Raw genomic sequence first — 144,179 nt, forward strand, 5'->3', positions numbered from 1 at the left:
GCAGCTTTGAGAGAAATCCTCTGAAGGCAATGTCCCAGAAGATTGGAGAAGAGCCAGTTTTGTTCTTTTGTTCATGAAGATAAACTAGGAAGTTATAGGCTGGTATGCCTTATATCAGTGACAGAGAAATTATTGGATTATTGCGTGCATGTCATTACAGGAAAGGTGTTAAGGCGGGATAGGTTGGATTTGCACAATACAGAAAGGTAACATTTCAGCTGGATTGAGACCAATATCCTTGAGAAGAAAGGTTTTTGTTATTGCTTTTCTTTGGGTGTTTGATAGAAGGATGGAAAGCCAATGGCATTCAGGAAAGACAGACAAAAGTGGAAATAAAAGTTGTGAGCAAGACAGTATAAACAGCAACAATGATAGGCAATCACTAGGTTGAGAAAATGGAAAGGTCAAATTTAAAGTATAATCCCTAAATGCATATGCGTCTACATTAAGATGGATAAGTGAACAGCATGCATCATTGTAAATGGGTGTGATCTGATATGTTATCGAAGTGTGACCATTGCTGGCACTAAACATTCCAGGCTAGTTTATACTTCAGGAGAGACAAAAAGGTGTGTTAGCTCTGCTATTTAAAGGGATGGCAGAGTAGAGTGGGAAGGAAGGAAGGAAGGAACTCTGCTTAGGTGACCATAGTGTTGAATTTGGATTGGTTCAGGTTTAGCTGAGAAAAATTGTGGACAAGAATCATTGATGAAAACTTGTGCAGTGCATGATTCAGCAAAGTAACCTGCTATCAGGTGAGATCTTTGTTAATACGTCACTCACTTTCCCCCTTCGTACTTCCTGACTTGCATAGTCTCCCTCCCTTAAGAGTCACGTAGTTGTAGTAGAATGAAGCAGAGGCAAGACTTATTTAATCACTTTGCATTCTTGTCTGCCTTGGAACAGCATGGTCTCTTGGATTCTCCCAAAATCAGGAAGAAAGTATTGAAATGCAGACACCCTGTTCCTACAGCTTGCTCAGTCTGAGGGGAGTCAGTTATCTAGATGTACCAAAAATCTGCTGCAAGCTTCCTCAATATCAGCACTACAGCGAGAGGCATGTGGTCAGAAGATCATTGCCTTGGCAAGCAGTGAGCAATACTAATAGTTCAGTCACCTTCTGACATAGAAGATAACTCAGTTGGACAATCTGATCTATTTGTTATAATCCAGGACATACGGTGTGAGGAAAGAGAGTGGAAGTAGCTTTAGTCAAAGATTTCAAAGAACGTAGGGGAAAAGCATCAGAGTAGGACTTGTAGAGTCGCCTTTTTGGAGTTGGACAGATAATGGGTGGTATGGTTTTCTGATTCAATGCATTTTGTGAGTTAGAAAAACTGGCCAACTGTTCACCGACAAATTTAACACACTGCTTTGTCAATCAGAACCTTTTTAAAAAAAAACAACCTAAATGTAACAAGCTATACTACAATATGAAAAGTGATTTTGAATAAACTTTATTGCAAGTCCATAATACATAACTATTGATTTTTCCTGAATAATGCAGCAAGGAAAGTTAGATGTTCAGTTACAATGGACATACAGGTTTTGCAACAAATATTTCATTGTGTACTTTGGTTAATTGTTACCAGCATGAAGGAAACCTGGGAGATCATAAGATAAACTTAGATGTGTATAAAAGTTTCATATGACAAGCTGCCTTGTATTTTATTGCATTTACAGTGCCTCATCATTCAACAGCAGTGTATTTTCAACAATATGAGTACAATGCCAGAGAGAATAATACATGGAAGCACATTCTGGCCTTTCAATAGTAATTGAAGGTTATATTTTAAGAAGAGTTCTTTAGTAATCACCATCATTGTCATTAAACTGCCAAAAAAAAGGCTGCTCATACTTTATTTCTTTGCAAAAGGCTTGAAAGGTTGAATCATCCCTATGTTTTAACGCCAAGCAATAGCAAAAGCATAGTTTATTTCATGGCCTGGTATCTTTGAGCTGTCATGTAACCTGAAATTTGTTAGTCCTGCACAATTTGCTTAGATTGAAACTATTAGTTTCAAAACAGTCAATTACCCAAACATATCTTGGCAAATTGAAGATTTTTTTAATAAAAACTATGGAGTGTTTATACTATTAGAATAAAAGATACATATAAAACACAAACAATGCTGTACATGCAAATGATTTGATTTTAGACAAGTAGAACTGAAGGGTAAATATTTGACCCTTGTGGCTATTGCTCCCAACAGGCTATTATTGCTGGCGTCACGCTGGGTGACAATTCTTGTGACTGTGGATTCTCAACTTTAACTGCTGGATGTGTTTAAAAGAATGCTATTTACAACATTATTTGAGTCTCGAGGTTATTGAGGTGGAATTTTAAGACTGCAGCCATGAAGTAAGTTTAAAACCCATCCCAGAGTTTTCAGCAAGTTCATAGATTCTTCTTAACGAAAGATCTTGTTTCTTAAAATCATCTATCAAGTCATGATTGCAATTGTGCTTTCTGTTGGGCCTCCACCTAGGCCAGAAAAGAACTCCAGTGCCAGTCGAATGTGAATTGGAATGAAGACATATGCTGTATATAGAACCATTGCCACGATGATGAACAAAACTGAATTGAAAATTGTCTGTTCCCAGGGCTCCAGCACATAACTACATGTGATAAGTAGATATTGGTAATATAGCCAGGCCAGGGTTTCCTTCAAGCCTTTCACATCCATCTCTTTCACTGTGTGGGGGGATATTAACCTATACAAGTAAGAAGAGAATTCAGTTAGGATCAAGGGACAGAGGTATATTGCTCACCAATACTGCTTTAACTCTACACAATCATAAACCATTCCAGGATTAGGCAAATAATCACTGGGAAAAATATGCAAACCAAAAGTACAATGATGGCCTGATGTTTGAATGGAAAACAAAATGTTGGAAATTATAAATGGTTGAAACATTGACTGTTTATTCATTTCCATAGGTGCTGTCAGACCTGCTGAGTTCCTCCAACATTTTGTGTGTGTTGCTGAAAATTATAGATCTATCAGCAATTTTGGAGAAAATCTTTTGAATTGATAATATTTCCATGGGAGAAACTAGACTTTTTCGAGCCTGAGGCTGGTGACCTGATAAGAAGTAGATAACATTATAAGAGGCATAGATAGGATAGATAATCAGTTCTTTTTCCAGGGTGGAAATGTCAAAGATTAGAGGGCATAACTTTTGGGAAAGGGGTGGAAAGCTTAAAGGAGATTTACAAGGCAAGTTTTATTTTTACACAGGGAGTAGCAGATACTTGGAGCAAGCTGTCGGGGAGGTGGAGAAAACAGCAACGGTAGTAACATTTAAGAGGCACATGAATGGCAGGATTTGGATGGACATACATCATTTACATGCAGGTAGAATAACTTCATTTCTGCATTATGGCCAGCACAGTTATGATGGGCTGAAAAGCCTGTTTCTCTGCTGCACTTTCAATGTTCTATGTTCTTAAAGATAGCTCGAAGAGCAATTTTAGTACGTAGCATTTCATTGAGTTTGAAACAATTTCCAGCTGTACTATACCCATTTCGTAGAGCTATTGCACTCCACATTTCGAATGTTAAACGCCAGTTGAGAACAGCCCAATTCTACTAAATATGATACAAGCTGGAAGAATTGAGCTTATAAACAGCCACAAAGAATTCTATGTGGAAAGTAAAATTATTTTCCCTTTAATAAACTAATGCAGTAAATATTGTATTTCACTTTATACTGTAATATTTACATGCATTCCTAGATTGGCAGATTGTCTGCATCCTTCAACCAAAATGGGCAACAATACCAACTTGCAAGCTAAATTTCCACAAATAATACTAACTTTTAAACTACAGATCTTAAATTTTTCCCACCAAACTCAAACCAAGGAAATCATTTGAACCACATTTTAATACTACATGATTTTCATACATTAGAAATCTTTTTGTTATATTTATAATTTTATAACTTTGAGACACTTCATAGTCTGAGGGCTAATCATTACAGGCATTGACAATACCAGTCAATCAACTATAACAACAAGCCTAATAAGCAACACAGCCCATGAATTTAAAATAACACTGGTCAGTTCCTTCCTGTTCGACTTACTGTCCTGTGTTGATGGCAGTTCACTAGTGAACACTCAGTCAGTGAAAGACAAGTCGCAGGTACAGGAGCAAATCATACAGCTTCAAGCTCTTCCATCTTTCAATAAAACCAGAGCTTATCTACTCTAATCTCAACTTTCCCACTGTTCCCTAGAACCCTTGATTTACCTGTTTCCCCACCATCTATCTCAACCAGTCTTCAATGACTCATCCTTTAGAATTTCCTGGGGTAGTGAATGCTAAAGAATCATAACTCACAGAAAGAGGGACTTTCCCTTCCATGTTAAATAGCTGACCCGTCTTTTTAAGTTCTAGATTTCCACAGTAGAAAACCATTTTCCACAATAGGAAAACATCCTATTTGTACCCAGCTGATCAAGTCCACTCAATACTTTTATTCAAATAATTTACTCCTTGTAATTATAAGAAGCTAGAAGTAGTCTTATCTTTCCTCATAAGACTCAGGTTCAGAGTCATTTATCTATCATGTATATCAAAACAATACAGTGAAATGCATTAATTTGTGTTAACAACCAACACAACCCAGGGATGTGCAGGGGATAGCCCACGAGTGTCATCACACTTTCCTGTGCCCATCCAACCATCTCAGAAGCTATTTCCAATGAAATGAACTCTTAAAACAAAGAGACTAATACTCCAATCAGTACTTCAACCATCATCCTGTACACATTTAACAAGCTTTCCAAACTTTTATACTCTATTCTTTTGCAGTGAAGGATCAGCATGGTACAGGCATTATTCACAGAAGAACTGCCACGTATCAACCAACTTATGACAACTTAGTTTACGTATAGTCTCATCTGAAATTTTGTAATGAGACATGAACTCTTATAGAGTGAGGCAACTTGAAATTAAGTCTATTTTCCTGTTTGGTATGTACATTTACAGTACTGCACAAAAGTCTTGGGCACCCTAATTTTTTTTTACATAAACATTGTTTTAGATGGTTATTTTTTTGTTTTCTGCATTAGTATGTCAGTAGAAGAGGTAGTTTTAGATTTCCAAACTAACATTTTCCAAAAAGATTAAATGTTAGAGTTTTTTGTATACTAAAGAAAGTAGCATATTAAATAATAGACCACTTTTCAAATAAAAACTGGATTTGTTTGTGGGTAGATAACCCAGTGCATGACTAAACCAAGGTGCTAACGATCAATGAGTTGAATGAACTAAATTGATTAACTGAAACAGAAATGGGTGTACAAGGAATCACACAGGGCTAAGGACAGCCAAACTAAAAGGTGAGGGTGTGGCACATGTGACAGTTTGACCTTCAAATCATCAATATTTACACCGTGGCAAGAGGGAGCATATCAACAAGACACTAGGTGGTCATCCTGCATCAGCAATGTCTCTCCCAAGCAGAAATTTCACGGCAGACAGGAGTTTTACTGTGTGCTCTCCAAGCTCTTCTAAAGAAACACACAGGAGTGGGCAATGTTGAGGACCAGAAATGCAGCGGCCGCAGTGTAAACTGAGTAAAGCAAATGAGAGATACATCAAACTGTCATTCCTTCTAAATCAGAAGTCCAGCGCTGCTCTCAGCTCTAAACTGAGAGACCATTGGAACCCAAGTACACCTCTCTACAGTCTGGAGAACTCTTGTCAGAAGTGGTCTTCATAGAGGAACTGCTGCCAAAAAGCTATTCTTCTGAAGTGGAAACAAAACCGAGAGACTCACCTACACACAAAAATACAAGGACTGAGGTGCTGAACCATGGCAGCAAGTGCTCTGGACAGACTAGTCAAAATTTGACATTTTTGTTTCAAGCGGGGGCAGTTTGTCTGTAGAAGAACTGGACAGTGCTACATGGATGAGTGTCTGCAGCCAACAGTGAAGCACAGCCGAAGATCCCTGAAGGCTCGGGGCTGCATTTCTTCAAATGGAGTTGGTGATCTGGTCAGAGTTAGTGGAATCCTCAATGCTGAGAAGTACAAGCAGATTCTCATCCATCACACAATGCCATCAGGGAGGTTTCTGATCTCTCCCATCTTCAGCAGGATAATGACTCAAAACACATGGCCAAAGTCATTAGGAACCATCTTCAGCAAAAAGGAAAACAAGGAATTCTGCCATACATGATATTGGCTTCCACAGAGCCCTGATCTCAACATTATCGAGGCTGTCTGGGATTACCTGGAGAGACAGAAGCAAGCGAGATAGCCAAAGTCAGCAGAAGAGCTGTGGCAAGTTCTCCAGGATGCTTGGAACAACCTACCCAGCTACTTAGAAACATAGAAAACCCACAGCACAATACAAGCCCTTCGGCCCACAAAGCTGTGCCGAAAATGTCCTTGCCTTAAAACTACCTAGGCTTACCCATAACCTATTTTTCTAAGCTCCATGTACTTACCCAGGAGTCTGTTAAAAGATCCTATCGTTTCCGCCTTCACCACCGCCGGCAGCAGCCCATTCCACGCACTCACCACTCTGTGTAAAAAAAACTTATGCCTGACCTCTCCTCTGTACCGACTTCCAAGCACCTTATAAAACGTTTCTTATAAAACTGCGCAGCAGTGTGACTAAGAGAACTGAAGTGGTTTTAAAGGCAAAAGGGTGGTCACACCAACTATTGACTTATTTTTTTTACTGATTACTACTCTGTATAGTAATTTTTTGATATTTAGAAACTTCTCATTACTTTTGAAAGTATCTTTGCTCTACAGAATTTTTTTTTACATGTGCTTGAGACTTTTGCACAGCACTGTACATTTCAGGATGTGTATTTAAACACTGCTATGACTATAACATTGCAGAGTTCTGTTTTCAGACTGCAGCATAGTTGACTGGCTGTTGAAAGCAAAGCTCAAAAATGCAAGGGATCACAGTTGCTGGAAAAGAGGCTACCTGAGTGAATTGTAACACATTCCTCTACCTTGATAGATTATTACCCATTAAAAATGGCAGCTGGAATGATACTGCTCTTTAATACTGCACATTTCATCTTGATTGTTACAATGGGCAAGGATAGTTTGACTCCATTTCACCGATTAAAGTGTCCATTAATCGCCAATTCAAGCGTTGAGGAAGATTGAGACATCGAAGCGAATGCCGAAGGCGAGCAAGTGTTCAGCACCAAATTCCTTCCTTCTGATTGCTGCCGGAGGAGTCTCTGAGTGGTCTGTTGCTGTGTGGCTTGCTGAGGCAGGCAGGTAGGCCTCTACGTGTGTGTCTCACTTCATCGACGAAGTAAGTTTTACTGTGGTTCTGCGTTATGGATCGGACTATTACATTTATAGACTGTCGACTTGCTCAGACTGATGGTTTTAATATACTGTGTTTTTCGACCATTTCCTTCCATTTTGTTGTGTGGGGGGGGGAGGATGGTTTGGGGGTGGGTGGTGTTCGATGTTCTTGTTCCATTTTGTGTGGGGAGAGGGAGGTCTGGGGGTTGTTCACCAGGATGCCTTTTTATTTTTTGCTGGGGTGGGTTTGATGCTTCTCTCTGAAAGACTTTCATATTCCTTCTTTGTTTTGTGGCTGTCTGGAGGAGATAAATCCCAAAATATCTATACATGATGTACTTTGATAATAAATTAACCTTTTGATAGTTGTGTCCATTTACCAAAATGTTATGTCACATGTAAAGCACAGATGTGTAAATATGATCTATAAAAGAAAATAGAAGCAGAAGTATACAATACACATATCTCATGCTCGAAGGGCAGCACGCTCAGCCCCCTCAAGCATGCACCAGCATTAATTATAATCACAGCTGATCAGCCCTAGCTCTCAATGTCTTCTCTCTGCCAACTTACCCCAATTTTTCCAAAAAATGATCTACCTCCATTTTAAATAATTCTAGTGAACTAGCCTCCACAATTCATTGCTATTAGGGAGGGAATTCCAGGAATCTGACTCAGTGAGGGTAAAGGTACGGCAACATATTTCCACATCAGGACGGTATGTGGCTTGGAGGATGGTGGTGGTGAGGCAGAGATTTCCAGAGATTCACCACGCCCAGTGAGAAGAAATATCTATGTACATCTATTTTAAAAGATGGAATCTTTAGCGAGAAACATGTTCTCTCATTTGAGAGTCTCCCACCAGTGAGATCACCTTGACAACTACCATGTTACCACTCGAAACTTATGTTTCAATAAGATCATGCCTTATTCTTCTACACTACAAAGCATTTGTGTGACCCAACCCGCCTAGCCTTTCTTCATGGTAAAATCTTCTCATTCCAGAGGTTGGCTTGGTGAATATCTTTTGGACTCCTGCCAATGGAATAATATGCGTTCGTTGTAAGGGAACCAGAACTGCGCACAGTACTCCAAGTGTGGCCTCAACATCACACAGTATAATTGTAACAAAACTTCCTCATTTCTAAATGTGACACAGGGCAACATGGTAGTGCAGCAGTTAGCATAATGTTATTATAGTGTCCAGTGTTTCAGGTTGAATTCCTCGCACTGCCTGTAAGGAGTTTGTACGTTCTCCCCATGACTATCCATCTGAATAATTAGTAGATTATTCTGATAATTTGTGGCAGGGTATTCAACAATCACTGTACAGTTTTCCATTAAAAACAGATAATTAGTATTATAGAGACACAGAACCAAGGAAATGGAATGTTGTTGGACCAGGAGCCAATGTATTGGTAGCATGGCAACTTAATACATTGAGTAACATCCAACATTACTGATAATTGAATCACATGTTTGAATCTAGCATGGCATTTAGCCAAATTAATTAGAATAATCTTGTAATAAATACTTTCTTTTATAGAGTGCCAATAAAAAAGTGAAACTATTGTTATTAACAACCACCCAGCTCGCCAGAGTACTTAATGGAAGAAAAGCCACATTTACCCCAAATGGACTACTATGGAACTTCAGATCTACTAATGGAATTAACTCTTAAATGCACTCGAAAATTCCTGTTGGCAACTCACTTCAAAGGGTAAAAAGGGATAGCCAATATCTCCAGGCTTTGTCAACAAAAGAGTAAGAATGGATTTTGTGCATGTTATGATGAATTCATATTTTATGACCGGCATCTTAGATGAGCTCATATCTTATCCTGAAGTTTGTGTAAGTATGTGCTAGGTGGGATTTAGAGGGCTATGCTCCAGGTGTAGGTCGATGGGACTGGGCAGAATAATAGTTCAGCACAGATTAGTTGGGCCAAATGGTCTGTTTTGTGCTGCAGGCCTCTATGACTAAGCCAAGAGAAATTAATGAAGCCAAGTAGCGCATGGATATGCATTTCAGAAGCTTTAGTAGGCAGACTTCATGGATACAGGAGGTTCAGTTCAAGACCAAATAGGGTGCAGCAGTTTGTAAACAGTCTGCTTTAGGCTTAATTTAATGGTTGGACAGGACAGAATCAAAAATGAGGATTGGACTTTCTTGAAGATTGATTGTATGTCAAAGACTATGAAAGTATATCTGCAGAGACACTGATGAAAGGTACTTAATAAAAAATTGTAACTAAACCTTTTAGCCATGATAGACAGGTAAAAGAGAAGCTGATGAAATTTGCATCATTTGTAGACTATTGGGGTACAGTTAAATGCTACTGTGAAATTAAGAAGAATTTCTCCTCTTTCTTCTTAATTTCACAGTTGCATTTAACTGTACCCCAAAGGTCTACAAATGATGGAGATTTATATAGTCTCATGCCACTTTCAGCACTGTGGCAGATCAGCGACCTGGCTGGAGGTTCACATATGGGATTATTGACACAAAAAACAGCCATGATTTGGGAAAGAATTCAGAGAGTTGAAAAGAGACAGGCAGTTTGTAGTACAAGAGACCAAATGGTGGTGATAGTTGAAATTTGAAAGGGACCAGGCCAATATCCTTATAAAAGGAAATACTTATAGTGCTCTAGTGCTATTTTGAGGGATAGGACGAGTTTAGGATGATGGTCAGTAGGGAAGAAAATAAAAACAGGTAATGTTGCTTTTGGTGTAATTTTGCAAGTATGAGCAAGTTCACCAGCTTACCACTAGTGTCCTGCCAAATATGGCACCATTTTCAAACATGCACCTGCAGGGTGGATATCTTTTGAGTCTGTCTTGATGACTGTATAGCTGGCTGCTTTTGTTTATGGCCTCTTTATGATTCAGATGCCTAAAACTGCATGCAACATTGTAACTGCAGACTGATAACCTGATTGCATTCATGCTTTTGTACTCAGTGCCTCCAAATAAAAAGGTCTTTCATTTTTACCATTTCTTTCTATTCCATTTATAACTGTGGCACTATAGCACTCTGACTTCCAAAGATTTTTCAACATTCTCGCCCATTCTGCAAATTGAATCTGTCACTTGCAGCCTTTTCAATCTGAAGCATAATTTATCACCCTTCTCAACAATATCAGTAACCATTTTTGACATCTCCAGGCTTACTTAAATAAGTGCCCCTGGTCCAGATACCTGGTCAAGTCGTTCCAGCTTGACAAAATATGGGACAACCATTCAAGCCTCACTAAGTCAGACAAAATTTAAATGACTTTTTTTAAAAAAACATAACATTGGTGGTCCTTGTTAAAAATCATTTCAGTCCTGAAGTTGACCTTTGGCAAATGACACAAGCCACAATTCAGCCAAAGTGATTTGATTTTAGAAATTGGCATACGCTTCAGCCTTAATGAATACCGATTTCAGAACATTCTCCTGCTTCAGTGCGATGGCTTATACTGGTCTTCATTGCTTTTAGGAACATCAGATAGGTACACGAAACGGCATTAGACCAATTTAAATATACAAGGAGTCGTCCGGAGCCCATTTAAGACCCCTTTGCGCACACTATCTGCATTTTCTCTTCCAGTCTGCAGCAGTCCGCAAGGGAAATGACAAGGTAAGATCTTGTATTTAAAAAAAACCATCCTCGTCCTTTTGTCAATCAGGAAGCAACGAGTTTGGCCCCGCCAGCTTCAGAACAGCACTGTGATATACTGCTGGCTGCACTTCACCCTGCTGCAGTCCTCCCCTCCCTCTGCAGCATCTATTGATGCTCCCTTTGAACGCAGGCTCTCCACTCTCTTTTTCTCTTTCATCAGTAGCGCACCGGCTCTCTGTTCCCGTTTGCACCCCCCCCCCCCCAGCTCCTCTCGTTCTCGCCCCCCACCCCCGTTCCCGGCTACTGATGCCGTTCCCACTCACCGCACTCTGCTATTGTCGCTGCAGAAAATGCCAAACCACACATCCACCGTCTCTCCAATTTCCCCTTAACCACCACCCCTCCCCCGGGTTCGGGGATGTCCCCGCTTCTAGCCAAAAGGTACTCCAAATCCTGCGGGTGCACATCTGGCCATCCCAGTCCCTCCTACATACCCGAGCTCCAGCCAGTGTCAGGCGGACGTACTCTCCCGACTGCAGCCCCTGCCACTCCACGTGCACTGGTTCCGGTAGCTGGATGCTCCTGCACCGCGCAATTTAAAAGGCCTCTGCTTTCATGGGCGTATGGGACCTTTTAAAGTCAAATCCCGATTTATCCGGTATCGTCAGGTTTAACACCGATGCTCCAGGGCAAGTCTTCAGTTGGCAGCAAGTTATTGATATATGCTGCCGTTTAAGAACACCTCGACTCTCTGATCAATTATCAGATCTTTACAACAATGTGACTGTCCGACCTGTCAATGTTTACCAAGAAATAGGAGCACTTTGCCAAAATGAAATTGAAACAAAATATTATTTACTCTAAAGAGAATACACAAATAAAATTCTGAACCATTTAAATATAGAATGACATCAATCAAAGGCTGTTAACATAAACTCTTGGTTCAAATAATGCAGAAATGTTGCTCTCAATGATACCCTTAAAAATCAAACTTTGTTCAGTCATGGTCTTCTGTCTTTGGATACGATTATGGGATTAAGTGGGTAGTGATAGCCATGGGTTGTGAGAAAGCAGAGAACAGTGAAGAGCTGTTGTACCAAAGGAAGAGAATAATTTATTCCAGTGCCTCAAAGGCTAGTGCTCAGAGCACTAATGCACAGTAGTTTGATCTGCTAGATTTACATTTGTAACCTGGTGGGTTCAGGACTCCTAAATGAAGGTGGAAGACATTTTTCCACTCAGCTTGATTGTTACTGATCAAATACTGTATACTGGGGAGACCCAATGTAGATTGGGGAGACCGGACCTAGATTGGGAAACCCCTTCACTGACACCTATGCTCATGTGCCGGAAAAAGAGGGATCTTCCGGTGGCCACCTATTTCAATTCTACTTTCCATTTGCATTTTAACATGCCATTCCAACTGCCATGATGAGGCCACACACAGGTTGGAGGAGCAAAACCTTGTATTCTGTCTGGGTAGCCTCCAACCTGATGTCATGAACATCAATTTCTGAAACTTCCGGTAATTGTCCTCTGCACCCACCCCCCACCTTCACCATTCCCCATTCCTGCTTCCCTCTCTCCCTTTCTCTGCTTACTTGCCCATCAGCTCCCTCTGGTACTCCTCCCTCTTCCCTTTCTTCCATGGCCTCCTATCAGATTATCCCTTCCCCTGCCCTTTATCTCTTTCACCAATTGAATTCCTAGCTCTTTACTTCACCGGTCCATCTCTCCCAGTCCTTCTACCTTGTGCTTCTTCCTCCCCTCACCCACCTTCTTATTCTGATTTTGCTTCTCTTTTCTTCCAGTCCTGAAGAAGGGTCTTAGCCCAAACCGCTATTTCCTTTTTTCCATGGATGCTACCTGGACTGCTGAGTTCATCCAGCATTTTGAGTGTATTACTATAATCAAATAATGGCACCTGATTTGAGTTCAGTGGGGAGTTATCCTGCTCATGGACTGTTTGTTCCACTCCCATCAGGAAGGAGGCTATGTAGCAGCCACATTGGGAACACCAGACTTTAAAAAAGTTACTTTCCCCAAGTAGTAAGACTGATCAGTACTTCCAACCACTGACCCACCTCTGCATATCACCCTACTTACAATGTCCTGTCAGAGTTAACTTATTTACAGACACATCGATGCTTAGCATGGACCTACAATAAATCTATGTATATAAACTATCTTATGTATTTACATTTATTGTGTTTTTTATTACAGTGTTCTTTATTTTGTGTTTCTTTTTGTGCTGCATTGGATCTGAAGTAAGAATTATTTTGTTTTGCTTTACACTTGTGTATTAGAAATGATGATAAATAATTTTGAATCTTGAATCTTGAGGTACATAGTACTTCTGTATTATTATTTTGGCTGTGTAACCTGTTCTGTTTCAACAGCGTTTTGACAATGAAAACCCATTTCATGATCAACATTGATAAGTGGGAAATATCACAAGTATTCTCTATCAATGATGCCTTTGTCAACTGGTAAACTTCCCAGGATAGCTTAACCTCACTCTCAAAGCATTTCTGAGGTGGATCTTATCAGTTTCACTCAGAAAGACTCTAAAATGCATTGGACTACACCATTCAGCTGGGAATTGGTACCTCAGTAAAAGATTCTGCATATGGCCCTGTTCAAAGTAAGTCTTGATTTGAGAACAAGCATTAAAAACAGAAAAAAACCCAAGTGCATGGGAAACAGAGTTAATGTTTCGTCGTAAGTGTTCTGATGTTCCTTGACCTGCAGTTTTAACCCTGTTTCACTTTCCACAATGAGGGTTTTCAACATTTTTGCTTTTATTTAACTTTTCATGTTCACTTCAAATTTTGCCTTTTAAAAATGTTTTATATATAATTATGAGACATAACCAGGGTAGGTATACTTTTCTCCCCCAAGAGGCGAAATGTTAACTAGTGGATGCCGCAGGTTTAAGGAGAGGGAAGGAAATCTTAAGGTGATTTTAGAGGCAAGGCTCTTTATACAGGGAGTTGTATATACTTGGATTGGGGGCAGCTGTAGAAGTGGATACAACAGCAAGATTACATCAACAGGTTGAGAACTGAGGGATACAGGCCATATGCAGGCAAATGGGATAAGTTTAATTTGGCATCATGTTTAGAGTAAGCATTATGGGTTAAAGCATTAGTTCCCGTTTTGTACTTTCTACGTTCAGATGCCCAATAATTATTTCTAATTCCTTTTGAAACCAGGCACCTGGTTAGATGTTGGTGAATAAGACTCTGGTGTAGTTGGCATGGTTTCATTTTGCAGGTGAGACAAAGATTGCAAACAGTTAGAATAGCAGATTTTTAGGAGGATATATATGTAGACTGGAGAAATACTTAGCATATTTTACCATGCTATTTAAATTGTAGGATGTTATGAAATAGAAAAAAAATCTTAATGATGCCTTGATCAAGAATATTGGCAATGAATATGTTTACTTAGTTTTATTCTAACAATTTCAACTTAATTAAAAATATACTTAGTGACCAAGCTAAGTCTGGGAACCTTTGTAGTTTGCAACTGCAACCTTATACATTTTCAGAATTGTTGCAATGAAATATAAAAAACACTCAACAAAAGCAACTTAATCTTACATCAATTCAAATGGCAAACCATGATTCCTGTAATTGCATCAAAACTACAAGTCCATCAAGACCATTCTATATTAGACTGTTACCATGCCACCAAAATGGTATTTGTTCAGTAAACTTAATCCTGCTCTCAATTAAATAGGTGGTGCAGCAATGGGAATGAACTATTTTAACAATGCTATGTAGGGTCTTACTGGAACATCACAAAAGCTTCAGCGATTTACTCAACAATGTGGAAAATTACCCTGTTCACAAAAAGAAGTAGAAATTCAATCCAATTAATTGCCAAGCAATCAGTCCACTCTTAGTCATCAGTTTAGTGCTAGAAGGCATCTTCAACAATTATGAAAAGGGAGATTTAGTCACTGATGATCAGTCTACTCATGGTCAGGACCACTCAGCTCGAAACCTCATTATAGCCTTGATGAGCGAGCTGAACTCTAGAGGTGAAGTGTGAATGAATGCACTTGATATTAAGGCAGTATTCCACCTCACAGGGAATTAAGTATTCCCAGTAAAAGAAAAGACAATTGGTATGAAAACTCTCCAGTGGCTAGAGTCATTCCTTGTACAAGAAATCAGCTCAGAACCAGGGTGTGCTGTGGTGAGGGACACTCATCCTGACATTCAAAGTCTTTCCTACATCTTCAATGCAGAATAAGGAATGTGTCTGAATAATCTTCACTTGTTTGGATGGACACTGAATATCAATGCCATGCAGAGCAAAGCCCCCAAGCCGTCACCCAAAGCATTAATTACGTATACAACCAGCGCACAGAGACTATCATGGTAACATCTATAAAATGGATTGTGTTTACTTTTTTAAAATTGCCTTGATAGCATCTCCAAAACCTTCTGTAAAGAATAAAAAGGGCAGTAGGTTTACTGAAGCTGCAGCTTCACCTCCATATTCCTTTCCCAGTTGTATATCACCCTGACTTGGAAATGTTTTGATATTTATTCATTGTTGTTAGATCTAAATATTGGAACTGCCTTCCTAAAAACCGTGGGAGGACTTCTGTCAAAAGAATTAGGTACCACCTTTTGTAAGACTGCTCAATTTATGCCATACATTGCTCAGCTTTCTGCCTCATCAGGTTAATAGGTGAGTAAGGATTAGAGAGTAAAGATCAGATCAAGTTGACTGATGGCAGAAGATTGTTTTATTTTCACATACACATAATTGGTTAGGAAGAAATTTGATGAGATTTGTGAATGAATAAAACAAAGTTATTTAAGTCTTTAATTTACTTTTTCTATTAATTAAACATACAACAGTGTAAAATTGTATTCTGAAATTCTGGTGAAGAGATAACTGAGAGTTACTCTTGGAACTGTTGAATTTATGTTGTAATATGAGATATTTACCCAAACACGAGCAAAATGATTGTAGTTGAAGAAAATGAAACTCTTCTGGTTTAACCAATTTTTGAATTAAATTGTCAGCAATGTTGATCAATTCTGCTCCCATTTGATTGGACTGGCCACATACAGGAGCTGTTCTGTTTGAATGAAGCTATTTTTTCCTAGCAACAGTGCTTTTGGGCCTCCTGAAAGCTTTGGCAAATTGGAAACCCTGTGGTGGAATTTCATAGCATACTGTACTGTCTTCACAAAATTCTCCTAAACCATTGGTAAGATAGGTAAATAAATGTCAGGGATTGATGCAGGATCTCAACCCAAAACATGGACAACTCCTTTCCTCCCACTGATGCTGCATGACCTGCTAAGTTCCTCTAGTGCAATGTTTGTTGCTTCTAATTCTGGTATCTGCAGTCTCTTACAACTTCAAATAAATATTTGTGTTAGCTCACATTTTTAGCACTGAAGTTCCAATTGGCACACCATATCATCTGCATGACTACCAGCAGGCTCCTGATACTACTCCAAGATTGTGGTTTGCGGATCACATTTAATTTTATAGATACTTTTAAAGTTGATGGTATAGTTGATGGTGAAATGTGTTATTCAAGAGTGCAATGGGATCTTAATCAATTGGGCCAGTGGCTTTTAATTGAGAGAAATGGAAGGTATCGCACTTTGGTAAGGCAAAGCAGAGCAAGGCCCTGGGAAATACAGTATTGTAGAACAAAGAGACTTAGGGGTATGGGTAAATAGATCCTTGAAATGATAACACAGGTTGACAGGGTGGTGAAGAAGGCATTCGGCACATTTGAATACAGGAGTTGAGATGTCATGTTACAGCTGTACAAGATGTTAGTAAGCCCACATTTGAATACAGTTGTGGCTGACCTGCTATGGGAAAGATATTATTAAACTAGAGAGAATACGAAAGAGGTTTCCAAAAATTTACTGGGATTGAAGGGTTTGGGTTATATGGAGAGGTTGGGTTAGCTAAGACATTTTTCCCTGGCGTGTAGGAGCTGAGTAATGATCTTATAGAGATCTATGAAATCAGGAGGGGTGTATATAAGGTGAATAGCAAGTCTTTAGTTGCAGGGTAGGGAAGTCCAAAGCTAGAGGGCTTGGGTTTAAAGTGATGCGAGGAAGATGTGAAAGGGGAATGACAGGCATCATTTTCATACAGAGGGTGGCAAGGATATGAAATAAGCTGTCAAAGGAAATGGTAAACTATGTACAACTATGACATTTTAAAGGCCTATGGACAGGGACATTGTTAAGAAAGGTTAAGAGGGATATGGGCCAAATGCGGGAAAATGGGACAAGTTCAGCTAGGCAATGTGGTCAGTGTGGACAAGTTGGGAAGAAGAACCCTTGTCCCTGCTGTATAGCCCCATGACTTTATGACTAAGCTATACTATGATAAAATTCAAGGACGACAAATTAGGGCTTTAAGTGAGTAAAGGAGGATGTTAAGTACAGACTCACAAAGTTGGTAAGATCATCACATCAAGTAAGCTATTTAATCATCGCAGTGTTTATACATCAGATAAGCCTCCTGCCCCTTTAATTGTAGTTTTCCTCACTGAATGACCCTATATCATGTAAGCACCAAGCCTTTAATTTGAAAATGTTTATGTCAAATGCTTTAACCTTGTCACTTGTTGGTAATTTTTACATTTTTACTGGTTGCTGCCTACAGAAATCCCTCCTAACTTCTTTGTATACTGATTTTATGGTTTTATGTTGTCCATATCCTTCAGACTCTCCCTGAGTTTCTGTTTCTCGGTATTAGCTCCAGTGAATTTGCTTAGTTTTGAAGATTTGCACTTGCTTTTCCTGAGTTCAGGCAGATGAGCTCCAGGACAAATTTTCCCAATGTTTGCTTCCTCACACTTCTAACTGGATCATTAACGAACAACCTTACACTTAAGGTGATTGAGAGGGTAAAGCAGGAATGCATTGCTCAGCTGTTTGTTGTTACAGAACAGGTGGAAGTATAGAAATTTTCCTTTGGTTTAGGTATAATAGCAGATGTCAGAAACTGTATACCAGAATTTATGTGTGCAAGAAGGTAATAACTGCAAAATGTCCAATATGACAAATTTATCAACAATAAACCACATTGCTTTTAAAAACTCCTAAAAATCCTCTACAGGAGTCAGAGAGGCCCATCTGGGAAGATGCTAAACTAACCTAGCAAAACCAACCAAGCGATCTGAGTCATTTATGCTTGAGCTGGTCTAAGCCGCAGAGATGATCTAAAAGGTAATGAGCCTTCAAGAGAATCTAGTATTTGAAAATCAACCCATCGAAGAAAGATTTAAGTTTAGGTAGGATTTGCATGCTCTGCACAATATTTTCTGTTAAAAGTGATAAACAGAGAATTATTCTGGGTGTTCTGTCACAGTTTGTCTAAATTCTTGATCTAGTCTCTATTGTACTCATTATTATTAATTTCTAAGTTCCAGCCCAATGTCTTGTGTTAACAATTGTTCAGATAAATTTAACTGTAATTGATTTAATGAAATACAATGATATTTTACTTAATTCAAATGCTATCTCATTTGAATTAAGCTGAATTTGCAATCTCAGATATGTTGATTGAAGTGGTTGGAATGGCTTATCATAGTGAAGCAGCAGTTCCATCCAGACCTGGGGGACTCTCCATGTGGTGTTTGCATGTTCTCCTTGTAATCGCGTGAGTGTTCCAAAGGTATGCTGGTGAGTTAAATGGCTCCTGTAAATTATCATTTGCAATAGGTGTAAGAATCAAAGGAGAATGGGTGGGCACATTAGAGAGAATAAATTGTAAATGCATTAGGAAAATACAGAGAAGAAAATGGGATGGATCAGATTGTTTTGCTGGGAGCCAGCATGGATCTGATGGGTTGATTGGCATCCTGTGTTATACATGTGGGTTCTGTTCTAATTATAGACATAGAACCACATGTGTGCATCCTTGATGGCAACCATAGCCTAGACACTTTTCTCAGGAGTGAGAACATGCTGCCAACTTTGGCAATATAATGGCAAGAATCCCAATGCAGCCTCTGTAAAGCTTTACAAACAATTTTCCTTCACAAATGCAAACTTATTGTCACAACCATGGATTTGGCAGCGCAACAGATGTGGCAATTGTGCTCGTGAATATGCACGTGCCAGCTAATTATCATTTCATTGTGATAGTATTTAACTCCATTCTTTCCGTTGTACTGCTTGTCGAGACTTGAACCCTTCGCTGCCTGCTTGCATTCAGCCTTGCCTGAGAAATTGGACTCTCGAGCCAACTGACTCTGAAGGCTAGCGATATTCATTTTATGTTTAGTTATTCCTTTCAGCCGCAGTGTAGGCTTTGTTTTCTATTTGAGAGTTTTAGTTAACGGCCCTGTTTGGCCTAGCATTTATTGTTTTCTTTTCCCTCTAACTCTATTCGCATTAAAGTCTGTGAACTATCAACCCGCTTCAGTGTCTCTCACTCTCTGCACTTGGGCCATATCCAAATCTGGTGAAACTTATAGCCATCCAGAAATGCAGGATCAGAACCAGGAAAAGGATCAATGGCATAGTGGAAAATGGTTAAAAGGAGAAAGGGCTTTATCACCAAGGATGCTCTTGAAGAAGTTAGTCTGCAGTCAGTCCCTGGTTCCACAAATAAGTACTTGCATTTATACAGCACACAAGATTTCCCAAAATGTTTTATTGCTGACTGGTGGATCCAGGCTTTCTTTTGTGAGCTTATGTCACATTATGAATAACTGATAGTTCTCAAATAAACCTAGTCAAAGGAAGTAGACTACAAAAATGGTAAGTTTATATTTATGTTACACCTATCATAATTTTGGGCTTCCTTAAATTGCTTTATCTAAATTTCCTTCTGAACTATAATGGAAGAAATATTGCAAACTTTTATTTGCACAGCCAACTGCCACAAACAGAGATGTAAGGACCAGTAATCTGTTTTATGTTTATATTGACTGACAGTTAATATTATCCAGGACTCAAAGAAAAACTTCCTTGCTCTTCTTTGAAACAGCACTGTGGTTGTTGAGCAGGTGAGTAGTGCCTTGGTTTAATACTTGTTTGGAAGAGAAAGTGGATCATTCCCTTGACCCGGCACTGTAGTCTGTGTCTGGAGTTTCCAGAGCCTTAAAACCAGAACCTTCTGGCTCAAGTGGGAGTGCACCCACTGAATGCTGGAAGAAGTTGACGATGAACAAGCCTAGTAAACAGCAAAGGTTATCAAGCAACAGCACAATATTTAAGAACACAGAACATGGAACTTTTCTCTGCAGGTGCTTCCAATATGATGAAAATGGACGAAGTAATGGGAAGCTTAGTACTGGGGCTACCACAAGAAGGCAATACTGGTGGCTCCAATTATGGATAAAACAACCATATATGGTATAGATATCATTAAAATACCACTCCTGCAATGGTGAAACTATTTAATGGGGCAGTTATTAGCATCTTCATTTTGGCTTCTGAAAGGCGTTCTTTGCATGCTGAGGGAATGCAATGACCTGTTCAACAAGATGTTTATGAACTCTTACACTTATCTAAAGACCAAGTAGTTATATTACTTCATTAAAAAGGTTTAAATAAGATGTCTACTAGGTCTTACTCTGTCAACATAAATCAGCAGGTTATGTATATGAATTACCTGCCTTTCTGTGACCAATAGAAAATGGAAGAAAAACAGAATAAAAAACAATTCCAGGTGGTCATAAATCTGGAATAAAACAGATAATGTTGGGAAAAACGTAGAAGGTCAGAAATGAAAGAGGAACAGTCAACGGTTTAGGTTCCTCTAACAGAATCAATATGTCAGCTCCATTAGCTTAGATAAGTTACATAATTTACTGGACAGAAAATGTTTTCAAAAGTGTTGCTTCCTCAGAATATTTTTTGATGATGATAGACCACTTGGAGCTGAACTCAAATATAATTTCAGACTACTTGTATTACGTAGGAATTTGGAAAAATAAATGAACTTTTATTGAATATTATGCGTTACTTGCATAATGGTGATGACGCTTTGCAAAAGTTCAATTAAACTAAAAATGTTTTGTTGATGATTTTCCTTTTTACTGGGTGTCTGAGGATTCTCGCTTAAACGTCCAACAATAATCAGCCATCACTGATGGATTCCAGTTGCCCTGATACTGTTTTTCCATGACCACAATGTCCTGCTGAAACCTTTCACAATGCTCATCACTGACAGCACAAAAGATTTTCAGGGAAGAAGTCTAAATGGGAATGCAGAAAATGAATCTTTAGTGACATATTGCACTTCATGGTTTTGTGTGCTTGTAGCACATTGTCATCTAGTTGCACATAGCTTGGTGCTCTCTAGCTGCAAGAAACTTTTTGGCAACGTGAATAGATGCTGCCTGAATTGTTGAGTTTCTCTTGCATTTTGTGTGTTGCTCAATATTACCAACATCGGTAGAGTATCTTGTGTTTGTGATCTTGAAGAATATTTGACTTGTTTTCCCAGATCATGCTCAGCAAAACACTGGACAAAGCAAACACTGCCAGTTTCCAATTTGAGTATAAACAGAAACGTGGCTATTTTCGTTAACAAGCACTTTCACTTCATCTTGAAGACAATCCAAGCAAGGATACAAGCAGGAGAAGATCTGCAGATGCTGGAAACCCAAGCAACATACACACAAAATGCTGGAGGAACTTAGCAGGTCAGCCGGCATCTATGGGAAAGAGTAAACAGTTGACGCTTCAGGCTGAGATCCTTCATTAGGACTAGAAAAAAGATGAGTAGTCAGAGTCATTACCTAATGTTTCCATAGCGCACCTTAATTCTTCCTAAATATAAATGGACACCACAGTGGACTTCTAGGTTGCACCATCTATCTCAAGATGAATGGGATTTCAATGAATATGGGACATCTAGAATTACGTACCTACCTAGAATTATGGGATTGTAACGGACTAAATCTCAAATAACAATCAACTGGAGTATAGTAAGGAGACAGAAAACCTAATTGAATGATTTCTAACATTTGCCCTAGTCCAACCAAGAAAACTCACCTCTGCCTCTACTTCCTCAGAAGGCAAAAGAAATTAGCCATGTTCCCTTTGACCCTCACCAATTTTTATCCACGCACTATAGAAAACATCCTATTTGGATACATAACAGCTTAGTATGGCAGCTGCTCTGCCCTTGACCATAAGAAACTGCAGAGAATTGTGGGCACAGGTCAGCACATCATAGCCTCCTTTCCATGCCTAGTTAAAGCAGCAAACGTAATGAATGACCTCACCCATCCCAGACATTTCCTCTTCTCCCTTCTCTTGTGAGGCATAAGATACAAAAGCCTGATCGCATGCTCTAACAGTCTCAAGGAGAGCCTCTTACCCACTGCTATATGATCATTGAATGGTCCTCTAGTATGATAAGATGGCCTCTTGATCTCACAGTCTACCTTGTACCTTATTGTCAACCTGCACTGTACCTTGCCTATAACTATAACACTATTCTGTATACTGTTATTGTCTTCCTTGTCCTACCTCAATGCCCTGTTTTAATGAGATGATCTGTATAGACAGTATGCAAAACCAGTTTCTCACTAACTTTAATACATGTGACAACAATAAACCAATTTATCAATTTGCCAGTTTAAATTTTACATGAACAATTTTTATGCTGGAGAATGCACTTGAATAACTAATCAAAATTAAACAAAAATTACTCTAAGATGATTTATGTCCTATTTTAGATACTCATTTCTCAAACTGTTATGTACCAATTAATCCCATATCTTAATTGCCTATCTTCCTTCTTGGCCCAGCTCACTCATTATGAAGGTTAAAATGTTACTCCAACATTCCAGTGTTACTTTATATAATATACCAGTCCTTAGGAAGCTTTTTACTGTCCTTCAGTGTTTAAAGTACTACACCCACTGAAGGACAGAAAAAATGGTTGAACAGGAATTGCAGCACCAATAAATGAGTTCTCATTAGCTGTCATAAATTAAGTATTTCTGAAGTAGAGTCTCAGATCTGAAAGGTTAATGGTTTCTCTTTTCCACAGATGTTACGATCTGTACTTCCACCATTTTCTATTTTTATAAACTAAGTAGGTTGTTAACAGTGAAACTCAAGAAGCTCTTATTAATATCATTGGTTCCTTATCAATAAGGAACCAATGTATGGAAAGGTCCTAGCATTTATCTTGTGATATGGGCAGAACAGTGGCATCCATTAAAAATTCAGGATACAGATCAATTTAAGATCCAAAGGAGATCACCAAGAAAGTTATGCATTCTCTTATAATTTCAAAGTGTCAGGCAAATTCCCACCTCCTACCAGCCTCCATGATTTGCCAGCCACTCCCAAGAGGTGTGGTTGTTAGTCTTAGAGTCGGTTAAGTACATTCTAGCAGTAATATAGCACTTAATGTACAGGGCAGCAACCAGATCCAGTTTAGTCACATTCCATCTGATGTTGTTCTTTCATTAGATTGCTTTGCTAAACAACACACACATAAACTTCTGTGGGATCTCAGCAGGTCAGGCAGAATCCATGGACGGAAATCAACATTCAATGTTTCGGGCTGACACCCTTCATTAGAACTTTTCTCTTTATAGATGCTGCCTTATCTGTTGGATTCCTCCCGGATTTGTTCATGTTGCTCAAGATTTTCAGCATCTGCAGAACCTCTTTTTGTCTTCTTTGCTGATTATTTTTAAGAGGAGATTATTGTCATATTCTTATACTATGAAATAAAAGAATTTAATAATAACTTCCAAAGGATTTTCATGGAAAATCATGGTAAAGGGATGTTGGTAAGATATTTATGAGGTGAAAATGTGGACTTATATCCCATATCAGTCTTCAACTAATAGGAACTAACCATGTATTAACATCGTAAGCTGAGATGGAGATGAGATGGCATGGGAGTAACAAAAAATGAACTGCTGGAGGAACTCAGCAGCTCAGACAGCCGTGCAGGGAAATGGACAGAGGAAGATAATCTAGTCTCTTTGAGGCAAAAAGGAACTTGAAGACTAAGCTTTTGAAGGCAGTGCCCAACTCAGTGCTAATGTTTGTTCCCTATTATATTCTATTTCTAGAATTATGGAAAAAAATCAAGCTAAAATACCACTGATGATACATGTGACGATGACTTCTTAATAGATTCATGTCCAGCACATGTACCCATTCAATTCTTTTCCTTGCAACACACATAAAATGCTGAAGGAACTCAGTAGGTCAGGCAGCATCCATGGAAAAGAGTTAACAGTCAACATTTTGGGCCGAGACCCTTCAAATGTCCTGCCAGCATTTTATGTGTGTTGCTTGAATTTCCAGCATCTGCAGATTTTCTCATATTTGCAATTCTCTTCCTTCCTCAATTTGCATACAAGGCCATCATGACTACTTTGGCTACTGCTTTATGGACTGTCTAATGATAGTATGCTACTTCCTTACACATATCTTCAGTGGTCTCTACTTTATGTCAGGCCTCTCTACCTAGTGAGCTGGTCTGATTATCTTTCATACAACATCAAGGATGTTGTGGAAGAAGATCCTTAGCTGATATGCAAATTTTCTGCAGTATGGTAAAGGACAAGTTGGTTTTGATGCTTCTGCATATTGTAAATGGAGATCTTACTCAAACTTTAGAAATGAACACAAATTGCCTCACTCAAAATAGTTCATCAATACATAGAAAAGTACAACACAGGAATAGGCCCTTCGACCCACCATGATGTCAAATTAGATTAATCCCATCTGCATCACATGGTCTATATCCTGCTTAAATGCTTCTTAAATCTTATCACATCTACTTCTACCACCTCCCTTAATTTTTCATTCCAGGCACTTATCCATCTGTAAAAAGTTTACCTCATAAATCTTCTTTAAAGTTTTTCTCTCTATGCCTTCTGACATTGGATTCTCCCATCCTGAGAAAAATTATCTGATTCTCTACTGTTTCTATACTTCTTATAATCTTACATACTTCTGTCAGGTTGCTCCTCACCTTCTGATAGTCCAGAGAAACAATCCAAACTTTTCTAACTTCTTGTGGCCAAATACTCTCCAATCCAGACAACATCCAGGTGAACATCCCCTGTACTCTCTTCAATAGCCTTCACATCCTTCCTGTAAGACAGTGACCAGAACTGCACGTAGTATTCCAAATATCACCTAACCAAAGACTTTTAGAGCTGCAATATGACTTCTCTGTGCCCCTAATGATGCATGCTATATGCTTTTTTTACATCTCTTGCTCCATTAGTGCTCCTAAAGATCCTGGAAATTACTGTATAGTTATACTTTGTCATCTACTCAGAACATGGAACATAGATCAGTACAGCACAGTGCAGGCCCTTGTGGTCCACTACATTGGAATATGATGTTTCAGAGAGCAGGAAGCAAAGAGTCTTCATTCATTCATTCATCCATCATTTATTTAATGATATAAACACTGAACTTAATCAACTGATACAAATAGTTATTGCCTGCCCCCAACCCCTTGCCTTCACCTCCTCCTACCCTGCCCCTCTTTAGCTCCACACTCACTTTCTCCCTGTCCAGCCCATAAGACCATATGACATAGGAGCAGAATTAGGCCATTCAGCCTATCAAGTCTGCTCTGCCATTCCATCATGGCCAATTTATCAGCTTTCTCAATCTCATTTTCCTGTCTACTCCTTTGATGCCACTGCTAATCAGCCTCCACTTTAACTGTATCCAGTGACTTGGCCTTAGCCGCTGTCTGTAGCAATGAATTCACCACCATCTGGCTAATGAACTTCCTCCTCATCTCTTTTATAAAGGACATCCTTCTATTCTGAGGCTTTGCCCTCCAGTCCTAGACTCCCACAACTGGTGTCTTTATCTTTCCTTTATGCTGTCATTCAGCTCCCAATCAAAGAGCAGCTGATCAAATAAGGATCCAGAAAAACATGTCTCGTGTTCCACAGACATAAGGAGCAGGGTGATGATATTTTTGCTTTTACCAGCAGTTTTAATGTAAAAAAAAATCCTCTGAGACACTCTTAGGAGGATTAGCAATACAAAAGCACAGTCCCATATGAAGGCAGGTGTTAAGAATTTTAGGGGAGCGAAACAAATTAGAGACATAGAAATGGTGAAGCCTAGTGTCTTGGCAACTGAAAGCACAACCTCCAAAGGCAAAATAATTAAAACTGAAGGTCATCAATGTTGCCACTATGTTCTGTGTCATATGACATAGGTGATCATGAAGCTGAAGAGGGTTGTAAATTTAGTCTGCTCCATCTTGGGTACCCAGGACATCTTCAAGGAGCAGGGTCTATTATTGAGGACCCCTGTCACCCACAGCATGCCCTTTTCTCACTGTTACCATCAAGTAGGAGGTACAGAAGCTTGAGGGCGCACACTCAGCGATTCATGAACAGCTTCTTCCCCTCTGCCATTTGATTCCTAAATGGCCATTGAACCTGTGAACACTACCTTATTTTTTATTATATATTATTTCTGTTTTTGCACGATTTTTAATCTATTCAATATACATATACTGTAATTAATTTACTTATTAGCATTGAACTGCTGCTGCTAAATTAAGAAATTTCATGACACACGCCGGTGATAATAAACTTGATTCTGATTCCATCTGTCTTTAACCCAAGAAGTTCTAATAAGCTCTTCAAGACTTTCGCCTGGTCATCCCTTGATATAACTCATGAATGTCTTGCATTATTGACTGCAACTTCTTCCTCCATCAGTTATTCCCATCACTGCAAGATGATTTTCTCTTTCCTCAGTTCATGTCCCAAAGGTTCCAGATGCCGTTTCCTGATTGATGATATCAACTCCCATCTTAATCTGTTTGTTCACAACATTTCCTCGTTTGCCACTCTGTCCTTCTCTGATATTTTCATCACACATTTCTGCAACTTTGAGTATTTCCTCATTTTGCTTTGATATAGTCCAGTATTAGCTTCCACATGTTATTGTGGAGTGTATGTAGAACTGCAACACTCTTGAGTTTTGTACCCATAGAAATTATGTTGTTCTTTAGTATCATGCTCAAAATCTCAAACATGCATTTAGAAATACCAGTCCTTCTTCTAATTTCAACATCAGCCCTATGGTCAGATGTTACTGTGCTCCCTCAGTAATTGAACTTCCATGTTTCGCTGTCCATTTCAGTTCACGTTTCTGTATTCCTCTCTTCTTTGTGACAACTGTGCACTCGGTCTTTTTGTAATTGATGGTCAGTCCTCACTTTGCACCTCTTTCAATGACTTTATCCAGTATTTTTTGAAGCTTCTCTTTAGAAGTAGCTATCAACACTATGTGATCTGCGTATTGTAAGTCGTTCAAATTGTATCCACCAATTATCATGCCTGGAGTTCTGCTAACTTCTTTTAGAATCTTCTTGCTATAAAGGTTGAATAGGCTGGGCAAGAGAACACAACCCTATCTGACTTCCCTCACAATCTAGACAAAATCACTTGTCTCATTTTCAACTCTCATTCCTGCTGTTGGTTCCCAATACAAATTTCTGATGATTCTGATACCTTTCCCATCAATGTCCAAGCACTGAAGGATTTCTATAAGCTCTTCATGTCTCACCTCATCAAAAGCTTTGGTATAATTGATGAAACAAACGTATAGGTTTTTCTGGACTTTAATAATGCACTCACAAATCATTCTAAGGATGAAGATTGCATTTTGTGTTCCACTATCTTCAATGAAGCTGTACTGCTCTTGCGCGATCTCCAATTTCATGCTGTTATCTGCTCTCATCATGATGATTTGTAGCAGGGCTTTCACAGCGCGACTCATCAAACTAATTGTGCAGTGTAACTTGTATTCAATTGTAGGTTTTTTCGGCAATGCAACAAATGTTGACTTGCTCTTTTCCACTGTGAAGCTGCCAAAATGGGAGGAGTGCCAATATTTTGAAGGAGTATAGTACTGGCAGAGATTAGAGAAATATGGAAGGAATGTGATCAATATAAATTTTAAAATCAAGGTATTGCTTAAGCCAGAATCAATGCAGATCAAGCATGAATGACACAGAGAAAGTAGAGATGTGACTAGTAGAGTTTTCATGCATGTCAGCTCTGCCAGGGTTTGTAGGCCATTATTTCTTACATGATGAAACCTAACCATAAATGGCTTTTATGTACACTTTGAAAGGGAGAATAAAACTACACCTGTGTGAATTCCTGCACCATCTGGTGACCCTATGATCTCTGTCTTGGAGGCTAACAGCAGAATAACTGCATAAGTGTGAACCCTTACAAGGCATCAGGCTTTGATGGTGAAACCTGGTAGGACACTAGAAACCTGTGTCAACCAACTGGCTGGAGTGTTCAAGGGCATCTTCAATCTCGCAATGTTGCAGTCGGAGATTCTCAACTGCTTCAAAATGGTGACTATCATACCAGTGACCAGGAAGAGCAGGTGAGTTGCCTCAATGACTGTCACCCAATTGCACTCGTATCTATTATGATGAAATGCTTTGAGAGGTTGGTCATGGCCAGAATCAACTCCTGCCTAAACAAGGACCCAGTGCAATTTGCCTAATGCTACAATAAGCCTACAATGGATGCAGTCTCACTGGCCTTGGATCACCTGGACAATAGCAGTACCTTCAACAGGTCACTGTTTATTGATTACACCTCAGAGTTTAACACCATCATACCCTCAGTACTAATCAATAAGCTCCAAAACCTGGGCCTCTATACCTCCCTCTACAACTGGACCCTTGACGTTCTCATTGGGAGACCACAGTGAGAGTAGATTTGAGAAAGCATTTCCTCCTTACTGGCAATCAACAATGGCACACCTCAAGAATGCATGCTTAGCCCACTGCCCTACTCTCTCTACACCCATGAACGCGTGGCTAGGCACAGCTCAATGCAATCTATAAAATTGCTGATGACACACTATTGTTGGCAGAATTTCAGATGGGAACGAGGAGCCGTACGGGAGTGAGATGGATCAACTTGTTGAAAGGTATCACAGCAACTAACTCACACTCAATATCAGTAAGACCGAGGATTTGATTGTGGACTTTAGGAAGGGAAAGTCAAGGGAACACACATCAGTCCTCATTGAGTGACCAACAGGGGGAAGGGTGGACAGTTTCAAGTTTCTGGATGTAAACATGTTTGAAGATCTATCCTGGGCTCAACATATTGATGCAATTACAAATAAGGCATGACAGTGACTATATTTTGTTGGGATTTTAAGAAGATTTGGTATGTCATCAAGGACTCCCATAAATTTCTACAGATGTACAGTGGAGAGCATTCTAACTGGTTGCACCACTGTCAGGTATGGAGGGGCCTCTTCACAGGATTAGAAAACTGCAAAAAGTTGCAGACTAAGCTAGCTCCATCATGGGCACCAGCCTTCCCAGCATCTAGGATGTCTTCCAAAGGTGATGCCTCAAAAAGGTGGCATCTGTCATTAAGGACCGGTATCACTCAGAACATGTCCACTTCTCATGGCTACCATCAAGGAGGAGGTACAGGAGCCTGAGGGCACACATAGCATTTTAGGGACAGTTTCTTCCACTCTGCCAGATCTCTGAATGGTCAATGAACAAGACCAAATAGTCCAAACATATATATTTGAACATACAAATATATATATATATATATTTAATGTAATTTATAGTTTTTCAATTATGTGTTGATATGTGTTGCAATATACAGTTTCCACAAAACAAGATATTTCACAACATACTCAATGATATTAAACCTGATTCAGAATCTGACCTTCAAGTCAATGGTATCCAGTTGGTGGGAATGTAGCTGTGAGTGCAATAGAATATGTCAGATGGGCTGATCAGGCCAAGGCACTGAGAACTTGGTAGTAGATAAGCAGAGGTGGGATGGAGCCAGGTGATTCTCTGAGAGTGGAAATGAAGAACGTGTGCAGATCTGATCAAACAAATATCTTGGCAGAACATGAGATCAAAAATGTGAACAAATTAGTTCAGTCTCTGTTACCAAAGGAAGGCAGAGAATTGATGGCTAAGTAACAGTTTGTAACAAGCCCCAAGATGATGGCTTATCACTTCAGAATAATTAGTTGAGCACATTTGTGCTTTACTGTATTGGATGCTGGACAACCAGAATGGTAAGAAAGTCTATGTAGAGGGCAAAAGAAGTGCTGGTAACATTTGTCAGTGTGTTCAGAAATGAAGCAATGAATTCAGATGAGAAATGAAAGGTAGCAATGATTGTCCTTTGAAGGGTACTCAGACGATAATGGTGTAACAACAGGAAGCAAATGCATTGTAAGTAATTCTCTAATTATATCTGGAGCGTTAAGAGTGAACCAAGGATGTGCTGTCCCACCCTGAGAAGTGTAAGAGAAGGAAGGTGTGACCACCTGTGTGAAAGGCTGGTTGGCAAGGTCCACTGGTAAGTGATTTTTATACAAGTGGCAGATGACTCTGATAGTAGAAACTTAAATAGATTAGTAGACTATTCAAACAAAATGAATCTTAAACTTGACTTGGGACTGATTAAGTATGGTATTCACAAAACTGAAGCAGTTCATTCCAGATTCTGTCATACCTGAATACTTGTTGGCATTCTGAACAATCTGGCCTAAGGCTAAATCATATCATGTGCAAATACTCACATTGCAACTCATTAGCAGCACAACAAAACAAAAATGTTGTTTCAAAATAGCTATCTAAACTGGAAGCATTCATGACAGAACCTTTTTAATTTCCTGTACTCTAGTGTCATAAAAACTTGTTTTGCTGAACGATGGAAAGATAAGCAAAAGATAGACAGTTTTGAGATATGAGTCTGCCTGCTGGTTCATCCTTTGAAATAGAAGTGATTATTACACAAAGCAAATTACCTACTCTTTAAAGCATTTTTAAAATGATTGAACCTGTAAAGTTAAGTATCACTGCCATAGAGAGTCACAGAACTATCCAGCACAATACCAAGCCCTTTGGCCCACTGAGATTGTTCCAGCCATCAAGTACTCATTTACACCGATCAGACACTAATTCCATTTTATTTTCCCACATTCTCAGCATTTTCCTCCAGAGATTCTAAAATTAATTTTGTATATGCAGTCGTGAATGTTGGTTTCAGATTTGACTTTGCTAACACCTGTATTCTGTAATTTAAATGTAAAATAGCTACAGGAGAAAATTAAATCATTCCACCGATGAATCAGTGATCTGGTTAACAAAGGGGCGCTTCTCACAATTAGACTTTCAGGTTAATGTCTAAAACATCGAACGGAATTCCGTGCAGTATTAAATTACAATAATGTATTTACTGAGTGCCTCAGCAAGATATTTGCGATGTTTGTCTTCATGTGAACTTTGACCCACCTGATTGGAGAAGGAAATCTACAGTTTTATCTTAAAAGTTACAGCAGCTTAATGGCAATGCTGCCAGTCACAAAACAGTGTCACCGTCTGGAAGCAGCTTTCCTCACAACTGCAATGGAAGCAAAAATAAAACCAACAGAAAAGCGTTAGAGCAATGATATTAGCATTAAAATACTCTGTAATATAGAAGGTCAGCATCTGAGAAATTATTATGAATGAATAATCATCTTACAGCTGCCCTTTATGAAATCAAAGATTCCTGGAGGATTTCTTTTAATTCTAATGATAAGGAATCATAGTAAGTTTATGATGAGTATCATTAAACCAGCTCTGAATTCTAGTGTTTGAATTATTACAGAAGAACAGGATAACTTTCTACAGAAGACCAAGTTAACTTTCCAGAGACTATCTAGACCAGCACTAGAAAACAGTGGTTAAGACTGCAATGGGTAATGAAAAATGTGCCTGTTCGATCATGCTGGGTGCACAAAAGATTACTGAAGCCAATTTATTATCCTGATTTCAGCTTCCAGTTAGCACGAAACAGGGTGTTGATTTCCCTATTGCATCATCACAGTGCCAGTTCAGACTAGCTTGAAGCCAGCCTACACCACCTAAAGCGGAGCTGTCTAAGTTCCCAGCTGCCACCCTAGCTTGTCACAGTTACCACCTTAAAGATCATAATTAAACTAACCTCCACCGTATCCACAGATAGTGCATTCCAGATTCCACTCACATGCTGCATAAAATAATTTTTCTGCATACCACACTTAATTCTGCTACACTTTATACCTGTGACATTTAATCTTTGACCCCCTGCAACTAGAAAGTAGCCTCTTCCTATCCACATTCTCCAGACACCGCACCATTTTATATACTTCTATTAGATCTCCCCTCAATCATCTCAAAAGAAATGTCCCAGCTTCCTCAGTCACATCCTGACCTGCTGGCTTTGCAGATTTTACATTCCTTAAGACAAGAGATTCTGCAGATGCTGGAAGTCTTGATCAAAAGACACAAAATGCTGGTGGAACACAGCAAGTCAGGCAGCATCTATGGTGGGGAATAGGAAGTTGAAGTTTTGGGCCAAGACCCTTCATCAGGACTGGAGAGGAAGGAAGAGGAAGTGAGAATAAGAAGGTGGGGGAGGGGAAGGAGTATAATATGGCAGGTGATAGGTTAGACAAGGTGAGGGAGAAGGTGGTGGGTGGGGGAGTCGGGATGAAGTAGGTAGCTGTGAAGAGAGATGTTAAAGGATAAAGAAGAAAGAATGTAATGGGAAGGACAGTACACCATGCAAGAAGGAGGAGAAGAATGAGAGGGAGGAGCTGGGAAGGTGGGCAGAAGAGATGGAGTGAGAGGGTAACAAAATTGAAGAATGGAAAAAGAGAGAAGGAGAGGGAAAAAATTACTGGATGTTAGAGGAATCGATGTGCATGTCTTCAGGTTGGAAGTTACCCAGAGAGAATACAAGGTGTTTGTCCTTATGATGACAGCAGAGGAGGCCATGGATGGACATGTCAGAATGAGAATGGGAAGTTGAATTGAAATGGTAGCCTCCAGGAGATCCTGCCTTGCATGCTGGACAGAGCAAAGTTTACATTCCTTTGTTTGTGTTCTCCTCAAATTCTCTTATTTAATTGCTTTTATGTGCCTTTGTTCATTTTCTCCCCTTCCCTCTGCCCTCTTTAACCTAACATTAAGGTGATTTCATCTATAGTTGGTCACCAGAGGAACACTCTCATCTCCTGCCAAAGATATTCCCTTTGACATTTCCAACCCTTACAATTTAAAGGTAAGTTGTTTTCTCAATTTTCCAGTTTCAAAAAAGGTCGTCAATCTGAAATGTTAACTCTGTTTTTTCCTTCCAGTGACGCTGCCACATCTACAGAGAGTTTCCAGCATATGGGTGCACTTTGTAATTAATTTATTTTTATGTATACTTCCTATTGTAACTCATAGTTTTAATTATGTGTTGCAATGTACTGCTGCCATAAAACAGCACATTTCACAACATATGCCAGTGATATTAACCCTGATTCTACTTCTGATTTTGAATTGTAATTATAAATACACTGTGCATAATACAGTAATAATATTTTTGAATTTGTCTAGAAATTACAACTTTCACATTCTTATTCTAACTTTAAGCAGCTGAAGAAACAATATTACCACAGACGAAGGGCAATCACAGTCATTTCTGTTCATTTAGTATCATTTGGAAAGCTCAATTGGGGATATGCTTTTGAGCGACAACATTTTGACATCAACAAAATGTTCTTGTAGAATTGAAAGGACTGATGATATTCCCCATCGAACAAAGGGGGGGGGGGGGGTGAATGTGGTGAACTACATATACCTGTCTGGACACGCCCCCCCGCTGACTACTCCTGTGGCTCCTCCCACAGACCCTGGTATGAAGGCGATTGGAGGCACAGACCCTTCCTCAGTTTCCAGGATGTTGTGTGGTGGTCACTTGCTGCTTGTGCTTTCTTCCAGCCAATAAAAACCTACCTTAACCCACGTCTCAGAGTTATTGATGGTGCATCATGGGGCATTGCAGGAGCACTTGGATCACTACAAACCTGTCCTAAAACATTACTGTTTCAGCCTTCCTCTCCCCACAACATTGCCAGTGTAATTATTTCTTCTTTTCTACATTGCCAGTGTCATCCCTCTCTCTCTATAACTTTGCCAGTGTAATCCCTTCCTTCCCACATTTCCAGTGTAACCCCTCTTTCCCTCCCACATTATCAGTTTAATGATTCCCTCCCCATACCATTGCCAACATCATCCTTTCCTACCCATATTTCCCTTGTAATCCTTTCTTTCCTCCAACATTTCCAGTGTAAGCATCCCCTCGCCATATCATTGCCAGTGTTATTCCTCCTTCAATGAAACACTGCCAGTTGATTCCTCCTTCCCTGCAACCCCTCTTTCCCCAACAATGCCATCTATGCAATCACATTATCTCCTCCAAAATATTGCTGGACAATACCTGCTTTCCTGCCAACTTGCCTGTGTAATTCCTCCCTGTCTTTCATAACATCACCAGTGCAATCACATTGCTTATTTCATTTAATATTTAACTAATTACTGTAAGTCACAGTTTTTATTATTAAGTATTGCAATGTACAGCTGCTATTTAACAACCTATGAAGGTGATATTAAACCTGATTCTGATTCAAGGTAAAGGGCAGTGGGTGCCTGGACCAGCCACTAGCATCAGTTCAAGGATTCAGCACACTACAACCTTCTCAAGAACCACTAGAAATGGGCCAGCAATGCTGAGTTGTCGGCAGCGTAACTTCATTTCACTTTCGTACAGCTACTTACCTTCTATCATTCATTCCCAATTAAGGCTTACAAATATTATTTAAAGTGTTTTACTTAAAATCAAACTTCAGTCACAGTGTTTGTAACCCAAACCAAGGTTATTTCAGCCTCTGATCCTTCAGTTTCTGATCAGCCTGCTCCCTTTTGAGGTACATTCCACTGTGGTTTCATAAATGAACTTCACTATTCAGCCTTTATGTCTCAGCACTCAAACAAATGATCTACTTGCTTACCAACATCAGTACACACCTTCAGGTTGCTGTGTATACAATCCACATTGAGTGATCAGCATTCAGAGTGAGAGAAATAAGACTGATTCTTCTGCATGCTTTGATTTAAGTTTCAGTACATTAAAAGAGAAATCAAAAGAAGTTAAACTAACACCTACTCGAAGTTTCTGCTTTCCTACTGGAAACTTGAAAGACAGGTCCTGCCACATACTTGCACTGGAAACATTTTTCATTAACTAGCAAACCAGCTTCAACAAATTTTACACAGATTCAAAGTACAATAAATAAATCTCACCTTCCTTTCCAAAACTGTGGATACTTAACAAAACAGGTTGCTGTTTCTTAGTGCTGGAAACACAAGCAATTTAACCAGTTTATCTAAATGGGAAACTGATACTGTAACTGTTGTGTGGATGGTTTTGCCACACCTGTCCCCGTTTACAACTGTGAGCAATTGATTAATACATTCACAAGAATTGCTGATAACCAGTTGTAATACGAAAACTCATAACGCCTCCTTGGAGAAACAGGCACCACCCAGATTCCCCAGGATTGTACTGAATTGGTTTTCTACAAATCAAGATTAGTTGACATGCTAGGGATTAACTATGCTGTGAGAGAACTGCAGCATCAAGGCAGCTGTGTAGCTCAGAGAGCTGCTTACACTCAGTAACCAGTCACTCTGCCAACGACCTAGGTTAGTTTGTACACAAAGAAACATGCACAATAATGCAATTTGAAGTGCCCTGGTGCTGCTTCAGCATTATGTCTAGGCAGAAAGTAACAGAAATGTAAAAAGCCCAAGACACCTTTTACATAGCCTTGCTGTATTTTATTATCACATGCACCCACAATACAAACTTTGGGAATAAAGCATGAATCAGCCATAGTGCTGGACTGAAGTGTGATTGAGAAGGGTGAAATGAATTTGTTTACAGATTAACTGGTGTGTTACACTGAGTAGCTTCAAAGCAAGCTTTTCATTAAACTGGGTGCTCTTAGTTCATTGTCCTTTTCTCCAAGCAGCAAGTAGCTGTGGGTCAGACAAATATTTATACAGTTACTTACCGCAAGACTGAGAACACTTGATTGGAACCATTAAAATCCTGAATAGTCAGGACAGAGTGAATGTGGAGAGAATAGTTCTTCTTGTAGTTAGCATATATGCTAGTTAAATTTCAAAGTAAATTTATTATCACAGTACATATACTGTCATCATATACAATCTTGAGATTTGTTTTCTTGCTGGCATACTCAGTAAATCGAAGAACCATAATAGAACCAATGAAATACCAGACAAACAATCAATGTGCAAAAGACAACAAAATGTCCCAATACAAAAGAAGAAAAGAATACTACTACTAATAACAATAATAATAAATAAGCAATAAATATTGAAAACATGAGATGAAGTCCTTGAAACAGAATCCATAGGTTGTAGAAACAGTTCAGTGATAGAGGGAATGAAATTGAATGAAGTTATCCCATTTGGTACAGGAGCCTGATAGTTGAGGGGTAGTAACTGTTCCTGAACCTGTTGCTGTAGGTCCTGAGGCTCCTGTACCTCTTTCCTGATGGCAGCAGCTTGAAGAGAGCATGGCCTGGGTGGTGGGCTCCCTCACCACCATTCAGGGCCCCGGTCAGCCTTTCCAGGTGAGGCGGCACTTCACCTGTGAGTCGGCTGGTGTGGTATACTGTGTCTGGTGCTCCCGGTGTGGCCTTTTATATATTGGTGAGACACAACGCAGACTGGGAGACCGTTTCGCTGAACACCTATGCTCCGTCTTCCAGAAAAAGCAGGATCTCCCAGTGGCCACACATTTTAATTCTACGTCCCATTCCTATTCTGATATGTCTATCCATGACCTCCTCTACTGTCAAGATGAAGCCACACTCAGGTCGGAGGAACAACACCTTATATACTGACTGGGTAGCCTCCAACCTGATGGCATGAACATTGACTTCTCTAACTTCCATTAATGCCCCTCCTCCCCTTCTAAACCAATCCCTGATATATTTAGTTTTTTTCCCCTCCCTTTTTTTTTCTTTCTCTCTCTGCTCATCAATCTGCCTGTTCTCCATCTTCCTCTGGTGCTCCCCTTCCTCTTTCTTTCTCCGTTGGCCTCCCATCCCATGACCCTTTCCCTTCTCCAGCTCCAAGTGCTGCATGTGCCCTTACACTTCCTTCCTCACCACCATTCAGGGCCCCAGACAGTCCTTCCAGGTGAGGTGACACTTCACCTGTGAGTCGGCTGGTGTGGTATACTGCATACGGTGCTCCTGGTGTGGTCTTCCATATATTGGTGAGACCCGACGCAGACTGGGAGACAGTTTCACTGAACACCTACACTCTGTCCTCCAGAGAAAGCAGGATCTCCCAGTGGCCACACATTTTAATTCCACGTCCCATTCACATTCTGATATGTCTATCCGCGGCCTCCTCTACTGTCAAGATGAAGCCACACTCAGGTTGGAGGAACAACACCTTATATACCGGCTGGGTAGCCTCCAACCTGATGGCATGAACATTGACTTCTCTAACTTCCATTAATGCCCCACTCCCCTTCTTACCCCATCCCTGATTTTTCCTGATCTATTTATTTATTTTCCCTTTTTTTTCTTTTCTCTCTTTTATTCTTTCTCTGTCCCTCTCACAATCACTCCTTGCCTGCTCTCCATCTCCCTCTGGTGCTCCCCTCCCCTTCCCATCCCATGATCCTTTCCCTTCTCCAGCCCTGCATCCCTTTTGTCAATCAACTTTCCAGTTCCTAGCTTCATCCCTCCCCCTCCTGTCTTCTTCTATTATTTTGGATCTCCCCCTCCCCTTCCACTTTCAAATCTCTCACTATCTTTTTCAGTTAGTCCTGATGAAGAGTCTTGGGCCGAAACGTCGACTGTACTTCTTCCTATAGATGCTGCCTGGCCTGCTGCGTTCCACCAGCATTTTTTGTGTGTTACAGGAGATTCAAGACTATTTAATGTTATTTCCAATGCATAAGTGTAAAGTAGAATGAAATAATTGTTATTCCAGATCTAAAGCAGCACAAAAAGAAACACACTAAGATAAAGAACACAATAAAAAAACACATTATTTTTATGTCTGTGAAAAGTCTGTATATGAAGTGATTAAAAGAAAAGGTTTAGATGTTATTAATAATCTTTATTCACCCAGTATCAATGGAATTCTGGGTCTGTTTGTGAGGAACTCCCTGCAGTTTGGATGATGTAAGCACTGGACAAAATTGAAAAGATCAGGGTTCAATTTGCTTTCTTTATTTTTGTGGCTGCCTGTAAGGAGATGAATCTTAAGGCTGTATATAGCATACATACTTTGATAATAAATGTACTTTGAACACCTATCCCTATGGTACCTCATTTCAATAGTCTGTTAAATAAAAGCGGAAAATGACTGGTTTATTCTTAATCTATATTTTCAGCCCATTAAACCAATCTTAGTCCATTCCACTAAATTCAAACTTCTGCCCTCTAATTTTGCTTCCTGCGAGGCACCTTGTTGAAGGATTCTGCTCAAGTTCCAATATTATTTTTGAAATGTCATGTTACCACATAGTTTATAATAGGTCCACACATTTTCCTTTCTATTGATGTCAGAATCAGAGCTGTATTTCTCTTCTTTCTCACTCCCTGTTTTCCTTAGGTAACTGCTGATTTCTAATCTCTGGGAACTGATCCCGAATTACCGAACTTTGAAAGATGGCAGCCAGTGCATCTGTTATCTTCAAAGCTGCCTCTTTCAAAACTTTGGGAAGCTGGTAATTAGGTCCTGGAGTACTTTTCACTTTCAATTCCATTTATTTATTCTAATCCCGTTTCTTCACTGATGTCATTTTATTTCAGATGCTCATTCACTCCAGATTTGATCTCCACAGACGCAAAATAGATTTTTTTTTCCTTGCCATTTCCTTATTCCCCGATATAATTTCTTCAGTCCCAGTCTGTAAACACAGTGGTTGGTTCTAGGTGACTGCCTCACAGTTCTAAAGACCTGGGTTCGATCCTGACTGTGGGTGTTGTAGAGTTTACCTGGTCTCCCTGTGAACTTCTGGGTTTCTCCTGGCTACTCTTGTTCCTCTCACATTCTGATGAAGTGAGGCTTGGTGGGCTATTTGGCCATTGTAAATTAGTGCTAATGTGTAATTTAATGGCACAATCCAGGGAGAGTTGGTGGAATTGCAAGAATTACTGGTAAAATCAATGGGGAAATGGGATTACTCTGTAAACCAATGGGACAAATGACTAGATGCCCTCCCTCTACATCTTGGGGATATGGATATCTTTTCCTTTTTCTATATGTATATGGTCTAATTGAATGCAGGATGTGCTTGAGGACTTTGTGGTGTACTCCTGCTGCTGTTTTCTTATGCTCTTATGTCTAGGCCTGAATAAGTAGAAGTATAATATGAATCTAAGGTGGAAAAAGCTTCACTACAGATCTTTAACGTTGGTATTATACGAGGGGTGATTGGTAAGTTCTGGCCTAAGGTAGAAGGAGTCAATTTTAGAAAACCTAGCACATTTATTTTTCCTACATTTACACACTTAGGTCAGCATACGAAGCCCTTCTTTGTAGAAGTCGGCGTCTTGAACCTCCAGAAGTGGTCCACAGCATGGGGTGATTAATAAGTTTGTGGCCTAAGGTAGAAGGAGATGAGTTATTAACTTTGAACTTACTGCATTTTCACTCAAAGAGTTGAACTGAACATGCATGTAATGAGAGCTGTATAACTCATCTTCTTCTACCCAGGCCAAGAACTTATCAATCACCCCTCGTACATGGACCATAGCATGTCCAAAAAGAATATCATAATTCCAATGGCTTTAAAATGTTTTGGGCAGGCTGTAATTTTAAGCGAGTTGGCTGACAATGAAGGAGCATAATCCCATTCCCATGTTAATGTGTCTTACCAACGAACCTTACAAAAATATAAGTTGTCGGTTCCTGTTTGATGACAATATTATGAACAGTGCATGATATCGGCAAAGGCTGTCCTTGCTTTCTTGGTATACTTAGACTGGGCATGGAATAAATTATGACAGATACCTTGGAAAACATCACCTGTAGTGTGCCATGTGGTGAATGAGAACTTCAAAGTTATAACTATTGAGAAATGAAATATTACTACTATAAATCAAGCTTTCAGTAGATTGAATTTGTCTGACTCTAACTTCTTCATGCATGGATCCTTTTGTTATGACCTGGTCCTGTCATCTAAAGATATGCCAGGAGTAGGTAACTTCATTATTTTGAAGATTGCTAATTTCTGAAGAATTTTAGTAATTGTCTGTATTTCTTGTTATTACATTTCCAAAAGAAAGAGAATTTGTAAAAGTGCAGAAAACGTTGTGAATACGATTACTTCAAAATGAATCTTAGCATGTCACAAATCAGTCAAAAGAACAATTGAATTCAAATATTTGGAAAACTGTGCTCTATCGAAAGTTCCAGTAGTGATACACCACCACAATGAGTAGCCATTAGATAAGCTAAAAGAAATAAAAATCCTGGAATATTAAGTACTTCAAGATCAAGAAAATTTGGGAATATATTTTGTTAAAGAAGGTCAATTTTGTATAAATCTGATAGGTCTCAGTGAAAGTGGTGATCGAAGTTCAAATCAGGCTATTCACAAAATGCAACTCTGACTTAGTAGCGCCTTTGAAACCAATGGTAGCAAATGTCAAGAGGAGAATTAAATGGGCATTGAATAGTTTATTGTACATTTAGTACACTGACCAGTGTTGAAATTTTATCCCAGACACTGTAGTGTTACAAATGCTGAACTTTGTGCTTGGGACTATTACAGTCATTGTAGTTGATCACAGTTTTTCATTCTATAGAAATCAGTGAAAGTGGACATAGAAATATAGAAATTAGGACCAGAACCTGGCTATTTGTCCTTCCAGTCTGCTCTGCATTTCAGTATGATCATGGCTGATCTCTTATCTCAATGCCATATTTTACTCGTTCCCCATACTTGATGCATTTTGATGCATAGAAATCTACCAACTCTTTAAAATATTCAGTAACTCACCTTGACTGCCATGTGCATTTGGGAATTACATAGGTTCCCCACTCTCTGAGTGAAGTTGTTTTATCTCTTGAGTCCTGCGTCACTTTTACAATTCTAAAAAGCTTTGTTTGGGATGAGGCTGTTCAAGCAGTACTATTCATAAAGTAGACAGTCTTTTAAAATGTACCAACATTTACCCATTTAGTAAAAAAAATACTGTAGATTAGCTGTAATTATCCCATTTACTCTTTATAGATTGAATATAATTCGCCTGTTGCATTTTCATTCTTTTTAAGAGTAGCTGCATTTCAGAAATAATTCGTTGGCTGTGAAGTGTTTTGAGTATCTTAAAATGCTTTATAACCAGTACAAATTCATTTTCTATTTATGGGTTTGCAAGGAGCTTCTTTCAAGAAGGAATGGCACTGTGCATGAATAAAACTATTTTATGTTCCTTAATATTATGGTACATTTCATTTAAAATATTTATGATATGATGGAAAATGATATTGGTGTTCCATTGTCAGGTTTTCTGATCCCATGTGCATTGTATTATTTCTACAAAGTGCAGTAAGGCACTGTTGTACTGATAGGTAAAAATAATTACATTACCGAGGAGGACTATTGTTCAGGTTCTGGTTCTAGGAACAGAGCGTTTCCTCCTTTGGTCTAAATAACGTGTGTCTGGATGAGGCTAAATTAGAGAAAATAAATTTAAGAGAAAATCATGTTGGCTTTATTTACATATGAGATATACATTCATTTTTAAAGATTAACAATAGGTTTCTTAGAGAAATTCTTATTCTTGGAGATACCGCATGGTAACAGGCCTTTCAGGCTCAATGAGCCTACACCAGCTAATTACATCCATGTAACTTATTAAATAACCAACTTGCATGTCTCTGGAGTGTGGGAGGAAACCAGAACATCCAGAAGAAACCTAAGTTTCAGACTTGCACATTTTTCAAAATGTACTGCTAGACTAATGGAGAGATAAATAAGGAATGAGAACTTTACTTAGTCCATTGAAGCTCATTCCCCGGACATTGAAATTTTCAGCATGGAATTTGATAATATTCCAAGTGACATTATTTCTTACATTTTGTGCAGCAAATTACTCATATGTCCAAATCTTCAAATAAAGATGTCTTTTCTGATAGTTTAGTTTATAGCTTAATCATAGTGATTCATAGAGTATCCAAATGTAATAAATTTTAACAAGTTTTTTCCAAGGAGGAATCTAGAAAGGGCATGACAGAATTAAACTGCGGCACAATTCACGCACTGCTAAGATGCATATGAACTGTTGCACAAACTTGGGATTAATATGTTCAAGCATGCTTAAGAAATGAAGAGAGAAAATTGCAAGAACTCCCAATGGGCAGTAAGTGCTGCCTTTGAAAACATTGGCCATATCCCATGAAATTGGTTTAGAAATTATATAAGCAAAGCCTTCCCTTTAGTTTTATCTCAATGTCAATTAATTTTACATTTGACAACTTAGTTCTATATGGTTTAATTCATAATTTTAAACCAATTATCATACAAATATGACCTTTGGAAGGCTGCTATAGTTTGCATTCATAATGTCTTCAAAATTGTTGGATTTATATTTCTTCTTTAAAATTAAGGGTAACACTGGGTTTCAACTGCAAGTGTAGGCTGGTGAGGTGATAAGTGAGAACCAGGGGAACTGATGCTTGCTCAAACATAAAGAAAATGAATGCCTTTTTTCAATCTCTCTTTCAAGGTTCTGAATTGTGTTTTAATAATCAGTTGTCTATAGATATGAGGGAACCTAGTACACATCTTTCCTATCCTGCTGCTGCCTCTCTGTGAGGTGAAAAAAAATGGTCTGTTTGTGGTTTTGTATATTTCTGCATTAGAATTGATGTTAGGTAACAATAAATTATTCATCATGTCTTAACTGGCCACAGCATGCAGACCAAAGAGTGCTGTATCATTGTGTCTCAGGTATATTTTCTCTCCAAGATAGTACAATACATGTTAAAAGCCATCAAATGTGTCACATTGTACTTCTTTGTTAGGAGCCCAGAGCAAGATGATTAATTGTTTGTTATTTTTGTAATACAACTCAAGAATGTTTCTCAACCAAGAATTTAGCCAAGAATGTAATTAGCTGGGAAAATGAGCTCTAGTCCTGAACTCCAGGTTGGAGAGTGAGAGCCTGTCCTGGGCTCCCAGTGAGAGAGTTAAAGCCCTTCTTTAGTCTCTCACTAGGATAATGGTGTCTTAGTTCTGGGCTCCAGATGAGAGATTGACTGACCACACCAGGCTCCAGCCAAGAGAAACCACTTAGGCTTCAGCGGCTGCAATGGCAGCCTTGGCTCCTGAATAACCAGCGGGACTTATCAGAACATGTGACCAGGTGATCATATGTGGGAATGCTCTGAGCATCATATTGATTCACAGATTGGATAATACGCTGCCCAATAATTGGGAATTGACTGTAAGTGGAAACACTGCGACAATAATATTTGATCCTAACATAGTCATACTAATCACCATCCCATTGCCCAACCTGGATCTATGATTCAGAATTACTTTTTGTTGTTGGGTGGGCTCAGCATCGTGTGTGGATCCATTTGTAGAGTTAACAGAAGAAAGCATGAATACTGATTATAAAGTAGTGAGAGATGAATGTAATGTGCATCATTTATGATACAATGGCACTTTAATACTACTATATGTATCCTGTTAATTTACTAGAGAATGTAATAACAGTTTCACATCTGCTGTCTTCTTTGTACTTGCTGGATTACCAGATGTTTATACAAATCTGAATCTCAAGTGCAATGTTGACAGCAATTCCCTATACTCACAACATGCAGTACTGTGCAAAAGTCTTAGGCATATGTAAAAACTCCATAAAGCGAAGATGCTTTCAAAAATGATGAAATTAGAAGTTCCTATATATCAAAAAAATCACTATAAAACAGTAGTAGGCAGGAAAGCCCAAATTAAATCAACATTTGTTATGACCACCTTTTGCATTTAAATTGTCTTAGGTACACTGTCATGCAAGTTTGATGAGAATGACAGGACAGCAAATTTTTTCACATGTATTGCTTCCTTAAAATTTTCTTGTGATTATGATAGTTTGCTTGATCCTGATTACCAATATAATTTCAAATTACTTGTATTACGTAGGAATTTGGAGAAACAAACAATTAAGTTTTATTGAATCTAATATGTTTAATTGCATAACCGTGCTGATGCTTTGCAATAGTTCAACTTCTTGCTTCAGTGTCCAACAATAATCAACCAGCATTGATGGATTCCAGTTGCCCTGATACCGTTTCTCCATGACCGCAATATCCTGGTGAAAACTTTCACCATGCTTGTCACTGACAGTGCAAGATTTGCTGGGAAGAAGTCTAAATGGGAATGGAAAAAAATGAATCTTCAGTGACATATTGTACTTCATGGTTTTACTATTCTTGAAGCATATTGTCAACCAGCTCTATGTAATTTGGTGCTCTGTAGTTTCCAAAAAAGTTTTCAGCAACATCTTTGAATGCCTTCCATACGATTTTCTCTGGTCCCACTAGATAGCATTCAAATTGCCTGTCATTAATGACATGTTTGATTTGTGGACCAGCAAAAATGCTTTCCTTAAACTTGGCATCAATTATCCTCGGAAACATCTGTCTCAAGTATCAAAGTTCTGCACAAAAGTTTTTGTGCCTGGTGACAGCAGATCACATCTTGCAGTCCTGAACCCAGTAATTCTGCTTTTGCCTTTGAGAAAACCAAGTCTCCAACCAGGTCATTTAACTCAGATTGAGTTATCAGATGAGATTCCCTCAACATAAAGTGTTCAAAATCTGTATCAGTATCAGTGTCAGTTTCCATTCCTGGCTCCTGCATCATGGCACCTTCCTCTGCCTCCTGCACAAAAACATGATCGCAAACCAATATACATGTGAATGCAATGCAGAGTTCAGTGTGTGCGTGACACTTTTATAGTCTTTCTAAAACCTGTCCTGCCACACAATATCCACCCTGCCTAAGCATGCCTGGACAAGATAGGAAACTTTTCAGCTTATGTTTTGGGCAACATTTTAATTGACTTCAATTAGGAATTGAAATAACAAATACAGGTGATTAAAAAAAAATGATGCTTGAGATGGAGATTTCATGGTGATTTTGATGATCAGCAGCCCAAAATCAATGAGGTACACCAAAAAGTATTCAGGAAGCAAAATCTTTGTTGTCCAGTGAAAATGACTGGTAGGTTGTTCCAAACATCTTGGAGAAATTGCCACAGTTCTCCTGCAGACTTTGGCTATCTTGCTTGCTTCTGTCTCTCCAGATAATCCCAGACAGCCTTGATAATGTTGCGATCAGGGCTCCATGGAGCATGCTGTCTGAAACGATATAATAAATCTAGAGTGTCTAAGAATTTTTCACAGTACTGTAGGCATGCAAAATGATTTCTGTTATGTAACTACAGCTTAAAGATGTATCACTCTGTTTTATCAGTAACTCTGAGTCTAGTTACTTGATACAAATAGCCAAATTTTGAAGGTTAGGAGAATTTTATCATCTAGGATCTACTTGTTAATATTCTTTATTTTTCCTGCGATTTGAACGGGTACATGCTGAGAACTGGTTTTATTTTGCCAGTTCAGCTTCGGCTTATCTAATGTTGATGCATCCAGAATTCTTAGGCAACTCTTAAAACTTTTCAGGCAGTTTATTTCAAATGTTGATCAAATTAAGAAGGAAAAAATGGCTTTAGTTTATTTACTTTTTTTTGGGGTATCAGGGCAGTGCAGTTAAGGCTGATTAGCAGCGAGCCCTGTATGCAAATTTGGCAATTCATGTGATAGTACAGTTGTTCATTAGATTTTTTTTGTATTTCTCTTCAATATTGTTTTGTCTTAAGATATAGAATTGCAGTGTAAAATGTACTTATTTAAATAGGTAAGGAAATGATTCTGAAATGGACATGTTTTCCAACAGTGGCTTTCATTTCTTTCTAGTGCATTATTCATTCATGATGTGTGCATTAACTTTTAGGATGCCAATTTGATGCACTAGCACATGATAAGTAGGACTAGGGAACTTTGGCAAAGAATCTGACACATTTCACAGTTTATTTTAACATAGCAAGGTTGTTCCTTAAGTATTCATAACGGTGTTATTAATTTTAGATTATGACTACAATGCATTGTTGGAGATGCATTTTGATAAACTTATTTTATTAGTTAGTGATAATGTTACATTGTATCTAACTTTGGCGGTGTACAGCAATGTGACAGGTCAGGTGGTTGAGTGGTGTCATAACAACCTTATGCTCAATGTCAGCAAGACCTTGGAACTATTTGTGAACGTTAGGAAGGTTAAGTCGGCCATCAGTCCCTATTGAAAGGTCTGGATGGAAAAGCTGAGCAGCTTCTAGCTCCTGGATATCAGCTGCAAGAACCCAGCTTGAGTCAGACCCATATGTGCAACTGCAAAAAAGGTGCATCAGTGCCTCTATCTTCTTAAATGTTCAAAGAGATTCAGCATGTCATCAAAGAGTTTGACAAACTGCTACAGATGTACAGTGGAAAGCAATTTTGTCACATTTAATTTCCCAGAGTAATATTAGTATTTGAGCTGCTGACTGAAAGTTAACACAACACTAATAATAATAATGAGAATAATAACCCTGGGGAATGTTCTGTCTCCTGTTGGATGCAACCCCAGGTGGTGGATTGGAGAATGCTCCACAGATATGTAGGGCAGGTGGGAAAAATTAAATACCCCCTATGGACCAAAGCTGAAACAAGTCCAGGCATGTCTGTGCCCAGATTGGGTGGTGCTCCGGTCAACGTCTGTCTCCATGCACAGGGCAGCCGAAGCCGAAGCCAAAGCCTGGCTGTAGGCATAAAAAGCTATATCCTTTCACTTTAGAAATGGAGAGATGTCTATGGAATGGAGTAATCATGCCTGGATCTAGTGCTAGGCATGACAGGAAACAAACTGTGAGCAGTGCACCTCTGAATAGACCAGCAGGCACTAGGAAAACTGAAAAAGATACAGTCAACATCAAAGTAGCCCACCAGCACCAGAGGCTGTGACTGCTGCAGGAGTTTCTCAGGGGAGCAGTCCACTTATAACTGAGACCACTCAAGCAGTTAAGAGAAGAAAGACATGCATGAAATAGTCATTAGAAGTAAACACGTTCATAATGTCTGTATATTATCGAGTAACAGAACTTGAGACAGATGAGACAGCATACAGGAACAAACTTCATCAACAGTTTATAGCACAATATTTCTTCATATAAGTAAATGCACAATGAATAGCAGATTAACATAGTGCATGAATTAAAAAAACTTGATCCCTATAGACATGTTAAACCAAATAAAAGATGAAGTTGCACAAGAGCCAGAAAGAAACTAACCTAAATATCACAACAATGCTATACAAGAAAATAATGAAGATGCCTCCCACCAACCCCTCCCCCCTGCCCACAGCATTGGTGAATGTAGAATTACTTCAACAACTGCTCCACAACCTGATGGTAATAGCAACATCACAAATGCAGAGCTTCTACAGAATGTTGATGACGAAGTTGAGTTTACAGACAAAATTATCCTAACATTTAACATCACACTAACAGAATACATGGGCACTAACCCAACAAAAAGACCCCACATACCAAAACAATATATGGCATTAAAATTACATTATAATACCACAATATTTAGGAAAACTTGAAAAATTTGAAGAATTACACATCATAACATATTGCACTGCATTAACAACAGTGCAGTGCAATGGCTGCAGAATTGATGCACTGGTTAATAGAAACCCAAAACTGAGTAATGAAATGGGAAAATCAAAATGGCAGAAGTGATTAGGAAACAAAATTGAAACCTTCAGAGTAGATATAGCCTGCCTACTAAAAATACAAAAGATAACATGAGCAAGAAAGTTAGAAAACCTAAGCAAATACATGGGAAATATAAGGTTCATACAAGATATGACAAACCTAACAAAAGCACTGTAGAATTTATAGATACACTGAAATAAATGCTCCAAACATATAAAGCCAAACTAAATAGGTAGATTAATTGTGCCAGACAAAGAAAACAGAATTATCAGTTCAGGAGCAATGAAAAAGGTTTATACAGAGTATTGAAACAAAATTTGACACATCAAAATGTCACCAACTCCAGCTCAGAATTACCAATAAATTCTGAGATAATGAACTTTTGGTCTAATATCTGGTCAAACAGGGTGACACACAATCAAGAAGCAAGCTGAATTAGGGAGGAAAAAGAACACATTCACACAATTGAAGACATGCAAACACCTGAAGTTACAATGGATATACTAAAAACAGTTATAAAAAATACCTACAACTCCAAAAGTGAAAATATTCATGATTATAGCTATAAAAATTTTACGTCTTCATCCATAATTACTAACACATATTAACAATTTTCTTAAAAATCCTGAAACAGCTCACGAATTCTTGATAAAAGGTAAAACGTACCTCTTACCTAAAGGACAAATCACAAATGAACCATCAAAATATTGTCCTATATAAAAATTGTAATATAATGCATCTCGCAACTAATCACCACTCACTTAGATAACCACAATATATTTACAGAAAAGCAGAAAAAAGTGGTAAGTATATGAATGAAATTAATTTATTTTGGTCAGTACAAACATATATGAAAGGATATAAAGAGCAACTGATAATAGACTTCATAATTCTAACTCAAGCTTGGATGAAAAGCAGAAATCTTTCATGTTGTTATCTTGACTACAAAAAAGAATTTGATTCTGTCACACATAGAAGATCAATAGAAGTTTTTAATGTATATATAAACCACACCAAATAGTTGTGAAATTCCTACAACATCTGATGAAGCATTGGTACTCTTTAATCATCAAAAAAGAACAAACGGTATTATCAAGTTAACCGAGGCATTCTTCAGGGTGACTCTCTAAGCCTACAATGGTTTTATCTAGCTTTAAAACCACTCTCTAATTTACTGAACAGGATGAAAATAGGGGAACAAATCAGAAACAACCAAATGATTTATATTTTGACACACCTTTTATACGTGGTAAAACTGAAGCAATTAATTCAAACTATTTTTGAAAGACTTAAACATAAACTTTGGGCTAGATAAATGCAGAACATAAAACATAAAAAAAGATGCAATAGAGCTAGTAGAATATAAAACAGAGCAGCAGGATATAATACAACTGATGGATGAATATGAAATATGGAAGTTGCTGGGTTATCAACAAGCAAAGAAAATAGATTATACTTCTATAACGGGGAAAACTTCTGACAGAATTTACTTCAGGCCTTAAGAAACTCTGCCAAACAGAGCTCAACAGTAAAATTTAACAAAGGCCTTTAACACTTCTGTTCTACCCATATTAACGTATTCTTTTCGCATAATATCTTGGTCCAAGACTGATCTGGAAAATATCCAGAGAAAAATAAGAACTGAAATGACAAATTTTTGAAAACACTATGTACACTCGAATACTACCTTGGACTGAAGGAGGAAGAGGAATAACAAACATTAAATATTTACACAACAGTCAGATAAAACTTCTAAGGATACACTTTCATCTACAAAAACAGGATTCAGCACTTCATGCGAGCATATGCAATGCTGATAAGTATACACCATGAAACTTAAATAAAAGCGCTATCCAGAAAAATGAAGAAATTGTCACTATAGAAGAAAAGGTTAACCAATGGAAGAGCAGGACCCTCCTTGAAAGACATGCCATGTTCTGAACAGACTAGATGTTGACAAGAAAACATTGTATGCCTGGCTCAGAGTTGGATTCCTTCTCCCACAGACAGAGGGGATTCCTTGTGGCAATACATGGCTGGGTAGTTAACCCAAAAATGACCAAAAATACATCAAAAAAGACCAAGATGATAAATGTAGAAAATGCCAAGAGAGACCAGAAACAATTCTACACATTATAGGATCCTGCAGCAGTTTAACTCAATCTGATGACTTACACTGCCACAACCGTATGGCAACATCATTCACCAAAACCTTGTTTAAAATACATATTTGTGAAGTATACCATACCTTACTATAAGTACAAGCCTACTTCAGTTTTAGAGTCAGAGTCTTACAAATTGCAGTTTGGGCTGAGAAAAACTAAATAATAGTAATAATATTATTATTCTCTCCCACACTCATGGTTAATAGAAGCTCTTAATATCCATAAACTGCACCCAATACTTGTGAAATTCCTACTACATCTGATGAAACATTGCTGTGCTATAATCAGTCTATCTATTAACAATCAAAAAATACCAGCCACCACTATCAAAATAAACCAAGGTCTTTTCCAGGGTGACTCTCTGAGCCCACTATGGTTTTGCCTAGCTTTAAACCTGCTCTAATTTACTGAATTGGTTGAAAATAGGATGTCAAATCAGAGACAACAAAATGAATTATACCTTGATACATGTTCTGTACATGGACAATTTGAAATTATACGCGCCTTCAACAGTAAAGCTCAAGTAATTAATTCAAATAGTAGACCTATTTTCCAAAGATATGAACATGAACTTTGGACTAGATAAGTGCAGAAAGGGGCAATAGAGCTAGTAGAATATAAAACAGAGCAGGAGGATACAATACAACTGATGGATGAATATGAAACGTATAAGTATTTGAGATATCAATAAGCAAAGAAAATAGATTATACTGTGATACAGGGAAAACCTTTGACAGAATTTACTTCAAGGCCTAAGAAAATCTGCCAGAGCTCAACAGTAAAAATATAACAAAGGCAATAAACACTTCCACTATACACATATTAACATACTATTCTGGCATAATGTCTTAGTCCAAAACCGATCTGGAAAATTTACAAAGAAAAGTAAGAACTGAAATGACAAATTTTAGAAAACATTATGTATATTTGAATGCTTAGATTAACGCTACCTAGGATAGAAGGAGGAAGAGAAATAACAGACAATAAAAATTTACACAACAGTCAGATACAACTCCTAAGGATATAACTTCATCAGCAAAAATAGGATTCAGCATTCCATACGAGCATATGCAATTCCGATACGAAGTACACACCTCTAAACTTAAGTGAAAACACAATCCAGAAAAATAAAGAAATTATCACTACAGAAGAAAAAGTTAACTAATGGAATGGGGTAACCCCTCATGGAAGACATCCCGATGATCTGAACAGACTAGATATGCCCGGCTCAGAGTTGGAGACCTCTTCCCAGAAATAGAAAGGATCCTCGTGGCAATCCAGGACCAGGTGGTTAACACAAAAAAAAATCAAATAGACAATTAAAGACCAACAAATTCAAGACAATAAGTGCAGAAAACGCCCAGAGAAGCCAGAAACAATTGTGCATATAAGACCATAAGATATAGGAGCAGAATTAGGCCATTTGGCTCATCGAGTCTGCTCCACCATTTCATCATGGCTGATCCATTTTCCTTTCAGCCCCAATCTCCTGCCTTCTCCACATATTCCTTCATGCTCTGACTAATAAAGAATCTATCAACCACTGACTTGGCCTCCACAGCTGTCTGCGGCAACAAATTCCACAGATTCACCACTTTCTGGTGAAAGAAGTTCCTTCTCACCTCCATTTTAAATGTACATCCATTTTGGAGGCTGTGTCCTCTGGTCTTAGACTCCTTCACCTTAGGAAACAACCTCTCCACATCCACTGTATTGAGACCTTTCATCATTCAATAGATTTCAATGATATCCACCTTCATTCTTCTGAATTCTAGTGAGTACAGGCCCAGAGCCATCAACTGCTCCTCATTTGATAAGGCTTTCAATCCCAGAATAATTTTGTAAACATCTTTTTAACTCTCTCCAACATCAGCACATCTTTTCTTAAATAAGAGTCACAAAGCTGCTCATTATACTCCAAGTGAGGCTTCACCAGTGCCTAATAATACCTCAACATAAGCTGAGCTGCGAAAAAACAAACAAGCCATAAATGTCAAGAACCTGTGGTGAAGAATTCTTGAAAGTGAGTCCATAGTTTGTGGAATAGTTCAGTGATGGGGCAAATGAAGTTGAGTAAAGTTATCCCCTCTGATTCAAAAGCCTGATAGTTGAGGGGTTAATAACTTTTCCTAAAAAGGTGTGAGTCTTGAGGCTTCTATACATTCTTCTTGATGGCAGCAGTGAGAGGTGAGCATGATGTTGTTGGTGGAGGTCCCTGATGATGGATGCTGCTTTCCTGTGACAAAGCTCAATGTAGATGTGCTCAATGGTGGGGATGGACTGGGCTGTATCCACTACTTGTAGGATTTTCCATTCAAGGACACTGGTGTTTCCGTACCAGACTGTGATGCAACCAGTCAATATATTCACCGTCACACATCTATAGAAGTTTGTCAAAGTTTTAGATGTCATGCTGAACCTTCACAAACTTATAAGGAAGTAGAGGTGCTGCTGTGCTTCTTCATAATTGAACTTAAGTGTTGGGCCCAGGGCAGGTCATCTGAAATGATAGCAGCAAGAAATTGTTGACCCTCTCCACCTCTGATCTGCTGATAAGGACTGGCTCATGGATCTCTGGTTTCCCTCCTCCTGAAGTCAATAATCAGCTCCTTGGTCTTGCCGACCTTGAGTAAGGTGTTGTTGCAAAGTTCTGACTATGGAGGTGGCTAATTTTTGTGAGATTCTTTGAGATCAATACTGCTGTATAGGAGAAGCTGGTATTGGCAGCATCTATGTAGGAAAATTAACAATTGACATTCCAGTCAAGACCACTCAACAAGACAGGAAAGGATGGAGATAGAAACCAGAATAATAAGATGGGGGGGGGGGGGGGGAGGGAAAGAGCACAAGCTCGCAGATGATAGGTGAGTCCAGGTGAGGGGTAAGGTTGGTGCGTTGGGGAGTAGGGACAAAATGGAACAACATGAGAACCTACTCCTCTCCTTTCCTCCACGTTTTTTATTTTGGCTTCTGCCCCCTTCCTTTCTAGTCCTGATTAAAGGCCTTGACCCACCGCACTGGTTCTTTATTTCTTTCTATGGAAGCTGACCTGCTGAGTTCCTCAAGCATTCTGTGTGTGTTGCTCAGGATTTCCATCACCTGGATCTGAAACTGTCGAATTCAGTGTTGAGTACTGAAGGCTGCATTGTTCCCTGGATAGGAGATGATAGGAGGTAACCAGTCTTTCCTGTTTGTGTCGGATCTGGCCAGATCTGATGTATGTCATCCACTTGTAATTTTCCATGAGCTTTTTTCTCTCCACTGATGACTGATGCTACCTGAACCGCGGAGCATTTGCAGCATTCTCTTTTATCTTAGACCTCCCAGCAACTGCTGTACCCTGCCTCTCACAGTTCCAGCTTTGTGATTTACTCCCGCTCCTGCCTCACTTATTTTCTCTATTTTCACTCCTCCAGGCAGATCAGCATCAACTTGCAGCCATTCATCACCCTCTCTTAGAACATGCCAACAGCATATATAGTAAACTCAACAATCTTGATCTGTTCTCTATCATTAACATTCCCCTTGTTCTCTCCACCTTTTCCACTGTACTACAGCTTAAAACATTGGTATAGCCATTGGCTTCTTCTTGTCGCATATACCAAGATCCAGTGAAAATAGTATTCATACAGAAGTATTCATTACACAGTGTCTTGAGCTACAATAAGGTAAAACAATAATGATGAAGAATAAAATGGAAAGTCTACCAAAAAAGTACAGTACAGGTAAATAATAAGTGCAAGATCATAATGAGGAAGATTATGAGGTCAAAAGTCCGGCTTTTCATACAAGCACTCCATTCAAAAGTATGGTATCAAGAGAATATAAGCTGTTCTTGAGCCTGGTGGTATGTGCTTTCAGGCTTTTGTATCTTCTGCTTGATGGAGGAGAAGACTGTCTGTCTGTGGTGGGTGGGGTCTTTGTTTATGCTAGCTACTTTACTGAGGAAGTGAGAAATATAGACAAGAGTCCATAGATGGAAGTCCCGATGAAGGGTCTTGGCTCGAAACATTGACTGTAATCTTTTCCATAGATGCTGCCTGGCCTGCTGAGTTCCTCCAGCATTTTGTGTGTGTTGCTTGGATTTCCAGCATCTGCAGATTTTCTCTTGTTTGTCCATAGAGGGGAGGATGGTTCCTGTGATGGGTTGAGCTAAGTCTACAAATGTCTGCAGTTTCTTGTAGTCATGTGTAGAACAGTTGACATACCAAGCTCTCATGCAAGCAGGCAAAATGCTTTCTTTCCTCACTTTTGCAATTCTAATTAAATGCTTTTGACATGAAATGATCTCTCTCTCTCTTTCTCTCTCGTTCCCCCTCGCTATCTCTCTCACTCCCTCTCTCTCTCTCCCTCTCTTTGCCTTCCCTCTCTCCCTCCACACAAGCTGAGTCCTTCCAGTGTTTTCTGTTTTAAATGTCAGATTTCTTGCCAGAGTAAATTCCTCTGTTACCTAGGGCAATGACAGAACAAGGGAGATGGGCCTGTTTTCCATGCTGAATGACTCAACAAAATTCTCTCTTTTCTGCTGACATTCAGGCAGTTTCAACCTATGACCTGTATGTTGCAGCAGCACAGCACCCCCTAGTAACTTCTGAAAGAAAAACATTGCTTCCAAAAAAAATGATTGCAAGTAAATAAGGAGATTTTACAAAATAGTATTTCCTCTATATAATAGCTGGAAAATTGTTTTTTTTTTTACTGAACCCTGACACAGGTTACTGATTTGTTCACGTCTCATGTACTAGGAGTATTTATTTTGTGAATTCTTCCTGAATGTCTTAGGCATAATTTTTGATGACACGACACACTAAAAAAATGATGGAATAGGTCATATTGCTGACTACTGTTTATTTAATGACTCACAACTGAATATTGTTTTTAAATGAAAAATAATGGCATTAAGTATTAGTCTTCATGCACCAGTTTTATTATTGACTGGATAATTATTAATAAAGAAAATAAAGCTTATTACCTTCAAAATCATTGCATAAAATATCTTGCAGCACAGAATACTGATTACCATATGATATCTTTAACAGAGATTACATTTAAGAATTTCATGTCCATGGAAAGGAAATAATTCTGCATTTCATTCTCTTTATTTATGATAAGAGACATAGGTCGAATGGATAGCCAGTCTTTTTCATGGGGCAGAAATGGGGCATAATTTTAAGGGGATTGAAGAGAAGTAAAGGGTTATGTCAGAAGTGAATTTTTTTCAGAGAGAGTGGTGGGTGTGTGGAATGCATGCCAGGGTGGTGTAGAGGCAGATACATTAGGGACATTTAAGAAATTCTTAAGTCGACACTTGGATAATGGAAAAATGGATGTCTACGTAGGAGGGAATGACTAGATTGATCTTAGAGCAAACACGAGGAAATCTGCAGATGCTGGAAATTCAAGCAACACACACAAGATCCTGGTGGAACACAGCAGGCCAGGCAGCATCTATAAGGAGAAGCACTGTCGACGTTTCGTCCTGACGAAGTGTCTCGGCCCGAAACGTCGACAGTGCTTCTCCTTATAGATGCTGCCTGGCTTGCTGTGTTCCACCAGCATTTTGTGTGTGTCAATTGATCCTAGAGTAGGTTTAAAGGTCGGCATAACATTGTGTGCAAAGATTTTATCTGAAGATTTTTATCTTACTGCAATTTGATCAAATGCAACAGATTTTCTTTCAAGAGATAATAGTTAAGTCTGATTAAATGCAAGTATTTTGCTGCAATACTCATTTTACATAAACATACGATACAAATATAGTCAGAGGTGAGCAAAGTCATTGAGCATGGAAGTAAGTTCTTAACCTGGTCAAATACATTTCATCATCACAGGGTCTAAATCCTGGAACCCTCTCCACAATAGCACTGTGGGAGTTGCTTCACCTGAAGGACTGCAGCACTTAAAGAGGGCTCCTCACCTTTGCTTCCTCACAAGCACTTAGTGGTGGGCGAAAATGTTGGCCTGCTCTTGACATTGTTCTCAGAGTTTCTTGTGCACGCTTGTCAAGAGAGAATAACACTATGCCTGCGTGAAACCTCACAAGGTAGCACGGACATATCTGTCTCAGAGATTGATGTCAGAACATCTTTCAAGAGAGTAAGCCATTGCATGGTGTCAGCCCCTGACAGTGTACCTAGAAGGGCACTAGAATCCTGTCTAATTCAGCATTGAAGGACATCTTCAACTTCTCACTACTGCAGTTGGAGATTCCCACCAGCTTCAAAAGAGCATCAAGAAGAGCAGGGTGAGCTGCCTCAATAACTATCACCTGGTGGCACTCACGTCTACTGTGATGAAGTGCTTTAAGAGATTGGTTATGACTAGAATTAACTCTGGCCTGAGTAAAGACCTAGAGCTGCCGCAATTTGCCTACCACCACAACAAGTCTACAGCAGGCATAATCTCACTGGCTCCCCACTAAACTGTGAAGCACCCAGAGAACAGAAATGCCTACTTGTGGCTGCTGTTCATCGATTAGTGTTGGACACTATAATCCCCTCAAAACCTGAGGCCTTTTACCTCCCTCTGCAACTGGATCCTGACTTCCTCATCAGGAAACCACAGCCAGTGCGGATTGGAAATAACATCTCCTCTTCACTGGCAATCAACCCCAGTGCACCTCAGGGGTGCATAATTAGCCCAAAGCTTTACTCTTTCTACGCTCATGATTATGGAGATAGACGCTGCTGAAATGGTATCTGTAAGCTTGTTGATGAAAACCACTGTCATTGGCAGAATCTCAGATGGTGATGAGGATGGTTAGCAGTGGAAAGGGTAAGCATCTTCAGGAAAATGGGGGTGAACATCTCAAGTAACTATCCTGGACCCAATATATTGAAGCAACTCTGCATTATTAAGAGACTGAAGAGAGGAGATTTGATATGTCACTGAAGTTTCATGCAAATTTCTGCAGATACACAGTGGAGAGCATTCTGACTGGTTGTATCACAGCTTGGCATGGAGGCTCCAATGTGCAGGATTGGAACATGCTGCAGATTAGCCTCTATCAGCTCAGTGAATTCCTTCACCAGCACAACTCTCTCCATCAGTGGGGCTTCCTCAAGAAGAGGTGCCTCAAAAGCACAGCACCCTTCATGAAGGACCTTCACCATCCAGGACGTGCCACCATCAAGGAGCCAGTAGACTCACAGTCACTATCTTAGGAGCAGCTTCTTTCCCTCCGCCTTCAGATTTCTGAATGCTTTATGAACACTAACTCATTACCCCTCTTTTGCACTGACTATCTTTCTATCTATCTATCTGCCTACCTTTGGATTTATTTCATAACTAATAGCAATTTTCATGTCTTGGATTGTACGGTTGCTGCAAGCCAACACATTTTACAACATGGGACTATTATAATAAATTGGATTCTGATTCTGACACCCAGTGCCTAAAAATGATTTTTAAAAATTTAGCCAGAGTGTGGCGAATTTATGGAATTCATTGGCATAGGTGACTGTGGAGGCCAGGTCATTTGGTATATTTAAGGAAGAAGTTGATAGGTTCTTGATTAGTCGGGGTATGAAGGCATATGGAAAGGAGGCAGGAGATCAGGGCTGAGAGGGGAAGTGAAGTAGCCACAGTGAAATGTGGAGCAGCCTCAGTGGGCCAAATTGCCTAATTCTGCTCCTATATCTTAAGATCTTATGGTCTAAAAACACTTGTAATTCTACAAAAAAAATCAAGTGCAGCTCTCTGAGTAGGTTTTACCCAACTTTATAGAGAACAACTCAATACATAATACAAAGTTGTGCAAGAGAATTGTGAACCACCTGGTTTGCTTATAAATATCTACTCTCAAACACATTGATTTTAGACAACAGAGAGCACGCCGATTTCCATAAACATTTATTGCAGGCATCTGATAGCAAAGGTATTATGCTCACCAATGGATTGCTTGTAAATACTCACTAATGATGAAAGATTCACTGATGTGAGCATGTTTGCTGCTGTAGATGTACTGAGATAGCAGTCATTTTGAAAGGTGGAGAGATTTGATGGTGGTTGTCCTCTTCCTCGTTCAAGAGGGTTCTGCTCCTTTTCAGAGCACAAAGCAGATTTAAAACTTGGAAGGCAATAACACCATCACATTAGGTTCTGTTTTGTACAGAGATTTTGGAGAGTTAGAAGAGCTGGACATCAGCAATACATGGCTATGTAATGAGGCAGAAGATATATAATGATACGTCTCATTTAGCTTTCCTCCATATGGTACGAGAGGGAAAGCAACCAGAAGTCGTGATACATGTTGGGACCAATGACATAGGCAGGAAGAGGGATGAGGTCCTGAAGTGTGAGTTTCAGGAACTAGGCAGAAGGCTGAAGAACAGGACCTCAAGGGTGGTGTTCTCAGGATTGCTGCCAGGACTACGTGATAGTGATGGTAAGAATTGGAGGAGATGGCAGTTGAATGTGTGGTTAAAGAGTTGGTGCAGGGGGCAGGGTTTTAGATTTTTGGACCATTGGGATCTCTTCTGGGGAAGGTGGGACCTGTACAGATTGGATGGGTTGCACCTGAACTGGAGGGGGAGCAATATCCTTGCTGGTAGGTTTGCTAGCATGGTTCGGGAGGGTTTAAACTAATTTGCAAGGGGGATGGGACCCGAAGCGATAGAGCAGTGAAAGAAGTGCATGGAGTAAAGCCAGATCTAACATATAGAGAGGCTTTGAGGAAAGAGAAGCAGAATAAAGGGTGTAAAGGTAGTAAGGTAGAAGGGCTAAAGTGCGTGTACTTCAATGCAAGAAGCATCAGGAACAAAGGTGATGAACTGAGAGCTTGGATACATACATGGAATTATGATGTAGTGGCCATTACTGAGACTTGGCTGGTACCAGGGCAGGAATGGATTCTCAATATTCCTGGATTTCCATGCTTTAAAAGGGATAGAGAGGGGGGGAAAAGGGGAGGAGGGGTGGTATTACTGGTCAGGGATACTATTACAGCTGCAGAAAGGGTGGGTAATGTAGCAGGATCCTCTTTTGAGTCAGTATGGGTGGAAGTCAGGAACAGGAAGGGAGCAGTTACTCTACTGGGGCTATTCTATAGGCCCCCTGGTAGCAGCAGAGATACCGAGGAGCAGATTGGGAGGCAGGTTTTGGAAAGGTGCAAAAATAACAGGGTTGATATCATGGGTGACTTTAACTTCCCTAATATTGATTGGCACTTGATTAGTTCCAAGGGTTTAGATGGGGCAGAATCTGTTAAGTGTGTCCAGGATGGATTCCTGTCACAGTATGTTGACAGGCCGACTAGGGGGAATGCCATAATAGATCTAGTATTAGGTAACAAACCGGGTCAGGTCACAGATCTGTCAGTGGGTGAGCATCTGGGGAACAGTGATCACCGCTCCCTGACCTTTAGCATTATCATGGAAAAGGATAGAATCAGATAGGACAGGAAAATTTTTAATTGGGGAAGGGCAAATTATGAGGCTATAAGGCTAGAACTTGCGGGTGTGAATTGGGATGATGTTTTTGCAGGGAAATGTACTATGGACATGTGGTCGATGTTTAGGGATATCTTGCAGGATGTTAGGGATAAATTTGTCCCGGTGAGGAAGATAAGGAATGGTAGGGTGAAGGAACCATGGGTGACAAGTGAAGTGGAAAATCTAGTCAGGTGGAAGAAGGCAACATACATGAGGTTTAGGAAGCAAAGATCAGATGGGTCTATGGAAGAATATAGGGTAGCAGGAAAGGAGCATAAGAAGGGGCTGAGAAGAGCAAGAAAGGGGCATGAGAAGGCCTTGGTGAGTAGGGTTAAGGAAAACCCCAAGGCATTCTTCAATTATGTGAAGAACAAAAGGATGACAGGAGTGAAGGTAGGACCGATTAGAGATAAAAGTGGGAAGATGTGTCCAGAGGCTGTGGAAGTGAGCAAGGTCCTCAATGAATACTTCTCTTTGGTATTTGCGACTGAGAGGGAACTTGATGACGGTGAGGACAATATGAGTGAGGTTGATGTTCTGAAGCATGTTGATATTAAGGGAGAGGAGGTGTTGGAGTTGTTAAAATACATTAGGACGGATAAGTCCCCGGGGCCTGATGGAATGTTCCCCAGGCTGCTCCACGAGGCAAGGGAAGAGATTGCTGAACCTCTGGCTAGGATCCTTATGTCCTCGTTGTCCACAGGAATGTTACTGGAGGATTGGAGGGAGGCGAATGTTGTCCCCTTGTTCAAAAAAGGTAGTAGGGATAGTCCAGGTAATTATAGACCAGTGAGCCTTACGTCTGTGATGGGAAAGCTGTTGGAAAAGATTCTTAGAGATAGGATCTATGGGCATTTAGAGAATCATGGTCTGATCAGGGACAGTCAACATGGCTTTGTGAAGGGCAGATCATGCCTAACAAGCCTGATAGAGTTATTTGAGGAGGTGACCAGGCATATAGATGAGGGTAGTGCAGTGGATGTGATCTACATGGATTTTAGTAAGGCATTTGACAAGGTTCCACATGGTAGGCTTATTCAGAAAGTCAGAAGGCATGCGATCCAGGGAAGTTTGGCCAGGTGGATTCAGAATTGGCTTGCCTGCAGAAGGCAGAGGGTCATGGTGGAGGGAGTACATTCAGATTGAAGGGTTGTGACTAGTGGTGTCCCACAAGGATCTGTTCTGGGACCTCTACTTTTTGTGATTTTTATTAACGACCTGGATGTGGGGGTAGAAGGGTGGGTTGGCAAGTTTGCGGACGACACAAAGGTTGGTGTTGTTGTAGATAGTGTAGAGGATTGTTGAAGATTGCAGAGAGACATTGATAGGATGCAGAAGTGGGCTGAGAAGTGGCAGATGGAGTTCAACCCAGAGAAGTGTGAGGTGGTATACTTTGGAAGGACAAACTCCAAGGCAGAGTACAAAGTAAATGGCAGGATACTTGGTAGTGTGAAGGAGCAGAGGGATCTGGGGGTACATGGCCACAGATCCTTGAAAGTTGCCTCACAGGTAGATAGGGTAGTTAAGAAAGCTTATGGGGTGTTAGCTTTCATAAGTCGAGGGATAGAGTTTAAGAGTCACGATGTAATGATGCAGCTGTATAAAACTCTAGTTAGGCCACACTTAGAGTACTGTGTCCAGTTCTGGTCACCTCAGTATAGGAAGGATGTGGAAGCATTGGAAAGGGTACAGAGGAGATTTACCAGGATGCTGCCTGGTTTAGAGAGTATGGATTATGATCAGAGATTAAGGGAGCTAGGGCTTTACTCTTTGGAGAGAAGGAGGATGAGAGGAGACATGATCGAGGTGTACAAGATATTAAGAGGAATAGACAGAGTGGACAGCCAGCGCCTCTTCCCCAGGGCACCACTGCTCAGTACAAGAGGACATGGCTTTAAGGTAAGGGGAGGGAAGTTCAAGGGGGATATTAGAGGAAGGTTTTTCACTCAGAGAGTGGTTGGTGCGTGGAATGCAGTGCCTGAGTCAGTGGTGGAGGCAGATACACTAGTGAAGTTTAAGAGACTACTAGACAGGTATATGGAGGAATTTAAGGTGGGGGTTTATATGGGAGGCAGGGTTTGAAGGTCGGCACAACATTGTGGGCCGAAGGGCCTGTAATGTGCTGTACTGTTCTATGTCTATGTCTAAACCATTGCTTTTGAGATGACTCACATTCTTAGAGCAGGGAATCGAACAGAAACAGGCAGCAAGAAGATGGAGCTTGGGAAAAAAGTAGTTTCTTTATCACTTATGGACAACATTCTTGCAGGATTCCAGCAGGGAGCAAGCATGAATCCCCACCTTCAGTTTTGCTTGCTACTGGAAGTCTGAGAATTTCTTTCAACCATTTTGACTCCTGAAATAATGAGGGTACCAAGGTAATGTGAGAGCTTTGATTAAAGTTGCTGTCCCTGCTCTTCCACAATGCCTGCCACGAGTCTATGGAAAGTGGTAATGGCTCTGTGACTTCAGAAAATAATTCATTAAAAGATTTCTGTAACAGCTATTTATTGTACATCTGCTCTTTTTCATCTGACTGCAACAACTTCTCCTTTTGCTGCCTCATAATTAAGCTCCACTGGGATTCAGCGCTAGGTAGCTTGCAGAGATATAGATATTCCTAACAACTTCTGTTTGACCTTGTAAGCTCTGTGAATTGTCAAGTCATCTGAATGAGGGCATTGATTCTTATATTGAGAATGGTTACATTTGTAAGTATATAACTCATTCTATCTGGTGTTAAGCTGCTGATCATGAGGATCTTTTAAGTTAAAAGTTTCATTTCTGAAATATGGCATGTCTGGATAGAGTTCCTACCTTAAACTGAAGATTTTAATAAAGTTCTTGCTGAGATAGTTCTACAGGAAAAAAAATCACATTATTTTCTCAATCAGCACGGACTACACTAATAGCACCACGATCACTACAGCATGGAACAGTTGTTCAAATATCACTGAGGAGACCAGATATATTGCTGTTTTTAATGGGAAGATAATGCATATTTCAAAGAGGCAAAAATTTCAGGGGTTGTATAAAAAAGGTAGAAAAATGAAGTGGAAGTAACGTTTCCACTAAAGAGCTAACTACTCAAGATCTGTAAAGTAAAATTCTATGACTTTGTCCACATCCCCGTTTGAAAAGGTTTGCACCCAAAGAGCAAATCTAAATCATTTTCTATCTGAACCACATACTGGCTTAAATACAGGAGCATTATGTTTTTGAGGCAGCTAGTCTTCATTATTTTTATTTGAAATTGTGATCTGAATAACATGTTGACTAATATGTCTTATTGAAAACCTTTCATTTTTTAAACAAAGCCTGAGTAAAAATTATAAGCTCTATGTTTGAGTAAGGTACATGACTCAACAATCCTGCATTTGGATAAGCGACATTTCGACATTACTTTCATAATACTACGTTCATTTGAAAGAATCTTTATTTGTATAAGTTATAAGTTAATGTTTTAATTTGAGTGTATAATAATTTGATAAACTTTCATTATGATTGTTCACTAGCAGCAAGACAAATTTCCTCACTCCAGCTCATTTCAGAAGTTCACAACTTCATTATTGCTCTAATTTCCAGCATGTCATTTCTCACCAGTGGCACTAATGATGGAAATCTTTCACTGTAATGATTCATTTGTAGCGGAGTCCACACTTAAAGGAACAGTGGCACGGAAGAGCAGCATAATGTTTTACAGTGCCAGTTAGGGAGTTCAATTCCTTCTGATGTCTGCTAGGACTTGTGTTTGTTCTCCCCAAGACTGCATGGGTTTCCTCTGGGTGCTCCAGTTTCCTCCCACATTCCAAAGTAAGGCTTGTTAAGTATGGCATGTTGGTGCTGGATGCATGGGGACACTTGTGGGATGCCCCCTGCACATCCTAGCACTCTATTGGTTGTTGATGCAAATGATGCATTTCACTGTATGTTTTGATATACATATCACAAATAAAGTAATCTGTAAATATAGTGAATGTAAATTGGAATGATGCATTATTTTCATTTAAATATATTTATGAAACCTTTCACAGTTCAGATTTGCTGTTCTTTATGACTATCACATTTTTGCACTGTCTCCTAATGGTTAGTTAGAGTACATTAATTAAACTTGAATTCCAGAATTCTTTAAGATTGTCCCAGCCAGGGCATAAGTTCCCACTATCTATTAACTGCTCTTAATAGTGTGCATCTCAAATAGCCTCTTACAACCAAGTCCAGCTCCTGGTCTTCACATATGGCTTATCGACTAAGCTTGGCAGGATAGTTTCTACTGACAGGATTAGGGGCAAAGACCAGTTACTGGTCCCTTAAAACCAGTTGATTTGGGCTAATAGGGCTCATCAGCCATAGTTACAGCCTATCTAGGAGAAGGAAAACTCTGATCTCACACCTCCACTGCCTTGAGGCTACACCCACTCATGGGGAAGGCTTTGGGAATCTACCCTAAGGGAAAATCTGGAGCTGGAGTCCCTAAGGCAGTCCTACATTGAGTGCAATGCTGACCGGAAACTCCTGCAATGCTGCTGGTACCAAACATATTGGTCTCTGCTGTTCCTTTGGGTTCATCAACTGTACGGAAATGGGGAGCCTGCTGCGTGGGTAACAGCTTGCTCCACATATTGTACTGCCCTGGCTTGTCTATCACATAGACGATTGGGACGCATCATTCATTGCCTACCCTGACCTCATGATGCTGGAATCATATAGACAAAGTATGATTCAAATGATCACATATTTCCAGCATCTGCAGAACCTATTGTGTCTTAATCTAGAACAATGAATGTTTAATTTGAAGTAAACTGCAGTTTTTCTTTCTCACAATCTAATGAAAATCAAAAAAAAATTAATGATATCTCTCTTAACAGGACTGTCGCTTCTGTGTCTTGCTGTGCCCATGGGTCTCAAAAGAATTGAATAGACTTTGTGGTCAAGGTGGCCACAACATAGGACGTGTTAATGCCTTTGGTGGTATTCACTGTGATCTAAATCTATCCTGGAGTTCCTTCATTCCAGTAACATTTTCATCAAGAATCTTTCCACAGGCAGCATTTTCAGCACAAGCTTCCTTCTTCATTTGCATAGCTAGCTTTCACCTGTGTAACTTGCAGCGCTGAAAAAGTAATTTTATCTGGACCTTACACCACAATTGGTCCGACTCACTTGGCAACCTTGAACTTGCTGACCTACCTTACACTCCTCTGAATAATAATGGACCTCCATCGACAATACCAATAGTCAAGAGCTGTATGTCACTCATTTAGCAAAGCCTGGGGAATCAGATAGTCTGACATCTTCATTGCCACTCTAACTGAGACATAATGAACAGAAGAAAATCGCATACTAGAAGAGAAGCACTGACATCAATAGGGAGGGCTACAACATCATAAATAGACTAAGTTAACATCTTAGCGACTCCATCTTGTTAGAGAGATGAACACCCCTTAAACCTTTTGCATTCTTCAATATACTGCAGTTATTGCACATACTGTACATCCCAAATGTAAAAGCTACAGATGTGGCTAAAGAGAAACTTAAGTTTGCTGTTTACTCCAACCCAGACATGAGTGGTCTCGAATCCATTCTATAGCAAGCTATCCATTCCAGCTTCATTGGCTCAGTAAAAGTCAAAAAGACCCAACTCCTCTGAAAATAACAGTTTCTCTACAGCAGTTTAAAAAATTGGCAGCAAGTAGCTCAAGGTACAAATTTACAACTGCTTCCTTCATGTCTAGAGAAAGAAGACACAGCAGAGAACCTCAGAGATTTTGGCATTCAGGCCATCTTTAAAAAAGGAAACATATCCAGTTACAGTGATCACAGCAAGGTCTCCCTGCTGTCTGCAAAGGGGATCATCTTCAACCTCCTTTTCCCAGCAGCTGAAGAGCTACCTCTTGAATCACAGTGTGGATTTTATGAATACAGGGGAACAATAGATATTATCTTCAACACATAGCAACTCCAGGGAGCAGCTGTGGTCATTACACATGGGTTTTTGATTACCTTATTAAAGCCCATGGCTCCATGAGTGAGGAAAGACTATGGAGAAGAATCTGCAGACTGTACACTTGTTGCAAAGAGTTTTGCATTAGCTCTTCCTTTGGAAAGGAAATTATATGAATAAACGTTCATTCAATCTAATAGCCTTAATTTTTAATAAAATCTTTAATTGTATTTCCTTCTTGAGGAAATTAAGGAAGAGGAACCATCTACAACAGTGTCTTGCCACATTACACCAGCAGTGCTGGATCTATGTGATGTTACTCTACAATATGCTTTCAGTGTTTGGGTTAGTTTTATGCAGATTGCTGGAACCTGACAGTGATAGCCACAAATGGTGCCTTTTATTTCAAAGCAAATAGAACCTCTACTTTACTTTAGAATGTACAAAGTGCTGGAAGAACTCAGCAACATCTATGGAAAGCAATGAACAGTTGACGTTACAGGTTGAACCCTTTGTAAGTCCTGATGAAGGGCCTCGGTCTGAAATGTCTCCTGTTTATTCCTTTTCATAGATGCTGTCTGACCCGCTGAGTTCCTCCAGCATTTTGCATGTTTTACTCTGGATTTTCACCGTCTCCAGAATCTTCTGTGTTTACTTTAGCACACAGTTTATATACAGTTTCAAATGATCCAAGTGAATCAGTTTCTTGGTAGCATTAAAGAAAAAAGCTGTGGAAACTACTCCTTACTTATTACTCATACAGTTCACTAAAATGTCATATAATTATTTACTGAGAATGTCATTGTAAATGTAGGTTAAGATATTTTTTATAGGTGCTGACCAACACAGACCCCATTGTGAAGGTGCAGTAACAGAGGTAGCATTGTGTCAGTAAGTGTGTTCTCCGGCATTTAGGATTTTTATATACATTTTTCTTTTTATCTAATTAACTGCCTGGAATTGAAGCTTCTTGGCTTAGAAATTTCATTAACTTATATATAGCACAGAGTGTAGGCTTCAATTGATTGTCAATTGAAAACAGTAATTATGATTGAGCAATGAAGCATGATGCTGATTTCATTTATTCGTAGATTATTAAAACATAAAAAAGCAAGCGCCTGATATATATCATTAATGAACAAATACCTACTCTCAGTCATGCGTGGCCATTCTATTTAAAAGACTTGCTGTTGATCAGCTATCAAGACTTCCGACCAAAGCTGCAGCAGTGAAGTTGGATTCCTTGCAGGTAAAGCTATATTCTTAGAACAATCAAGCAGTGAATAGTGAATGTCTCAAGCAGATTCTTGGCTGTTTTATGGTGATTTACTTTTAATAAGAGTTGTTTTATGTATTTTCCTTAAAATGTAAAGATACTTCAATTACTTTAAAATTAAGAGTATATTTAATATCTATTTGAACTTCTTTTGAGAAAAATGTGATAAATATTTATTAAGAAACACATTGCTTCAAAAAGTCTTATATTTCATTTAATGTGCAATTGATTCATAACACAATGGTAACTGTGACTGTCTTTTCAATGGAACTGGTAAACTAAGCACTAAAATGTGCTGTTGGATGTCTGGAATTAAACCAGCTGATGGAACTTTTCTGAGAAATGCTCAATGGCATGAGATCCAAAAGATTCCACCTACCAATGGTTTCGTGTTCCTTTTCAACTTAAAATACCGGTGTCACAAGAAAGAGGAAACAACAATGTCAAAATGAGCAGATAACTTGCTTCAATTTAACAAGCTTCCCTTTACTTGAAGTAATACAAGTAGCTGAATTGTTGTGCTTATTCCTGAATAGCAAACAATGTAAATCTGTGTGTTTCCACTGAACTTTTTATTTGATAACATTTGCTATCATTTTCTGCAATTTAGTATACACCCCCGGAGTTCTCTTCAAACTATTTAAACATTTATCAAAGGAACTTCTATCTAGCACAAGAGATTCTGCAGAACCTGGGAATCAAGAGTAATATATACAAAACGCTGGAGGAACCCAGCAGGTCTTTTATATAGCACCTTGTCTACATACCAATGTAAGATAAAAATGACAAGGCAGATACCAACTCAACCTAAATTACAATTTTTTAATTCACAATCCACAGTAATATTATAGACATACAGAGTAAGAAGAAACAATGCAGTAATCGAGTACTGACATCTTTGTTTGTAATGTCAATACCAGTGCTTAGCATTTGTTAATGTATCACGCTGATCACTAAAGGCATGTGAGGTTTCAAAACGGCCTTTAGGGCTCTTCTAACTTCTCTTGGAAAATTGTGAATCTTTAGATTTTACTGCCCTGACATCTATGGAGGTCGGATCAATGAACAGTATCAAGGCCAACATACAGTGCCTATAAAATGTATTCTCTTCCCTCGGAAGTTTCCATGTTTTATTGTTTTACAACATTGAATCACAGTGGATTTTTTTGGACACTGATCAATGGAAAAAGACTCATGTCAAAGTGAAAACAGGTCTCTACAGGTGATCTAAATTAATTACAAATATAAAACACAAAATGACCGATTGTATAATTACTTACCCCCTTCAAGTCAGCATTTAGTAGATACACCTTTGATAGCAATTACAGCCTTGAGTTTGTGTGGATGGGTCTCCATCAGCTTTGCACATCAGGACACTGCAATTTTCCCCCATTCTTTACAAAACTGCTTAAGCTCTGTCAGATTGCATGGGGATTGTGAGTGAACAGTGCTTTTCAAGTCCAACCATAAATTCTCAATTGGATTGAGGTATGGACCCTGACTTGGCTATTCCAGGACATTAACTTAGTTGTTTTTAAGCCATTCATGTGTAGCTTTGGCTTTGTGCTTGGGGGTCATTGTCTACCTGGAAAACAAATCTTCTCCCAAGACACAGTTCTCTTGCAGACTGCATCAGGTTTTCCTCCAGGATTTCCCTGTATTTTGCTGCATTCATTTTACCCTCTACCTTCACAAGCCTTCCAGGGCCTGATGCAGTGAAGCATCCCCACAGCATGATGCAGCCACCACCATGCTTCACAGTAGGGATGGTGTGTTTTTGATGATGTGTGGTGTTTGGCTTACACCAAACATAGTGTTTAGTCTGATGGGCAAAAGGGGGTGAATACTTATGCAATTATTTTGAGTTTTATATTTATAATTAATTTAGACCACTATGTAGAGATCAGTTTTCACTTTGACACGAAAGAGTCTTTTTCTGTTGATCAGTGTCAAAAAAGCCAAATTAAATCCACTGTGATTCAATGCTGTAAAACAATAAAACATGAGAACTTGCAGGGGGTTGAATACTTTTTATGAGCGCTGTATATGTGTTTGGTCTTTAGAAGAGTCAAGGTTCATGGAGGAATAATCAGCAAAATAACTCAAGAAGGTGCGGCCGTGATCAAGTTGTTGACCTGAATCCAAAGACTATTGCTATAATGACTTATCAAGGATGACCCCACACTCCTACGATATTCCTTAGGGTATAACTAAATTTCCGGGAATAAAAGACCCTGTAGATAGGGCAGAAATTGTGCACTAACTGTAGGCACAACGAGTGGCTGAGATAACTGTTGGGAAATATTTCTAAAGACCTTGTAGCTGAACTTGGGGAAAACATTTTTACTAGCTTTGCCATTTGTTTTTTTATGGCACAATTTCTAAATATAAGAAAATCTGAAGGATTATAGAGATTTATTTCAATAGCATTGGAAATCAGGTATTGGATCACTGCACAATTAACACTCCATCAATAGAATAAGTATAGGTAGAATGCAGATAACATCCTTCCTGCTCATTTACAGCTATTTATTTTTTGTTTACCATTGGTAGCCGTGCTGATTAAGGATAACAAAATTCAGGCAGGGCCAATGCCAGGTAAAGGCAGCGTGCATTTCTTTTGCAGTCGTTGCCTATGATTCAAAGTGATTTTAGGTTTATGAACTGGTAGAGTGAACAGCAAAAGCAGCTTGCTTGAGGAGATGTGGCGTAACATGGTGGAGACTGGGTTTCTCACTGTTGCAGGCTTTGGTCAGGTTGGTAGAAAGGATGAAAAATGTTCCCTACTCAAAGGAACTGGCTGATCCTCTAAAGGTAGTAGGAGGAAATACCTCAGAAGGTGGTGAACCAGATTCAAACATCAAACAGTTGAACACCGTGCCAACGCGAAGTTTAATTCCATGCATACGTGGCAAAGGTTTGTGAATATTTCTTCAAAAGCCAAGACCCATCAGCTCCACCAGTGACCTCACATTGTGTTGAATGCACCCTTCAATCTGTATCATACCTAATATTCATTCATTGTTCCACTTTCTTGTACAGAACCCATCGCAGCAAATTGCACAACCACATGTGACAATTGGCACAACCCCAACAGTTATTCAACCATAATAGGCACATCACCCAAGAACGTTATGTGACACCCACTGGCATGACTTTGCCTTTTACAGCACAAGTTGGCGCACAATCGAGGGCAGCTTACTGATAGGCAGCAGTCACTCACTAATCACTTCAGCATAAACTGTGAACCTGTATGGACTCAGACACCATCTCTGATTAACCTTATTGCCAGTGATGTGGCCGAAACCAGTCGAGATGATTGTATACTTATACCTCAATATTTCTCACATTCTTGTTCTTACAGTTCCTTCTGATTTATCAGTGAAGGTAAGGAAGCTCACAATGTCTTATTTAATTTCATATCAGCTGGTTCCTATGTGCAGAGTTTTGGCTGCTGTGAATAAATGTTTTAAAACTGACTCCTTTAAGCTTTCCGTTGAAGTGGAAGCTCCACCTGAAACATTCAACTGATACTCCTTCAGAAGCTTTAGTCAGTATGCCAAAACGTGCTTTAGTTTTCTTTTGGATTGTCAGGAGCTGCAGTTTCACTGGAGAATGTTGCACAAACCATGTGAGAACAATACTGAATCCACACTGTCATGCTGTTTAGCTTTCTCGGTCACCAGTTTAGATGCCAGTGCAACACAATACAAAGGTTAGTTTAGAGCTAAGATCGGCAGGTCATTGGTTACTGGGCTTACAGTAAGGGAAGGGGTAAAGAGCAGATTGGCTATTCACACCCTGGGGGGCATCCTTGTAGATTAGGTCTCCTGGCAAAAAGACTGATGGCATAGACAATGGAATGTATAATGAGATGCTTGATACACTAGCAGTTAAAGCATAGAATGTAGAAGAGTACAGCACTGGACAGGCCATAATGTTTTGCTGATCCTGATGCCAGCTTATACTGACTATGCATCATTCATACCCCTCCATTCCTTCATATTCATCTGTCAAACTAAAACAGTTTTTAAGCTGCTTGCTTCTACTACTACCTCAGTAACTCATACCAGACACCTAACGCTCTCTGTGTAAAAGTCTTGCTCCTCACATTAGCTGAAACCTTTCTCCTCTATTCTTAAAAGCTTGCTCTCTGGTTCTATCCTAGGGATATGATCCTGGTTGTCTACCCTATCTGTGCCTCTTATAATTTTACAAACCTCTATTAAGTCTCCCCTCCGCCTCCAACACTCTAGGGAAAACAGTTCTATAGGACATCCTGTTAGCTATGAAAAATAAGTTGGAAGCCATCATTTCCATTATAGAAGTAGGAGCAATTTTATTTTATGAAGTGTACTGAAATGCTCCATAGATGTTGCCTGACCTACTGAGTTCCTCCAGCATTTTGTATGTGTTACTCTGGATTTCTAGCATCTCCAGATACTTTTGTGTTTAGCAATTGTAGTTATTACTTCCAGAACCAATCATCATATAATGTTTGCTGGACAATATCTCAGCTACTTTGTGCAACTGTATGCCAATGTTCATGTGCTGAAGGGGAAGCCTAGACTGTAAATCCATAAGACCATAAGACTTAGGAGAAGAATTGGGACAATCGACTCACTGACTCCATCATGGCTGATTTATTATCTCTCTCAATCTCACTCTCCTGTCTTCACTTGGGAACCTTTGACACCCTGACTAATCAAGAAACTATCAGCATTTGCTTTAAATGTACACAATATTTTGGCCTCCATAGCCATCCATGGGAATGAATTCCACAGGTTCACCAAAGAAATTCCTTTACATTTATGTTCCAAATGGACGTTTCTCTATTCTGAGGTGGTGCCCTTTGGTTCTAGATGCATGCGGTATAGGAAACATCCTTGCCACATCCACACTGTCTAGGCCTTTCAATATTGAATAGGTTTCAATGAGATTACCTTCATTCTTCTAAACTCCAGTGACTACAGGCCAAGAGCCATCAAACACACATTAACCATGAAAGGGTTAATGCATGATTAACCATTAATCATACAATAACCCTTTCATTCCAGGAATCTTTCTCATGGAACTCCACTGGAACATCTCCAGTGGCAGCAAATCTCTAGTTGTGCTACAAGATCATCTAACTTGTTCCGTACACTGAGGCATTAAAATATAACACCTTCAGTCCTGTCTTCAAAATCCTTTTCAATTTTGCCCCTATGTTACACTTCATCGCATCCAACTGATTGCTATCTTGCCCTATCAACTGCCTGTCCTTCAGATCTCTCACTACACACTTTATTGACTTGTATACCAACTGTCCCATCCTCAGCTCAGCACTCTGGTTCCTATCCCCCTGCTAAATTAGTTTAAACCCTCCTCAAAAGTTCTAGGAAACCTAACCATAACCCGTCATTCTTTGTGCTGGTCATGCCTTCTTCAGAATCGATTCTAATAATCCAGAAACCTGAAACCCTGCCCCCTGCACCACTCCCTGTCACTCATTTATCTGTATTATCATCCTATTCTTGCTCTGACTAGCACATAGTACTGGGAGTAATCGAGAAATTGCTACCTTGGAGATCCTGCTCCTCAGCCTGTTTCCTATCTCCCTATACTTGTTGTGCAGGGCCACTTCCCCCTTTCTACCTATGCCATTGGTGCCAATGTGCACCATTGTGTTCATCCTCCCTTCTTCAGAATCTTCTGCAGCTGCTCTGGGACTTCCTAGACCGTAGCACCTGGGAGGTAACGCACCATCCCTTTGTCTCCTTTGCAGCCACAGAATCTCCTGCCTGTCCTTCGATCAAGTCTCCTCCCACTATCACTCTGCCTGACTTTCTCCTTGCCTGCTGAGCCTCAGAGTTGGCCACAGAGCTACTGGCTGGGCAGCTGCTGCTATGCAATGATAGATCATCCCCCTCCCCAGCAGTATCCAAGGGGGTATACTTGTTGTTCAGGGGAATGGCCCCAGGGGAGCCCCTTACTTCTCCTGTGGTCACAGATCTACTATCTGCAGCATGCACTTGGGTGTGACCACCTTAGTAAAAGTTTCATCTATGAGGATTTTAGCCTCCAAGATGATCCTGAGTGCATCTAGCACTTGCTCAAGTTCTTCAACCTTGTCAGTCAGGTATTGAAGTTGAGTGCTCTTCTTGCAGATGTAGTCATCAGGGAGACTGTTAGGTATCCTGAAATCTCATATCTCACAGGATGAGCATACCACGGCTTTAAACACCATCCTGCCTACACTTGTTATACCTCTAACTTTTAAAACTTAAATCAGTTTTCATTGAAGCCTGTTGAGCTAAAGCCTGGCCATTCTAACAATGCACACTTCAACAACATCACTCCGAAGATGGCCACTCTGCTTACACCTCACTTCTTTTCATCAGCTTCTGCCAAGTGCCTTAGAGATCGTTATGACTGCAGCCTGCCAAAAAGTTCCAGAAGACTCAAGCACTTTTTAAATTTTGCGCTGACTGTCCAACGAGTGACTTCTCGCGAAGGTTGCAGCCTACCCAATCCTTCATGGGGTCTTGTAGTTTATCCTTTTCTCTTTGCTCCCTGGTCATTCACTCTTTCACGCTGCACACCAGGGAATGGTTATATGTCAGAATAACTGAAGATCACAGATGGTGAGAACCTGGGGAAAAAGAAACAGAAATGCAGGAAGCACTCAGCAGGTCAGATGTACTTAGTACTCTTCCAGAGCAACTCATAATGTAATTGTCTGACAATGACATTATATTCATTTGAACTTATTTAAAAGAAAGTCCTTGGCAAATGATATTTAACCCCTATATATTCAAAAGGGGCTACGGTACGAGCAGTGAATATAAGATCTGCAGATGTATGAGGACAGAATCTTGAATCTTATATTTTCACTATCAAGTAATCAATTTAATCAGATTAATAACATGAAAGATTGTCAGGTAGATATCACTGTATTTCATAAAATTATTTGTCACCCCAAGTGAATATCACAATATTGTCCATTTGCGCAGTCTGGTAATCTTAACCAGAGTAAATGGAGTGAAAATATATGCTGTGAAACAAAAATAATATTGTGGGATATGTTGTTAAATGGGATGCAGCGGATTTCAGTTGGTCCTAACTTTGGACTATGCATCTAAAATGAGAGTCTCTGATGTTGACTGATGAAGCAGTAAAATATTTCAATCCCCAACTTTACAGGGTTTACTTCAGTAAGTATATAAAATTCATAACAAATTCTCTGCACTGATCTCTAAATATCTTTGTTATGATTTGGCACCTTGCAGAAATGTTCTATACACTTGTGGTAGTGCTGTCGGTACTGGCTTGGAGAATACAAGCTCAGAATGGAACAAGCTCTGAAAGCATTGGTAATCTTACATCAATGGATCACGGTGAACTTGGATCAAGTGAACATGAATCTGAAGATCTAACAACAGCTTTTTCTTTGGAATCTGAGAGTACTTCATCTGATCAGCTTACTACTACTCATGGTGGATTGCAAGTGAATGAAGGGAGTATGCCAGTTACTGCGGTCCCACTGCGACTTGTCACCCCTCGAAATGATGGAAGTTTGGAAGCTGGACAAACTTCTTTTAGAGAATCTGATGTTAATGGTAATTCCATATGACCTTGAATCAACATTTTTAAAGCTTACTTTAAGAATTACATGTCAAGTCTTTCTCCCATAATAAAGGCCATATTTTTCATGAGAGTTCGAAAAAGTGAAATCACCACAGTATATTGCAATTTATTAATTCTATAGTGATACATCTAAGGTACTGAATCAGTAAAATAGAAACATAGAAACATAGAAAACCTACAGCACAATGCAGGCCCTTCCACCAACAAAGCTGTGCCGAATATGTACTTACTTTAGAAATTACCTAGGGTTACCCATTGCCCTCTATTTTTCTAAATGCAGGACAAGCACTGACCATGCAAAACTAAATTATCATTTCTGCCATACCTTAGGACCTAGTGTATAAAAGGATTGGAGACAAATGGAGAGAGGGAATTGCTAGCTCTCATTATGTTGCAGTTTCTCTGAACAAATTCATTTTGAAGAGGAAATCTGGTGTGTTTGATACTATGACTTGCCAGTTTGATGCTGTGTACATCCAGTCCTAAACATGGGCAATCTTCAAGTTAAGAATGGCTGGAATTATGTATTCAAAGGGAAAAGGGAAGAGAGGGAGAGGAGAGATACAGAATGAAGAGTGAGATTATCACTGAGGATGGGTAAAGAAGGGCAAAAGACGTATTAAAGGTGGGGCAATAGGGGATAAAGAGAGGATAAATAATAGGAGAGCCAGATTATTTTCTTCTCTGTGGCTTATGATGCCAATTATATCTGGGTATATGAAGGGGAATTGTTGATTGGAGAAAAAGCAAAATGGAAAAAGCTAAGAGAAAACTTAAGGAGGTAAGTATTGGAGAGAGCACATGTCTGAACTGTGAGACTGAAGGTTCACTTATGATTGATCTTAGAAGGTAAGTTCAGTAATTTGCAACCAACCTTTTTCAAAAGGAAACTGAATTGAGTTTCAGTCACCTGTCTTGCTGATAGCCATTGGTAGTTGGTGGGTTGGAAAGAGAAGGGAATGGGGGATGCAACGGAGAAAATATAATGGCTTTATTATTGTTTATTGTATAACAGTTATGCAAAATGGCGCAGCAATTATTAAGCTTCATCAAGTGGATTTGATCCTGACCTTGAGGATTGACTGTGGTCTGCAAACTCTCTCTGTGGGTTTCCCCTGTGTGTTCCCATTTCCTCTCATAAAATATGCTGTTAGTTTAATTGGCTGCTTTAAGTTGTCCTAGTGTAGATGGTAGCAGAATTAGTTGAAGGGCTTGGGAAAGACAACAGCTTTCAAGGGATTAAGTAGAGAATAGGACTGATATAAGTGCCTTGAGAGCAGGTGTAGAACTGGTAGGCTGAATAACCTCTTATGTCAGTGAAAATATTATAATCATAAAAATATCACAAATGCAGTGTGAACTACATATTCATTCATTGGTATACTCTACCTCATTCCTCACTGCAAAATGGATACAATTGAGCCCAATCTCTAAGTCTTTCAGTTTTATGTCATAACTTGCAACTAGTAAAATCTACTCGTTTACTATTAGACTATAAAAAGAATTTTATAATTTATTGTAAGAGTACCATTTGTGCCCATTTTTCATTCTACTTTTTTTCAGTGTGATAACTCAAATAACTGTCAGATCTGTAAAATATTTAGGTAGTTAAATACTTGATGAGTAGCTTTATTTCAAATGTTTGTTGAAGGATTGGATTTTTAATAAGTTATTTGCTCTGTGTATTGTTTTCAGGTTTGGCTGACATTAGTAATGAAAACACTGTTACTGAAAGACCAGATGGGAGTCCAGAATCAGAAGATAGTCACGATAATGAATCTGATGAGATGAAGTCCCCGGGTTCAAGTAGAGATAATTCTGGAAAGAAAGGCAGTCTTCGTGGACAGAAAGAACAGCTCCGTGGTAAACGAGGGATAAGCGAGATGAAGCCCCATTTTCCTTTGGAAGGAACAAACTCCTACAAAGGAAATCATGTTACTAAAATGAGTATCCGACCACGAACAACCCAGCCCCCAATTTCTGAAGAAATGAATGATGATATTACCAATGCACAGGCATTTTCAGTTGGACTATTTGGTCAATACCAACTTCCATTAAATGGGACACCAGTTATGTTTGAAAGAATTTTCTTTAATGAAGCGCAATTATATCATGTAAAATCAGGAAAAATTGTTGCTAAAAGTGATGGCATTTACTCATTGACCTACAGTGTGATATCCTGTCTTAAGCAAAAGCAATTTGATTTAATTGTTAATGGTGTTTCTATTATTAAAAATTCTGGTGACCAGTGGGAAGAAAACATTATTAATATTTCTGCACCTCTGATCTTGCATCTCAAAAGCGGGGATGAAATATGGTTTGAATTTGTCAAAGGTGACCGGAAGGAAAAATATAGCATAATGTTTACCTTTTCAGGATTTCTATTGTCTCGCTGATTGGCAGTGCGCTTGTAGCTAATATGTTACTTAAAATATAGTTATTGTAATGCAACATTGTGATAATCTATATCATTCTTACTATCAGTATCCAAATTAAGCATTTCTTAAATCTTCAAAGATATTACTTATTTTCTATCTGTTGTAATACAAAATATTTTCCTTTTCTTTTTATATAAATTGAATTCATCAGAATAAAAATATTTGATTAGCAATCTTTTTGTGATAATGTGAGAAAAAAATTGCAACTAAGCTTGGTTGGCTGTCAATACTTTAAAATGCAAAGTTTCTGTCTAGCAATTTGTCAATTATTAAAAAGTAAAATTAAAATACTCAAAGCATCACAGACAAAATGTTGAAGGAAATCAGCAGGTCAGGCAAATAAGCAGATAGTTGACATTTTGGGCTGAGACCCTTCATTAGGACTGACAAGGAAGGGGAGAAATGCCAGAATAAAAAGGTAGGGGCAGGGGAAGGTGCCTAGTTGGAAGTTGATAGGTGAAACCAGGTGGGTGGAAAGGTCAAGGGTTGGAGAAGAAGGAGGAATCAGATAGGAGAGGAGAGTGAACCTTAGGAGAAAGGGAAGGAGTATAGTTCGGGGGAAGTAACAGGCAAGTGAGAAGAGGTTAAAAAGTCAGAGTTGGGAATAGAGAAGGGAGGATACTCAAAATATTCAAATCTGCTTAAATTCTTCAGAAAACAAGTGAAAACTTTGAAACAATTCAAAAATATGAAACACACCTCTGTCACACACAGTAATTCCTCTGCTTTCCATTGTACGTTGTGCAAATGGATTCTGAAGAAGTGCAGTGAGCGGCTACAGCAGTGATGATGGCAGGACTTGCACTTCCACATGGTCACTAAAGTGGTGAAATTCTATTATTTATGCATAAAATTGGAGCAGTTTACTGACAAAAAATGAGCCAAAAATTGAATAGGGAGAACAAACTCTAAGACAAAAGGTACATCTTACATCTGTATCACATCCTTGAAACTTAATTTTACATTCAACTTTATTGGGTTTATTACAGTTATAAGTGAGTAGAGATGTTATAGCCATCAATGCATTTTTGGTTGGATGAAGGTGGTGACTGACCTTCCCAAATGATTCAATTCCAAATGATTTCCTGCAAATCTAAAGATCCCTGAGGATGGTAGCACAGGGAGTGTGGTAGTAAATAAGGTCTTCATTAGTCAGGGTTTAAACCATAAAGCCGGGAGGTTGCAGCTACAGAAAGCATTGATGAGCCTGCAACTGCAACGTGTGCTGATTTAGTTCAGCATAGAAATGACATGATTGCACTGAGGAAGGTTCAGAGGGGATTCAGCAGAAAGCTGATGAGGAGAGGCTCGACAGGTTGTTCCCTCTTCCTGGAGCAAGGAAGACTGACAGGGATGTAGAAAATTATTATGGGGCATAGATTGAAATAAACTTCTGCTTAGCAGAAGTGTCAACAATCATGTTAGTGGAATAACAAGAATATAAGTAAGAATGTGGGAATACTTCAACAATTCAGATTGCAATCTTTCAAGGTAGCAGCTCTCCATCGCTTTCACAAGGGGCCGTAAGAGATTGAGAGTAACTTCTGGACTTGACATTAATGCCACAACATGCAGGTGAATTAAAAACAAAGATGGCAGACTCATGCCCACTTAAGTAAATAAACCAGTCTGGTGTTTTAATGCTGTAGTAAATAGGTTCTGAAGTTGAAGAGCTACCTTTTCAATGGGCAAAACTAAGATGATAATATTTTCTAATCAATGTCCAGGGAAACATTAGAAAAATGTACTCAATAAAATAATCCCTGATGCTTGCATTCTATAAGGGGCTGTGTTTACATTACATTGGAGTAACATTGTTAACAACTTTAACACTGAAACATTATAATCTGTGTTCTCTGGCGATGGAGCAATCACTAATTGTGCAATTACACAGAGTTGTTACTCAAGCCTACACATGCCGACTCCTCCCAGTGTCTACCAGCCAGCAGGAGTCACCTGCCACTCATTTCAAGTGCATCACCTGCAGCCTTTATGAACTCTCATCCACAATCCTTGATCACTCATTGAAACAACAAGTCTCAACCAGTTGCTTCTAGGTTTCAGTTACCTTGTTGTCTATGAGTTTAGTATTTGTTCTGTCTTGTTTTGTGGCCCCTGGTAGCTTGTTATTTGCAATTGATTATTAGAGTTTTCATTCACTTCTAAATCATCTCTACTTTTGGGTTAAGCCTCCTTTACATTCCCTGACAGGATGAATGAACCATTGATTGACCCAGCAGAGTCTGCTTGCCTAAAGGAAGTCATCTGTCAACATGAGCATGTGATCCAGAAGCAATAGGAAACCATTGGCCATCTACATGCCACTTTCTTCCAATTCTCCATATCAATACAGTAACTCTGTGATAGTCAAACAGATCCCTCTTAGCCCTGGATTCCAGTGCCTGAATACTTCTCTGTATATCCCCAACCTGATGCCATAACCTCCTCTCCCAGCCTATGGACTGAGCCAAGATTGCCTTTATCATCTCTCTCTTGAGTGGACGAGTTCTGACCTGGGCTGCTGCTAACTGGGACAATAAAAACCATCATTTGCAAAAAATGAGGAATTCATTGCTAAGAAACATTGGGTTTTTGACCATCCAGGAAGTGGAAGGGCGTAGGAGATTGGATACTTCATCTGCATCAAAGCTCACTGTGCTTCAACAGGTAGGTCATTGTCTCGGATTTGAGGAACTCAGCAGGCCAAGCAGCATCTATGGAAAAAAGTAAACAGATGACGTTTTGGGCCAAGACATTTCATCAGAATACTTGCGCGGCTGTTTCAGTCATTCCACAAAATGAGTTTGAATGGCATTTCAAAGATACTGAACTGAAGCCTGCAGGTATCCAACTAAGATTTTACTGTGTACTGGAGAAAAGATAACTCCTATGAGAATGACATTCGTAACAGTGAAATAAAAGAACCAATAAGCAACATTGGGCTTGTATGTGGTAAAAACAGGAGGGCCTGCATTAAGGGGACATGATTGGCTGAGACAACTATAACTGTTTTGGAGATCCATCCACCATTTGCATGCCACATACCCTACAACAGAGTCAACTGAAAGCAAATTAAGAAAGGTACTGGATGGTGCCACAGCATTGTTCAAGGATGGCATTGGAGAATTCAAATGTTTGAAGATTAAAATAGTGTTTAAAAAGTGTGAAATGAAAATGCCTCACCCAAGTTCTACAAGTTCCGCAAAAGGTGGTTCATTATACTAAACCCAAAGTACACTGCAGATGCTGTGATCAAATCAACACGTACAAAAGCTGGATGAACTCAGCAGGTCGGGCAGCATCTGTATTCAATGGTTGTTGGTTCATTATACTACCTGCCATAAAGTAGCCAGTTAGCTGAATCCCAGGGAGGCTGAAGGAATTCTTTCCAAGTTTGAGTGGAGTTCATGGGCAACACCGGTGGTCCAGTAGCCAAGAAGGATGGGTCTTTTAGGATCTGTGGTGAGTTTAGTGTCAGCATCATCCCAGTACTAAAAGCAGATCAATACCCTCTACCCAGGATAAAGGATATCTTTGCAAACCACTGTGGAGGGAAATATTTCAGTAAAGTGGACATAACTGAGGCTACCTAATGATGGAGATGGAAGGAGAGTCCGGAGTGTTTCTCGCCATAAACACTCACAAAGGCTATAATAGGCTTCTAGATTGATCATGGCTAGAATTAACTCCTGTTTCAGTAAGGATCTGGACCCACTGCAATTTTCCTGTCACCACCATAGGTATATGGCAGATGCAATCTCCATGTGGCCTTGGATCAACTGGACAATACAAATGCCTATGTCATGATGCTGTTTATTGACAATAGCTCAGTGTTTCACACCATTATCCCTACAGTTCTGATCAAAAAGCTACAGAACTTGGGAGTCTCTATCTCCCTCTGCAAATGGATCAAAATGGATCTTCAACTTCCTAACCTGACCACAATCCGTGCAGATTGGAAATAACTTCTCCATCTCACTGACATTCATCACTAAAGCAACACAGGGATGTGTGCTTAGCCCACTGATCTACTCTCTCTATACCCATGACTGTGTGGCTAGTCATAATTCAAATAGCATCTATAAGTTTGCCAAAGATTGTTGGCAGAATCTCAGATGGAGACGAGAGGGTGTACTGGAATGAGATAATACTAGCTAGTTGAGTGGTGCCAAAGCAACACCTTGCACTCAATGCTAGTAATAGCAAAGAGCTGATTGTGGACTTCAGAAAGGGTAAGATGAGGGAACACAAACCAATAGTCATAGAGGGATCAGAAGTGGAGAGAGTGAGCAGCTTCAAGTTCTCTGAGAATCTAAATTGGCCCCAATATATTGATGTATCCATAAAGAAGACAGTGGCGATATTTCATTAGGAGTTCCTGGAGATATTTTTGTCACCTAAAGCACTTGAAAACTTCTACAGATATACAGTGGAGAGCAATCTGACAGGCTACATCGCCATCTGGTATGAGGGTGGCTACTGCACAGGATTCAAGTAAGCTCCAGAAAAGTTGTAAAATTAGACAGCTCCACTCCATCATGGGTATGAGCCTCTGTAGTATCGAAGACATCTTCAAGGAGTGGTACCTCTGGAAGATGGTGTCCATCATTAAGGACCCTCACCACCCAGGACATGCCCTCTTCTCATTGTTACCATCGGGAAGGAGGTACAGAAGCCTGAAGGCACACACTCAACGATTCAGGAACAATTTCTTCCACTTTGCCAACCGGTTTCTAAATGGTCATTGAAACTATGAATACTACTTCAATACTTTTTTTAAATTTCTGTTTTTGCACTTAACTATTTAATATACAAATATACATATATATAAAACTATTGTAATTCAGTTTCTTCAAGATATTGTTATTCATTGCATAGTACTGCAGCCGCAACATTAACACATCTCACGACATATGCCAGTGTTATTAAATCTGATTCTGATTCTGTTTCAGCTTCTGGTTTCTTTGCAGTAGCATTTGCCCCTGCACTCCAGCAGAAAGCTATGGACCAGGTGCTGCAAGGCTGCGCAGGCACTCAGTGTTACCTGGATGACTTCACTGTTACCAGAGAGGATGACAAGGAACATCTCCAAAATCGTAAGACAGTGTAAAAAAGATGAGAAGATTTTGGGCTCAGAGTATGAAGCGACAAGTGTGAACTCTTTAAGCAAAGCATCACTTACTACGATCACACCGTTGATGCACAAGATTTACACAACTGTGCTGAGAAAATTCAAGCAGTGTCAGATGCCCCAAGACCAAAGGAGATCCTTTTCAGATTTGTCAATTACTATCACAGGTTCCTGCCAAACCTGGTTACTGGGCTTCATCCCTTGAACTTATTTCTACAGATTGGGAACCAAATGGCAATGGGCAAAGCAGGGTGGGGTGCGAGGTAAAGGAAATGGTGACATCAGACACTGTACTCAGACAATATGATCCACATCATCCAGTGAAATTTCCCTGTGACACCTTGCCTTATGGTGTAGGTGCAGTCATGTCACATGTAATTAGTGATGGAAGTGAATGCCCCATTGCCATTGCATCAAATTTCTTTACTGCTGCAGAGAAAAGCTACACACAGATTAACAGAGGGGCCTTGAGTCTGGTTTGGGTTGTAAAACATTTTAATCAGTACTTGCATGGGACAGAGTTTACCTTCATTACTGATCATCAACCACTAGTGTTCATTTTCAATCCACAGAAGGGTGTTCCACTAACAGCAGCAGCACCAATGGAGAGATGGGCTTGGTTTCATGGAGGACACAATTACAAGACAGAATCCAAGAGGACAACTAATCATGGAAGTGCTGATGGATTTAACTGCGGAAAAGGAAATACTTGAAAAGTTTACAAAAGAGGACACTCCTCTTGACATATTCTCCCTAACGCAAATCAACAGTCTCCATATTATGACAGAGATGATCCAAAGGGAAACCAGAAAAGACCCCACGCTGTCTCAGGTCTACAGAGCAAGCCAAATAGCTCAAATGTGCAGCAGAAACTCCAGTTCCTCCATTTTTACCAGGGCCGGGAGGAACTTGCCCTTGATGGGGGTTCCTTTATGTGAGAACTGAGAGTTGTTGGACCATCCAAGCTGAGAGCTGAAGTGTTGAAGTAGCTCCTACCTGTCACCTAGGCATAGTTCAAATGATGTTGGTTCAAAGTTTTTTTTCTGGTGACCTGGGATAGATCGGATTGAGCTGCTTGTCATGCACTGTTTGGAATGCCAGTGTGTCCTGAAGATGCCTTCAGCAGCACCTCCCTGTTCCTGGGAATGACCTGCATTGCCCTGGTGGTAGATTCACGTCGATTTTGCCAGACCGTTCATGAGCACAAATTTCTTGGTAGTAGTGGATGCATCTACAAAGTGGCCATAAATGTTCCCAGTGGTCTCCACTACAGCTTTGCACACTTTGATGTGTTGAGAAGCCTCTTCTCAATGACTGGTGTTCCAGAACACTTAGTCAGTGACAATAGACCATAGTTTGTTGCAGAACAGTTTCAGTCATTTCGGAGAATGAACGGAACAAGATGTATTATCACTGCACTGTACCATCCAACTACAAATGTCTTACTGGAAAGGGTTATCCAGAGTGTAAAGAATGCACTGCGAGCAACGTTAGCACAACACACTACACTAACACTGAATCAGAAACTCGCCAATTTCTCAGTATATATCACAATGCAGCAAACCTCTCAACCATTCCTGGATTGTACTCTGCGCTCACACTAGGGTCTCCTCAAACACAGTCTCAGAAGGAGTACACAGGGCAAACTTCTGAGATAAACTGAGGGCTCCTCAAACAAAGAGATTCAGTGTTTCACTCCTGGGCAAGCGGTCCTGCTGAGGAACTACACAGGTGATCAAAAGTGGGTACTTGGAAAGATTAAGGATAGGACTGGACCACTCCCCTACACAGTGGAGATTGCGTCCGATGTTATCTAAAGATGACATATCAGTCAGTTGAGGAGAGCAGAAGAAAGGTGTTCAGAGTTGTCATAACTACTTCTTGAAGTTCCAGAGTCAACTCCTATAATCACCACAGAGGAGGACTGAGAAGCTGAGATAGTTTCACAGCCACAAGTCTCTCCTGCCAAGCTGAGTGACTCCCTCCCACCCCCCTCCACTCATGAAAGACTTTATCCCTCAAGAGAAAGAAATCTTCCACAGTGATGAAATTTTTAGGCCTGAATTTAAAATTTACTGTGCTGTGGATGTCTATATGGTTGTTGTATTATATAGTATATATATGTTGAGATGCACTCTATATTGAGTTGGAATTTATAGCTAATCAGGGAGGAATGCTCTCCCATGTACTTCTTCCGATTAGTTTTGGAGTTACAAAATAAAACACTGGTGAGCTGGGGATGTTGCCTAAATTATTCTATCTCTTGGTGGTGCACATATAATAGATCTTGGCTTAGGTACTGCATTGCCAGTAGGGGGCGCCACAGGTGACAGGAGAGCACCGGCTGTGTCATTTAATCTTAATGGAGGTTCTGCAGTTGTCTCAGAATCTTGTCCCTTTTCTACAGATGGATCTGGATTGGTCAGTCTGTGTTACTTTTTAGTAGCCACAGAAGTGGACAACAGCTGATCAACATGCCTTCTCCAGATGTTGTGGTTACTAGTTTCCACCGTGTGTGACACAGGACCAGTATGTGTCACCACTGTCACAGGAATCCACTTTATTCCAGAGATGTAGTTCTGGGCAAGTGTTGTCTCCCGTGCTGTGAAACTTCTGTACTTTGCTTTAGCACATCTCTCTGTTTGGGTTTTCTGCTCAGTAGCACAATCTGTTTTGTGTTTAGGATCTAAGCAGGTCAAGGCAGGTATGAAGCTTTCTTTTCATCGATATAGTGGCTGGAGCCATTTTGGTGGTGGCGTGAGGTGTGTTGCGGTAGATCAGCAAAAAAAATGCTAAGACGCTGGTTCCCATTAAAGTCTTGAGGGCTTTTTTCACTGTTTGTATGAATTGTTCAGCAAGGCCATTAGTGGCCTGATGATCTGGTGCTAACTTGATGTATTGAATACTATTTGATTCCATAAATTCTTGAACTCTTCAGATGAGTTGTGGGTTATTGTCACTTACAAACTGTTGAGAAAGCACGACGTGGCTAAAGATGGAACATAGCTCCTCAATACATTTTTCATATGTAGTACTTTTCATGATGACAACCTCGGGCTATTTGCTGTGTGCGTCCACTATGCTCAAGAATATGTGGCCTTCTACAGATCCTGCAGAATCTATGTGAATCCTCTGCCATAGTTCTTCAGGCCATTTCTATGGATGCAAAAGAGCATGTTGAGAAACATTACTCACTTACTGACAACGGGAGCTCGCTTTGTCTTTCTCTTTATTGGTTATGTTCATTCCTGGCCACCAGAAGTAGCTGCATGTGATATATTTCATATGAACTACTCCACAGTGTCCTGCATGTAGTTGTCAAGCACTTGCTTTCCTACTGGTGGAGGAATGACAACATGGTAGCTCCATAGTAAACATCCTGCTTGGACTGTGACCTCTTTTAATTGAGCCTGGTCAGGTTTCAATGCTATGGCTGGCTCTCCTTTCCACTCATGAGTTACCATATCCTCCACTTTAGATAGAACAGGGTCAGTCCAGGTTTGCTTCTGGACTTGCACCCCAGTTATCACTGTAGGTACTTCCTTGAAGTAAAAGATCTCTTTTGGGGACAGCTCTGGAGCTGTGACAGTTTAGTGAAGTCTGGATAGTCCATTAGCATTCAACTGGTGCTCAGAACTCCTGTACATTATATCATACTGATGTGCAGATAGTAACAGAGCCCATCGTTGCATTTGATTAATAGCCAGGGAAGGAATGCCCCCTTGTGGACCAAACATTCATGTCATGGGGCAATGATTTATCTGTAGTGTAAATCATCAACCAGAGAGGAATTGACGGAACTTAACTCCAAAGACAATTGCGAGTGCTTCCTGCTCAATTTTGGTATAGTGGCTTTCTGCCTTGCTTAGTGCCTTGAATCGAAAGTGATTGGGTGCTCTTCACCCAACAGTATGATGCGCGAGGTATCTGGCCCCACACCATAGGGTGACGTGTTGCAGGCCAAATGTATGGGCAATGATGGGCTGAAGTGTGTGAGTACTTCAGACTGTGGTCTTTTGCCCTTTTTAAAAACCTCTTCACAGCAATCTGTCCACTGCCAGTGTGTTGATTTATTTGATAATGGTTTTAGCATGCTAGCTAGGTCAGCAACAAACTTTGTGTAGTACGTTATTAATCCAAAGAAAGATCGTAATTGACTTAACATTCTGTAGCGATGGAGCCTCCTTGGTCACCTTCACTTCCCAGGGTGCTTTGTGAAACCCTGAGTTTTTGAGCAATTGGCCCAAGATTACAAATGAAGGTTGAAAGAACTCACACATCCTTCTGGACCCCCTTCCCATCTTCCTTGAGTCTTTGTAGCATAGCATCCAAGCTTTGTAGGTGTTCACATTAACTTTCCCCAGCAATGAGTAAGTCATCTAAATAGCATTGCACCCCTGTCCACTGCTCAGCTTCTGCTCCATTGTTTGCTGAAAAAGTGCGGGAGCTGAGGTAATGCCAATGGAAGCCTTCAGTATCAGAACATCCCTTTGTGAATCACTGTGGTCAAAAGTTCCTTGGACCCTGGATCTTCATGTATCTGCATCTTGGTAAATGTCAGTCCTCCGGCCAATCCTGGAAAAAGATCATCAATGAGGGCAAGAGGGGTTATTATTCAGCAGTAAGAATCAGGTTAATGGTTACCTTGAAGTCTCCACAAAACCTTAAAGACCCATCGCTTTTAGGGCAGGAATCCCTGAGGTTGCCCATTTACTTACACACACTGGTTCCAATTCAGCCTCTGCTTTTGGTTTGAGAGCACAGGGAACTGACCTTTCCTTCAGCCATTTGCTGTTGTATCAGGCTTAACAGCCAGTTTAGCAGTGATTCCTTTCATACTACCCAGTTCTTCGTTGAATACTTCTGTGTGTTTTTTCAATACCTCTTGTAGACCAGTACTCCAACCAATCAAGTGCACTTCGTCCCTGTTGAGTTTGAGCTGCTCCAATTACGAGCGGCTGAGAAGCACTGGACAGCTACCTTTAACAATGTGCAGTGGGAGTTTCTTTTACTGTTAATCTCCACTGTACAGTGTACTGATTCCCTTACTTGAACAACTTCACCAGTGTAAATCTTTAATGTCAACCTTGCCCCTTCTGGGGTGAAATGCTGCAATTTCTTCTTGTAAGCTGTCTTTGACACCAGCAATACTGCAGCACCCCGTGTCCACCTGTATCCTCACAGAGGACCCATCCAACCACAGGATTGCCCAAAAGCCATCTCTGTGGCCTGAACCAGATAATACATGAAAAGCTTCTTCAAACATAGAGTGAGATTCATTCAGTCCATCCTCAGAATGCTGCATCTTGTTCATATCATTCTGTTATCCCAAAATTAATTTTTCTTTATTACAGCATTTTTGTTTGAAAATGTCTTTTTTCTTTTACAGGCACATTCAATATATCGATTTTTGCCGCAGCTTTGGCAATATAAATCATTATACCAGCATTCTTTTGCTGAATGCCCAGTTTTGCCACAATGTTAATGTTGATTGACATAGATTTCTTATTCTTAAAGCCAGTAAGAATCACAAAAAACAATCATGTTCCAGAAAAGTTAACCAGTCTTGTCTGTCTCTCTCCCTCCTTTATTTATTTTATTTAACCATCCCTTTTTCATTCCCTTCCCTCAGATTCTTCATTCACCGTGCTTGCTGCAGCCATTTTCTTTTCGTTCACTCGTATTACACAGTGGTACACCAGCAGCATTGGACATGGGGTTTTCTGATGAGAATGAAACAAGAAATATCATGTAAGGTCTTGTCACCTTGGTTGTAGTACTGGGAAGCCGGGTGGCCGTGAATAAGACATACGAGAGAAGGAGAGGTGAGGAACAAATGTGCAGCTGTTTATTTTACTTGTAAGTCATCTACCCAGAATGCCCTCTCACATTATGTTCAGTATGTAACACGCAGGGAAGCTTGATAGCAATCCATAAGCGTCAAAATGTAGATGAATATATAACAATGAATCTTTGATATTTTTGGAGAAATGCAGCTCTGAGCATCTTATAAACAGCAAACTGAATACACCACCGTCTAAGCTCACTGCAACCTTTCAGCATCTCTTTGCTTTGAAAATACAATAATCTTGAACATATGATATTTTACTTCTAGCAGAAGTTAAAACAACATCAGAAAGTTAATATACATAAACATTCTGGATGGCTTGTATTTCCTTTATTACTAAGACTTGGATTGATACTTGATATATTTGTGTTTCATGAGAAGATATTTTTCAAATACCTGTTAGTATCAAAATAGTCAGTGGAAATTAATCCATGTATTGGTATGTTCAAGTTTACCCTGATGGTGCATTTTCAAAAGAGCCCATTAATACTGTTATATTACATTACATTTACAATAGATTGTTGAGTCTGCCTCTCCACAAAATTCATATACACTGCAACCACAAGATAAAAGTTTGCAAATGCCTTTTAAAATTAACCAACCCACAACTTCCAATAACACCACAAATTAACCCATTTTCATCTAAAATCAAGGTTGATTACATTTCTCACTTTCCAGGATCCTAGGGTGATTTTTGATTTGGCTTTGACCAGCAAAATCAAAAGCTTTCAAATTGTTTTTTCTCTCTTTTAAAATCTGAAAGATGTTTCTATATTGTAGCAATTAATACTAAAATATTACCTGTACGTTTCTAGCTTCAATGAAATTCCAGACTTCATTTTTTGGACATTAATTATTTCAGACTTGTATTAATCTGAGCAAATCAAATAACTGTGTGATTTACTATAATGACAGTAATGATCCTAAATGAATAACGTACTGTAAAAGCTTTGACTGATTGTTTTGTGAAGTTTTATTAGCTTTGAAATATTTTATTCTAAATTGTAACAAAACATTCTTTTGAGATGTAGTTATATAACTAATTAGCTGAATCCCATTTTAAAGAACTAAAAGGAACACCAAGAAGTCATTGAAATGCAAAATATTTCAGTTAAAATAGAGGAACTACTTTCTGCCTCATCATTGGAGTTTAGAAGAACATTCAAAAAAGCAGCCAATCCCGTTTCTGAATAAAAACAACCTCTTACATTGTCATTGGTCCTGGGGAAAGATAATTAGTAAATAAATTGTCGAGTGTAAGCAATATACCGCATGTACCGAACTGATGCTGGATGATTGGAATAAATGGTAAAGAAAGTGTCACGGAAGGTATGTCAGAATGTTTTGTTGATGATGCCTTCACTCTTTTGCTTATAAATTGTAGAACATTTAACCTTGGTATATTCTTTGGTGTTGTGACGCCCAAAGAAAATATGATTTTCAGACTCAAATGATACACAGTAATCAACAGCAGGTATTGAAATTATTTATTACAACATTATTAATGGTAGAAGTTTGTGATTAAAAATAGTTTTTTTGCAGATATAAATGCTGAGGTGCAATATTTCTGGTCTTTATTTAGGATTAATGGAAAAATAGACCAATAACACATTTTTTTGACTGCTCAACACAACCAAGAATAAAAGTGTTAATACTTTGCTTTTTATGTGCAACATTTCCAGTTCAAGAAAAACTAATGGTAATCCTCATAAATTTTATGAAGTATCAATTTTATTGCTTGTTATCATATGAATACCATTTAAAGATGACATTTGACACTGAATCTTAGGCTTTTAACAATGCTGAAATTAACTTTGGAGTGATAAGAAACTTTAAACGCTGTTGCTGTGCAAAAGAAGCAATGGATATTTGATTTCAGTGGTTTTAATGAACCAAAAGAACAGAGTTACAAAATACTTAAGTTACATTTGTAACAAAGACTTGAGTTGTTATTGGATAACTGTTGGTTTTTGGTTACCACAATGAAGAGAAAATAATCCTTTGTCATTAAAATATTGCACTAGTATAGATGTACAGTACCGCTAAGTGTTTGGAACAATAGTGAGTCTGTTTATGTCTTCCTATTGCATTTTATACAAGTGGAAATGAGAACTGTTTAGTGATATCTGAGTTTGGCTATTGCTTTGCTCTGCTAGAAGACGTACGACCAAAAATCAACAATCAAGAGCAAATGGTGAATAATTAGTTTCTCCCTGTTCACTTTTGAATAGGATGTTAATGAATGTTCTTTGAAATAACATATTTTGTGCTTTTACTGAACTATTCCCACACCAGATTGATACACTTATTAATCTATAATGTGAATAATTCATCAATTAACAAATAATGATGATAAGGTTAAATAGATAAACACTTAATGCATTACAATTAATTATAACACTTATTTTCCAAATATATAAATGTAAATTTTAGGAAATGGAACTTGACCAGAATTCTGTGATTATATCACACACTAATGGGCAGCACAGCAAGATGGATACAATTCCTACCGTTGTTGTATGCTTTCCCCATGACTGCATGTGTTTCTTCCAAGTGCTCCAGCTTCCTCCAATATTTCAAAGATGTATGGGTTGCGGTTGGTAAGTTGCGGGTTACGCTCTGTGGAGCTGAAAGCATGGCACCACTTGTTGGCTGCCCCCATCACATTTTTTGTTTATTAGAAATACATATTATTTACAAACTTATTTAAATACTTCTGATCATGAACATAGAACATAGAACAATACAGCACAGTACAGGCCTTTCTGCCCACAATGTTAATCTTTTAATTTATTTCAAGGTTAATTTAATGTTTCTCTCCCACACAACCCTCCATTTTTCTTCATCAATGTGCTTACCTAAAAGCCACTTATATCTCTCTAATGTATCTGCCTCTTTCACTACATCTGGCAGGTCTTTCCACACACCAACTACTTACTGTGAACTAAACCTATCTCTGACACCCCTATACTTTCTTCCAATAGTGCCCCCTCATATTAGCCTCTTACACCCTGGGAAAAAGGCTATCTCTCTATGCATCACTGTCTGGTAATAGGTCTCGACTGCAAAGGATCAGAAAAAGCTGCAGAAGGTTGTAAACTCAGCCAGCTCCATCAGGGATGCTAACTTCCCTAACTTTCAGGATACTTTCAAAAAGGTGATGCCTCCAAAAGTCAATGTCCATCTTTAAGGACCCCATGACCCAACTGATGCCCTCTTCTCATTGTTACCATCAAGAAGGCGGTACAGGAGCTTGAAAACGCATACTCATTATTTTGTCTTCTTCCCCTCTGCTATCTGATTTCTGAATGGACAATGAATTGTAATTTACAGTTTTTATCATGTATTGCAATGCACTGTTGCTGCAAAGCATCAAATTTCATGACATTTGCCAGTGATATTAAACCTGATTCTGATTATGATTCCTATCATCCTACACACCTCTATCAAGTCACTCCTTCTCTTAATTCCCTCCAAAGAGAAGAGACCTAACTTGCTCAACCTTTCCACATAAGACAGGCTCTCGAATTTGGGCAGCATCCTGGTAAATCCCTTCTGCACCCTCTCTAAAGCTTCTACATCCTTCTGATAATGAGGCAACCAGAAATGAACACTATACTCCAAGTGTAATCTAACCCAAGTCTTACATTACCTCATAGCTCTTGAACTCATTCCCCAGAATAATGAAAGCCAACACACCATGCACCTTCTTAACCACGCTATCAACTTGCATAGCAACTTGGAGGGGTCTATAGACATGGATTCCAAGGTTCTGGAGTTCCTCCAGGATGCTATCAATCCTGCTGTTAACCTTGCACTCTGACTTCAACCTTCTAAAACATCACATCATGCTTTTCCAGATTGAATTCCATCTGCCACTTTTCAGCCCAGATCTGCATCCAATCAATGTCCTGTTTGACCATAAGATATTGGAGCAGAATTAGATCATATGTCCCATTGAGTCTGCTCCACCATTTCATTATGGCTGATCCAATTTTCCTTGCAGCCCCAATCTCCCACCTTCTCCCATATCCCTTCCTGCCCTGACCAATCTAGAATCTATCACCCTCTGCCTTAAATATACATAAAGACTTGGCCTCCATAGCTGCCTGTGGCAAAGAATTGCAAAGATTCACCACTCTCTGGCTAAAGAAATTTCTCCTCATCTCCTTTCTAAAAGGACGTCCCTACATTCTGGAGGCTTCTGTCCTCTAGGCTTAGGCTCTCCCAGCATAGGAAATATCCTCTCCACATCCACTCTATCAAGGCCTTTTGATAGGTTTCAATGAGGTCACCCCTCATTCTTCTGAATTCTAGTGAATACAGCCCAGGGCCATCAAACACTCTTCATATAACAAGCCATTCAATCCTGGAATCATATTTGTGAATTTCCTTTGAACCCTATCCAGTTTCAGCAGATTCCTTCCAAGATAAGGAGCCAAAAATTGCTCACAAGACTCCAAGTGAGGCCTCACCAGCACTTTATAAAGTCTCAATATTTCAACCTTGCTTTTATATTTGAATCCTCTTGAAATGAATACTAATGTTGCATTTGCCTTCCTCACCAGAGAGTCAACCTACAAATTAAACTTTAGGGAGTCCTGCACAAGCGTTCTCAAGTCCTTTTATGCTTGGTGTTTTGCATTTTCTCTTAATTTAGAAAGTAGTCAACCTTTTCATTTCTCACTATATTCCATCTGCCATTTCTTTGCCCACTCTCCTAATCTAAGTCCTCCTGTAGCTTCTCTTCTTTCTCAAAACTGCCTGGCCTTCCACCTATCTTCATATTGTCTGAAAACTTTGCAAGAAAGCCATCAGTTTGATCATTCAAATCATTGACTTAAGCATAAAAAGAAACAGTCCCAACACAGAACCCTGTGGAACACCACTAGTCACAGACAGCCAACTGGAAAAGGCTCCCTTCATTCCCACTCTTCGCCTCCTGCCAATCAGTCACTGCTTTATTCACGCTAGAACCTTTTCTGTAATACCATGGGCTCATAGCTTGTTAAGCAGAGTTATGTATGGCACTTTCTCAAAGGCCTTCTGAAAATCCAAGCATGCAACATCAACTGATTCTCCTTTGTCTATCCTGCTTGTTATTTCTTCAAAGAATTCCAACAGATTTGTCAGGCAAGATTTTTCCCTGAGGAAACCATACTGACTATGGCCTTTTTTATCATGTGCCTTCAAGTACACTGAAACCTCATCCTTAATAATTGATGGCAATATCTTCCCAACCACTGAAGTCAGACTAACTGGCCTATAGTTTCCTTTCTTCTGCCTCTTTCCCTTCTTGAAGAATAGAGAGACATCTGCGATTTTCCAGTTTCTGCAACCATTCTAGAATCTAGTGTTCCTTGAAAGATCATTCCTGTTATAACCTTTGACATCCATCTACACCGTCCACAACACATCTACAAATTTACTTACTTCCCATTCCAACTACTCCAAGTTATTTATAAAATTCACAAAGAGCACTGAGCCCAGAACCAAACTCTGTGGAATGCAACTGGTCACCACCTTCCAGGCAGGACGTAGTTGTTATTAAGTTGTTGCATCTCTCTACACTTCAGCAGTCAAGTACATTTTGCAGCTCAGGAAATTAAGATCTAATCTGATTCTTCATACCCAAAAAATTAAGATGTAGAAGAAATTTTTCATTAGAATAAGTGGCATTGTTCTTTGAAAGTCAGTTGAGGTTGCATTTTGAATTAGGCAAAAATTTAAGGCACAAATATGAATGTCTGGATTTTTTTCTCAATAGGTAATTGAGCTGAATTACTCTTTCAAAAAAAATTCTATGTTATTTTTCCAGAAGGAAACAACAGCATTTCTTTTAAGATAAGCTTTTTTTGACATTATGACTGCGTTGTGCTTAAAATGTTATACAGTTTGGAAGAACTGCCCTCCCTGCTTTACCTATCATCTCAGTCAATGCAGTGCAGTGTAAATACTTTAAACCACTTTTTATAATTCTGTTTACATTGTAAATACATGATGGTACTCAGATACTATTTAGTTCATATCGGTACTTAAACCTCTAACTTGTTTTTATTCTTTATTTTTACCTTTATCCAGAATTTTTTATTTTTTATGACTGTTGAATGTTGTTTATTTTTGTTACATGTTGTGCCGGCACTCCACAACTAATTCCTAATACATGTAAATGTATATGGCGAATATATCTGTATATGAAGGATCCTTGGTAAACAGGTATATACTTCGCTCACATAAAGCTAGCATTCAGCTGAAAATTGCAAAAACATTGCCACCTGCAACATTCTTTTGCTGTAGAAAAATTTGTGATCCACTGTATTATTAAATAGAAAATTCTGATTTTGTGTGCTTTCTGTTGAAGTTTTAGACTGGTGGGTCAGCATATCTGAAAATGAAGTTTGTTACGTCTTACTTCATCCAACATACATCTATAATGGGCGAAGTAATAGATCTATACCGGTTTATTGCATCAGGTTACTGTATGTAAAACAGAAAATTTGCAAATTGGTAATAATAAAAGAACATCATGGTATAATATTTAGAATGGTAAAATCTTTGATAGTTTAAACAAAAATAACAAGCTCTTTAATAATTTCAAATGTTTTGCGAAGGATATTTATTGTTCTTTTGTAAATTGATAAAGAAATTAGGACATTGTGGTAAGACATTCTGAATGGTAAGCCATATTAAATTTATAATTAACTAACAGAATCCAGGACACTAAATTTTCTTGTGTGGTGCAAAAATAACACCTATCTTCCTTTCACCATTTTTAAGTAGGTTGCACATTTACGCTTTGCTGACTGTTTAACCGTCATCACTATTGAATAGGAGTGTGTGTGACAGCTTTAATTGTATGTAGTGTTTATGAATAAACACACATAGTTCTGGGTAATTGACTTTGTTACCTGTTAAGTACTATCAAATTCATGTCATTAGTTGAGGAAAGATGATGGATGTGTTGCCAAACTTCGAAAAGTATTAAGATGATGTACAATCATTGAACAAAATGATTTTGTAGTCTATTTATATTTAAGCATTTTATATTAGAAGTTCTTCTAGCAATGCAAACAAAGTTATAATAGTTTCTGGAATTCTTTGTTTTCAGCTGGAAAAATGTTTAGCCTTTCATGGCACACAAAACTGCTATTGTTCCTCTTCGTAGCACAAGGGGCAGCAAAAGAGGAGTTCAAGAAAGATGACGGTTTTTCAAGAGCTCTATTTCCAACCTCAACGGTACCTGCTGAAGAACTTGGTACTGATAATTCAGATCTTTCCTCTGAAAGTGCCACATTGAAATCAACATCTCTACGTTTATTTGACACCTTCCCAACAGTACCTCCGTTTGAAGATAGTGGGAATTTTACTATAGATTCAGATGAGTTCTTTTTTAACTGCTGTGATTGCTGCCCCCCTGTACCAGGACAAAAGGGTGAACCAGGGGAACCAGGTGAAGCAGGTAAATATGATACAATGATTGAAATGTCTAGTAAATCTTTAGAGCTGGTGTGCAATACCACCTTTACCTCCATCACTATCAATAACGGCTGTGAATTTGCTTCACCACAAAGGAAAATCTGAAAACATGCAGGAGGCAAATTTATAAATTGGTTTATTATTGTCAAACATACTGAGGTGCTCAAGAAAACTTGCTTTGCACACTGTTCATATACTATGAATCAATTTATTATAAGTGTATTGAAATAGTACAAGACAAACAATAACACAGTGCAGAACAAAGTGTGAGAAACATACACAAAATGCTAGAAGAACTCAACAGGTCAGACAACATACACGGAGAGAAATGAAGAGATGATATTTTGGGTTGATATCCTTCATCAGCATGTGTGTGCTGATCATGATTTCCAGCATCTGCAGGATCTCTTGGAATAAAGTTTTAGAGTTACGGAGGAAGTGCAGTGTAGGCAGATAATAAGGTGTCAGGTTCGTAATGAGATTTAGGTTAAAAGTCGATCTTATTGTACTGGAAATCAATGACTTATTGTACTGGAAATCAATGACTTATAATAGCAGGGTAGAATCTATCTTTCACCCTGGTTGTACATGCTTTCAAGCTTTTTTCAGGCAGATAGTGAGGTCAGCTGAGAAGATCATCGTGGTCTCTCTTTCCGCCATCACAGACATTTACACTACGCGCTGCAACCGCAAAGCAAACAGCATTGTGAAGGACACACAAACTCTTCTCCCTCCTGCTGTCTGGGAAAAGGCACCAAAGCATTTGGGCTCTCACAACCAGACTACGTAACATTTTCTTCCCCCAAGATATCAGACTCCTCAATACCCAGAGCCTGGACTGACACCTTACTGCCCTATTGTCCTGTTTATTATTTATTGTAATGCCTGCACTGTTTTGTGCACTTTGTGCAGTCCTGGGTAGGTCTGTAGTCTAGTGTAGTTGTTTTTTTCTCTCTTTTTTTTTAACATAGTTCAGTCTAGTTTTTGTACTGTGTCATGTAACATCTTGGCCCTGAAAAACATTGACTCATTTTTACTATGTACTGTACATAGCAGTTATGGTTGAAATGACAATAAAAGTGACTTGACTTGACTTCTGCCCAATGGGAGAAAGGAGAAGAGAGAGTTCCCAGGGAGCGTGTTGTCTTTGATCATGCTGGCTGTTTTATTGAGGCAGGAAATCTGTAGACAGAATTCATAAGGAGGAGTCTGGTTTCCAAGATGTGTTGAGCTGTGTCCACTGCTCTCTGAAGTTTTTTTGTGATCACAAGCAGAGCAGTTGCAATACCAAGCCATGATGCATGCAGCTAGGATGCCTTCAGTGGTGCATTGATAAAAATTAGTGGGCCAAAGGGGACATTTCAGATTTATTTAGTCTCCTGAGGAAGCAGAGGTGCTGGCGAGCTTACCTGGCTGTGATGTCAACGTAGTTGGCTCAGGATAGGGTGATGCTCACCTATACTTCGGTACGAATTGTTCTGCATTATTTTGGTCACTAGTGCTCTGAGTTTAGGAATACCAGAAATAGCATTCTCATAAAGCAAAGACCGCAGACAGAGCTGGCTTCAGTAGTTTTATGATTGATTTGCTGCTATGAAATGTACTCTGCAACTAATTTTATTGCCATTCTTCTATTAACATATTTATAACTTAATGAAAGCATTGTGGTAAATCAGCTTTGTCACAGCCTTTATGGATGAACACTTGTTGTTCTGTACCTTAATGATTTTTTGTTCTATTCTTAAACCATTTTTCCTTAAGGCTGGTCAAATTGACATTTTATGGATCAATAGCACTGAATAAGAAACCAATTGCCCAACTGGTACACCCAGTTCTTCACGCACTGCATCCCTGGAATGCACTTTCAGCTGAAATGAAAACTGGCAGTGGAACTAGCCTGCTGAATCTAGCTGTGATGTCGGGTCCTTGAAGGCCAATTAAGTGACAATTACTGATTATCATTTGATATTTTTAATGGATCCACATTCTACACCTGACTATGACAATGTACTCAGTTTCCATTCATTATTTTCTTCAACAATTATTTCTTTCTTTACAAATCATAAGATGAGAACACCTAATCAATCTTCTTTGGAGTTGAAATGTACAAGTAGAAACATCAGTCTAAGTCAAAAGCTAATTGCATTTTGATGCTCAGGAAACCGAAGTATACCTGTGATATTTTCTCATTTTTATCACTTAATGTCAAACAGGCTGAGATTAGTTTTAAAAAATGAGTCACATAAAGAATAAAACATTTTTTTCAATTGAAAAAGAGTATCATCTTGAATTTTCTCTGCTTAATAACAGCTATCTTTGTCATCTCTTTATTGTATAGACTGACTTTTTAAAACAGATTCCATGACTGGAAGTAATGGGCAAAAATAAATAGAGTGGTGTGGTTACTTCAACTAATGTCAAATCTGATAGAGCTCATCAGAGAATGTTATACACACAGAGGTTATCACGTATTCTAGCCTTAGATGGGATATTACTTTACTTTATTGTCACCAAACACTTGATACTAGAGCGTACAATCAAAACAGTGATATTTGATTCTGCGCTTCGTGCTCCCTGAAGTACAAATCAAATTAAATATAATAAAAATTTAAATTATAAATAGTAATTAGAAAATAGAAAAGGGCATTATTAAGATGGCGGTAAGGTAAGGTAATGCAAGTCAGGTTCAGATATTTGGAAGGTACGGCCCAGATCCGGGTCAGGATCCGTTCAGCAGTCTTATCACAGTTGGAAAGAAGCTGTTCCCAAATCCGGCAGTACGAATCTTCATGCTCCTGAACCTTCTCCCAGAGGGAAGAGGGACGAAAAGTGTGTTGGCTGGGTGGGTCATGTCCTTGATTATCCTGGCAGCACTGCTCCGACAGTGTGCGGTGTAAAGTGAGTCCAAGGATGGAAGATTGGTTTGTGTGATGTACTGGGCTATATTCATGATCTTCTGCAGCTTCTTCCGGTCTTGGACAGGACAACTTCCATACCAGGTTGTGATACACCCTAGAAGAATGCTTTCTACAGTGCACCTATAAAAATTAGTGAGGGTTTTAGGGGACAGGCCAAATTTCTTCAGCTTTCTCAGGAAGCAAAGGTGCTGGTGGGCCTTCTTGGCAGTGGACTCTGCTTGGTTAGACCAAGTCAGGTCATTTGTGATATCCACACCGAGGAACTTAAAGCTTTTGACCTGTTCCACCTGCGCATCACCGATGTAGATGGGGTCGTGTGGTCCGCTACTCCTTCTGAAGTCAACAACCAATTCCTTCGTCTTGCTGACATTGAGGGACAGGTTATTGTCTTCGCACCATGCCACCAGGTTCTTAATTTCCTCTCTGTACTCAGACTATGCTCAAACATTAATTTGAGAATGTTCTGTGTCTAATAAAGTTAATCCTTGCTCCTACCCCTTGAAGAGTAGAGGGCAGCATCAAAATTTCATGACATCTGCACAATGCTGCAAATAATATTGATATCATATTTGAACTACTAGTATTATAGAAGCATGACTATCTTTACCTTGGTCTAAGCTCATTAAAAATTGTGGGAAGCTTTGACCTTTGTTCTTATATTTGCCATAAATTATGTTGAAAATGCCATGACAACATTAAGCAAATTCCAAAAGTGGGTGGAAAGCAAGTTCTTTTCATTATATGAACTTAGGTTGAGAGCAAACGGGAATAAATGTGAATAATCACAGTGACAGTCTGCTGCTCAGAAATACAGCATGAAGTTGCCTGCCTGTGACTAAAGATATACCATTTATTCTACAGACATACCACTTATTCTAAAGCATGTTAAAGATCCAAGAAGCAGCTGTATTAATGAGAAAGTAAAAAAAAACTGCAGATCCTGGAAATCTGATATAAAAATAGAGAATGATGGAAACAGCAGGTCAGGCAGCATCTGTGGGGAAAAAACAGTTAACCTTTCAATTCCATAGCCCTTTATTAGAAGAGAAAAATATTTATTCTCTTGTTCTTTGTTGGCAAGGGGAAAGAGAATAAACAAACGAGGTTTTGAAAATCTTTGGGCTTGACCCATTTAACACTTCTAGCATTTTCTATATAAAATTCAATTTACATTTATTTAGTCATTTGTCTGAGCCACAGGTTAAATACCTATGTCTAAAACTGATATTTAAGCAGAAATGATCTGCAACATTGTGTTTTCAAGTTCAAATAATATAAACTGAGACACATTTTATTATTTTGAATTGCAGTGCACAGGCACTAATATCTGGAGTACAATAACATGCACACTTTAGCTACTTGTCCAGTCCTTATGGAGTCATCAGCAAACCATCTGCTAGATTCAACCCATTAATTTCCTGATGTCGGGGGAGCAGTGTTCTGGATGGTACACCCCAAAGGTTTTGCAGTGCATTTATTCAATTGTCTTAACAAGTCATTAGATGTTTTCGAGATGCAACAGTCAGTTTGATCCAGCATGTTTACACCTAGCAGGCAGCATGTCTTCTTCTGGGAGGCCGTGGAAACCCACTAACCAGTTATTACATCACTCCTTCTCAGACAATGATGTTCAGTCCGCAGCCTCCTACAGAGATGCTCATTCTGATGATCCACCCTTCTCTCTTGCAGCTACCTCCAGATCCGACACTTCTGCCGAAGCAGCGCCCGTCATAATGTGGCTGTGGAAAGCTGCCAAATTCGGCGACTGAGGGAGCATGCCCAAAGTTCATCAATGTAGTGCATAATCCTATAATCAGCAGTAATTTACTCCAACATGCTAATGGAGATACAGCATGTTCTCCATTAGTAACAATTATGATAATAAACTTTCCATAGATAAAGCAATAAATACAATATTAATAATCGGTTGTCAGCTTATCTCCTGTGATGCGCCAATGTGTTTTTGCTATAGTTTCATTGGTGAGTTCCAGAAGATTGAGATCCCTCTGCACCATTAACTCAACATGAAAGTTACTATTAATATTGTATTTATTGATCACTTAATGTGTTGCAATCTCCAATCTGCTTCTTCCCTTGAGCATTCGCTCTTCAATGTCATCGTGCTGGCATTTGGTTTCTGAATCGTCGTCCTTTCTTTGTGGATTCAGCTCCCTGGCAGCTGCCAAAATGATCACAATAATTAGATCCCACCCCTTCCATAATGCTAAGGCAAAAAGTAAAAATGCTGTTAAATTTAAAACATAGATGAATTCCTCAAGCCATATCTTTTAGAATATTTCGGTATAAGTGTAAATGATCAGACACTGTTCTATATGCAAGAGCAGGACTCAAAGATTTGAATTTTTTTCTTTTTTTTCTGCATTTGGCTCTTCAAGTATCTATCAGCTCTCAGAGCAATCCCATTCCTTCCCTGTAGCCTATTCTCTCACACACACTCCTGATCCTTTCACTAGCTGCCTCATTAGAGGTAATTTATGGTAACCAATTGACCTAATGGTCAATATGTCTTTGGGGTGTAGGAGGAAATTAGAGCACGTCAGGGAAGTCCACACAGTCTCAGGCAAATTGCATAAACTCTGCACTGAGAACATCGGAGATTACAACTGAATTCAGGGAACTGGATAACACACACAAAATGCCGCAGTAACTCGGGAGGGGAATAAACAGCTGACATTTTGGGTTGAGTCTCTGCATCAGGACTGGAAGGGAAGGGGGAAAATCCAGAATAAGAAGGTTAGGTGAGTGAAAGGGGTCCCATTTTGGAGCTGTGAGATGGCTGCATGATCTCAGTAAAACTTGACCACCCACACTTTGTTTCTGCAAGACGCTTGTTGGGCATGTTGAGATGTAAGTTGTGAAAGGTATTATAAAACAGCAGTAATTAAGTCCCTTCCAACATTGCCGAATGACATTCATATTTCATAGGTATAACATGATGAAATTCTCTACTTGGTCTGGCAATGAGATCACAAAATTACTTTGTTACCTTCAACACAAAACTTGATTGTTTCCCTTTCCTTTAATAGGGACACAGGGCGAGAAAGGAGATCAGGGGTTAACAGGCTTACCTGGGTCCCCAGGGCTACCTGGCATAAAGGGTTCAGAGGGAGAAAAAGGTAAGCTAAGCATGAATTTCCTCAGTCCAAGAATTGATCAATCGATGTCCTTTTGATACCAATGCATTAAAATAATTAGAGCTTTGAATGGACAGGTTTGACATGGACTTTGCATTGACCTTGAAGCATTCACTTGTAGTTTTCTTGAGCTGCTCATCACCTTGATTAGTTTGCTAATGAATGTGTTGCATAAGCAGCATGTAAATATTTGACATCTACTCTTGTGTGTCACTGATTTGATATTTTCCTTGTCAAACTGGGCAAAGCCAATGTTTAATCTATATACAGGGAATATGGCCTAACCAGTAGGTAAATGTATCAACTACATTATTTAAAGAGTTTTTCAAATGTAATTATTTTTCTGGTTACTTATAGAACTGCACGGGAGGGAACTATCAAAGTAGAAAAGGCAGCTGGGATGTAAGGGAGTTTTACTTGTACAAAAAATTGGGACCATGCTGGAAGTTCTTCTGGCTCTCCAGAGAAACATGGAGGAGGAGGAAGGAGCACAAATCCAAGATGGCAGTAAAGATCGCAATGATCCAGGAATGAAAGGGTTAACATATGCGGAATGTTTGTTGCTTCTGGGCCTGTACTTGCTGGAGTTTAGAAGAATGAGGAGGGATCTCATTGAAGCCAACCAAATATTGAATGACTCAAACTGAAAAGACATGGAGAGGATGTTTCAAATAGTGGGAGAATCTAGGAACAAATGGAACAGATTCAGAATGGAAGTACAGAAATGAGATGGCACTTCTTTAGCCAGAGGGTGATAAATCTGTTGAATTCATTGCCAGTTATGACTGTGGAAGCCAAGTCATTGGGCATATTTAAAACAGAGGTCAATAGGTTCTTGTTTAGAAAGGTCATCAAAGATCATTAGAAAGCGGGAGAATGGGGTTGAGAGGGAAAATAAATCAGCCATGCTCAATAGAGCTAAAAGGCCTAATTTCGCTCCTATGTTTAATGATCTTATGGTTTTTAAGGAGAAGATGGAATAAGGAAAAGGCTGTTTCCATGAGAATCCTGTTCTGCTAGAGTCTAAATAGCTTCAAGGTTCAAGGTTCACTCAACTGAGGACAAATATCCATGAGGGTTAAGGTTCACTACATGCCATGCTGAGGCCTGTCAGACAGAGTTTCATTCTCAGAGCTATGCTGGACCAACTGACCATGTATTTCAGTTTTGTGAATCATTGTGTGAATCTGTGGACATGCATCACAGCTCACAGCTTGAAGCACAGGTCACACTTGTGAGAAAATGTTCCTCTGTGAATAAGAAGCATGGTTAACACAGGCTGGGTGCTATGGATGTAATAATACACATGTGGTTATACTTCAGATGCAATGTGCTCTTGGGTAATTTGGCTAAGATTATCTATACATCCACAGCTCTTGGCCATACTTTCAAGTGTGACCCAGTTTCTCCCTCAGAGTGTTTCCAGAAGGAATTCTATATTAATGAATGTCTCCTATTGAGAACTTATAATTGTTTTGGTGTGGTTATTTATTATGGAATGTTGATATATGATGCCATTTATAAGAACAAATTCTGTTTCCTAAAACTAAATATCTAATGAGCACATTTTAAAATAAGACATTCTTGTGTTTAGGATCAAAAGGAGACCGTGGCCTGGATGGATTTGATGGTCTTCCAGGATTTATAGGAAAACCAGGGGAGAAAGGTATGGTAATGAAGATACTATGTATACTTACGAAGGTTTGTAATAGATCCAATCACAAGATCATCATATATCATCTAAAACTTTGATGAAATATCCATTAAAGTGCTGCATTTTAAATAATATTAACTGATGTATTTAATTAGAGGCATTTTGTTTGTAATAAATGGTAGACATGAAGGTCTGACTCCACTTTGTCCATAAATTCACTTGATTCATTTCTGACACCATTGTCAATTTCTCTGCCTCCATCTCTAGAGACAAACGACCTACCAATATCTTTTATAAACCTACTAACTTTTACTGCTACCTTGAATATAACTCTTTACATTCGGTCTCCTGTAAAAACGCCAATTCCATTTTTCATTTCCTTCGACTCCACTGCACCTGTTTCTAAAAAGAGGTTTTTCATTTCAAGATATCAGGGATGTCCTCTTTCAAAGAGCTGGGTTTTCCTTCCTCCATCATTGATGCTACCCTCATCCATATCTCCTCTATTTACTGGATATCTGCCCTCATCCACCTTCCCACTGCACTTAGAGGAATACCATTACACTTATCCACTACATGAGCCTTTGCACCTAGCACACCACTCTCTACACTTCCATTATCTTCAACTGAAACTTACCATCAAACCCATATTTACCTGCACACACCACTCTCTGCTTTTTGCAGTGATCGTTCCCTCTGTGATTCCCTTGTCCATTCATCACTCCCCACTAATACCCCTCCTAATACCCAGAGGAAGAAATGCTGCACCTGCCCATTCATCGCTACTCTCACCTCCACTCAGGACCCCAAGCAGTCCTTCCAGATGAGGCAACACTTCACATGTGAATCAGCTGGTGTCATCTACTGTATCCAATGCTCCGAATGCAGCCTCCTCTACATTAGTGAGAATCGACATAGACTGGGGGATCTCTATGAAATTTAGTTTTGTTCATTTGGTATCCATTTTTTTTATTTATTCATGTCTCTATATTCTGGTGTTTCTATCAAGCTATAACTTTTGCAAACTGGATAATTATATATTTAAGTAACATACACAAAATGCTGGAGGAGCTCTGCAGGCCAGGCAGCTTCTATGGAAAAAAGTACAGCTGACGTTTCGGGCTGAGACCCTTCAACAGGACTGGAGAGAAAAAGATGAGTAGATTTAAAAAGTGGGTTAGGGGAGAGAGCTACTATCATGATGAGCCCATACTCAGGTTGGAGGAACAACACTTTATATTCTGTCTGGTTAGCCACCAACCTGATGGCATGAACATTGATTTTTTGAACTTTGCCATTCCCCATCCCCTTTTCTCTCTCTCACCTTATCTCCTTGCCTGCCCATTGTCTCCCACTGGTGCAGCTCCCCCTGTTTCTTTCTTCCATGGCCTTCTGTCCTCCCCTATCAGACTCCCTCTTCTCCAGCCCTATATCTCTTTCACCAATCAACTTTCCAGCTCTTTACTTCATCTCTCCTCCTCCCAGTTTCACCTATCACCTTGTATTTCTCTTTCTCCTGCCCCAACTTTTAAACTTACTCCTCATCTTTTTTTTTTCTCCAGTCCTGCCAAAGCGTCTTGGCCTGAAATGTTGACTGTACTCTTTTCCATAGATACTGTCTGGCCTGCTGAATTCCTCCAGCATTTTTGTGTGTGTTGCTCAGATTTCTAGCATCTGTACATTTTCTCTTGTTTGTAATTAAATATTTAGTTGATCTAACAGTTGCTGATATCCTTAATTGTCTACTGCCAAATAACGAAGAAACAGTGAGTCCTTTGGGTCACTCTGTTCTCCAATTTAATTTTCGTAGGCCCAAAGGTGACTGATTAGTCTGATTTTTGAGCAGTAAATCTACTGGAGAAGTGGTACTACATGGGAGCATTTGTCCACCAATGCTGAGTGATTATTACCTGTATTTTCTATGTTTATCTGTAACCAGGGAGAGCTGAGTTTCTTCAAAAGTGATCATCCCTTCTCTGAAACGTTTTTACTAGAAAGTCTTGCTGTTGGTCACCATCTTCCACTATGAAATATTGTTGTCACATTTTTGATGTTTATCTTGAGGGTACCTCAGAGCTTTTCTTTTGCCTGTGTTTCCTATTTCATCTTTATTTAGATCCATGGCTGACATTCAGTAGGGATCTGCTCTGGGACCCCTGATCTTAGTGATTTTTATAAATGACAGAGATGAAGAAGCAAAAAGGTGGGTTAATAAGTTGCAGGTGACACAAAGGTTGATGGAAGGAGGCTATAGGTAATATAATAGGTTATTGTAGGTTACAACTGGGCATTGATAGGATGCAGAGCTGGGCTGAGAAGTGGCAGATGAAGTTCAATCCAGAAAAGTGTGAATCGGTAGATTTTGGAAGGTCAGACTTGAGGGCAGAATACAAGGTTAATAGTAGAATCAAGCAACACACACAAAATGCTGGTGGAGGAGTCCTGACGAAGGGTCTCAGCCCAAAACGTCGACAGTGCTTCTCCTTATAGATGCTGCCTGGCCTGTTGTGTTCCACCAGCATTTTGTGTGTGTTGCTTGAATTTCCAGCATCTGCAGATTTCCTTGTGTTTGAATTTAATAGTAGGATTCTTAGTTGCGTGGAGGAACAGCAGGGTTCTGGTTTCTACATCCACAGATCCCTCAAGGTTGCTGCACAAGTTAATAATATGGTGTTAAGAAGGGACATAGTGTGTTGGTCTTCATTAATCGGGGGACTGAGTTCAAGAGCCATGAGGTAATGTTGCAGCTCTAGAAAACCCTCATTAGACCAGACTTGGAGTATTGTTTTCAGTTCTGGTTGTCTCATTATAGGAAGGATGTGGAAGCTTTAGAGGGAGTAAAGCTAGGGTTTTTCTCATTGAAGTGAAAGAGGATGAGAGGTGACTTGATAGAAATGTATAAAGTGATGTAAGGCATAAATAAAGAGGACAGTCAGCACCTTTTTCCCAGAGCAGTGATAGCTAAAATGAGAGGGCATAATTTTAAGGTGATTAGAGCAAAGTATGGGGGGGGGGGGGTGGGGATGTCTGAGGTAGGATTTTTACACAGAAAGTGGTGAGTGTATGGAACACACTGTCAAGAGTGGTGGTAGAGACAGATATATTAGGGACATTGAAGAGACAGTTACATAGGCAGAGGGATGATAGAAATATGGACAGCTATGTGGGAGGGAAGAGTTAGGTTGATATTAGTTAGCATAACATTGTGGGCTGAAGGGCTTGTACTGTGTAGTACTGTTCTATGTTCTATTTTTTTTGATGGTTTGAACACGTTTTTTTTAGTAGATATGCACCAGCTGTTTCCCTCCATTAATGCTGGATAGTCAGATTTTTAACACTGGAGTTATTGACCATCACCGGGACACTTATACAAACGTGGTGATCTGCCCACTATATGTTCTGAATCTTCTGGAGAAATGATGGTTCTGGCTTTTCAGGTTTCCAACATGTGTTCTGGAACTCACCCATGTCTTGGAACTATTGATCAAAGTTGTATTTGCTACAGCTTTGTAAACTTAAAGCCTGATTAAAGCCTGTTGTGGTCATTGAACAGTGAAACAGGGTGCTGAAGGCCATTTGGCACAATGAAACCTGCACTGAATCTTGATGTCTATGTTTGGCCTCAGTGAAAGGTGGCTGCTAAAACTAAGGAAGTGTTCTACGTTTTCTGTTCCTCCTTGTTTATGCAAATCTTCCTTTGAAGTTGACCAGACGCAGGCTGGTGGAAAACTTGGCTCTTGCTAATTCTTGAGGGTTACGTCTAGGCTGCTTTAAGAATCAGGAAAGTTGTTAAAAAACTGTTTTAGATTAACATTTGAGTTTGCAACAAAATCATAATCATCAGTATGCTGGAGCTTAATTATTGTTTTTATGCTATTTTAACTTTAGTGTACAGTCATTAACAAGTTGTTTTGTGTTTGCTCTAATGTCCAAAGATAGCATTCTAATGACTATAAGATAATCTTCATGCACTTGCCCTCATCCTTATCATATGCTGGAAGAAAATTGCATTAGTTAGTTGGATTGAGATGTCAAAAGGAATTCAGATAACTGAGGATCTAGATGAGGCGATAGAACAATAAAACAGAATCATGTTTACTCTCACTGAAGTAGTCATTAAATTAGCAGTTTTGCAGCAGCGATACAGCATGGCATTAAAGTTACTATGAATTACAAAATCAATAAATAGTGCAAAGGATGAATAAGGAAGCAGTGTCCGTGGATCATTCAAAAATCTGATGTAGAGGGGAGGAAGCTGTTCTCAAATGCTGAGTGTGGGTCTTCAGGCCCTTGTACTCCTTGATGGTAGTAAAGCAAAGAGAACATGACCCAGATGGTGAAGATCTTCAACAATGGATGCTGCCTTCTTGAGGACTGATGGCAGGAAGGGTTGTGCCAGTGATGGAAGTAGCTCTACAGTTCTCTGCATTCTCTTGTGATTCTCTGCATTAGAGGCTCCATACCAGGCTGTGATGCAACATGTCAGAATGCTCTCCATTGTACATCTATAGAAACTTGCAAGAGTCTTTGGTGACATATCAAATCTCCTCAAAGTCCTAATGAAGTAGAGACACTGATATGCATGACTTCTTTGAGGTGCATCAATGTGTTAGTCCCAAGACAGATCCTCCATGATGTTGACGCCCAGGAAATTGAAACTGCTCTCTCCTTCCACTGCTGACACCTCAATGAGGACTGGTGTATGGTCTCCTGACTTCTGCTTCCTAAGCTCAACAATCTTGCTGACGTGTAACGCAAGGTTGTTATTGTGATACCACTCAACCGATTTATCTCACTCCTGTACGCCTCCTTATCGCCTTCTGAAATTCTGCCTACAACAGTGGTTTAATCAGCATATTTATAAATAGTGTTTGAATTATGCCTTGATACACAGTCATGAATGCAGAGGGAGTAGAGCAGTGGGCTAAGCAGTACGTATCTTTGAGATGCACCTGTGTTGATTGTCAACCAGGAGGAGATGTTATTACCAATCTGCACTAACTATGGTCTTTCGATAAGGAAGCCAAGGATCCAGTAGCAAAGAGAGCTACAGAGGCCAATGTCTTGAAGTTTGTTAATTAATAGTGAGGGATTGATGGTGCTGAATATGGAGCAGTAATTGAAACAGAAGCCCGATGAATGAAGTACTTCATAAGTATAAAAGATAAGATATAACTGCTGGAAGATGCCATATCCCTGTATCCCATATAAACTAATAACTGATAATCTACCTCTGTACCACTTACCTGCAAAAATGTTGTATCCCCTCATTCTTATAATATTCAAAATTCATCAATCCTGTCTTGAATTTTCTCAGTGATAAGCCTTCAAAGACTCCATGGAAAGAGAATTCTAACGATTACAACCACTCAGGTGAAAAAGTTTCCTTCAATGCTGACCCCATCTTACCCCATCCCTGACATATTTAGTTGTTTGCCTGTTCTCCATCTCCCTCTGGTGCTTCCCCCCTCCCCCTTTCTTTCTCCTGAGGCCTCCCGTCCTATGATCCTTTCCCTTCTCCAGCTCTGTGTCACTTTCGCCAATCACCTTTCCAGCTCTTAGCTTCATCCCACCCCCTCCAGCCTTCTCCTATCATTTTGCATTTTCCCCTCCCCCACTACTTTCAAATCTCTTACTATCTTTCCTTTCAGTTAGTCCTGACAAAGGGTCTCGGCCTGAAACGTCGACAGTGCTTCTCCTTATAGATGCTGCCTGGCCTGCTGTGTTCCACCAGCATTTTGTGTGTGTTGTTTGAATTTCCAGCATCTGCAGATTTCCTCGTGTTTGCCCTTCAATGCTGATTGGCTGGCCCTTTACTTTGAGGCTGTGGACCCTACTTCTAGCAGGGAGAAAAATACTTCTTGTATTTTATGTGTTTTATGTGAGTATTTTATGTATTTCAACAAAATCATATATCATTCTTTTAAAATCGACTCCAGTTTGCTCTGAGAACAATTGTTCACACCAGAAATCAATCTAATTAACCCTTGTTCTACAACTGCAATTACAATCATATACTTCTTCAGTTAGCGAGTCTGGGTGCATACATGAAAGTTTAGGTGTGGACTCATCGGGGCTGTAGACAGCTCCATTAAGATGTTTTAATTCTTGTACTCAAATTCCTTGAAATAAAAACTAACTAATTGCTTGATTTGTCAATTGCCCGCTGTAACTGTATGTTTTCATTCAATGATTTGTGATCAAAAGCACCCAAGTCCATTTGAACACCAACGCCTCATTCTTTAGCCATTTTTCTATACTTTCTACCAAGGAGACAAGCTCATCCATTTCACATTATGTTCCATCCGCTTTGTTCATTTAACCTGTTCATTTACCCTGAAGCCTCTCTGTATCCTCCTTGCAACTCATGCCAGAAACTAGTTTTGTACCTCATGTAAGTCAGTAGGTCTGTTGGCTTAATCTGTATCCTCTATAACATATTGACATGGATCATAAACTACACAAATGGCAGTTCTGCTAATTAGAGCCCTAACTTATTTTTCAATTAATGCTTTTCTACAACCATTGGTGCTAGTATACCATATGCATGGTGATGTTATCATTAAGATAATTAACCTGTAAGTCCATGGCCTACATCATAAGCCCGGAGACTTGAGTTCAGATCCCTACATGGTAGTTGTGAAATTTAAATTCATTAAGTAATCTGGAATTGAAAAGTAGGCTCATTAATGTGGACAGTAAAACCCGTGTATTATACCACTAACCCAACCAGTTCATCAAAGTTCAAAATAAATCTATTATCAAGCAATAAATTTACCATATATAACATTGAGATTCATCTTCTTGCAAAACAAAGGTACACAACAGAGTCCACAAAAATCCCCACATCACAAAGCCCGACAAACATCCAATGTACAAAAGATGATGAACTGTGCAAATAATAAAAAACAAACAAATAATGCAAAGAACATCAGCCACAGGGTCCCTGAAATGAGTCCACAGTTGCAGTGTCAGTTCAGTGCTGGGGCGATTGAAGCTTACCCAGGAGCCCAATAGCTGCAGGGCAGTAACTGTTCCTGAACCTGCTTGTGGGGATCCGGTACTCCTGTACCCACCTTCCAATGGTAGTAGTGAGAGGGAGATGGGTCAACCGCAGGCAGATGCTGTTGAATACTGATTCGTTTTCCGCTCTCAGGATCCGAATGGGTTGAACACCATTTTGTTTTTTGCTCTCGGGCCTCGACGCTTTAATCAGTGCAAGTAGTGGAGCTGAACTCTGGTTTTTTTTTCCACTCTTGGGACTTAATGCTTTAATCTTGCTTGAGGTCTGCCCCAGAGATGGCTGCTTTGTGTTTGCCAATTTTGATCTTCAAAGTGTCTGCATTCCCAGGAGTCAAGTTCAGCTACTGCACGTCCATGGGGTCTGTGTCCATAGGACACTCAAAGCTGCTGCACAGGTTGACAGTGTTGTTAAGAAGGCGTATGGTCTGTTGGCCTTTATCAACCGTGGGACTGAGTTCAAAAGCCGTGAGGTAATGTTACAGCTATATAAGACCTTAGTTAGACACTAGGTGAAGTAGTATGTTCACTTCTGGTCACCCCATTACAGGAAGGATGCAGGTGCTGTAGAGAGAGTGCAGAGGAGATTTACAAGGATATTGCCTGGATTGGAGAGCATGCCTCACAAGAATAGGTTGAGTGAACAGCCTTTCCTCCTTGGAGAGAAGAAGGATGAGAGGTGACCTGATAGAGGTGTATAAGATGATGAGAGACATTGATCGTGTGGATAGCCAGAGGCTTTTTCCCAGGGCTGAAATGGCTAACACAAGGGGGCATAGTTTTAAGGTGCTTGGAAGTAGGTACAAGGGCATTGTCAGAGGTAAGTTTTTCACACAGAGAGCAGTGGGTGTGTGGAATGCACTGCCAGTGTCAGTGGTAGAAGCGGATATAATAGGGTCTTTTAAGAGACTCTTAGATAGGTACATGGAGCTTAGAAAAATAGAGGGCTATGCGGTAGGGAAATTCTAGGCAGCTTCTGGAGTAGGCTACATGGTTGGCACAACATTGTGGGCCGAAGGGCCTGTAACCTGCTGTAAATTTTCTATGTTTCTATGTTCTATGAATCCTTTTGGAGATTGTGAAATTATTAGTTCATTGACACAGTTCAAAAGTACATTTCTTAAATGCAAATTACAGGCTGTAGATTGAAGTCGTAGTTCAGAAGAAGTACATCGAATAGAATTACTAGTAGTTTTATGAGCTACCTGCAAAACATTGCTGAATATCATCAGAGTCATCTTGGTCTCTCACTGCCCTTCAAGAAAGGGAAGTAGCTGTCCTTAGGCAGTATGGACTGTATTTAACTTTATGCCTAGTGCACTGTGACTGATTTGTAACAAACCCCTGAATGGATTAAACAAATAAATCTGTTGTACCTAAACAGCTACCTTGAAACAGGAGAAAAATGGATTGATCACTTAGCATGAAATGGTCATTGACTGCAAACAGAAGAGTAACCTGTCACACACACTAGTCAAGGAACTCGTACTCACAGAATCATATGTGACAGTATGTACCAACCCCTGCCATCAGAAGTTATGTCCTACCCCATTGACCAGACAGACCCATCAATGGTAGTTGTACAGTCATATTTACTGAAGGAAGTGGTCCTAGGAATTCTCAGCATTGATTCCAGGCTTTGTGAAGCCTCAGGGCATCAGAATGAAACATGGGCAAAGAAAACTCTTTCTGATCACCAGTTCTTGCCCTCCCATAATTTACTGATCCATGTTGGACAATAGATGGGAGGAACACTAACATTAGCATAGGCACAAGCTGGGCTTTACTACCCAGCACCACTGACCAAGCTGGATGACTCCTAAGAGACCACAATGACACACTAGGTGTGTAGCACATGGTAAACATTGACTGGAAACTCTGTGCAAACATCCGCATAAATATTCCTTTCCTAAGTTGTTAAATGGAAAACTAATGTTTAACCTCTTGAGAGAAAAGAGATGTAGAATCTAATGATAACATGATGTAGAGGATTTCAAGAGAATGTGCAGTAAAATTCAGTTCATTACTTATTAAGGGAATGATCCAGTCACAGTTGCTGGTTAGAAGTATCCTGAGAGCAGGCATACTTTGTAGGAGTTACAGCTGCCTATCCCTTCACCACTCCTCCTGCGAACAGTTGTAGAAGGTTCTTATTGAAGATGGAACTTCTGAAGTGTAAAAAGATTAGACAAAGAGATTTGAAAGATGCCAGATAAAAAAGCAATTATCTTCTTTTAGAAAAAATTGTATTGCAGAGCAATTTAGCAAACTGTACCGACCCTTTGATATTGTATGAGCATAGTTACTGATGATAGAGGCTGCTTCATTGATTAGTTATCAATAAGCCATAAATACAATAATCTTGTAAATAGCTTACTATAAATAATCCACAGTATTTTTTGAAAGATCAATAATGCTGATTTCAGAGAGTTAATCATCTTCATGCAAAATTTAAATATTAAACTGGAAAAGCTAAAATAATGCATTGCTACTTATTTGGTAAAACTCCGCATTAGCGAAATAAAGGAGATTGTTTTGTTTAATAGTGGTCAATGGTCATTGTAATAGAGAACATTGTAACAATAACCTGTAGTTAAATGTTATTTTATCTCTTCAATTTTAATTGAATTTGCCCTTCATTGGCTAAGATGCTGTAATAATTTGATTGCTTCATCTTCGGACTAAACTTTCTCACCAAGTATTATGCCACAAACTTCTAATGCAAGTTGGTCCAATTGAATATAAAGTATGTAATTAAAATAAGATTAATGTGATCAATTGTACAAGAAATAAGTATGCAATTCAGCAATTTACAATTCTTCCTTTTTTTAAATTTATGTGCTCAGCATATCAGAAAATTCATTATGTGTTTGTTTATAATTCTTCTGCTTGAACTGTGCTAAATATTATTATCATATCAAATGCTTTAAACTTCGGAATACTTAGAAGATTCTACCATCCATCTTTGTGCTTTTATTTCAGGAGAGCAAGGAGCAAAAGGTGATAAAGGAAACATTGGCTTCCCTGGATTTAAAGGAGACAAAGGAGACAAAGGAGGACCCTGTGAAAATGGCACCAAAGGAGACAAGGGGGAGCAGGGGGATGTGGGCAAAATGGGGTTAACAGGAGAAAAGGGTGAGAAAGGTGAAAGGGGAGACATAGGAGAGAAAGGAGAGTGTGGGGACTTTGGTGAGAAGGGGAATCGTGGAGAGCCCGGTGCAGAAGGTGAGAAGGGTGACAAAGGTGAAAAGGGGGATCCGGGGATTGATGGCATCAAGGGAAGTGATGGCATCGATGGAGAAAAGGGAGGTCCAGGCCAAAAGGGAGACAAAGGGGACCGAGGATTACAGGGGCCAAAAGGATTAGTAGGACCAAAAGGAAAAGATGGTAGCAGAGGTCTACGTGGGAGAAGAGGTACTCGTGGGCCAAGGGGTTTGCCGGGGCAAAAAGGTGAGGATACAAAAATCACACCGTCTGCATTTAGTGTAGGATTGGTCCCAAATAAGTCATTCCCTCCAGTTGGCACTCCAATAAAATTTGAAAAAGATTTCTACAATGACCAGAATGCCTATAATCCAGTAACTGGGAAGTTCCACTGCAGTATTGGGGGTGTTTACCTGTTTTCATATCATTTGACTGTGAGAAGTAGACCTGTAAGAATTAGCCTGGTAAAAAATAGCATTCGGATCCTGAAGAGCAGAGATGCAATTTTTGGACAAGACATAGATCAGGCATCCGGCATGGTTATTCTTAAACTGAAACCCAATGATGAAATCTGGTTGATGATAACTCGAGAGTGGAATGGGGTTTTTGCAAGCAATGATGATGATAGTACATTTACTGGATTTCTTTTATATCAAGACTAGACTTTTATATATATATTGCTTCACATTTTTAATCACCTTGGAAGTCCATTGAATGTATTGCTGGTTTTAGATCTTGTACTTGCTGGGTCAAAAAATGAAATAGTCAATATTTGTAATAATTTTAAAAATGAAAATTCTGATTTTTGTTTTGAATATATGTGACACTACTGAATACATGATAATAGTTTATTAAAACAATAAAGTCAGTAAGAATTTGGCATTTATTTTCTTTACAGTGACTTTATATATGGGTGTGCTCTACGCACTAATTCTGCTCCTTTATCTTATGGTCTATGTTCTTGTCAGCATTCCAGGCCTCAGAAGGCCTCATACATTGGTACAAGCACAAATCGGAGGTGTTTTGAAGGTCCGAGGATGGCATACCTTGCTCTCTGCTCTGTAGCTGGGCATGCCAGGTAGCCCAGTGGTGAAGCAATAAGCTGACATACAAAGGGTTCTAATGCATTTTATACTGGACTCAGCTTTACAGGAAGGAAGCCTGATAAATTATTCTTGTCCTATTAGATCTAATTGCAAACAATCATACAAGACACAGAACACAAGTAACTTTGCACTTTTTTCCTGAATTTAACTGATTTGGAGATTAAACAGAAATTGAGCATTGAAATGATATTACGACATATAGGTCAGACAGCATCTATGGAGGGAAGTGAACACTCAACATTTTGGGTTAAAGACTCCTCATCTGTATTGAAAAATTGGAGAGATATCCAGAGTTGAAAGGTGGAGGGAAGTGGTGGAGCAAGAGACAGCTGGTGATAGGTGGAATCAGGTGATGAAGGGTAATAGGCACATATTAGGCTGAGATGGGTAATAGGAGAGAATATCGTTGTCATGGGATTGTACAGATGGTGGAAATGGGACGATGTCACTTGGTCATATCAAGGCTGGTGAGTTGAACGTGATGGCAAATAGAATCCAGTCATTGCTGATGAGAGGGTAAGAATGACTAAGAGTTGAAGTGTCAGACAAGAAAATGTAGATTTTAGAATCTGGAGCCATAAACTGGAGGAACTCAGTGAGTCGAGCAGCATTTGTTGGGGGGGGGGGGGTGGAAGGAATAGTCAATGTTTTGAGTTGACACCCTGCTTCAGGACTGATGCATGGGAAAAGGAGTAAACTGAGTTCAGAATTCTGCACAGTAAACAGATGAGAATTTTTAATTGAAGTCAAAAGAAGCCTGATATAGTGCTAGTTAAATAATAGTTGGAATCTTTATATTAAAATCAGAACAAAGTACCAAAGCAAATACAATAATACATGATATCAATTCTCTGCTCCCCTGCTCTGAGCTTGAGAGTTTCATTAGTCATTTTCCCATTTTCAATTCTTGAATATAATTTTTCCATTCTTAGTTCTTTTTCTCCAAATGTGGACTTCTCTTTCTCAGATGATTCTGTGGCTTTCCATTGAAATCTATCATGTTTAACCAAGGTCATGCCTTGTTATCATTGCCACTATCAGTTAGGAAGTACAGAAGCCTGAAGGCACACACTCAACAATTCAGGAACAGCTTCTTCCCCTCTGCCATCCAATTTCTGAATGGACATTGAACCCATGAACATTACCTCACTGTATATCTATATATGTTTACTGCAATTCATGTTCTTTTGTTTTTTTCTATTATTATGTATTGCAATGTACTGCTGTCACAAAGACAACAAATTTAACCTGATTCTGTGAAGTTTGTGCTTCTTTCCATCCTGTTTCCTGAAAGGATTATTTTCTTTACAACACTTGGGCTATAATTGGGAATCTTGGGGCCATATGTGTGTCAGAAGCACATGAAGAATATATGTGAGAAGTAGAAGGAACATATCACTAGTCAAAATAACCACTTACCTCTCTCATCTACCACTTCCTGCTCTATCAGCGGAAGAATATGCAGGTCCCACAAATGACATGTCAGTCACCTCAGAACTCACAATATAGAGAGCAAATAAGTCATCCTCAATCCCAAGGGACAGTCTAAGTAGAAGAGGAAATCTTATAAGATTACATGTGAAGGCAATTCAACTTTAGATTCAGTGGCCATTACAGAAACATGGTTGTATGGTGGAGGTGCCAGGGAATTAAATATCCAAGGGTATCAGTAATATGGAAGGATACAGCTTCTGTGAGCGAAGCTCAGCCACTTAACAATTGTAATTGCACATCATAAAAAAGCACAGAGGTGTGAACGGCTGCACTTCAACCTTTGGCTTGGAGAACACACCCATTGTTGCTCCTCACCCACACCTGTAGATGAAGTTCTCTTCTTCCCTTGCTAGAAGACTTTTCTGATTGTGGACTTCGGCCATGTCTAGAAACATCGTACGAGTCTTAGAGCGGCACAGGCAGACCCTCACTTGGCTCCGTGGCAGCCTCTGCCTTTGTCACTGCTGCCATTTTGTCCAGCATTTAGTGTGTGTTGCTTGGATTTCCAGCATCTGCAGATTTTCTCTTGTTTGTATATTTTATGATGCCAATTCATCATTTTATTTTTCTTTGAAATGAAATCAGATCAACATTTTTACACTGATTTGTTTAGCTGGTAAACTACACGAAAATAATGTTGAAAGCTATAAATGAGTGACTGCTGGCAGAAAAGAACATTAAAGGTGACAACATGTTAGGCTTTAGAGAGTCCTAGAGTCATACAGCTCAGAAACAGGCTCTTCAGCCCATCACATACTGCTCTTTTTGACATGACGAATTCCATTTTGCCCTCTTGTACTTTCTGTCTCTATATATCAATAGACTATTATAACCACAGAGACTGTACATTGTAGAATCATTTTCGAGGATAGAAATCTATCCTTAAGATGAGAATTGGAGATGATAGGTCATCCTCTGAAGAATTTGTATGAAGGATGTTTTTTTTAAATAAATTCATATACTCATGATCTGGGTGTTGCTGGCAAGATCAATGTTTATTGCTCATCCTTATTGTTCTTGTGAAAGTAGATTATGAGTTATTTCCATGAAATACTGAACTAATGGACCTAGTTCACACAGCTGGGGGTAGGGAGTTCCAGGATTTGAAAACAGAAACAGTGAAAGAACACAGGTATAAAAAGCATTCTTTAAAATTACAATTTGGCTGAGTAAGGAAAGATTTACTCCGCTGGGAGGACTGAAAATTTTTGGCTGCAAGGAGTTAGTTTAAAGGATCATTGAAATACTCAATTCATAATTACAATGAATAATTGGGGAGGATACCATTAAATGTTTTGCGGGAAGGTAAACAATAAAATTGGATGCATAGGAAGTCATCTGTCTTCAGGTTTAGGGCATTTGGATTGCTCTAGTAATGAAAATGCATGTATGTAAAGGCCATTGATTATATTCTAACCTTCTGCAGCTTGAGTCTAATATTTCAATAATGATGCAGATCTAAAATAAATCTAAACCCTCTAATTCCAATTTAGGAAAGATGATTTTCCAAAGACAGTTCAAGTGCATCATAACTGTTCATATATTTTTTTCCAATGACAAGATAATAAAAAATTTACAGGTTATACCATTTTAAATGTAATCCATTGTGAAACCAAAGCAGTTTATTTGTTTAATCTGGTACAGCATTTAGAGATGTCCCTACCACTGAAGCAGATTTACAAATCAAATGTCTATTACTTAAGTAGTGATACAGATGCTTCTGGCTCAGTGAGCCCGTATGACCCATTTACAAGCAGGTGACTAATTAACCCACTAACCCAGGGATGTGGGAGGAAACCATCGCACATGGGAAAACCTACGTAGTGGCATGGAGAAGGTACAATCCCCTAATAGGCAGTGGGAGGAAATGAGCCCTGGGTCACTGGCACTGTAAACAGTTATGCTAACCGCTAATCTACTGTACTGCCCAATAGCTGTCCATTGGCATTACCTTGTTTCAACAGACAGGCTTCCAAACTATACATGACACACTATTTCCCCATGAGTGCTATACTCACTCATCAAGCAACTAAATTGAGTACATATCAACTCTCCTCCAGCTTCCAGTCTAATTACCCTAACCAGTACTTGGCCAGGATGACGTTGAATGTGTTTAGCTGCTGGAGAAACCATGCCAAAACACGACCTCACAAACTTAGGGATGACGTCCTTAACCCGTCATCTCAGAAGGAAGGCCAAAGAACAAAGAAGCCTCGACTTCTCTTTTGGCAATGATTCAAAGCGCTGAATATTGTGGTGTCCTCCCTATAGAGGTAAGTGAAAAAGGATCTAATGTCTTCCTGCTGTATAAAACATACGAGGGGTGATTGATAAGTTCGTGGCCGAAGGTAGAAGGAGATGAGTTATACAGCTCTTGATACATGCACAGCAAGTCAACTCTTTGAGTGATTATGCAGAAAGTTTGAAGTTAATACCCCACCTCCTTCTACCTTTGGCCACGAACTTATCAATCACCCCTCGTATAAGGTGCATTTGACACCTGTACCCAACTAGAAGCCCAAGAGAGATTATACATCATATATGCTGGGAAAGCACTAGATACCAAATTTAGTACACTAAAGTTGCATGAAATAGCTGAACTATTATTCTAATCTTAATTGGAAAATACCCATATTCTATCAGGATATGAACAGTACTTCTATTGTTTCTGAAATAATATGTAACAATAACACAATATTGTTAAACACAAGTTGTCAAATTAATTCTTGAATTTTATTTTTCATTGCAATATAATGACAGAGGTAGTTGCAGCAAGTTAATTTATTATATTCATTGATACTTGTCTAAGAACAAAAGAGAAGTTTTTGCATAGAAGCAAAAGAAAGGGCATTTATTGTAAAAAAAAAATTAGAGGGAAGTTAGAGGATTCGGAAACCTTTAAAACCAACAGAAGGAAACTAAAAACCAAAACATGAGGAGAGAAAAGACGAAATATGAAGGTAAGCTAGTCAATCATTTAAAGGATACCGATTTTTTATATATATATATATATAGAGTAAAAGAGAGGCAAGAGTGGATATTGGACCATTGGAAACTGATGCAGGCAATGTAGTAATGGGGGCAAAGAAATGGCAGATGGACTTAATAAGTACTTTGCATCAGTCTTCATTGTAGAAGATATTAGCAGAATGCCAGAAAAGCAATAATGTCAGTGTCAACTGGCAGAAGTAAGTGTTACTATTACTATAGAGAAGGTGCTTGGGAAGCTGAAAGGTCTGAAGGTAGATAGGTCACCTGGTCCAGATGAACTACAACCTAGGGTTTTAAAAAAGTAGCTGAGGAGATTGAGGAGGCATTAGTAATGATCTTTCAAGAATCACTAGATTCTGGAATGGTTCCAGAGGACTGGAAAATTGCTAATGTCACTCCACTATTTAAGAAGGGAGGGAGGCAGAAGAAAGGAAATTATAGGCCAGTTAGCCTGACTTCAGTGGTGGGGAAAATGTTGAAGTCTAGTAAAGATGAGGTCTTGGGCTACTTGGAGGTGCATGATAAAATAGCCCAAAGTCAGCATGGGTTTCTTAAGGAGAAATCTTGCCTGACTAATCTGTTGGAATTCTTTGAGGAAGTAACAGGCAGATCAGACAGAGAACAAAGTGGATATTGTTTACTTGGATTTTCAGAGGTCGTTAACAGGCTGCTGCACATGAGGCTGCTTAACAAGATAAGAGCCCATGGTATTATAGGAAAGATATTAACATGGATTGAAGATTGACTGACTGGCAGGAAGCAAAGAGTGGGAATAAAAATGGCTTATTCCAGTTGGCTGCTGGCTATTATGTTTTGTAACTCCAGAAAATAAATGAAAGAAAAACACAGGAGCCGGTTGTTAATTTCTCTTTGGTGAGTTGTTAGTTTCTCTTGGATCTCCTCAGATCCAATCTCAGAGTGATACTACACTCTTCCCTGCTTGGCTATAAACTCCAACTCAATACAAAATGCATCTCAACTCAGATATGTAAATATTGCTCTTTAATAATCGTACACAGTATTTTATATAATACAAGTACTATATAGACATACATTTCATAGTAAATTTTAAGTTGTCCTATTCAGGCTTTAAGATTTAATCACTGTGGAGATTTCTTACTCTTGTAGGATAATGCCTTCCCTGACAAGGGGGAATCACTCTGTTTGGCAGATGAAACTTATGGCTGTGAAACAATTTTGGGTTCTGGACCCTCCTCCGATGTAGTTGTAGGAGTGACTCTGGGACTGCAGGAAGTGCTTCTGTCAGCTCTGGACACCTTTCTTCTCTAACAATTGACTCTGCTCTCCTCAACTGATTGTTGTCTCCAGATGACATCGTAGAGTGGTCCAGTTCTGACCTTAATCTTTCAAAATACCCATGTTTGATCATGTTTCTAGTTCCTTGCTAGGACTGCATGTCCAGGAATGGAACATTGAACCTCCTCTTTTCAGAAGTCCTCAATTTGTCTCAACCATTTGTCCTGCACACTCTGAGATTGGATTTGAGGAGATCCAAGAGTGAGTGCAATGTATGATCCAGGAACAGGATAGCTGGTGAGTTGTTGGTTGAGGAGTATGATATACAAGGAGGAAATTGGAGAGCTTCTATTCAGTGTTAGTGTAGTGTGCTCTGCTGACATTGCTCGCAGTGCGTTCCTTGGACTCTGGGCAAACCTTTCTGCTAAGCCATTTGTACCTGGGTGGTAAAATGCAGATGTAATATGTCTTATTCCATTTATTTCCAGGAATCACTGAGACTGTTCCACATCAAACTGCGTCACTATCTAAGTGTTCTGGAACACCAGTCTTTGAGAAGAGGATTCTCAACACATCAATAGTGTAGGCTATTGTGAACACCTCTGGCCAGTTTGCAGCTGCATTCACTACTACCAAGAAACTTGTGCCCATGAATGGTCTGGCAAAATGCCACATGAAGCTTCTATGAGGGCAATGCAGACCATTTCAGGGATGGAGACGCACTGCTCTTAGCATCTTCCGGAAGTGTTGGCATCCCAAACAGTGCATGGAAAGCTGCTCAGTTTGCTGATCAATCACAGGCCACCAGACAAAGCTTTGAGTCAGTGCCCTCATTTTAACAATGCTTAGATGACCTGTATGTAGCTGCTCTAACACTGCAGCTCTCAGGTTGGGTGGTGCACCTCTCAATCCCCACATAGGGCAAACCTATCAAGGGAGAGTTAATATCAGCACTGGGAAAAATGGGCAAACTGGAATTTCTGCTGGACATTCCAGCCTTCTTGTATTACTCTGTAGATCTAAGACTGTGAGGGATCTTTTCTGGTTTCCCTTTGGATCATTTCTGCCATAACATTTGATTTGCGTTAGGGAGAATATGTCAAGAGGAGTGTCCTCTTTTGTAAATGTTTCCATATTTCCTTTTCCAAGGATAAGCAGGACAATCCATCAGCGTTTCCATGATTAGTTGTCCTCTTGAATTTGATCTTGTACTGTTTCATCCCAGAAACAGAGCCCATCTCTGCATTTGTACTGCTGCTGTTAGTGGAACACACTTCTGTGGATTGAAAATGGACACTAATGATTGACGATCTGCAGTGAGGGTAAACTCTTTCTCCCTCGTGTTACCCCTAAACTTTTGCCCTTTAAGACTCGGATGGGTATGTGGGTAGGAAAGGTTTGGAGGGATATGAGCCAAAGTTGGACACATGGGACTGGATTAGATGGGAATCAAGGTTGGCATTGACCAGTTGGGCCAAAAGGCTTGTTTCTGTGCTCTATGACTATCTTTAAGCTAAAGTACATCTTACATATTGCATAAAATGCATACTGCCCGTACAGTATGGGCTGAGTGCAGGCAGGTAGGACTAGGTGAGAGTAAGTGTTCAGCACGGACTAGAAGGGTCAAGATGGCCTGTTTCTGTGCTGTAATTGTTATATGGTTATATGGACATGTGTAACAGTAAAATACAACAACCAACAAGCCACATTGGGCTTCTATGTGATAAAAATAGGAGGGCCAGCATTGTGGAGCCATAATTTGCTGAAAGTACTACTACTTGATTGGAAATTCATCCACCATTTTCATGCCACATGCTCTACAATAGTCAACTGAAAGGGAATTAAGAAAGTTATTCCCACAAGAGTTATATTTTCTCCAGTGTAAGTTCTTAGTTGTATACATTGCAACAAATGAGGTGAACCCAAACGCAGGACACAGGCACGGAGATTGAGTTAGGATGCGGACGCGGGCATAAGCATTGAACGGCAAACAGGAGGGAGTGCAGGAAAGCAGGGGACAGGCACAAACTTATCCTGACATGGAGCATAGAAAGGGAAGCACCAGACAAAACTTTTCTTAGCACAGAGTAACGGAGTTATGTAGGTAAACCTCGGTGCTGAAGTAGAACTTAGAATACTATTTTGACATGGAGAGACATGTACACCTCAGAACTGGAGTAGAACTTGGAAAACTTATCTTGACATGGAGAGACAGAGTTTCACAGGTAAATCTCGGTACTGAAGCAAAACTTAGGACACACAATCCTAAGCGGCTGGGAAACGTTAATTACCACACTGGCAAAACCAATGATCTGGCAATTAGTGGGTGCAAAGCCGGGGTTCTAATGCTGCTGGTCTTGGTGAAAACCAAGTGTGCTGCTATCAAAGGAAATTAGGAGAAAATGGGGAATTAACGGTTGGGACCGTGACAGTATATCTGCAGACTTCAGTTCAGTGTCTAAAATGTCATTGAAACTCATTTAGTGAAACATTTAGAAAGGAGTGGTTCCATTAGAAAAACGCAGCATGGATTCAGAAAGGGCAGTTCCTGCTTGACTGACTTACTGGAGTTCTTTGAGGACATAAAGAGGGGAACAGGTTGTGTATTTGGATTTCCAGAAGGCGTTCGATAAGGTGCCACGCAAGAGACTTATAAATAAGATATGGATGCATGGAGTCAGAGGAAGTGTATTGGCATGGATAGTGGATTGGTTAACCAATAGAAAGCAGTGAGTTGATATAAATGGGTGTTTCTCCAGTTGGCAGTCAGTGGTGAGTGGAGTGTCACAGGGGTCGGTGCTGGGCCCGCAGCTGTTTACCATTTACATTGATGATTTGGAAGAGGGGACTGAGTGTAGCATAGCAAAATTTGCTGATGACACTAAACTGAGTGTAAAAACAAATTGTGCAGAGGATGAGGAGAGTCTGCAAAAGGATATAGTTGTGTAATTGTGTACAGTTCTGGTTGCTGAATTATAGGAAAGATGTCAAAAAAACAGAGAGAGTACAGAGGAGATTTACTAGAATGTTACCTGGATTTCAGCACCTAAGTTACAGAGAAAGATTGAACAAGTTAGGTCTTTACTCTTTGGAGCGTAGAAGGTTGAGGGGGGATTTGATAGAGGTATTTAAAATTATGAGGGGGATAGATAGAGTTGACGTGGATAGGTTTTTTCCATTGAGAGTAGGGGAGATTCAAACGAGAGGACATGAGTTGAGAGTTAAGGGGCAAAAGTTTAGGGGTAACACAAGGGGGAACTTCTTTACTCAGAGAGTGGTAGCTGTGTGGAACGAGCTTGCAGTAGAAGTGGTAGAGGCAGGTTTGATATTGTCATTTAAAAAAAAATTGGATAGGTATATGGACCAGAAAGGAATGGAGGGTTATGGGCTGAGTGCAGGTCAGTGGGACTAGGTGAGAGTAAGTGTTCGGCATGGACTAGAAGGGCTGAGATGGCCTGTTTCTGTGCTGTAATTGTTATATGGTTATATGGTTATATAGATAGGTTAATTGAGTGGGCCAAGGTCTGGTAGATGGAATACAACATTGGTAAATGTGAGATTATCCACTTAGAAGGAATAATAGAAGAGCAGATTATTATTTAAATGGTGAAAGATTGCAGCATGCTGTTGTGCAGAGGGACCTGGGAGTGCTTGTTCATGAATCGCAAAAAGTTGGCTTGCAGGTACAACAGGTTATTAAAAAGGCAAATGGAATGTTGGCCTTCATTGCTAGAGGAATTGAATTCAAGAGCACGGAGGTCATGCTGCAACTATACAGGGTACTGGTGAGGCTGCACCTGGAGTACTGTGTGCAGTTCTGGTCTCCATACTTGAGGAAGGATATACTGGCTTTGGAGGCAGTGCAGAGGAGGTTCACCAGATTGATTCCAGGGCTGAAGGGGTTAACCTATGAGGAGAGATTGAGTCATCTGGGACTATACTCTTTGGAATTCAAAAGAATGAGAGGGGATCTTATAGAAACATACTAAATTTTGAAAGGGATAGATAAGATAAAAGTAGGAAAGTTGTTTCCATTGGTTGGTGAGACTAGAACTACAGGACATTACCTCAAGATTCAGGGGAGAAGATTTAGGATGGAAATGGGGAGAAACTGTTTTTCCCAGAGAGTGGTGAATCTGTGGAATTCTCTGTCCAGGGAAGCAATTGTGACTTCTTCACTAAATATATTTAAGATACAGTTAGATAGGTTTTTACATAGTAAGGGAATTAAGGGTTATGGGGAAAAGGCAGGTAGATGGAGCTGAGTTTACGGACAGATCACCCATGATCTTATTGAATGGCAGGGCAGGCTCAATGGGCTGGATAGCCTACTCCTGCTCGTATTTCTTATGTTCTTATTTTGTGGAATGACTGAAACATCCAAACCAGCATCCAATTCCATATTAATTAATTTGCCTTTCACTTCTGGTGTAAGCCATATTGCTTGTTGTCACTGCTTTCAGACATGTCCCAAGTGTGGAGAGAGACACAATGAGGTGGGTCGATAGTTCACCGACTTTAATGTGAACAGGATTTTAAGTGAAAAGATAATAATAAATGCTAGGCCAAACAGGGCCATTAACTTAAACTTTCAGCTGGAAAATTGGATGCCAACTCCACAGCTGAAAGGAATATCTAAATATAAAGCGAATACTGCTAGTCTCCAGTGTTGGTTGACTCAATAGTCCACCTTCTCCGACAAAGCTGAATGTAAGCAGGCAGTGTATATTGCTGTGTTTTGCTCAAGTCTCGACAAAACTACAATGAAAAGAAGGGAGGTAAATGCCACCATAAGGAATAGTATTTAGCTGACATGTGTATACTCACGAGCGTAATTGCCGAATCTGCTGTTCAGCCTATCTGCAGGGACATGTAGACCCTGCAGCAGAGTCAGTGGTTTTGACAGCTCATCTCCTGTTAGTTTTCACATTGTAAATTTTAATGCTACGCAGTCCTGTGTCACTCATCATTATCAGATTTTTCAACAGTATGCAGATTAGTGCTCATTTTGAAACTGAAAATTGACTTCATATCTTTTTCTCTACCTTGTGTAGTCCATTTATTTTTATATGCCTAACACACTTTTTGTATGTGTTCTACTTTATTGCATGTTCTGCAAGTTTCACCTTTAAACTTACATTGTTCAAGTGTATGTGAGTCCCTTACTGCAATAGTAACAAAGTGTATTCATTCAGGCAGGTTTCTGTTTAGACTTTTCAATTTTGTTCATGTTCATTTTCATTCCTGACCACAATTCAATTGTGTGTCTATTTGCTGTGTCCATTGATACAGCAATTTCATCTGCTCTTTTAAAAGCGAATTGTGCTTTGGTTAGGAGCCATTTTTAAATGCATCCTTGTAAGATTCTGTAAACTAAACAATCTCTCAGAGTGGTGAACTACATGTACCTGTCTGGACACGCCCACCCGATGACTGCTTCTGTGGCTCCTCCCACAGACCCCTGTATAAAGGTGATGGAGGTCTGAGCCCGGCCTCTCTGTCTCCAGGATGTAGTATGGTGGTCACTCACTGCTTGTTCCTTCTTCCAGTCAATAAAAGCCGATACCTCGCTTTTACGTCTCAGAGTGAGTTATTGATGGTGCATCACTCAGTGCATCATAAAATCTATCACTGAACTGGCAAAACTTGGATGATTTATTCAACTTAGCCATAGTACTGAAATGGACACGTCATCCTTTTGATTCCACTTATGAAACATAAAATGTTCTGCAATAAGCAATGGTTTTTTATCTAAATGTTCTTGTATTATGATTATGGTACAGCAAAGCTTATTTCATCTGGTTTGGTTGGAACAGTTAAACTTCTAAGCAAACTGCATGCGTTTTGCATTGAATATATCACTTGCTTCAAAATACTGCTTAATTTGTTCAGTATACATCATCCAGGTTTCGATTGTGCAATCAAACTCATTGATTATTCCAATGTAGCCAGCCATTTCTCCTTATTTTATTATTATTATTATCACCCAGTACTCACTGTTTATGAACCCACGAATTTTGTCCATTTTCTGCATCTTTTTTCTTGACTGTCTTCCTATAACCTTCTGAACAAGAAAATGTGCCACGCATCATTTTCGCTTGAACTTCTCTGTTACAGTTACAGATCCCACAATACTCCTGGGTCGTAGGGGCATTGTAAAGATAAGTGCTGCCACCAGTTGCCTCCATCTCTTACCGTTGTGGGCGAGTGCCTGGGTTTGGGCAAAGCTCGAACCTCCATTCCACCCCCCACCCCACAACTGTGACTTTTGTTGCGATTCTTGTTGTGATAGGATGAAGCATGATGCACTCTGGGCCACAGTGAGGAGATACCACCTGGGCCAGAAGCTGATCCACACTATCAAGCAGCTCTACACTAAAACTAGCAGTGTGGTACTTGTTCAAGGCATGGTTGGAGAGTGGTTCCACGCATCAGTTGGAATCTGACAAGGCTGCCTCCTTTCAATCACATTGTTCAACATTTTCCTGGAGCAAATAATGACAGATGTCCTGGAAGACCATTTTGACACAGTCAGCGTTGGAGGACAGATCATAATTAACCTCATATTTGCTGATTACAGTGATGGGCTGGCAGGAAGTGAGGATGAACTGGCCTGCCTTCTGAACCGTCTGGGCGATTCATCTACCAGATATTGATGGAGGCCAGTGCAGAGAAAACCAAGCTGAGGAGACAGTGACAATCCAGTCATGACAAAAAAATCACAGTTACAACGTCTCTCTATCTCTTCTGAAGGAAAATGCTGTGCTTCAACATGTTGGAAGTCATCTTGGGTTCATTTTAAAACTTACTCATCACCACTGCTATGCTTTATAACTCCAGAAAATAACTGAAAGCAAAACACAGGAGCTGGGATGCGTGTGTACTTTGATTTTCTTTAGCGAGGCAATCACATATGACAAAGTGGCATAATGATGTACAGTACGCTATTCACGTACTTGTTACGTAAAACCCCTAATGAATTATGTAATCAACAAAAAATACTTAATCAGACAATGTTTTTACAATATTACTGAAATATAAATACATCAGTGAATTGTGGTGTTCCGCAGGTGTCAGTATTGGGACTGCTTCTTTTCATGTTATATGTCAATGATTTGGATGACAGAATTGATGGCTTTGTGGCCAAGTTTTCAGATGATATAAAGATAGATGGAGGGGCAGGTAGTGTTGCAGAAACATGGAATCTGCAGAAGGTCCTGGAACAATTGAGAGAATGGGGAAAGGAATGTCAGTTTGAATATAATGTAGGAAAATGTATAGCCATGCACTTTGGTAGAAGGAATAAAGGCATAGTCTATTTTCTAAAGGGACAAAAAATTCAAACAACAGAGTTTCAAAGGGACTTGGGAGTCTTCATACAAGATTCCCTGAAGGCTAAGTTCCAGGTTGAATCAGTGGGAAGGAAGGCAAATACAATGTTGGCATTCATTTCGAGAGGACTAGAATTATAAGAGCAAGGATGTTATACAGAGGCTTTATAAGGCATTGGTCAGACCACACTCATAATATTGTGAGCAGTTTTGGGCCCTTAACCAAGAAAAGATGTGCTGGCATCGGAGAAGGTCCAGAGGAGTTGCAGGAAAATGATAGTGTTAATATATGAGGAGTGTTTGATGGCTCTGGGCCTAACAAAATAAAGGTGTTTGTGGTTAGTTTTGACTGAGAAAATTGTCAGGTAAGGTTAGAAAGGCCTTCCTTCTGAGGTTCTGTTGAAAATCTACCCTTATAAAAGTTTTGGTGCAGTTCTTCAACCCGAAAATTAACAATTTGTTTCCTCCCACAGATGCTGCTTAACTTGCTGAGTTTTTCCAGCAGATATTTGTTTTAAAAATGCAGCTCATTATATGGTTTACACAAGAGTCATGACTGCAAATTATATTGGCTGTTTAAATCATTTAGTTTTGACATATATGAATGTGAGTAATACTACCATTATGCTCTTTTGCGCAGCATACTCCTGGACGTCTGTGTAAGATTAGAACTTAGCCATGATAGGGTAGTTAAGAAAGCCTATGGGGTGTTAGCTTTCATAAGTCGAGGGATAGAGTTTAAAAGTCATGAGGTAATGATGCAGCTCTATTAAACTCTGGTTAGGCCACACTTGGAGTACTGTGTCCAGTTCTCGTCGCCTCACTATAGGAAGGATATGGAAGCATTGGAAAGGGTACAGAGGAGATTTACCAGGATGCTGCCTGGTTTAGAGAGTCTGCATTATGAGCAGAGATTAAGGGAGCTAGGGCTTTACTCTTTGGAGAGAAGGAGGATGAGAAGAGACATGATAGAGGTATACAAGATATTATGAGGAAAAGATAGAGTGGACAACCAGCGCCTCTTCCCCAGGGCACCACTGCTCAATACAAGAGGACATGACTTTAAGGTAAGGGGTGAAAAGTTCAAGGGGGATATTAGAGGAAGGTTTTTCACTCAGAGAGTGGTTGGTGCATGGAATGCACTGCCTGAGTCAGTGGTGGAGGCAGATACACTAGTGAAATTTAAGAGACTACTAGACAGGTATATGGAGGAATTTAAGTTGGAGGGTTATATGGGAGGCAGGCTTTAAGGTTCGGCACAATATTGTGGGCCGAAGGGCCTGTACTGTGCTGTTCTATTCTATGTTCTAGGTTCTATGTTCTATGAGGTCATCTCAAAAGATTTATAAAACTCAAAGAGTAATATATTTACAATATATCTCTGTAGTGCTTGCTGAATTCCTCAATATTATCATGCATTTCATGCTTGTATTCTTTGCAATATTTGGGAAAGGAATAGTTCAGTGGAAGAATGAGTCACAATTTAAAAAAAATCATAATTTGAGGTAAGGAAATTTCAATATGCAGTATTACACTTTTGCTTCCATTCACTATCACTGTCCTTCACCCCATCCTTTCAGTCTTTTCTAATCAATGTCAATCTTTTTTATTTTTTATCCTTTTCTGTTAAGCTGTCAAAGCAAAGAAAAGTCTCGACCTTGCAGATCTTCATTTTAATTTCAATTTCCAGAAGATCAAAGTGTACTGGATAAATAATACTTAATGATTTTCTTTCTAATGGTGATGAGATCTCATCAAACAATGGACAATTATTTATATTATTCATGGTGTGATTTGATTGAGGAGTGATACTTTGTTGCCTAATATGAAGCAAATAACTTTTAATACTTCAACACAAGAAGGACTTTCAGGGTATAATTTATTATTCATATCCCAGGATAATATATGGGCCTTAATACTAACAAATTCTGTGGCACTGACTATAATGAATTACATATTCCACAGCAATTTATATGCCCCAATGTATAATATTGTTACAAGTTACTGCACACATATAAAATTAGGTTTCTAAAATAATGATGCTTCATGAGTAAGTTCTCTCAGTTAACAATTGAAACTAAGGGAGCACAAGGAGCAAAACTGAAATAACACACTGTATATTCATGTACTTATTCAATATATTCATGATGTATTTAACTATGAAGCATGTTTGCAAGTTATTAGACACTTTATTATTCATAGACCACTATGCTCTTGCTTTTTAAGCAGCTTGAGAATATAACTAAAGTTAGGATTCTTTAAATTACACACTGATTTACTGAACATACTCCACCTAATTGCAGAAAGTTTGATTGTACTTTCCAGCTAATGGATGTGCCTCACTCAGCTAGGGGACTGGTGAATAAATACGTTGATGCATAGAACTATGGATATGAAATTACAATAAGTAAATGCAGATAAACCAAGGCCTAGAGAGAATCTGCAAATTACAGGGACAAAGACCATGGGTACTATGGCAACAAAAAGAGCCAAGGAATTGAAATTTCAAATAGGTAAAACCAGATGGATAACCAACCAAGTGAGAATTACAATTTACTTTGAATGCATTCCCTGTAATGACAGTATGTGTGTATCCACAGAAACAGCAGGAATGGTATAATATTGTGTAAAATGGTCTAAAAACAGACCACAGGGAGCAGAGAAGCTTGGAGTGGACCTTAGCAGAGTCAATAGACAATAGACAGTAGGTGCAGGAGTAGGCCATTCGGCTCTTCTAGCCAGCACCACCATTCACTGTGATCATGGTTGATCATACACAATCAGTACCCCGTTCCTGCCCTCTCCCCATATCCCTTGACCCCGCTATCTATAAGAGCTCTATCTAACTCTCTCTTGAATGCATCCAGAGACTTGGCCTCCACTGCCTTCTGGGGCAGAGCATTCCAAGAGCATTCCACATATCCACCACTCTCTGGGTGAAAAAGTTTTTCTGCATCTCTGTTCTAAATGGCCTACCCCTTATTCTTAAACTGTGGCCTCTAGTTCTGGACTCACCCATCAGCGGGAACGTGCTTCTTGCCTCCAGTGTGTCCAATCCCTTAATAATCTTATATGTTTCAATCAGATCCCCTCTCATCCTTCTAATTTCCAGTGTATACAAGCCCAGTCGCTCCAATCTTTCGACATATGACAGTCCCGCCATTCCAGGAATTAACCTTGTGAACCTACGCTACACTCCCTCAATAGCAAGAATGTCCTTCCTCAAATTTGGAGACCAAAACTGCACACAATACTCCAGGTGGGGTCTCACCAGGGCCCTGTACAACTGCAGATGGACCTCTTTACATGCTTGCTTTCATTGACTGATGTACAAGAACACCTAGATCTCGTTGTACTTCCCCTTTTCCTAACTTGACTCCATTTAGATAGTAATCTGCCTTCCTGTTCTTGCCACCAAAGTGGATAACCTCACATTTATCCACATTAAACTGCATCTGCCATATATTTGCCCACTCACCCAACCTGTCCAAGTCACCCTGCATTCTCATAACATCCACCTGACATTTCACACTGCCACCCAGCTTCGTGTCATCAGCAAATTTGCTAATGTTACTTTAATCCCTTCATCTAAATCATTAATGTATATTTTAAACAGCTGCGGTCCCAGCACCGAACCTTGTGGTACCCCACTGGTCACAGCCTGCCATTCCGAAAGGGACCCATTAATCACTACTCTTCATTTCCTGTCAGCCAGCCAATTTTCAATCCATGTCAGTACTCTGCCCCCAATACCATGTGCCCTAATTTTGCCCACTAATCTCCTATGTGGGACCTTATCAAAAGCTTTCTGGAAGTCCAGGTACATTACATAACAAAGTCATAACAAATTATAGGTTCCACTAGATGCAGCAATTTTGAAATTTTGGTGCTACATCTCTACTTGTGTGGTACAATGCACACTGTATTGTTGTAGCCTTTCTGTAGTAGAATAATAATATGGTTACCTAAAATAACTGGTTTTCTGACTGCATAAGTGACAAACCTCAATACGTTAGGTGCTGAGTTTACCATCTAGTACTTAGCAAACTGGTTCGATATTCTTCTCTTACTTCCAATAATTTTCCAGTTTTCCAATATGGAGTCTTTTGTATAAAACTTAGAACCTAGATCTCTAGCTAATTTGTTCTGTTTATTGTATTGGGATACTGAATTACAAAGTTGGATTTGGTTCCAAACAAATAAAATGAAGTTCTATACTGAAATGGAGCCTTTTATCAATTATATGGTTCAGACATGAGGAGTTAAAAATAAGTTGAACAATTCTTTGAGAAACAGTTCTGTGTTAATCCAGAGCAGGTCAATTATGCACGTGATTCTGGAGTTCTCCTTGTTTTTGAGTTAGATTTTCATTTCCACTGCATCCTTTTTCTGATGTAAAATATTCCCAATTAATTTCAACAGTAGTGTAAGGCATAATATATATCTACATAAAATGTATCCAATATATATTTCTGGGAATGTCAGATTTTTCCTTATAGAATACCAAAATGATACCAACTCCATTTCCTCAGCAACTACATTATTTATGGGACCAACACTAAATCTTTTGTATTTGACCAGTGAAATGTGTTGACTCCTCCCATCTCAAATACAATTACACAGGGACACTTTGATTGTTTCTCTCCCAAGAGTATAACCATAGACTCTCACATTTCTAATTTTATAATCATACGGTCTGCTTCCCCCAGTATTTGATGCTGTCTGCTGCATTAGGATGGTCAACCAAACTCCATTCTCCAAGAGGAGATGAACTACTTCGCTTCAGACCCCAGGAGCAGTCAAAGTAGGAATAAGCATTTGGCTACTTGGCATTTTTACCCAACATATAAGCAAATCTGCACTCATGATCTGTCAGAGGCCTTACTGAAAACCCCTGTCAGAGGTCTGACAGTACTCCAGAGGGTCTCTATGGTTGCCTTACACAAAGAATATACGGTACTACTTGTGGGCACTGACGTTCATCAGCCTATCCTTGTCTTTCTGACTCTCTCAACACTTTTTCATTATTTCAGCATCTATTTATTAAGTAGCAACACTCCACTGGAGATGGAAAACATTTCTCAGAGCTGGCTGCTATGAAAGTACTTGCTGAGAATTGCGAGAAGTTGCAACACACTAATGTGGAACACACAGTCAGTTTCCGTGCATAATACATTTCAAAATTAGACAAGCTCGTCTCTGAATCCTACATCCCAAGTTTTTGGCTTGATGTGACTTTCATTGTTTAAGCACAAACCACAATGTAATAACACTAAGGGAAGGGAGCAATTTCTCAAACTAAGTAAATAACTTATTACTCATTAATCAAATTGGAAAGTCTAAAGAATTTTTTAGTCTAAATTCCAAGGTATTTTCTTTGCTGAATTGTCAGAATATTCAGCAAAGAAGATAAATATGAGCCTAAATGTACCTGTGAGGAATTGGTGTAATGTGAATGTGGCAATGTAGATGCCCAAAAGCTGCTATCTATGAAGACTCTTGAAGGAAAGCCACATCATATGACTTTCTTCACAACATATCTGAATGGCTGTTAGGATGTACTTGCATGGTAGATACAAATTAAACATATTACAGAAAGTTATGTTCTTTCTGTTTCAGTTGGATTTTCTAAAAACAATTCCTCATTTTCAGCAGCATCACACACAAAATATTTGAGAAAGGGTGAATGTTAATGATAGTAGACAGAAATTGATGCCCTACCCAAGCAAATTATAGTTTAATATTTCACCAACCATTAGCACAATAGGCCAGAAACCCATTGTAATGATGTTATATTAGATAGTCCTTCCAGTGGGAGGCTTACATTAAGATATGATGGAGAGTTAAAAACAGATCTTCCAATTATGTAGCCAATGGATATTCCTTTTAATAAATTACAGACAAATAATTTAATGGCTGGATCACTTGAGAACTTTTAAAAAAGTAGGAATAACCTCTGTTTTCATATACAGAGAAACAACACAAACTAGGTTGAAGGCTGTTTTTCATAATGGAGACTGGAGACTAGTGGTGTGCCACAGCGGTCAGTGTTGGCTCCTTTGTAATTCATTATTTATATAAATAATTTGGAATCAAATGCAAAAGATGTGATCAGTAAGTTTGTAGATTATATAATATTAGGTGTTGTTGACAGTGAAGAAGGCTATCATTGATTACAGGTGAATCTTGATCAGTTGGGGAAGTGGACCAAGGAATGGCAAATGGACTTCAATGCAGTTAGTGTGAGGTGGTGTATTTTAGAAAGTCAAAACAAGTTAGGATTTACTTATACCATGAATGGTAGAGCACTAAAGAGTGTATTGGAAAAGAAAAACTTGGGACTACATAGTTCATTGAAAGTGGCATCACAGGTAGTAAATAGGTTGGTAAAAAAGACACTTACCATGTTGGTTTTCATCAGTCAGGGAATTGAACATGGGAATTGCGACATGATGTTGCAGCTGTATAAGTCATTGGTGAGGCTGTACTTTGAGCATGGTGTATAGTTTTGGCCACCCTGATGTAGGCAAGATGTGGTAAAACTGGAAGGAGTGCAGAAAAGATTTACAAGGTTGTTTCCAGGACTAGAGGACTGGAGTTATATGGGAGGGCTGGGCAGGCTTCATTCATTGGAACATAAGATAATTGGGGAGCTACCTTATAGCAATTAGATTTGTTTCCATCTATGAGAAGTATTGATAAAGTGGACAGTACAGTTCTTTTCCCCAAGGTAGGATCATCCAAATCTTGGGGGCATAGATTAGGATGAAAGAGGAAAGATTTAAAAGGAACCTGTTACCATCAAAGGGACTTGTTGGGCCAAAGGGCCTGTATTCATGTTCTATGACTTTAAAATTGAAGTAGAATGGAAATAATTAGTTTAGGAGCATTGGTCTGTTGGAACCTTAACTTTGCGAATACTGTCTACAGTATTTAAAAAAAAGTATTTCTGTTCTTAACATGAAATTAAAGAAACTACAGTATAAAATATATTTTTGTCGAAGGGTTAGTTTTTGAAACAGCTGATCTTAAATTGAGCAGAGCAATGATCAGGTTTCTTCTAAAATTTAACTTATTTTTGCGAGAGAAAGCAGAATATACAAAGACCTTGGGCAAGTTTGACATGGAGTCATTAATGGTGCTAGAACTCCTTTTCTCTAAGAACCGCTCTAAGGATTCTGCCAGTGCCATAGCAAAACATTTCCAGCAAATTCTGCTCTTAATTGTTTTTTGAATAATTGAATTGTGTTGAATTTGAATTACAAAAATGAAGGAGATTTCTCATCATGGAGTTACAAGGTAAAAGGGAATAAAACATGGAAACAAATCTAATTTCTCCACATAATCCAAGCAGCAAATATTTACTCAGAATCAGCCAAAATAAAACAGAATATATTCACAGAAACCATTTTAAAAATAAGGTACTAATTAGCTTTCTACATGCCACATAAGCAGAAGAATCACTTGCTGTTATGGCCGACAGTTTCAGCATACTTATTTGTTGCTTTTGACAATACTCCAAACCAATAGTCACAGCTCTGTGAGAAGCAGCAATTGGTCTGAAAATAGAAGATCCAGTGCAAGAAATGTTGCAAGTGGTTAATAAGTGGGGTACTGAAGAACATATTGTTATGACCTCGGCCCCCTCCTTTGTGAGAATCGCAAGAGCCCTAGTCAAGGGGGGGTCAACTGACCCAAGAGAGAAAGAGACGTGCTGAATAGACACAGGAAATGGGAGAGAGAGAGAGACGTGCGGAAGACCACGTTCTCCCGAGAAGCAGAATAAAGGCGACATTGACTATTGTCTCATGAAGACCACGTGAAAAGCCCTCGGGCAAAGTGGGCTGGTTGAGAGAGAGATCGCATCACCTGCAACCTGATTGACACCTGCGATCCCGTGAAGAAGTATAAAGGAGGGTCTGAGGGGGGGACAACCCTCAGACGCACCAAGGAGACACCAAGGAAGCACGATACCGATTCCCGTGGGAGCGGGAAGCCATTTTGAAGGAAGCCACGTGCGTTAGATTCCGACTTTTGAATCTGTGGCTGGAACCATCGGAAGACCACTTTTAACTAACAACGGGGAAGCCTGTTCCACCTGATTCCAAGGATTTGCTCTGTAAAGACAACGGGCAAGTGTTTATCCTTTCTAAACCATCTCTCTCTCTCTACAACGTGAAAACCCCAGCGGTTCCCAAAAGGGAAAAGCCTGCAAACTTCTGAGTGACTCTTTATATTTCAATTGGACTCAGTATTAACCCCTAGACAACTATAGAGCTTATTTCTGATTGATTATTGTTACACCGGTGTTTTAGATTGAGTTTTGACGATGTATATGATCTGAATGTTTTGTATTAACCTTACGCTTGTGCCCCTTTTTGAATAAAACGTTTGAAAATAGTAGCATCCGACTCAGCTGATCCCGCTATCTTTGCTGGTAAGTTACCTGGTTACGGGGTTACGTAACAATATATATTTGAACGATGATGGCAGAGATGAAAGAGATAACTGCAAATCATTCACGTACTGCAATTTTGATAGCACTTCTAATTAAATTCCTAAATTCCAATGCTTTTAGAATTCCACCTGAGCAACAAAGCCTACATCTTAAATTCTGTAAGTATAACAAATGATATAACCAAGGACTTCTGAGTGTGTTGCTCATGATCAAGCCTAGATCAGAATTATTGAGGAAATGAGTGTTGGAAATGAACCCAAAATGCTTTAAAATGGGAAAAAAATGATTAAAACAGAACAAGCCAAGAAATAATGGGGCAGAAAACAATATGAAAGAAAGGACTCAGATGAAAGATCCAATTTAATTTAAAATGCTCATTAGCCTGCTTCTGAAATATTAATTGTCTGAAATTCTTTGCTGCTCAAATGTGTTTTTTCATTGTTACAATGTTTGTAGGTCCCTGCCTTTGTATTTTGGAAGGCAAATGACCAGGCTGGAGCTTTTATCCAAACCCTTTACTGGAGCCTATTTCTTCTTAGACAGTCCTTAGGATTTGAACTTATTTACTTTAGTTATAGTTAGGTAGATTGTTAGTTGCCTCATGAGGCCACTGTGAGAAGTGCAGATGTGACTGGTGGTAGTTATGACTATTAGTTTTCTAATAGATCTGAAGTCCTAATCTTCACATCCCTTGATCAAATAAAGTCTATAAAGGCACATTAAAGGCAGTGGCAGCTTTCATTCTCCATGTCTATGCCCCTGTCTAGCAGAAACTCTTGAAATGGGGGAAGTGATCCACATTTTCTACGTGACTACATTTTACTATCTGCAGTGATCAACAATGGTAGGATTGAATGCTGAGCTGTAGTTAATAAGGAACATCCTGATCTATACATCTTTGCTGTCCAGTGTGTTATAAATCAAACCATATGGGAAACATAACTTTTGAGGATATATACAGTCTGTATATACTGAATGTGTGTTCCCTAAAATAATCATAAATAATCAAAATTCATATTAACAACAGATATTGACAGTACTACACCATATCATAATTAACTCCATGTATATAATCTCATATTAATTTGATATTTTGATGTAAATTAAGTCAGTTTCTCAATGTGAAACTATAAGGTAATGTTACGCTCTGTATAAGGTGTGCCACAGTAGTATAGCGGTAAGCTCTATGCTAATACAGTTTGGGGCGTCAGAGTTCAGAGTTCAGTTCTGGTGCCAATACAAAAAAAAAGAATAAATAAATAAGCAATAAGTTCTGAGAGTGTGAGATGAAGAGTCCTTGAAAGTGAGCCCATAGATTGTGGGAACAGTTTAGTGATTGGTTAAGTGAAGCTGAGTGAAGTTAACCCCTCCAGTTCAGGAGCCTAATGGCTGAGGTGTAATAACTGCTCCTGAATCTGCTAGTGTGAATCTGGAGTCTTCTGTACCTTCTTCCTGATGGCAGCAGCAAAAAAACAGCATGACCTGTGTGGTGGGTGTCCCTGCTTTCCTATGACTGTGCTCCATGTTGGTGTGCTCAGTGGTGGGGAGGGCTTTACCTGTGATGGACTGGGCCATATCTGCTACTGTTCGCAGGATTTTCCGTTCAAGGGTATTGGTTTTTCTATATCAGGTTGTGTTGCAAGCAGTTAATATACTCTCTATGGCACATCTATAGATGTTAGTTAAAGTTATAGATGTCTTCCTGAGGAAGTTGAGTCACTGCTGTGCTTTCTTCCTAATTGCACTTATATGCTGGGCCCAGGACAGGTCCTCTGAAATGATAACACTGAGAAATTTAAAGTTGCTGACCATCTCCACCTCTGATCTCCTGATGAGGACTGGCTCATGGATCTCCAGTTTCCTCCTCCTGAAGTCAATAATTAGCTCATTGGTCTTGTTGACATTGAGTAAGAAGTTGTTGTTGTGGTACCACTTGGCCTGATATTCAATCTCCTTCTCACATGCTGATTCATCACTGCCTTTGATTTGGCCCATGACAGTGGTTTCGATAGAAACTTAAATATGGAATTAGAGCTGTGTTTAGCCATAAGTGTAGAGTGAGTGGAGCAGGGGGCTAAGCACACAGCCTTATGGTGCACCTGTGCTGATGGAGATTGTGAAGGAGATGTTGTTGCCAATCCAAACTGACTGGGGTCTACAAGTGAGGAAATTGAGAACCCAATTGCACGAGGAGGTATTGAGGATAAGCTCTTGAAGGCTATTGATTAGTTTTGAGGGGATGTTGTATTGAATGTTGAGCTGTAGTTAATAAGGAGCAATCCTGATCTATACATATTTGCTGTCCAGATGTTCCAGGGTTGTGTGAAAAGCCAATGAGATGGTATCTGTTGTGGACCTGCTGTGTTGATAGGCAAACTGGAGTGGATCCAAATCACTCTCAGGCAGGAGATGATATGTTTCATTACCAACCTCTCAAAACATTTCATCACAGTGGATATAAGTGCTACAGGATGATAGTCATTGAGGCAACTTACCATGACCTTATTAGACACTGGTATAATTAATCTCTGCTTAAAGCAGGTGGGTATTTCAGACTGCTGGAGGGAGAAGTTAAAGATCTCAGTGAACACTCCAGTTGGTTCATCAGCACAGGTCTTTAGTACCCAGCCAGGTACCCCATCTGGGCTGGTTGCTTTCCATGGATTCACTTTCCTGAAAGATACTTTCAGGTTGGCCTCCGAGACTGAAATCACAGGATTATCAGGGCTGTGGGAGTTTGTGATGGTTTCTCCATGCTTTGATGGTCAAAGCGAGGACAGAGTGAAGCCCTGTTGTTATTGTATCTCTAAAATAAGAAAAATTAAATAAGATTAAAATGTCAGCTATCCATTTTTAGGTCTGATTGGTTCAATAGCTGTGCTTGAGAACCACTCCAGTAACTCAAACTCAGGCTCATCTGGTGCACCATATTCATGATCACTACTGTTTGATTATTATATCAACTGATACTTTGGCATTTGCCACACTTCTTCACTGGAGAATTCCTGACTCTCTGTACAATTCCTGACTCCCTGTACAATCTCCACTTAGCTTCATTTTCAGAATCTTTTCAATTTCTACACAATGTACATATTGAATCATTTAAAAATACAGTGCAGAACAGGCCCTTCTAGTCCAACGAGCCGTGTTGCCCAGCAAACCACCCATTTAACCCCAGCCTAATCACTGTACATTTCACTTACAATGACAATTAGCCTACTAACCTGAATGTCCCTGCAATGTAGGAGGAAATACACATGGTACGGGGAGATAAAAATGTGAGAAGTGTAGGCTGACTCAATTATCTCATGCCCCCATTCCGTATCTAATGACAGCACACAACAGCCATAATACATACAAGTCAGAATGACCCTGGAAAGGTTTGTTACTAATTTTTGCTTCACAGACGTACATGCACATTATTACTTCTTACACCAGAACCAGGTCTCCCATTTGCTTAACAGCTTGCATCAGCCATGATGAATCGGTGGGCCAGACTCGATAGGCTGAATGGCCTAATTCTGCTCCTATGTCACATGATCTTATACTCTAAGAGGCCTCAATGGTAAAAATTACAAATAATTCTGAAACTTCTCCTGAAATGTCATGAAGCTCATTATTGTATAGAACCCACAGGTATTCCTGCACAATTTCAGTCACTTCGAGGATAGTCACTTGCACTGACATCTTGGGATCCTCTGCACATTTTGTCCAATGCAGACTGAAAAGTCTTTAAGTAACTTTGCTTTCATGTACTACCCCACATGTGCACTGATAACCTGATAGCTTTGGTGACAGGAATCCAGATTTAGTTGTGTCTAGACATGGAACAGGTTCAGCAAATCCTCTGGTCAAACAAACAATTCTTGTGAAATGAGCAACAGGTGCAGTTTATCATCAACATTTCTGTTCAGAGTGACTGCGTGGTCGCCACATAATTCCACCAATTTGTCTGCTTCAGAGATGGCCACACACTATACTAGACCCTCACCAACATTAATTTCATAATGACTTACACAACTCTTTTTTCTACCTGAAACTTAATAACATATAAATCTTATCTTGGCCAATACATTGAACAAATATGAAGAGGATCTAGTATTTACCAACGCTACAATACTATTCCATGGCAAGGTGCTTGTAGTACAAAAAGCATTTGAGGATCCACTGATAACAAGCCATTACAAAGGATCACCATCTAGCCAGTATGTATGGCTCCAGCTAGTCCTTCGCGATCAACATCGGTCATCTTGCGCAATTGGTCACGATCACAGATTCCTTGCTCGGTTCACTTAGAATCTACACAACGTGACCTGAGTACCCTCATAAATTAGTGTTGTAGCTGCTGCAAAGGAGTCAGAATGAAAGGCAACTCATATGCATTGTCGTGATTCATAAATAAGTGAATTATTTTAATTGTGATGTCATAATTGTTGATTATTATATGCCCCTTCAAAGACTGTTAACTTTAGAAGATATGCGTGCTCCCAGTCTCTGGTGTGCCTCTTCAGGTCTACTATCCACAATATCTTTCTCACCTTTTGAGTCAATGCTGTGCAAGGAATTCTCATTGAAGCAATTTCTGTGATCAGCTGATAGGTCATTGTGGAGACAAAAGGAAGTGTCACCCTTAACTCTTTAATGTGGCTGACACACAATTCAGAATTATGGCTTAGAAGCATAGAAACATAGAAAACTTACAGCACAATACAGGCCCTTCGGCCCACAAGGTTGTGCTAAACATGTCCCTACCTCAGAAATTACTAGGCTTACCTATAGCCCTCTATTTTTCTAAGCTCCATGTACCTATGTGTGAGGAGTAGCGCACCACAGTCTTTTGTTCCACGCCTTGTAAGGCATGAAAACTTACTCACCACTCTCTGAGTAAAAAACTTACCCCTGACATCTCCTCTGTACCTATTCCCCAGCACCTTAAACCTGTGTCCTTGTGTGGCAACCATTTCACTCCTGGGAAAAAGCCTCTGACCATCCACACAATCAATGCCTCTCATCATCTTATGCACCTCTATCAGGAGAAAAGGCCGAGCTCACTCAACCTATTCTCATAAGGCATGCTACCCAATCCGGGCAACATCCTTGTAAATCTCCTCTGCACCCTTTCTATGGCTTCCATATCCTTCCTGTAGTAAGGCGACCAGAAATGAGCACAGTAGGGTCTGACCAGGGTCCTATATAGCTGCAATATTACTTCTCGGCTTCCATAAATGATCTCAAATTTTGAATGTTGTTTTCATGGAGAAAACCATCTCTAAGCCTTTGACAAATTTTAACCTTTTGTGTGAAATACCCTTGCTGAATCCTCTTACTGATCAATATATATATATATATAGATCAACTGAACTTTCAGTGCTCGATCACAAATTGTTTTGGAATTGCACAAAATTCCCCAGCCTTTTTTTTTTAGCTGGAATACATAGTCACAATTATTACTTCTAGTCAAAAGTCATGGATTAAACTTCACTTTCAAAGTGATTACAGTATCCTTGTCAGAGGCTATAAGCAGAGTTTGTGGTAATTACAGACTCAATGACATTTTGTTCTCAAGAACAGCATCACACATGGCTGCCAATTTCCTGTGATTTAAGATATCAGGCCCTTTTGGAATCACATATATTTCAATAAAATCTGCTCTCATTTTCATAAAATATAACAAATATAGGGCCAACATTCTCAACCTGTACTTATAAGTCAGTTCCTGCATTCAAGGAATTAACCTCATGAATTTTCTCTAAACTGCTTTCAATGCTGGTATATCCTGCCTTAAATAAGAAGACCGAAATGTTTCCAGTTCTTCTGTTGTGGTCTCAACAATACCCAGTGTAAGCTATGGCAACACTGTATTTTCATCTTTCATTTCCTCTGTAATAAATGTCACTGTTCCATTTATGTTCCAACTTATTTGCTGTAGCTGCATGCTAACTTCCTATATTCCATGTTCACAGATAACAGATAATTCTGTCTGTTTGCATTGTGTGTGTGTGTGTGTGTGTGTGTGTGTGTGTGTGTGTGTGTGTGTGTGTGTGTGTGTGTGTGTGTGTGTGTGTGTGTGTGTGTGTGTGTGTGTGTGTGTGTGTCTTTTTAGCCATTATTCTGCTTTTCTACGCTTACTGGTGAATTGGATAACCATACATTTCTGCACAACCAGGAATATTTGCTTAATCAAACCAAATCCTTTGCAGGTTCCATACATCCTGCATTCTCATCTTTAATTCACCAGCAATATATGCTTCCATCATTTACCTCAGTAAAGGAGTCTGTAAATAGTTAAGACCCCAGCATTATTCCATAGCAGACCACTATTACAGCTTGTCAGCTTTATATGATTCATTTATCCTGTCTCAATCCAAACTACCGTAGATTCCGGACTACAGAGCGCACCTGATTAAAAGCCGCTGGCTCTAATTTTAGAAATAAAATCAATTTTTTAATTGTACAGGCCGCACCGGATTTTAGGCCGCACCGGATTTTAGGCCGCACCGGATTTTCGGCCGCAGGTGTCCCACGTTGTAATATGAGATATTTACACAGAAAGATATTACACGTGAGGATTTTTTAACTTTTAATTAAATCCATATGGTAACAAAAACAAATACATATTGCAAATGCTTTTTTTCGAACCGTGCCCGTAACGCGGCTACTTTTAAATATACGTTGCGTATACTTCTTTACTGAACAACATTCCAATATCTCCTAACGACTGGTAAAAAAAATATATACTGCAGCCTACCAGGAAAAGTTATTGATCGCCTTTAACTTAAAAGCAGCGTTCGCTCAGATCCAAAGCCGCTCGCGTAATGCGCTCCCTCCCTCCGTCCCGTTTTATCGCAAACTGGCATTTTTCCCACAAGACGCGGCGAAACCGGGTGTGACGTCATAGCATCCCGCGATGTAGTACAGAAAACAAATATAGTTAAAACTCTTCTAACTTTAACTAGAAAATGAATTACTAAGCGAAAATATTATAAACTAAATAACTGCCATAAAGGCAGCACAATGCTTTTCTTCGAGTGTTTTCCATGTTGATGAGGGTGAGTACAAATGACTGATTTACAATAATTTAATTGTGAAAGTGCGCTTGATTTATCGTACAATTTCATTGGACCTCTGTGAACTACTCATCAATTTTATTGGTCTACTGTTAAAAGGCAAAATGTTTACGAGGCGGCATGAAAAAAATCATGTATTAGCCGCTCCGTTTTAAAGGCCGCAAAGTTCAAAGCTGTTCAAAATGTGGGAAAAAAGTAGCGGCTTAAAATCCGGAATCTACGGTAATATATATTAAACAAAATGCTGTAAATGTTGAGCATGTGCAATAACCTTTTATGTATTATGTTAATAAATGCCTTCTGGAAACCAAAATACACTACTTCTGGTTTCCTTTTCTACATTTTGTTCATTAATTCCCCAAACAACTCCAAAAGATTAGTCAAGCACTATATCCCTTACATAAAATCATATTGTCTTCTGATTTTCTGAATGTTCTGCTATTACTTTAATAGTGAATGGCATATATCATGCTAATAGTCCAATATTTTCCTCCTCTCTGTGTCTCATTTATTTAAAGAAGGCTGTGGTGTTTATTTTTTAAGGTTGGTTGTATATCATTTGTAATTTTGTCTTTTTGCAGCCATCAAGTAACTCTCTTCAAAAGTCTACATAAAATGTCATTTGTCCCTCCAATATGGGACACCCTCCTTCTGACTTACTCATATCTGGGGTATATTGTGTATTGATTCTTCACTACCTTCTAACATATCTGGGGTTTGTCTGATGTGGGCTTCATTCTCACTGTCTCCTTGACTTTCTGTGGTGACATATCTTTAACATCTCTGTTGCTTTCTTTTGGTTACACACAAGTACCTTCTAACACTCTTTTGGTCTTCTGTTCCAAAATCTTTTCTACTGTGAGAGTCAAGTTCTACTAAGTCTGCTGACAGGGCTTGAGGAGAGTAAACATCTTTCCTTGGTTGGTTTCTTCACTGAGATCTTGCAGGACTCATATTTCTGCATATAGTTTCTGATCTCATTGTTCATCCCTAGGAGGAGGTACATTTTCTTGCACTGCGGAGACAACCATTCATTAAACAATTTCAATCATAGTGCACCTTTATAGCTCTTTCCATCCTATCCAAATCACCTATTTCAGTAGCTAATATATCAACTCCTGTTTCAATGATTGAGAGATTGGGCTACATCTCACTTCCCGAATTCTCTCAGACTGAGTATTTCTTGTGCCCTTGAGGTAGCCTCAGACAGGTTTGTTGGTTATGCGCATGTCTTTGTTTGTAACATATTCTACCTCTGCATGCTTGAATCCTTTGGCGTTTTCTCTGCAAATGTATGGTGCAATATGGAAGGGTTTATTCTCGAGTGGCATATGGTCACTTTGTACAAATACAGTTCTTCTCTGGGAGTTTAAGTGTTAGCCAACTTTTCAAAGATTACAGTGAGTACTCTATTTTAATTAGTATGTTGTGCATCATCACATCTGTGAGAGCTTTGCTAATACATGCTATTAGCTGACCCTTCAGTGTCAAGCTGATTTCTGTTATTATCTTTTTCTAAGTGTTTCTTTAAACCAT

The 144,179-nt window shown here is 39.4% G+C and overlaps 3 protein-coding genes across 13 annotated transcripts; 2 read left to right on the forward strand and 1 right to left on the reverse strand.

Moving 5' to 3' along the window:
• Nucleotides 1-1,454: 1,454 nt before the first annotated feature.
• On the reverse strand, nt 1,455-35,207 carry sptssb (serine palmitoyltransferase, small subunit B). Of its 9 annotated transcripts, none has more exons than XM_073038602.1 (3): nt 35,064-35,207; nt 31,203-31,311; nt 1,455-2,715 (listed from the first exon to the last, which is right to left on the reverse strand). In XM_073038602.1, exon 3 carries the CDS (start codon nt 2,685-2,687, stop codon nt 2,445-2,447), a length of 243 nt encoding a protein of 80 aa, XP_072894703.1. In that variant the 5' UTR covers nt 2,688-2,715; nt 31,203-31,311; nt 35,064-35,207; the 3' UTR covers nt 1,455-2,444. The 9 variants fall into 9 exon arrangements, with proteins under 9 accessions (XP_072894703.1, XP_072894731.1, XP_072894712.1 ...); XM_073038630.1 differs by lacking the exon at nt 35,064-35,207 and adding an exon at nt 34,772-34,883; XM_073038611.1 differs by lacking the exon at nt 35,064-35,207 and adding an exon at nt 34,788-34,882.
• A 31,150-nt stretch (nt 35,208-66,357) lies between these two features.
• Nucleotides 66,358-76,706, forward strand: LOC140725491 (uncharacterized). 3 transcript variants are annotated; one of them, XM_073041014.1, is made up of 4 exons: nt 66,358-66,439; nt 73,054-73,140; nt 73,738-74,067; nt 75,791-76,706. In XM_073041014.1, exons 3-4 carry the CDS (start codon nt 73,740-73,742, stop codon nt 76,489-76,491), a joined length of 1,029 nt encoding a protein of 342 aa, XP_072897115.1. In that variant the 5' UTR covers nt 66,358-66,439; nt 73,054-73,140; nt 73,738-73,739; the 3' UTR covers nt 76,492-76,706. The 3 variants fall into 3 exon arrangements, with proteins under 3 accessions (XP_072897115.1, XP_072897114.1, XP_072897113.1); XM_073041013.1 differs by lacking the exon at nt 73,054-73,140 and having other exon boundaries at nt 66,368-66,432; nt 73,731-74,067; XM_073041012.1 differs by lacking the exons at nt 66,358-66,439; nt 73,054-73,140 and adding an exon at nt 66,466-66,511.
• A 12,082-nt stretch (nt 76,707-88,788) lies between these two features.
• On the forward strand, nt 88,789-113,658 carry LOC140724179 (uncharacterized). Its single transcript, XM_073038666.1, has 5 exons — nt 88,789-88,841; nt 94,621-94,971; nt 100,954-101,043; nt 102,656-102,727; nt 112,718-113,658. The coding sequence occupies exons 1-5, from the start codon at nt 88,805-88,807 to the stop codon at nt 113,599-113,601; spliced, it is 1,434 nt and encodes a 477-aa protein (XP_072894767.1). The 5' UTR covers nt 88,789-88,804; the 3' UTR covers nt 113,602-113,658.
• Nucleotides 113,659-144,179: the final 30,521 nt, after the last annotated feature.

Source organism: Hemitrygon akajei, chromosome 3, assembly GCF_048418815.1.
Source record: "Hemitrygon akajei chromosome 3, sHemAka1.3, whole genome shotgun sequence".
Lineage (NCBI taxonomy): Eukaryota > Metazoa > Chordata > Chondrichthyes > Myliobatiformes > Dasyatidae > Hemitrygon > Hemitrygon akajei.

Bases quoted from the DNA above. Each gene is read 5' to 3' on its own strand.
- sptssb (XM_073038614.1), bottom strand. From the start codon at position 2,687: ATGGATGTGAAAGGCTTGAAGGAAACCCTGGCCTGGCTATATTACCAA.
- LOC140725491 (XM_073041012.1), top strand. From the start codon at position 66,481: ATGTCTCAAGCAGATTCTTGGCTGTTTTATG. The intron at 66,512-73,737 runs GTGATTTACTTT...GGCACCTTGCAG, and splicing joins AGATTCTTGGCTGTTTTATG to AAATGTTCTATACACTTGTG. The intron at 74,068-75,790 runs GTAATTCCATAT...TATTGTTTTCAG, and splicing joins TAGAGAATCTGATGTTAATG to GTTTGGCTGACATTAGTAAT.
- LOC140724179 (XM_073038666.1), top strand. From the start codon at position 88,805: ATGATTGGAATAAATGGTAAAGAAAGTGTCACGGAAG. The intron at 88,842-94,620 runs GTATGTCAGAAT...CTTTGTTTTCAG, and splicing joins TAAAGAAAGTGTCACGGAAG to CTGGAAAAATGTTTAGCCTT. The intron at 102,728-112,717 runs GTATGGTAATGA...CTTTTATTTCAG, and splicing joins AGGAAAACCAGGGGAGAAAG to GAGAGCAAGGAGCAAAAGGT.